The 143,816-nt window shown below is 41.5% G+C and overlaps 9 protein-coding genes and 1 long non-coding RNA gene across 15 annotated transcripts; 7 read left to right on the forward strand and 3 right to left on the reverse strand.

Moving 5' to 3' along the window:
• Positions 1-7,127: 7,127 nt before the first annotated feature.
• On the forward strand, positions 7,128-11,691 carry endou (endonuclease, polyU-specific; the record flags this gene model as incomplete). Its single annotated transcript, XM_080890918.1, has 8 exons — positions 7,128-7,383; positions 8,625-8,747; positions 10,282-10,441; positions 10,528-10,733; positions 10,843-10,956; positions 11,048-11,154; positions 11,237-11,379; positions 11,459-11,691. 8 exons carry the CDS (start codon positions 7,128-7,130, stop codon positions 11,571-11,573), a joined length of 1,224 nt encoding a protein of 407 aa, XP_080747044.1. The 3' UTR covers positions 11,574-11,691.
• Positions 11,692-17,249: 5,558 nt separating this feature from the next.
• On the forward strand, positions 17,250-21,333 carry LOC308402815 (neurogenic differentiation factor 4-like). Of its 2 annotated transcripts, none has more exons than XM_080891911.1 (2): positions 17,250-17,390; positions 19,581-21,333. In XM_080891911.1, exon 2 carries the CDS (start codon positions 19,587-19,589, stop codon positions 20,574-20,576), a length of 990 nt encoding a protein of 329 aa, XP_080748037.1. In that variant the 5' UTR covers positions 17,250-17,390; positions 19,581-19,586; the 3' UTR covers positions 20,577-21,333. The 2 variants fall into 2 exon arrangements, with proteins under 2 accessions (XP_080748037.1, XP_080748038.1); XM_080891912.1 differs by having other exon boundaries at positions 17,258-17,435.
• A 5,370-nt stretch (positions 21,334-26,703) lies between these two features.
• On the forward strand, positions 26,704-54,619 carry LOC308402631 (zinc finger protein 385A-like). The gene is made up of 8 exons (XM_080891620.1): positions 26,704-27,183; positions 42,017-42,162; positions 46,155-46,265; positions 51,243-51,423; positions 51,602-51,931; positions 52,407-52,594; positions 52,686-52,772; positions 52,887-54,619. The coding sequence occupies exons 1-8, from the start codon at positions 27,171-27,173 to the stop codon at positions 53,112-53,114; spliced, it is 1,284 nt and encodes a 427-aa protein (XP_080747746.1). The 5' UTR covers positions 26,704-27,170; the 3' UTR covers positions 53,115-54,619.
• Positions 54,620-55,336: 717 nt separating this feature from the next.
• LOC308402231 (G-protein coupled receptor 84-like) lies at positions 55,337-56,533 on the forward strand (the record flags this gene model as incomplete). The annotated part of the gene is made up of 1 exon (XM_080890919.1): positions 55,337-56,533. The coding sequence occupies one exon, from the start codon at positions 55,337-55,339 to the stop codon at positions 56,531-56,533; it is 1,197 nt and encodes a 398-aa protein (XP_080747045.1).
• Positions 56,534-75,966: 19,433 nt separating this feature from the next.
• On the forward strand, positions 75,967-78,167 carry LOC308402938 (G-protein coupled receptor 84-like). Its single transcript, XM_080892108.1, has 2 exons — positions 75,967-76,076; positions 76,829-78,167. Exon 2 carries the CDS (start codon positions 76,840-76,842, stop codon positions 78,061-78,063), a length of 1,224 nt encoding a protein of 407 aa, XP_080748234.1. The 5' UTR covers positions 75,967-76,076; positions 76,829-76,839; the 3' UTR covers positions 78,064-78,167.
• A 5,667-nt stretch (positions 78,168-83,834) lies between these two features.
• On the reverse strand, positions 83,835-93,646 carry stat2 (signal transducer and activator of transcription 2). 3 transcript variants are annotated; one of them, XM_080892079.1, is made up of 24 exons: positions 93,458-93,646; positions 92,973-93,104; positions 92,741-92,885; positions 92,269-92,364; positions 91,585-91,677; positions 91,420-91,498; positions 91,181-91,260; positions 90,935-91,086; positions 90,673-90,831; positions 90,483-90,572; positions 89,694-89,753; positions 89,537-89,557; positions 89,347-89,440; positions 89,046-89,093; positions 88,866-88,949; positions 88,613-88,711; positions 88,354-88,489; positions 88,109-88,161; positions 87,829-87,914; positions 87,077-87,213; positions 86,777-86,965; positions 86,640-86,694; positions 86,355-86,446; positions 83,835-84,637 (listed from the first exon to the last, which is right to left on the reverse strand). In XM_080892079.1, exons 2-24 carry the CDS (start codon positions 93,101-93,103, stop codon positions 84,408-84,410), a joined length of 2,409 nt encoding a protein of 802 aa, XP_080748205.1. In that variant the 5' UTR covers position 93,104; positions 93,458-93,646; the 3' UTR covers positions 83,835-84,407. The 3 variants fall into 3 exon arrangements, with proteins under 3 accessions (XP_080748205.1, XP_080748204.1, XP_080748206.1); XM_080892078.1 differs by having other exon boundaries at positions 91,181-91,263; XM_080892080.1 differs by lacking the exon at positions 86,355-86,446 and having other exon boundaries at positions 84,440-84,637; positions 91,181-91,263.
• A 2,504-nt stretch (positions 93,647-96,150) lies between these two features.
• On the reverse strand, positions 96,151-98,980 carry apof (apolipoprotein F). The gene is made up of 2 exons (XM_080890624.1): positions 98,697-98,980; positions 96,151-98,121 (listed from the first exon to the last, which is right to left on the reverse strand). The coding sequence occupies exon 2, from the start codon at positions 98,083-98,085 to the stop codon at positions 96,805-96,807; it is 1,281 nt and encodes a 426-aa protein (XP_080746750.1). The 5' UTR covers positions 98,086-98,121; positions 98,697-98,980; the 3' UTR covers positions 96,151-96,804.
• Positions 98,981-100,629: 1,649 nt separating this feature from the next.
• Positions 100,630-117,683, forward strand: LOC308402056. Of its 2 annotated transcripts, XR_013972682.1 has the most exons (7): positions 106,658-107,141; positions 108,307-108,418; positions 108,499-113,900; positions 115,650-115,743; positions 115,888-115,932; positions 116,394-116,464; positions 116,575-117,683. It is a non-coding gene; the product is annotated as an uncharacterized lncRNA (long non-coding RNA). The 2 variants fall into 2 exon arrangements; XR_013972681.1 differs by lacking the exons at positions 106,658-107,141; positions 108,307-108,418 and adding an exon at positions 100,630-101,171 and having other exon boundaries at positions 113,780-113,900.
• An 869-nt stretch (positions 117,684-118,552) lies between these two features.
• c1galt1lb (core 1 synthase, glycoprotein-N-acetylgalactosamine 3-beta-galactosyltransferase 1, like b) lies at positions 118,553-123,837 on the reverse strand. Of its 2 annotated transcripts, XM_080890626.1 has the most exons (4): positions 123,326-123,837; positions 122,932-123,202; positions 120,011-120,675; positions 118,553-119,148 (listed from the first exon to the last, which is right to left on the reverse strand). In XM_080890626.1, the coding sequence occupies exons 2-4, from the start codon at positions 123,155-123,157 to the stop codon at positions 118,849-118,851; spliced, it is 1,191 nt and encodes a 396-aa protein (XP_080746752.1). In that variant the 5' UTR covers positions 123,158-123,202; positions 123,326-123,837; the 3' UTR covers positions 118,553-118,848. The 2 variants fall into 2 exon arrangements, with proteins under 2 accessions (XP_080746752.1, XP_080746751.1); XM_080890625.1 differs by having other exon boundaries at positions 122,932-123,837.
• A 15,409-nt stretch (positions 123,838-139,246) lies between these two features.
• LOC308402015 (ferritin, heavy subunit) lies at positions 139,247-140,304 on the forward strand. The gene has a single exon (XM_080890537.1). It carries the CDS (start codon positions 139,492-139,494, stop codon positions 140,023-140,025), a length of 534 nt encoding a protein of 177 aa, XP_080746663.1. The 5' UTR covers positions 139,247-139,491; the 3' UTR covers positions 140,026-140,304.
• Positions 140,305-143,816: the final 3,512 nt, after the last annotated feature.

Genomic DNA, 143,816 nt, shown 5'->3' on the forward strand with positions numbered 1-143,816 from the left:
TGATGTTTGTAGGGTCACTGAAGTTGGGCTAGCTGGTATATAATGATGTGCTACGTGACCGCTAGCGACACAGCTATGTTAGCATAATATGAACAAGCTAACTTTTTTTCCACTCAATAAAAGTTAATGTGAGTGTTCTCGGTGGTCAGGAACAAATGTAATCGCATGGCAGGGTGCTGTAAAAGGACCAAACTTCAGCCAGGAGAACAACAGAGATAATCCATCCACAATACGAGGTTAGTCATTCATATACTGCTGCATGGGCTGGGCTGTAGTTACATCCTAAGGTTTTAAAAACTCTTCTTAAATAAATGATTAGCGGTAATAAAAGCAGAGGGAGGTCAGCAGTGATCACTGACTGTTTTAGGAGCTTTTTGAGATCAAATATAAGAAAATACATAACATTAAACATGTTAACAACACAAAAGCCATATTAAACGCAGACTACTTTAGACCCGGAAGTAGGATTCATCGCGTCATCACTGAACAACCGGATACTTGCCAACCTTGAGACCTCAGAATTAGGGAGACATTCAAAGGGGCTGTTGGGGGGTGATAAATACATTTTGCAGTGTTTATTTATCGGATAAAATACGTTAAATGTCACCGTTATTATTGGCGGGCCCGGAAACAGCGGGGGTGTCCAAATTCAGAGGCTGTTTCCACCTGAGGACCCAGCCTTCGCGGTCTAAAGAAAGCCGGGTAGTACGTCACGAGCTCCCTTGGTGGAGTGAAACTCTCCCGTCTGCTCCTTGCTATCTAAAATATAACCGGGCGCTGGCGTAAACTCTGGACCGTCTCACACTTTGTTTAATTAGTCTTCTGTTTGATGTTTATTCAGCTGTGTGAAAACCCCGGAGGAACCCTCCTGAGGGATTAATAAAGTTAAATTTAATTTACTTTAATCTAATCTAATCTAATAACTTTAATCTCAGCCAAACCAATTTACTCACCAACAAATAAAACACTGAAAAAGCCAAACAATAACATTTTTAAGTTATCAAAGTGACTTATATATCATGTTTAACCTGAGTAGTGAAAGACCGCGGGTGTTTGAAAACGATGTGTCGGTTGGCTCAGATATTTGAAGTTTACACAGCTACATTCTCACCTGAAAATATCTTAAAAGTTTTTTTGCAACCCAGAAAGAGAAGTAAGAGTAATATTAAAACGAAGTCGCTGCCGCCATTGTTGGAAACTGGAATTGGCTGGGCCGCGCTTTGAATTCTGCGATATGGTTTTTCAATTTTGTTGTCGAGGTGGAAAATCGGGAGAAATTCGGGAGAATGGTGGCTCCAGGAGATTTTCGGGGGGGGCACTGAAATTTGGGATTCTCCCGGAAAAATCAGGAGGGTTGGCATGTATGGTTGTGGCAACATCACTAACCTTGTCAAACACCTCAGAGTAAATCATATCACAGAATATGACGAGCGTATGTTGAGGCGAACTGAAGAGGAGGACCGGGACAGGTGCTGCTAGGGCGAGACAGACGTCTCTCACGGAATCCTTTAGTGATGCAGGCAGGCAAGGTGTTCAAATAGGCACTTCAGTTTTTTTCATTTCTATATGATGAACTCTGCACTATTAAGTGATAAGAACAAGTAATCTGATGTCCTGTAATCATTATGACGCTATAATTTGAGATACAATAAATAAAATAAGTTTTTGTACAGAGTATCGGTATCGGATCAGTATCGTCGATACCACCCTGAATATTACTTGGTATCGGATCGGAAAGAAAATCAGTGGTATCGCACATCACTAACCGGGGAATGAACGTTTTGCGATGCCGCAAATGCTTGCATTTGATACGGTACTTGAATTGTTTTGCCACGAGTTCCCGGCATGCAATGCGCGAAAATCACGTGATTGCTAAACAAGGGGGCGGGTGCATTTGGCCTCCTCGGCTGTAATTGGTCCAGCCCAGAGTCGATCATGACCAATTGGCCAATCCAACACCTTTCATTATATATACACCCTAAAAAAAAAAAAAAAAAATCCATCGGCCCATAAAAACAAAAAATCGCCAGCGGCCCACCGGGCAAATGCCCGGTATGCCCGATGGCCAGTCCAGCTATGCATATGTATCGAATAATACAACATTTTTAAATTTATTTTATCAACTTTCTTTCTGACGATGCTGTCTGTGTTGTCCTGGATGGCCGCTAACTTTCTGCTTCTTAATTCAGATAAAACTGAGGTTATTGTACTTGGCCCTGAAAATCTTAGAAATATGGTATCTAACCATCTCTAAAATTAGAAATATCCTGTCTCAGAGTGACGCTGAAAAACTAGCTTTGCATTGATTACTTCCAGGCTGGACTACTGTAGATGATTATTATCGGGAAGTCCTAAAACTCCCTGAAAAGCCTTTAATTAATCCAAAATGCTACAGCAAGCGTACTGACAGGGACTAGAAAGAGAGAGCATATTTCTCCTGTGTTGGCTTCCCTTCATTGGCTCTCTGTTAAATCCAGAATTGGATTCAAAATCCTGCTCCTCACATACAAGGTGAAGTGCACTCATGTTGTGTGACGGCTGTGTGCGGACAGGAATAGGACCCAAGGTGCAGACTCCAGAGACAAACTTAAACCAAAACAGCTTTAATGCTGAATTCAAACATAACATAACTGGAAAAAAATCAAATAAACTAACACCGGTGGACTGACAAAACACACAGCAAAATAAACGGTAGATCGCAACACTGACAAACTGAAACACAGGGCTTAAATACATAGAGGGAGCAATCAGGGAATGGACAACAGGAGGGAAACACAGCTGGGGCAAATCAGGCCTAACGAGACAAAGGAGAAGCAAAACCAAACACATTAACATGAGACATGGACTTTCAAAGTAAAACAGGAAACCCAAAACACAGACTGAACAAAAGACACAGACTCACATGCAAGCACTACAACAGAGGGAACAGAGACGTGGGACCAGGACAGACACAGACACTGACTGGATGTGGGGATACAGCAGACAGGGGAGACAGCAACTAAGGAACACAGACAGAAAACCAGAACACTAAAACTCTAACCAACCCCACCCAGAGAACCTAAACTAAGAATGATCCTAAAACCCATAAAGCAAAGCTAGAATATAATGAAATAACAAAATCAAAGAACCAAAAACACAAAACACTGGGTCAACGACCCAGGGACCCTAACAACTCATGCACACAGGTACACACACTATCTTGGGCTGCCTCTAAAAATATCTTGTATTATCAGTACTGTGAGCTGTTCAGTAACATTGCCACTGTTATTTATGCATATGTTGGTTTTTGCTGTGGTTTCTCTGCTGTTTTCTTTTTCTTTTTTTCTCAATAGGTGCAGAAGCATTTCTCCTCTTTCAGCCTTTCAGTCATATTCTCTAATGAAATATGACTATCAAGTGGACCATAATAGTACCTTATATACACTTGTTACAACCAAGGTATACAAGGTATAACCAAGACCACAGAGGGTGCCACTCGTGTCTGCTAAAAACAGACAGCTGAGTCTACAATTCCCAAGGGATCAGCAAAATTAGACAGTAGAAGACTGGAAAGTGTTGCGTTGTCTGACATGTCTTCCTGCTGTAAAATTTGGGTAGTAGGGTCAGAATTTGTCTTCCTGCCAAGTATAATGCTGGTGTTCACATTAGACACTAGACAGCAGACAGGTCAGTAGTCACTGTAAAATCTAATTAGTTTGCAGAACTAAAAAAAAACTATGCAAACTCGTTGCCTTGAAAAAATTGAGTAAAGCTTACTTAAGACGGCTAATTTAGGGCAACTTATTGATTTTGAGTATGCATTGTGTACTCGGTGACCTTTAGCTTGCCAAATCAAAATATGCTAGCTTCAAAAGGAATTTAAATCCAATTGTCCACTATAAAATATTATTGTATTAAAGCAATTCAAAACTGCCTAATTTTTTGTTCCTTGTTTCATCATTTTGAACATTTTCAATATAAATGTTCAAAATCGTGTTGAAAATTTGTCGATCAAATATAACACTGCAGGGCAGGCTATAACACAGGCTACAACAATAACACTACAATATTTTATGTGTTTCTCAAAGGTTAAAAGCCCAAAGGCTAAACAGCAATTTTGTAGTTCTTTCCAGATTTTAAATTAAAATAAATCTGGTTGAGAAAATATGCACATAATATGGGCACAAAATATGCACTTATGCAATATAAGTTCTATTTTTTTGGGGGGGGGGCATGAACCCTCATGTGTACTTTTGGGGTAGGAAAATCAAACATTTATATGTCATCAGGCATCCCAAGAAAAATCCAAACCAGTGTTTGTTGCAGAAGTAGTTTTATTTGTAAGTGAACTTCATTTCAAGGCATCAATTTTTCCAGGCTTTAAATCAAGGTTGCACTCTCAGTTAGTGTTGCATTTGAGCATGTGATCTCCACATGATGAGAGATACCGAAATGTGTGAGCTATTCTGGGTTATCTCACATAAACCCTGTGAAATACAGCATCTGGTCATTCAGGTGGAAAAATCAGAGAGGGTCCCATAATAATGCATAAATGTACTTCAGATTACTTTGATGGAAATGACATTATTTTTCAAGGCAAATTCCATATACAAAAACAGCTTATGACATATATGTTATGAGCTTTGATGTTTTTTATGTGTTAAAGCTCTGTGTGATAACCAAATGTAGTTTCCATTGAAGAGAAAAAAAACTGGAGATGTTTATCCTTAAAAAGATTGATACATATTTTTTTTTTAAATGTGATTCAAATATAACTTCAATCATATAAATACATAATTAATTAAGATAACACCTCAAAAAGCACACTGGTGTGTTTTGCATAAAAGGTGCAATTGTGATGAAGTGACATGACTTATGGGTCTGGGTAATGTGAGTGCTGCTTTCGGATTGTTCGAGTGAATTTGTAATTTATTATTTTCTTTTAACTGCACACACACTTGAACAACATAAAGGCTGTGTGCTCCTTTGTGGTATGCCTGGCATTCCTGATAGCACACAACTCACAACAATAACACAAAAGACTGCTTTCAAACAAGGTCTCACAGCTGGTGTGTCGGTGTATGCCAGCATGGACTGGTCCCAGCACCACACTCCATAAGGGAAGAAAACTTTAATAATCAATGCACAGCAGCTGTACTAACCAGCTCCACCTGGCACTGCTCTCTGAACTCCCTCAGCCACCTCTCTTTATGCAGCTGGGGAAAACTACAGCTCACTACCACACAGGCTCACTGGCTGACTTAGGTTGGGGAACCAGCCTGTTTTGTTGTTGCAGTTGCAAGCTTCAAATAACAGCAAAACTCACAAGGTGTGTAATGTGTAATGCACCAGTCGTAGTGACAGTGTGACTTGAGATAGTGAGCTCCAACTCATCACATGCTGACGCTTCTTTACACATCATTTTTCAACATGCGGGACAAATGTTTCAAAGAAATGTTGGCAAGCCAAGGCAATTTTTAAAAAAAATTAACCAAGCAGTTTTCTTGCTTTCTTCAGATACAAAAGTAATCACTGAGTGACAATAAAGTGGAAAGCATCAGCTCTTAATTTGTCATTTAAAACACCATCTCTCACTCTTATTTTTATTGAGCGTCATTTGCTAACAGGGTAATTTGTTCCAATGTTGCAACAGTTGGTGTTTCAATCCAAAGGACACTTTTTTTTGGACTGACATGAATCTACAGAGCCGTGAAGCTAGATCCAGCATGAAGCCAGTGGCTGGACTCCTTCATGCAGTGAAGTCACTGCAGTTTGACATGGTCTCAACAGAGGGTGGTACTAGTTTTCATCCTGCATACTAGTACTGCAGAACATTGGTCATCAACCAGATTGGCAGGCATACATTTATGTTATCCATCCATCCATCCATCCATCCATCCATCCATCCATCCATCAGGAACAATAGGTCAGGAGGAGACTGCGAGTGGTTAACCCCAGGAGAGCCTGAAGGCCTCCACTATCATTCCCGTCCCCCCAAAAACTGGTATAGACAGCCTCGATGACTACAGACCTATAAACCTCACGTCTACAGTCATGTAATGCTTTGAGCGGATAGTGTCAGTGTCAGCACATCAGAGACGATCTACCCTACCCCCTCGACCCCTACCAGTTTGCTTACAGAACAAATCAGTCCACGGAGGATGCCATCACCATCACCCTTCACACAGTGCTGAGCCTTCTCGAGAACAGGGAGAGCTATGTGGAGACAGTCTTTGTGGACTATAGCTCAGTGTTCAACACCATAATCCCAGACATCCTCACCAAAAAACTGGACCATCTTCATATTCCCCCTGTCACCTGCTCCTGGATCAAAGACTTCTTCACCAACCAGCCTCAATCAGGCCTACTCAGTCCCCACCTTTCCCCTCCCCTGATACTCAGTACCAGATCTACTGCACACTTATGAGTGCACACCAACCCACCCAACAAATGCTCTTTACATCACCGTGGTTTGGCTCATCTCTGATGGAGATGGGGCAGTGACAGAGCGGAGGTAGAACATGTCCCACTGGTGCTCAGAAAATAACCTGAAACTGAACATCCTTAAAACAAAAGAGCTCAGGAGGCACAGGAAGATCCACTCCCCAATTATTATAAATTGAAAACGGGTGGAATCTGTCTCCAACTTCAGATTTCTGGGCACCCACATGTCCACCGATCTCACCTAAACCCACAACACCAAGCCACAGCAGTGGCTGCACTTCCTTCGTGCCCTGAGAAAGAACAATCTGGACCAGAAGCTGCTGCTGGCCTTCTACACCTCCTCAGTGGAGAGTGTGCTCTCCTACTGCCTGGGTGTTTGGTACACAGGGCTCACAACTGAGAGCAGGTTGCACAGAGAGTAATTAACATGGGGGCACACCAAGTTGTTCACAAGCCAGCCAAGATAGAATTGCTCCAGCGACTTATGGGTGTGCCACAGAAAGCCATCCTAATCAGGTGCCCAAACCACCTCAACCACCACCATGCTGCAGCCCATCAGAATCAACACGAAGTGTGTGGAAAACGTGTCCAGCTTCAAGTTCCTGGGTGTGCATATAGACACAGACCTCCAATGAAGCTCAAACACCTCTGCAGTAGTGAAGAAGCTCCGACAGCGTCTCCATTTTCTGAAAATCTTCAGAAAAATGGACCTGAAGAGGGAGCTGCTGATCGTCTCGATTGAAAGTGTGCTGGTATACGGCATCTGTGTGTGGTTCTCCAGCTGCACCACGGTACACAAAAAGGCACTTCAGCGGGTCATTAATGTGGGCCAAAAAATCATTGGCCATCCTCTTACCTCCCTGAAGCAGCTGTACAGCACTCGCTGTCTCAGGAAGGCACACAGCATCCTACGGGACTGTACACAGCCAGGACACTGGGTGTTTAAGCTGCTGCCATCTGGTAGGAGACTCAAGGACAGCTTTTACAACAGGGCAATAGCCCTAATCAGTTTTTTTTTTTTTTTTTTAATATAATAATATTAATGTGCAATAAACATTCACTCATTCTTTTATTTATTAAGCCATTCCTATTTTTTGCTCATACTTTTCTTGCACTTTTAAAAAAAATGTAAAGTTACTGTGTTTTTTTGTGTTTTCTTGCTTTTAGTTGCGCTTGGTGCTGACGTTGGACAGTTTCCAATTTTGTTGTACTATTGTACTAGGTATGAATGGGCAATGGCAATAAAGAGTTATCTTAACTGCCTAATTTCAATGTGGAGAAGCAATGGCTCTACTCTGCACCATTGTGAACGTGAAGCATTTAATCTCCTAGTTTAAATTTCTATAAGTCCCACTTTTTTAATGGCGTAGTTAGCATTCATGTGAATTGAATGCAGTTTTCCTCTCAAGTTCAGGACATGATGCTGAAGTTTCCTTCAAGCACCTTGAGAACTTCTCTATAAGAACAAAAATCCAGTGGAGGCCTGGAGCTCCAGCTGTGGGGAGGTGAGGGCACTTTAGTTTAGGGGGTGCCACAGTCCCCCCTGCCATATCCCCTTGGAGCTCAACCACCTCTAAAGGTGCTGTCAGTTCATTACCGACTGTGTCATCAGCTGCTGACATACATATGTGTGCTGCTACTAGTGGGTTCCCATCATCAGGTTAACAATGCTATTGTTTTCTCATTTTAAAAGCTGTGCCCTTCACTGTGGTTGGGTGTATTTAGCACTTGGGATTACCCAAACAACAATAACCACAGACTCTTCTTTAAAAACGTGATGCAATTGCTGCCATGTTGATGCCTGCTGGTGTGGTCAAAATGTATGTGTGGCCATCATGTTCCAACAAGTGACTACTTGAGAGAATTAAAGCTGAGTAACCTGTGCATAGGTGCTCTGTCACTTAACTCCACCTCCAATGGTCCCTGAACCAGTATGCCCTACCTCTCTGATGGTAGTTGGGCAAAAACCACACCCCACTTTGACATAAAGGAAAGGCCATAACAGTTAGTACACCCAGATATCAGGCTGCTGCTAAGCAAAGATGAAGCTCCTTGCTGTCCTTGTACTCTGTTTGACCCTGGGTTTCAGCAGTAAGTCATTTATTTTTTAACCCATCTTTGCATTTTTATTATGATCATATTACAGGCAGAACAAGGATGTCAGTGTGTTTATAACACCAGTCTGTCCGGTTTGTTTCCAGATACGCTGGACTCATGTCAAGGACGATGTGGTTATGGAACAGATAGCAATTACTCGTGCCAGTGCAACCCAGCGTGTGAGCGCTACAATGACTGCTGCTCAGACTACGCTGCATTATGTAAAGGTACGTGACAGAAGTACAATCTTGATGATATTTGATACCAAAAACATGTGCATTTGCCATTATTAGAGTTTGTGGTAAGCTATTAGTATCAGTATTTATTTTCTTGTAAGGGCAGGTGTGGTGAGAGTTACAACTCTCAGAACGAGTGTCACTGTAACTCCCTGTGCCCCCAGTACAACAACTGCTGCAATGACTACACCAAACTCTGTTACAGTAAGACCAAAATATGTGTCGTGAGTAGCTGACCCCACCTCACGTGCCAGATGGTGTCTCTACACTACTAGCTGTTTAGTTTGTGTTCTACAAAATCTTCCACTACCACCCCCCCTGGTTGCTTTCACACGGCTAACGAGTTCCAACAAGCAGCAAGACAGCGGGCTGTGGGGTCCTGTGTCCCAAAATCTGAATTTCTCAATCTGTCCTCTATGTCAGTAACATCATAGCTGAATCACTAATTCCAGCTTTAGGCAATTAACCTTATTTTGTATATTGCATTTAAGGGGATAATTTTGTTCATTAATTTGGGAGTTTTAGTTTCTAGTTAGATTTTAGTTTAAAATGACTATATATATATATATATATATATATATACACACACACACACACACACACACAACAAATTAATGCGACGAACTGAGATCAAAGCTGTGTTTCAAAATGATTTTAATTTGTGGGGCTCTTTGAATTGATGAGTTCAACCAAAAGTGGGTACTCTGCTACTTTTATTAATTAATTTAATTCATTATCTGTCATAGATAAATAAATAAATAGCTAATTTTATATCTGAACCTCTCTCATAATTCATCTCAGCGCCCTTTTATTTATCTTGGAGTGTCCAGCCTTTAGGTTGGGGACCTCTGGACTAAGCAACAAACTTCATGTAAATTACTTAAATGTAACTGTGCTTTGACCACTTATATTTTAGAGTAAATTTTCTTTTATAAATTAATACATTCAGAGTCATGAAGATTTTTATCATCTAGATGCATAATGAGAACTAATTTTCTTAATTTCTTTCTTTTGACGTATTATAGTTGTAATGTAGTATTTTTATATTGTGCCACAGATCCATATTGTGCTTTTGCTACTTTTTCTTACCTACAATAATCTAAACACTTTTTATTGGCTTGTGTGTCAGCAACTCATGGGCAAAGCTTTTTTTTTTTTAGTATATGTCCAGCAGGTGTCATTGTTGGGCTAGTCCATATAATGAACGGAGATTAAAAGGGTTCAGTTTGTTCATTCCCTAACTGCATCTGTTGCCTCTATGTTGAGTATAACCCAGTGGTGGAAGATGTATTTTGATACATGAAAGCAGCAATACTAGAGTATAAAGATACTCCAGCTTTCATTGTGGAAAGTTGATGTTTTATGGTTTGTGTGGTGATCTAAACAGCGGTTTAAATGTGATCTCTGACTCAAGCAGAGTTAAGTTGGACTATTTCACATACTGTTTTTAACGTGACTTATTTACATTCCTGTTATCTGTACTCTGACATCTCCAGTAACACACATATGTGCATGTATTTTGTAGATGCGGGTGGTACCGTAACTGATGCAGAGATCAAGTCTATCTCTGAGAGACTTTATTCTCTGGACTCAAACAAGGCTTCAGCCTCAGACTTGGTCATTGACCCTCAGGCTCTGGTGGCCGACTCTCAGACCAGCTCTGAGACAGATCGCTCCTCAAAGCTGTGAGAAAAGCCGTTTTATCAGCACAGCAATCTCTCGCTACATAGCAGTTTTTCTATGTCCTAAATCTTTTTTTTTCTGCTTTCAGCTTGTTCAGCTACCTGAATGAGAATGCTCTCTTCTCCAAGCCCACCTACGCTGCTCTGCTGTCTGTGCTGGACAACTACAACAGGATGACTGGACAGGCAGAGAACTTCAGCTCTCAGCAGCTGGCTGAGCAGGACAAGTTTGTCAGGGAAACTATGTCCAACACTCAGCTGGGACGGGAGCTGTTTGCTTTTCTCTACAACAAGGGTAAAACATTTCTATGCATGATATTTCACCTTCACGCATCCTCAGCAATACTTGAAGGTCGGGTACGGTTATCCTCGTGTGTTTTCAATGTCTGTGTTTATATCTTAAGGCATTTACAAATCAGAGGAAGACTTCATTCAGGACCTGAAGATGATGTGGTTTGGTCTGTACTCTCGCAACAACAACCAGCTGGACTCCAGCGGCTTTGAGCACATCTTTGCAGGTTTGGACAGAGCAGATTTCTTTTGAACATCTTATTTATTTGAAAACATATTCTCTTTTTTGTACTATTTTAAAACCACATTCTCTAACAGGAGAGATCAAGGGAGGAAAGGTTTCCGGTTTCCACAACTGGATCCGGTTTTATCTTCTTGAAAAAAGTGGAAAGCTAAACTACTACAGCCACAGCTTCAATGGGCCTGTAAGCACTGATGATAAAAATCCTAAAATACTCTTTTAATTTACAAAGGGCGCTGCATTAATTTTTTTCTTTCTTGCTTCAGTGGACTACATTTCCTGATGTCTTGGGGATGCAGTTCATGTGGGACGGCTACTACAAGCAGGTTGGCTCTGCGGTCATTGGCTGCAGCCCGGAATTTGACCTTGCCATTTACAGCCTCTGCTACATCACTCGTCCTGGAAAACAGTGAGTAAATGTTCACATCCTGTGACGCCTTATTGAACGTGGATCTGTTCTCATTTCTGCTGTCTATCATCATCCTTAGGTGTCATCTAAGTGTGGGAGGGAAAACGCTCATTATTCAGACTTACACCTGGGATAATTCCTCCTATGGAGATGGGAAGAAGTTCATTGGCTCGGCCTATCCCGCATCCCCTTAAGGACTGACATTTCCCCCTAAACAATAAACAAATTGCAGAGCTGCCTGCAAGTGTTTCATTGCACTCATTATATAATTGTTTTGAAATCATTTTCCCAATAGTAGCATTTAAGTTCAAGTTCCCGAATTGAAAGATGTAATGTGATGTAAATTTGTCACAACCTTCCCTCCTGTATTAAAACAATACAGAGCAATAAATTAAAAAATACTTTATCTCCTAATGATGGTTTCTTTCTGATTATCTAGTTGCATAAACAAAACTGTAAACCAGCAATTAATCTGCAGTGAAACCTTTCAGAGAAGTCTCTCGGAGCATGAGAATGTGGCGATCTCCCAGGGGCACGATCAAGCTGTGCCTAATGGGGCAAAAAATGGGCGTTTACACACCGTGAGCGGGCACAACGCTGACCGTTCAGTCATAAGAGCGTGTGCACACTTGACACAATTGCTTATTGTCTTATGTAAGAGCAAAACAAAAAAACAGAAAACAAAATGCAGTCTTTTGCAGTATGAACTATAGAAACAAAGAGACATTAACAGATCTTGTTCTGCTTGACCTGCTCTGAACAGTAACCACCAGCTAAACCTGTTCTTATCAGCTGTCCATAAAGCTGCCAGTGTGTATAACTCCCCAGTGTGTGTGTGTGTGTGTGTGTGTGTGTGTGTGTGTGTGTGTGTGTGTGTGTGTGTGTGTGTGTGTGTGTGTGTGTGTGTGTGTGTGTGCTTGTGCGTTTCTGCCTTTATAAATGGATGTGTATGTGTGTGTCCAGCTGGTATGGGGGTTGATTTTACTCTTTCACTCATCTAGGGTGACTAACAGGATAAATTCTGGTCTGCCGACAGAACAGGGGGGACACACTTGCTGCCCTGTTTAAAGAAAGTATTACAGGAGGTGGATCTGCCACTGATCCCATTGTCCACCAGTCTGTGTGCATTCATGCAAAACAAGAGCACAAGACCAGTCACTCCGCAGGAAAACTCAGCCTTCAGCAATTCATCTGATTTAGGCCTCACATGTAGTCAAAGTGCTGCAGCAACATGACAATAAAGTTCGCCCAGGGAAGAATTTCTCTTGCTATTTTGTCAGACCATATTACATTTTCTTTGCTGGTGGCTCTGGAAATTAGAAGAGTAAATCTCCTCTCTTTTCACTCTGCCCTCTTTTTTAAGCCCCAGTGGAATCAAATTAAATCACAGTGGGGCAAATAAAAGGGGGAGAAAAAAAAAGATTCAATTGTTTCTTTTGTCACTCACACAACTTCATAATCAAATTATAGCTGGCCACCCGCCAGCGTGTCCTCGCATCTCCCTCAAATGGGCTTCTCCTGGCACATCTCGTGAGCCACCTGACTTTTGTTTTGTAATTATATTATCCCGCTCTCTCTTTCGCGTGTTGCGGCTAATGGCTGAGCGGGCTAGCCCAGCTGCACACGCAGAAACAAAGCTGCTTATGGGGGCCAGACAATGGGCCTGTGGAAAACGGACGCCTGAAGGCGGTCAGCCAATGAGCACGCTCAACAGGGGGCCAGCAGGGGGTTTAGGAAAGGGTTAAGGGGGTTTAGGGTTCAGCCACAGGGAGAGGAGGAGGAGGGGAGGGGCGTGTATTTTACCCAGTGGTGGGGTCCATCAGTGAGATGGTTAGTAGAAAGACACATGGTCACCATCACCCCAGTCTCCCCAGGGTCGATCCTGGGCTGGAGGGAGGTTCAAGTTTGGCTTAGAAGACTGGCCATTTCTAAAGTTGATGGGGGACCATGAAATACAGAACAACATTCATTCTCTGGTGTTGTTTTGTACGTTTTCCAAACAATTTGAAGACCGTATTGTTATTGCTGTTACCGCTGGTATAGATGTTGAAATGGATACTGACATGTGCAAAGTGAGAGATACAATCTCAGTGCACCGATACAACCTACGGCCATATCAAATTACATGTTCACATTACATTTCTCATATGGAGAAAAAAAAAAACTTTTTAAAGGCTACACATGGGCTCTATCCTCATCCCCAAACATGAGAACGCGCACAAACACAAACAGACACACTGTCTTCATGCTGCGGCGCTGGCATCTCTCTATGGAATTCCAGTATGACAGATGGACAAAACCCACTTTCCCCACTGTCACACACAGAAACACTGGGGATTCAGAGGAAGGTCATGTCTGTGTGTGTACTGAAGTGAAGTTTTATCTGTCCTTCTTTTTTTTATTAAAACAAATTCCCGTCTCATACCTAGAGAAGGTGAGGAGTCCTCTGAGCATGCGAACATGCTGAGTGGGCTGAGCAGCCAGTGGAGAATAGATGAGCATCTGAGCCACAGACTGTTAAAATATGATATATGTTCAAGCAAAGACCATCTGCAGCAGGACTTCATCATGTGTGGCCAGCACACAGGGATCAGGGGACATCATGGCATACATACGAGCACCACTTGTCGAACATAAAGATCGGATAAAAACTGCAAGTAGGTTGCATTTAAATAGAATTATTAACAGGCTAGAAGAGAGAGAAGTTTTTCAAGTTTGGATCAAAGCTCTTAGAAGAATAATGAATAAAATTTATTCTGCTAGGTTGTTACAAAATGTTTTACAAGCATATGCAACGGGGACACGAGGCCTCAGCTATCATATTCCCCTGCCGGTTCCACTCTGGGGATGTAAGAGACCCAGCTCTGCTATTCCCATCTCAGGCTGCAGGTGTGGAATAGGACAGGAAAAGATGCGGGGGGAGGAGCATGGGGCAAGGTGGTCGACTTGGGAATGAATATAAAGTGAAAGCACATAGTTTGGAATTGCAGATTACCCTGTAAACTATGTTAAGCCCCTCTGTTAGAGCATGTGGTGCTATTTTCCTAAATTGCATATACAGGGAGTGCAGAATTATTAGGCAAGTTGTATTTTTGAGGAATAATTTTATTATTGAACAACAACCATGTTCTCAATGAACCCAAAAAACTCATTAATATCAAAGCTGAATGTTTTTGGAAGTAGTTTTTAGTTTGTTTTTAGTTTTAGCTATTTTAGGGGGATATCTGTGTGTGCAGGTGACTATTACTGTGCATAATTATTAGGCAACTTAACAAAAAACAAATATATACCCATTTCAATCATTTATTTTTACCAGTGACACCAATATAACATCTCCACATTCACAAATATACATTTCTGACATTCAAACACAAAACAAAAACAAATCAGCGACCAATATAGCCACCTTTCTTTGCAAGGACACTCAAAAGCCTGCCATCCATGGATTCTGTCAGTGTTTTGATCTGTTCACCATCAACATTGCGTGCAGCAGCAACCACAGCCTCCCAGACACTGTTCAGAGAGGTGTACTGTTGTCCCTCCTTGTAAATCTCACATTTGATGATGGACCACAGGTTCTCAATGGGGTTCAGATCAGGTGAACAAGGAGGCCATGTCATTAGTTTTTCTTCTTTTATACCCTTTCTTGCCAGCCACGCTGTGGAGTACTTGGACACGTGTGATGGAGCATTGTCCTGCATGAAAATCATGTTTTTCTTGAAGGATGCAGACTTCTTCCTGTACCACTGCTTGAAGAAGGTGTCTTCCAGAAACTGGCAGTAGGACTGGGAGTTGAGCTTGACTCCATCCTCAACCCGAAAAGGCCCCACAAGCTCATCTTTGATGATACCAGCCCAAACCAGTACTCCACCTCCACCTTGCTGGCGTCTGAGTTGGACTGGAGCTCTCTGCCCTTTACCAATCCAGCCACGGGCCCATCCATCTGGCCCATCAAGACTCACTCTCATTTCATCAGTCCATAAAACCTTAGAAAAATCAGTCTTGAGATATTTCTTGGCCCAGTCTTGACGTTTCAGCTTGTGTGTCTTGTTCAGTGGTGGTCGTCTTTCAGCCTTTCTTACCTTGGCCATGTCTCTGAGTATTGCACACCTTGTGCTTTTGGGCACTCCAGTGATGTTGCAGCTCTGAAATATGGCCAAACTGGTGGCAAGTGCCATCTTGGCAGCTGCACGCTTGACTTTTCTCAGTTCATGGGCAGTTATTTTGCGCCTTGGTTTTTCCACACGCTTCTTGAGACCCTGTTGACTATTTTGAATGAAACGCCTGATTGTTCGATGATCACGCTTCAAAAGCTTTGCAATTTTGAGACTGCTGCATCCCTCTGCAAGATATCAGAATCAGAATCAGAATCAGAATACTTTATCTCACTATTTTTGACTTTTCTGTGCCTGTCAAGTCCTTCTTTTGACCCATTTTGCCAAAGGAAAGGACGTTGCCTAATAGTTATGCACACCCGATATAGGGTGTTGATGTCATTAGACCACACCCCTTCTCATTACAGAGATGCACATCACCTAATATGCTTAATTGGTAGTAGGCTTTCCAGCCTATACAGCTTGGAGTAAGACAACATGCATGAAGAGGATGATGTGGACAAAATACTCATTAGCCTAATAATTCTGCACTCCCTGTACAGCATTCCCAATCTCACGCTCTCTCTTTTCTCCAGTTTAGAAAAATGACAACAATCAGCAAGACAATTTGTCATCCTCACTTTTTGGAGAACTTTGGATGGTTATGAGCATGCGTCTATTTACATCTGGATTGCTAACATTTTCTTTCCTTGAAATAATATGACTTTAAATCATTGTGTGAAATTTGCCACCTACTTGACGTTACCTGTATATTAGTCGAATAAAATGTCAAATATACAGTCACAAGTGTTTTAGTTGTAATTCTTAGTCAGCTGAAAAGTTAATGTAATCTGTATAATCATTATTAATTATTAATCATTATTAATCTAATCATTAGTATACCTCATCATATTCCCTTGTCTTTAAGACTTTCAGCCACGTTTCATGGTCCCCATCACTGAATAGAGTGACGTGGCTGAAGCGATACAGCAGGTTCTGCGGTCAACACTGAATAGAGCTAGCATCCATATAATTTTTTGTTTTTTGAGCAAATCAGAGTGAAAACTGTGTTGCAATTTGCTCAAACTACTGACATAAAAGTTCAATGCAATAAAAGAAATTACTGGACTTTTCAAATTCAAGGTTAACTTACAGCTATTGAATAATTCTGATAAGCGAAGACATTCATTCATTGTCAGTGAATGTGGGTTATGGTGCTAAGCCTCAATATTCAGACACCCATGTCCCGCAGAGAGGACGAGGGGGGCTGGAGCGAGTCTCGAAGTCACATTGCTCATTTAAGCGCACACCTCAGGAGACCAAACTTACCCCTTCTGGTCAGAGCGGCCTCTCAGTTGAGGTGAACTTGTTTAACAGCCTCATCTCCACAGCGCAAAGGGCCTATGCTGGACGAGGGGAATGGCTCAAACACCTGCTCACACGCAACTCCGAGCTGTCACATACAGTTAGGCTCACGCGACCGAGCGCGTCTCCCCTCCGTTCACTGACACCGTGCTGCGGATTTGGCGGCCGCCCTCGCGCCTCAACAAAGGCCCGGGCCTCCCCTGTTTGTCTCGACAATTTCAGTGAGCTTATGCACATCTCTCACACACGCGCTCGCGTGCGCGCAAGTCTTTGAGCTCCAGGGGCTACAGCCACGGGCCGGCCACGCGCGAGCCGAAGCGCGTGAACAGGAATTGGATGGGAGTGGGAAGAGGAGGAGCTTTAACGTGAAGGTTAAAACCCGGAGCCCCCTCAGAGTGACCCGCACTGAGAGGCTGAGCAGCTCCGCACAAGGAGACGCCACTGAACTTCAGCACTGCTTGATGGACGGTGTGACCGAGCTGTGATCCGTGGAGAAAGGACAAATATCATCTGACAGACTTCCTGAGGCGGTCCCGGGACACATCAGCACCGGTATGTTTCATAGCGCAGCCGAGAGAGGCTCTGCGGGTCTCACATGTGAGTGAGTCAGTGTGGACACACTGTTTACACGTAATTTACATTTTAATGTATCTTACAGGCAACTTGCTTTCAGTTTAGAGTACCAGATTTTTTTGGCATAGGGATTTTATTTTGAACTAAAGCAAGTGCACGTAAAGTCAACAAGAAATTAATATATCTAATGAAAAAAGTACAAAAGGCTTATCTTAATATACTTCAGCAATAACTGCTTAGGCACGCAATTTGTGGGGAGACATTAATATTTCTGCCTTTGAAAATGTCTATTTGAATTCAGACTGAGCCCTCTGTCAGGCTACTGATCTGCGGGATGTCGATCTTTCATTTAATCCCATGGTCGTTGCTTCATCCACGGAGTAAATCCTGTGATGGCCCAGATTAAAGTCCTGTCGGTGACTTGCTGGGGCATTACCAGTTCACAAGTTGACCGGGATTACCCAAAGAACAAGGGAAGGGGAGAAGACGGGTAAAGCAGATAATACATATAGGGGAAAATTCATGTAGCTATAAAAGCATTAAAAGCCATCACCTCTCTCTGCAGCTGTAATGTTTGGCCAATCAGAAGTACATGAGGCTGAGAAGCGCGCATCAGGAACTGTCCGGTGCTGAAACCGTCGGCCCGTTTGAGGACTTATTTGTGCAAAAATAATGGTTTTAAAGGTTATTGATGTTTATTCCTTGTGACTTAAGACTTGTATTCACTAACCCCAGGTTACCACGGCCATCAGACCCCTTAATTCACCCCTTAACCTTCCCCAACCTTAACATCGTATAATCTTTCTGGGAGTCAAAGGAGCTTGCTAAGAAAAGCGTCTGGACTTCTTTAAGTTACTTGAAGACGTTTCACCTCTCATCCGAGAAGCTTCTTCAGTTCTAAGGTCAAATGGTGGAGAGTCCCAGATATCGCCACCATTTGACCTTAGAACTGAAGAAGCTTCTCGGATGAGAGGTGAAACGTCTTCAAGTAACTTAAAGAAGTCCAGACGCTTTTCTTTGCAAGCTCCTTTGACTACGATGACCTGGATGACTGAGAACCTTCACAGACAATCTTTCTGGGAAGTAAGTTAAGTTATGTTTCTAGATGAAAAGAACAGGAAAAGTATTTTTTCGCTAATCGAAAGATCTTACAGCAAAGAGAAGCAAACAGTGACAGAAATACACTAGATTTTTATACTTGGTCTTATACTTAATTTCTTTCATTTAATTTGCAAACTTTTGATTTTTTATTTCCACTTCCGTTGGTGAGGTTTAGGAACCAAATAGTGTTGGTTAGGTTTAGGAGATTATGCTAAAATATCCTTGAACAATATTAACCACCTGCTACATTTTGTAGTCATACATGATTAAAACAACAGTCAGAAATTAGTAACATTAGTGGCAATGTCATTACAAAATTATTTTATGATGCATTAAAAACATGATCCAGAAGAGATTACATGTTCCTTGAAAAACAAACGATAATACTGATGAGCATTTGTAGGAGGTGGGGCTGTTAATTATGGCTAACACACCTTTATTATGAAGCCAGGAAAGATAAACTGCTGATCACCTGCTGATTTATGAAGAGCTGTTTAATCCACTGGAACACTTATAATCTGAGACAGGTCCAGAATCACCAAGTTCAGTCCAAACAAAAGCTGCTAAGTATTCCTCTTTAGTGGTGCTAAAAAAAAAATTAAATAAATAAAATAAAAGTTAAAAGGAGCAAATTCACATGTGAAAAGGCTCTGATCAAAATATTACAGAAATAAATATATTTCAGTGCATTATAAATTATTCAGAATTTAGGTAATACTTATGTAGGATGACCTCAGTGACCAATAACCTAAAATATACATTCCAGTTTAATGCAATACTTTCAACAGCACATGACTTTAGGAAAAAACCCCAATATTTTGTATTATCATATGTTTAGGAAAAACAGATAACATTCATAGAATTTCAAAACAAATCCTAGTGTAAGTACAGTCACTGTATGTATTACAGTACTCATGTTGAATGCATTGCTTTATATAAAAGAAGAAGCTGGAAACCAACAACAACGAACTTGACAATGATGAATCTGAGGTCTAATAAACAATACTGTCTGCTATTATTACAGCATGTGTGTCACAAAGATGTTCTTTATTCTCTATTTTTTGGCAGATTGCTATGATGATAAAGCCATATGTTAGACAAGGGGAGGGTGAGGAGGTCGTCAGCCCTCTGCAGTGGATGGACGGAGACATGAGCTCACTTGATGGGGATCCATCGGCCCCATCGCACAGCTACAGAACAGGTGACATGATCCAACAGGCCAGAGAGATGGGGAGTGAGGACGCAGAGGAAGATGAGGAGGACAGAGAGGAAGGACCAGAGGATGAATCAAAACGACGAGGGCCTAAGAGAAAGAGGATGACCAAGGCCCGGCAGGAGCGTTTCCGTGCGAGGCGAATAAAAGCGAATGCCAGGGAGCGCTCGCGTATGCACGGCCTAAATGATGCACTTGAAAACCTGCGCAGCATCATGCCCTGTCACTCCAAAACACAGAAGCTGTCCAAGATCGAGACGTTACGGCTGGCCCGCAACTACATCTGTGCTCTGTCTGAGGCTCTGGAGGGGGGCCTGTCCACAGAAAGCAGGGCTTTCATGGAAACGCTGTGTAAGGGACTGTCACAGCCCACGACCAACCTGGTTGCCGGCTGCTTACAGATGGGACCAGCTCCGGGTCCTGGGATGAGGCCTGAAGACAGACATGGAGGTCGGCCACCACCTACACTTGGTGGCATGGTGAGCTACTCCTCTCCAGGACTGCCAAGTCCCCCATATGGCACATTTGACTCAGCTCACCTGCTTCACTTGAGGGCGATGAAGGGAAGACCCTATGAGAATCACTCACCAAACGAGTACAATGCTGGTGGCGTGGGAACCCCTCCATATGACGGCCCGCCTACACCACCTCTCAGCATCAGTAGCAACCTGGTGCCCAAACAGGAGCCTTCACCTCACTACCCACCTTCCCACCGCTACTCTCCCACCCCTGTGGAGCAGGTGCTGTATCATACACATACCGGATATGATGTACACTTAGAGGGGCCATATGACTCCTATCATCCACCGCACATGCCTCCCCGACAGATTACATCTGTCTACAGAGACTGAGGAGGATCGGTTCCACATCAGCCTTCAGTACGACTTGAAGGATGGAGTCCCGTCCTTCACAAACACTCAGGCTGATTTAAAGAAGCTGGCTCTCTCTCAGTAGACAGACTGGTAGTCAAGCACTGTAGAATAGTTTGTTTTTTAACACTTGTGGAACATTTGCACAGTAGAGTAGCACTACTCAGCATTGCTAGTATTAGAAAATATTTGACTTAAACCAATAAATTGTTTTCCAAAACTCATTTACCAAATGATATAAGGACATAGCAGGCTGCTGCTGTCCAGCTGCCCGGGTACTGTAAAATAAGCACTTCTAATTAAGCTTTGGTAACACCAGATATTATTCCACATAAAGTATTTTTAATTTATTCGTTAATTTAAGATGGTGTAAATTAATTTTTTTCTGATGTGTGTGTTTTTGTTTTTTTTGTTTTTATTTGTACATATTTGTAGTCCAAGCTTTTCTTTGTCACTTAGACTCATCCATCTAATATCTTATCCTTGTTTTGTGTCCAGTTTTTTGTTCCATTATATTCAAGTTTCACACTTGAAACCATTCATTTGTGGGGATCAAGCTGATCTTCTGTGAGTAATGACCGAAGAGAGAGATATTTGTTTGTTTGTCTTTATTTTAAATTTTCTGTAATGTGGAGGTTTGCAAAGGGGATCGCGGAGAAGCAAAAATTGTAATTCTCAGGTTAAAATTGTAAAGAAACTGCAACATATGACTGTTTTTCTTTTCAGTCTTGTTTCCTTTGGGACAATTGATGTTATTAAAATACTGAAAGTTCAATTAAGTCTGTTTTTTCTTTTGTTTACTACTTGATGAAATGTTTTATTTTTAAGCATATATATTCATCAGAATCCATCGTTTAAACACTACCAACATTAACACGCCTTGTTTACTTGCTACTTTGTTTCTCATTTTTCTCTCCAGATCTCTGTGGTTTAGCGGCACTAATCCCCGGTGCCGTCTTTTAATGAAGGACGAATGTGCGAGGCAGGATTGCAAGATAAAGATTTATGATTAACATGGCTGCCCGCCTTCTTAGGCTTTCTACTTCTCTGACATTGCGTTGGCATAATCCTGCCCTGACATCCACCCAGGCTGCAACTTAACACTTGTATTATACACATTTAATAAATACATTTCAAAAAACATTTGAAATGCTGGAATCAAATTTTAAAAGCCTGGAAATAAACAGCCAGAGTGAGAAAATGATGAAGATAAAAGCAAAAACAAGAGAGACCTGATTTGACAGCAGCCAGTCTTGCTTTATAGTCCTTGCTGGTCACTTTAAGGGCCACCCACTGAGAGGTCAGGGAGAGGGGTCAAGAGGTCATGGGTCAGTGGTGGGAATGGTCACTGAAGGAACACTGGTGACCAGTTTCTTCATCACGTTGCCGGTCATCTTTCTGCGTGTTTCTGCCCTGCCTTCATCTTTTCATTCAGAGCAGCGAGCGTTAAGTATGACGTTAGAGGTTATATTTTGGCTGAAATGCTCCTAATCCCGATAAACACGCTGATGAACATCCCACGCATGACCTGCACTGGGAAAAAATATATCGCTTTGTTTTCACAAGGATTAGTATAAGCCTGTGCGTGTATTTGTAATGCATTTGCACTACTAACCAGGAAAACCAGGGACTAACTTTGAGGGGGCAGGATGAATAACAAATAGCAGGACATCTCTCTGCTTGTTGGAGACACAGACGATCCCCAGACAATTAACATGCGGAGTGTTCCTACATGATAAATGATGGACGGCTGATCGACCAGCGTCTTGAAAAAGAAAAAGAAAAAAAAAAGTTTTGTGATTTAAAAAGGACACTTCTGCACACAGGAGAAAGAAAGGACTGCATTCACCCTTAACCTTTTGACCGTTGACCCCTCTGACATTTAATATCAACGATGCCTTTTATTGAATAAATGCAGAAACTGTTCACAGTGCCTCATTTACATGTGATGTTTTGAATAATTTCCCAATTATGTCAATTTTCCCAAAGGAAACTTGCAGCTTGGCAACATTTATATGAAAAAATTAGACAAATGCAACAATTCAAGCACAGTTTAAATCAAGCGCCATCAAGTCTTAGTAGTTAGAAAAGGGTTTCAGTCATATTTATGAAACCAATAAAGTTTTAAGAACAATAAGTGTATATATTTGTGTCACTCTAACATCATATGGAACAGTAGCTTCCTGCTGCCTGAATATAAGTACCAAATTATCTAAAGAATACGTGCTCACTTATGTGAATCCACAATTTGTGCGTCTGTGAGAGAGACGCACAAACTGTGTTATTTGGGATGAAACAGTATTAAGCAGCTGATCAGAGCTCAGTGTCTGAATGGTGTCATTTACTCGTTAATCCAGAGGAGAGAGGGGCAGTCAGTGCAGCAGCTCCTCTTCTCCATTTGATGCGCAACAGTATGCAGCTGCAGCGCTTACTCAGCTCAGCATCTAATGCACGGTTAAACAGATCCTGTTTTGGAAGAATTTGAAGAAAAATGAGTCTTCTGTTGTGAATATGCTCATTGTTATTTGTGTTTTATTAATTATTATTATGTTAGATGACAAGAGGTCAGGACAAAATCTATAATGAAGGAGGGAGGAATCTCACTGCCACCTAGTGGTAGAAGTTCATTCCTGCAATATATGTATCAGCTGCATGAGATATAAGCATTTGGCCACTAGGTGTCAACATTACACAACTTCTACAGTCTTGGTCTTGACTGAAGTCTGTAAAGCATACTGTATTAATAAAAATACAACAACTGTTTGACAAAGACACATTTGGCATCGAGTGACTGGCATTCGTTTACAATGAAAACCCCTCAGACTAAATACGATGGAGATGAGATAATTTCTCAAATACTTCCTTTGCGATGACTGTGAAGGTAGACACATAACAAAAGAGACATTTGGTGAGAACTCCTCTGCTAAACACAGTGAGCCAGCAGAGTGAGCAGGGAGTGGGAATAGAATTAACCTATTTACAAGTAAACTGGTTGATGGAGTGTGTTTGGATGAGAATAATCAGGCTAATGAAGATACCTGGGGACTCTGCTCTATCAGAGAACTGCATGCTGTCCTCTCCATCCAGCAAGTGATCATATCAGAGTCTAATTATTTACCGTGAAAGGACATGAAAAAGGATTAATCAAGGAAATCTGACTGATTAAATCTTCAAAGCCAGCACTGAAGTGCATCGGCTATTAGGGAAGAAGGTTGTGGTTGGGGCTTTTATCCTTGAGGGGGGAAAATGAATGATCAAAAAAAGAAAAAAAGAGAAAGACAGTGCTCTCCAGGACTGTTGGCACACTGAGTAAAGGAGAGGAAAGAAACACAAAAAAATGGCTAGAAAAACAACACAGCTGGCACGATTTGAAGAAAAAGTGTTTTTTGATGCTTTTTAAAATGCTTTTTGGTAAACTTACCTTTGATTTTATGTGATAAGATTTTCAGAGTTAATGAGGCAAACAATGTGTTTTGTTTCTGATGAAAGTGGAAGCTAAATATAGAAACAAACACACTATTTGATTAGTTAGATAATTAAAGCACTCCCAGATGGCACTAGTCTCTCCTAGCAGGACAATGCACACGTCAAAGAAAAATCTCAGGAACACCAGAAGGAACATCACTGGGAGCCTTATAGCACTGAGCTGGTCTCCAAATTCCTGAGAATGTGATATGATTAAGCATATTTAGGACTCAGTGGAATAAGACTGGAGCCCTACAACCCACAGCCCACTGGACCTGTATAACGTACTACCAGCATCCTGGTGTCAGACCTGATAGGACGACGCCATGAGGGCTCACAGGTCAGAGCAGGTTTAAGAAGATAATGTTAGCTTGTACAGCTGACTGGTGGACACATTATAAAGTGTTTTCAACCAGTTTTTAAAGATTTACCTTTGCATGTCATATATAAAAATTTCAAGAAATACTTCATATTTGTTTAACAATAAATATGTACAGATACAAATACAGTACAAATTTGTCAGACCATCTGCCATAAAAACAAGAAAACAAACATTTTTTAAATCTGAAACTCATTTAAAACTAAACATTGTGTTGTTAGTTTTATGGTTATGTTGTTATGTTATTCAAAAATATAATTTTAATTAAAACACTTAATTGCATTACTGCAATTATCATTACAGAAACATAAAAGCTGATTTTGGTATTTACCAAATCTGTTCATTTAGGGCATCTGTGGCATTAATTTGTGTTTACATATAAAACTATAATTGAGGTATAAGTATAGTTTACTAATTATAATTTTGCACTTTTACCTAAGAAAGAATCTTTTTTTAATTAATCTTAAATGGATAAGTTCTACTTGTAATTGAGTATTTTTACTGTCTCCTGTATTTATTTAAGTTTATAAATATTTTTTAAGCCGAATTAAAATGAATTTGTGTCAGTATAGTTCCAGTGGTCAGTGGTGTGGGAGAGAGGTTAGCCAAACCACATCTTTCTGCTCAAGTAAAAGTTTGTGGATTGAAGAAGAAGTTGCGTCAAACTAACCTGCTGCACACATGAAAGGAGAACAGAGACGTGAGCAAACACTGAAAATCCATATATAGATCACTGAGGGAGGAATGCAATGCACTGCATTACTCTGCAGGATGTTACGGTGAGCCATCTTATAAAGGTTTTATGACAGAGAGAGATTAGTTAAAGAGCAAAGGACAGGGCAGTCAGAAAATGTGTGTGTGTGTTGTGTGTGTGTGTGTAACTGTATCCGCTGATGAAATGTGCTTACTGCTCCAGTTTGTCGTCCTTCCTCACTGTCCCTCAACCTAACCCCTTATCTGGCATGGTGCCAGAAGCTGTTGGTGTGTTGCTTTGTCCGTAATAAACATGCAAATGAAATAAAAGTGAATATGTCTGCCTTAAATTAAACTGGGATATAAGTTTACATGAGCACATCCTTAGAAGAGTTATAAAGTGACCCTGCCAAGACTGACTGGACGCTACCATTAAGGCTTTTACAGCTTGCATTAAACACTTGGTGTTTTTAAATGGCCTGTCTCATTTACACAAGAGCACTTCACACACTCAGTGTCTTTAAACTGTTCACATCATTTTAATAGACTGTAGTTAGCCACGCATTTATTCCCCATATTCCTCAGGTGACTACTTGGAGCGCACAAGGCAGACTAGAGCTCAGACCGTTTAGTGTATCAGAATTAGACTGACATTTACTCGATATTGGGCCATGCGTCAATCTCACCTCAGCCCTTGCCTCCTTCTGCTCCACCCAATACTCCCCTACCTCTCCAAAATGACACTCGCAAGCACATTTAGGACATCTGATCTGAATCTACACCTTAACTGGCAGAAAGCAGGAAGCAACATGGTAGCGCACAGGAGTCCCACAGTATCATGTTTGTAAATTTTGTGTGACTATCTTCATCTCGCAGCCATCCACATTTAATTTCACCATCTCAGCTATACCAGTGCTTCGCTTTAGATGTTTCAGTAGGTGAGAAATGGAACTGGGTGGCAGAGAGGCTGAGAGTGTTTTGGATTTGCAGTGGATCAGCATTTTAAAGAAGGCCACCTAGTGTAAAATTTACCTCCTGATGTTCGGTGCGTGATGTGAGTGAAAAAACAGAGTGTAACAAACTGAAATTCTTCAGCTTGTGGATAACAGGGACTGAACCGATAAGCAGAATCATCAAGCACATGTGGACAGAGCAGGATTTGAGCAAAGGGTTTTGACGATTGTGTAAATAACTCAGGCTTTGCTCATAACTCATTATAACAACCCGGTCATTCAACAAATGAGCGAACGAACCCTGTGGGGCAGAGCCATTTGTGTGGGAACCTGTTTCAAGATCAAACAAGCAAAAAGAATACACAGTTTATCTGTCCATAAGCCATCTGTTTCATCCACCAATTACACTTCCCTTTGCTTCACCATGTCAACAACTTCTTTCAAGTTTCAGTGACTTTCCACCATCTTCAAAACACACACACACAGTCCTTATTCCCTCTGATCTGCCATCCGTTGCTGGGTCTCCCCTCCTCTCTCCTGCCCCTCCTTTTCCGTACACACACTCCCTCTCTGCCTGTATCTCCCTCCTTCCACAGTTGTCCTCACATATTAGGTTCCCCAGTCCTAAGAAGCAGAATTAGCCACTGGAATCTTGTGCACTTGTTTCCTTCACTCCCGGCAAAGAGGTGACAGCATAAAAGGAAAACACAGAGAAAATACAGACAGACACAGAGTATTAGAAGCTTTTTGAAACGAAGAGGATAAAGAGAGCGAGAGAACCGAAGATGAAGAAGCTGAACATCAAGATGCTTGTAGTTTGATGCAGCCACACTGTGGGCATGTGGCTGTCTGCACCGAGCATTTCCCTCTTCACTCCCCAGCTGACTGTTGCCAGTTCTGCGCTCACGACGCTGAGTGTTTATTTATTTATATTTCTACAATAATGTGAGCATACTTTTTTTTATTCCACTCAAAGAGGACGGCATCTCTGTGGTACTTTACGCTGGCTGACACACTGACCTCCGGACTCTCTACTGGTCAAAGGAGCTGGATCGCATTGAGCATCGCGAAGTGCAGAAGCAACCAATGTGGGGCTCAGGTAAGATCATAACAGACTACTGAGCAATGCAAAAACACCCACCAGCCTGAGTTTGCTTCCTTTGATCAGCTTAAGAAGAACTGAGAGGCTGGGTAAGCCGGGATCCCCTCATTACTGCAATATTCTGAGCAGAAATAAAGAGCGAGTGACTCTGGCTACACGAGGCTTTGAAGGTTTCTCTCTTTGATGAAAGTTAGGCCAGTCTCCTGCAAACATCAGCACGTAGGGTCAGATAAGACTTTGCACTCACACTTGGTGTGACCCTTTACACACTTCACTGATATGATGCAGGAAATGGATGATGGAAGAAGGAAGGTGCATAGAAGGAGGAGAAAGAAAGAGAGCAACCTTTGGCGTGAATAGATAGAACAGAACTTTTGTTTTCCCTGACATCCTTAAACAAATTGATAAGCAGAACGGAAAAGCTTGTGGACACACAAAAGATATCAGTAATGTTTGTTATTAAAGTGAAGGCTAGTCACAGCTAGAGCTGTGTGGGGGTAATTCTTGTGTGCCCAATGTCAGCATATTCTGATTCCTCATATATACAGCAATAGTAATAAACAGAATCTAAAGCACTCTGGCGTCTCGGTTAATAGCATGTGAAGTATAAGACACCAGTTTTTGGGTGCTTACATAGAGGGAACTGATTGCACATCTGGCCTCTGCTCACATTATCCTTAGTTGAATCCCCATTACCTTCCATCATAGTTATTCCAAGTATTTGTCTTAATCTGGTTAAAAATGTAGTAAGTGCAAATGAAATTATTTGTTTATGATCACATAAAAAATGCTTTAATAACACTAAAATATTAACATATATAATTTGCCCCTTCCCCATCAGAGGGCACTGTAATGTACAACACACGTGCTGATGAAGTGCCCTGTACCCCTTTACTCTACACAGACCTGTGTTTAGTCCAGTGTGTGTCCTTGTGTGTGCCTGTTTGTGTGTATTTATATACAGTGCATGTTAGTCATTTAGTTAATTCAAGCCCATTTTAACCTCCACGGTGCAGTAAATTCAGTAGATCTTCTCTCATCACGTCAGTGCAGAAATACACTTTACATTATACAGCTTTATAACTAAGCGTAGCTCAAGTTAGTATGTAGTTCATATGTAGAACAAAAAAAACAAACAAACAAAAAGACACTTATGCTGAGTGTGACATAATTTGCATTTACTTCATCTGCATCGTCTGTTTGGCACAATAGCCTGTATTGGGTTACGTATACGTTAAGTATATGCTTATGGCTATTCTAATGTTATCTGAGGTGGACTAGCACAACACTTCAGGCCTCACCGCTAAAGATTAAACCTAAATTGGACTTTTTGACAAATCAGTCGATACAGTCATGGCCACCCGGGACAGTATGCAGTACACAGGACTACTGAATGAACAGTATGCAACTAAACACTGATCAAAACTTTAATACTTTATTCTAAACATAATGGGAGCCATACAAGTCGTGTAAAAGACTAAGTACACCCTTCCTGCTACTATAGAAATTCACAGGGTAAGTAGAAGCTGATCAAACTTCATTAACTGATCATCAGCAAGTGTGAGCACCTCCATACAAGTTGGTACTAAGGCAGTTTGCTGGTTTGCCACAATGCTACAATCCCACAATCTTCCCAGGATTGGACATCCCAGGAAACTCACCCCATGGTCAGACTGTGCTATGCTCAGAGAAACAGCACAAAACCCAAGAGCCACACCTCAGACTCTACAGGTTAAAGCTAAACCTTCACTGAAACTGGTTCATGCAACAGAAGAATGATGCCAAGCACAGCAACAAATGTTACAACACAAAGGCTGAAAAAGAGAAAAATCAAGGAGCTGCAACAGTCCAGTCATATGCCAGACTTAGAGTCCAACAGGTGCATAAATGAATGCCTGGAAACTTCATTGAAATGACGCAGCACTGTAAAAAAAAGTGGGCCAGAATTCCTCCACAACGACGTGACAGACTGATAAAATTATACAGAAAACAAAGTTATTGCTGCTAAAAGTGGTTCTACAAGCTACTGAATCATGGAGTGACTCCTGTGAAAACTTTCTTCATAAATGTTCAAGAAATATTTGAATAATGATTAAAAATTACTTTAAATAATCCATTTGAGTTGTCATTAAATCCACTGTATAATTGATCAATTCAGCAAAGATATTCTTTCACACTGACAGAACTTTTTGTTCTCCGAAAACCAGAAAGGCTCTTCATTAAGTAGACAAGGCAAAGACTTAGCATAAATCCCCAAGGACACACACACGCACAGACACACACATACACAGATGGGATGGTTCGTCACATGAGCTCTGAGGTCCGATTTCATTTTCCCATGGTGACATCCATTAAAGTCATGCTGTGTCTGACCCTCCACCCTCAGACAGCCATATTAGCACCTGGCCCATTGGCCACAACATTACACCTGCCTGCATTATTCAGGCTGACTCTACTAATGAGGAAACCTTATCACACACACACACACACACACACACACACACACACACACACACACACACACACACACACACACACACACACACACACACACACACACACACACACACACAAACTCTACCCTGGGTTCAAGCAAACTTAAACACAAACAGACTGACACGCAGCATTATTTGACTTACTTTAGGATGACTGTTTAATTATGTAAAAATGGACCAGATCGTGTTGCCTAAAGCCCGAACAAAAGAGTTCATGTGACAGCCCGATCTTGTGAGAAAGTGTTTGACGAAGGCTCGCACATCCATTAGCACAGCATACACCTTAAACTCATTGTTCTGGTAAATGTTGGTATAGGAGTGCGTGCAGTGAGCTTAGTATTTAAGCTCATTCAGCACTCTCTGCCACTGCCTGTCAAACAGCTGTCAGCTCCCTCCTTCATCCTGCTGTTTCACCATATCTTCCACATTTCCTCACCTTACACTTTCATCCCCGAGTCAGTCTGCATTAACCTCAATTTCTCCTCCCCTCCCCACAATGCTTCATCGAGTCTCTCAAGCTGTCAGTCTCTACTGCGCCTCTGCGCCTGCTCTTCTTTTTGTCTCTTCGCACACTTGTCTGCAACAACACCGTGAACTCGGTCAGCATTTTCCAAAATGTACTGCTGATTTTTGTGTATACAGCTAACAGACAACAGACAGGTAGAGGGAGAGAGCAGAGGAAAATCTCAGGAGGAAATTGTCAGAGCACAAAGACATATTACAGATCTCAGATGTTGTCGATGAGAGTGAAAGTGAGACGAGGAGAGGTGTGTGTGTGTGTGTGTGTGTGTGTGTGTGTGTGTGTGTGTGTGTGTGTGTGTGTGTGTGTGTGTGTGTGTGCTGGGCTGGGGGGGGGTCGTCAATAGTAAACAGGAGACAAAGGGAGACGGAGAGAAGGAGAGAGCAGAATCGACAGCAGCATTATCAGTCTGCGTCCTGATTCAAACACCCCAAGAAAATGTTCAGTTCCAGCTGCTCTCATTGGCTAAACCTCCAACCAATCACAGCTTAGAAATGCAAGGTGCCTTTAGGTTATACCCAACCCCAAAAATATGGTCGAGAGAGAGAGAGAGAGAGAGAGCGAGAGAGAGAGAGGCATGCTGTAGTGCAGAGGTTCCTCCTGTGAGGCAAGCCTCCATCTCTCTGGTGTTCCTCCTGCTGGAGTGAATATATAACAGTGAATAAATTACAGGCTTCATTGCAGTAGATTGAGTGCATGCTGTGTTGCAGTCAAGGCTGCTGTGTTTCTCCTCTGGCAACAGCTGCCTGAGACGTGTACCGAGACTTGAAGGAGAAGAAGAAGGAGAACTATCTAATGTGGATGAGGGACACTGAGCGGGAGGGAAGACACAGTGTAGAGAACCAAAGTGAAGGTTGTGATGTTGGATGTCTTTTCCACATTGAGTTTTGAGAACCAGAGAGGGGGGCGCTTAAGATTTGAGTCGTCCTTGTAGCTGATCAAAGAGGAGAGGAGTCAAGCAGGAAGATAACGTGGGAAAGAGAAGTGGGAGAATACAGCATGATCTTGGGTAAGACAGCATTGGAGGGCTTTTTCCTCCTCCGTGCTCTCATTGATCTGATTGATTTTGTTTTTCTTCCACACAGTTAGATTTCTGTTCTGATGAGATGATCTCTTGTGTATGGTGCAAACTTTTGATATGCATTTATGCGATGTTTTCTTTGACATGCGTGATCAATGTGTCACCCTGTGTGAAAGAAATCTGTAGGGTCTTGTGAGCAGGCTTGCTTTGCTCCAGTTCATTTGACTTTGTGTGAGAACTTGACTCTCACGCTCACCAAGCTCGTGTACATTAGATGATTTTAGTCAGTTCCAGAGGAAATAAGGACATGCTGTCTTAAAAAAATATATGTATCCCACAAAAAACATGAATATTGCAAAATGAATGAGAGAAGAGACCTTTAACCACATTAAGGCGATTAAGGAAATATTCCAAATTCCTATGAAAATGTGTTCATTTTAAGTAGTCTAACATGACCCTAAGCTGAGGTAGTCCTTCATTAAAAAAGAACTTAGTGCATTATGTGATCAATTATCTCAGTTTCTCTTGGCCTAAGGCATAAAAGCACTCACCACTGACAGGGTGCAAGACTGCATGTCATTAATCAGTCTAATCCTCCGCCTCGCCAGCAAGCTTCATTACGGAACAGATTCTGGAAACTGGAGATCTGGCTTTTAGATTCCGTTTTTAAAGGAGAATTTTTAAGATCAACAACAATGCTGGCTCACTTCCCTGTGGTCGGTACATACATTACTCCAACATAATGCTCAAAGGTGTCAGGGGACAAATCAGCATTAAGAAGAAGTATAAAAAGGTCAAGAAAGCAGTGCCATAAAGCCACAGAGTGGGTTTTTTTGTGCAACAGAATAATGAACTCCAACTTCAGTCTATTTAAAGGCTGTTTTGTATGCTTGTACACAAATTGAGTTTGGATTACGTTTGTGAAACGCATTTACTGCAGTCAGTTGAGTTATGCTGATGTTTTGCAATCTGCAGAATATTACAGTAGCTCTTCAATGCCCCGTCCAATAATGTCATGCACCGCACTTTTATTTAAAGGCTAAAACAACCATCCTTTAGACACAATCATGTGAGGCAGAGGCGTATAATTTAGAAACATATAATTTAGATGATGTTTTCCAGTTCCAGCCTTTTATCTTGTTCCGTTTATCAACACTAATCCATCTTTCCTCACAGTAGATTTGATTAACCACTGTGACCTTGTCCCATGTACGTGTGCGCTGACTAAATATTTGACTACTTTATTTTTGTTTGCTTGCTCTTACCCCTGCTCGAGTCTTCCTGTGATCTGAGTGTGAGCTTGAGCTTGTGGTAATCCTTTTCCCAGTGCAGAAGCTTTAACTCTGCATGCATTAGACACTAAACGCGCTGACACATGATCACAACAACATGGGCTGATAGGATTTTATAAACTGTATTAGTTTCCTTTTCGAGAGACAGAAGTAGCTCCAGATACTGAAATAGCAACCATGAAAGGCAAAGGCAGGAACAGCAAAGATGGAGGGGATGAACAGGGAAAGCCTCCACCGATCTACAGTCCTGTGTCTCCCTTCGCTCTGTCCCTACATTTACACCTAGTTTTAATGTCTTTTGATGAAAGGAGGAAAATCAAACATGTTGACACAGTGAGCCTCGCAGACTAGAAGAACTGTGCCGAACCTGGCTCATCTCCCTCGATGCAGAGCAGTGGAGAACACAGTTTAGTAACTCTTGTGTAATTTTTGTGATGAATATTTCAGACCCAGAGGTTTTTATTTATTTAAAAGTGAGCCAAGGCTTCCTCTAGTCTGATGCAAAGACCTCAGTCAGCACTATATAAAAGTTCACGTCTTGCATCACATCTAGACACACATAGACGAATTTTCCCCGCTCATCCGTGGCCTCCAAAGGAATCAGAGGTGCACGTTGACCCCGATAAACAACATGACCTTTAAATCCAGGCAATGCAATGAAGGGTGAAAAGTATTGGCATTTTAAATGGAGACAGAGGGCTGCCACTCTGTGTTCAACAACCTGACACACATTTCATATGCTTAAGAAGCCTGAAACTTTTGCAGAGAGCGGATTGAGAACTGCAGGACTATACGGGGCTATATGCTGACAGTAAATGCAGCAGAGCTCAGACAGGACATCAACAACTACCTTTTATCACACAAGGAGCTCATGCAGTCCAGAAATTACATTTTGTTTATCTAAATTACAGTGAGATAACAGTAAAACCGCTGCAGTAAGTGGCATATTGTTTCTGAATGTATCGTTGTTATTTGTTTATATAAACTGCTCGAGGAGGATTGCGCACAAATGACCCATAACTCTTCCTAACCTTACGCTAGTCCAAACTGGCATAAATGGGTCACTGGACAGTGAAATCAGAGTGTGTCATTTCGGGGGACACCAGCATCTGCGGTATCGTATGATGTCACAGCAAAAATGCTCATCACCACTGCTTTTTGCACGCTGAGTCTGACATAGTGTCATGTGATGCTGGGCCACAATAGCCTTGTTTACCCACCTGTAAGTACTGCAAAATGAAAGAGGAGTGATGGTGGAACTGTGAGAGGGGACCAGAAGTGTGGACCCAGGAAACGAGGTAGAAACCGTGATCACAGTTTGGTATATAAACTGTAATTAATGTTACTGAAAATCCCCAAATTGACCAATTTTCATTTTTGCAAAGACGCTTCTCATGCCTAAAGTCTGTAAACCTGCAGCAAAAGTAATGATAGGTGATGTTGCTGTTAGATCAGGAAATCTCATATGTCATTTTGGAAGGCAATAACACATTTGTCATTAAGTTTGGAGCCCTTGTTGACCATAATTATACAGTTAAATGCTCTGAAATCTACAGCACAAAACAGTAATGTCTATCATTTACTGATTTAAGGACTCCAAAAGTAGCATGAGAACATAGGCTGATCATACAGTTGTTTATTGTTTATTGTTCTGATGTTATTCACACTATGTGCGCCACCCGCCTCAATCTTACCCTTGCGTGTTGCTTTATGGCCATGCTATAGCATAAAACCACACTCTCCCTTTTAGACTGCAATCAAATCCCAAAATACAACTGGTCATTTCTGCTTCTGTGGAATAAAACCTGTGCTGTATGTATTTCAGCTGTATACCACACAATCCTTCTTTGTTCTCTGTGACTTTTCTATGCATTGAAGATCAAGTATTCCTTTCTTTTGTCTGTTTTCTTTTTTATAAAACGATGATGCATCTGGCTGCTGTTTGTCTGATGCCATTGTTTTGTATGTGCATTTTTACTGAACGTGTTTGCTTTGGATGCTCTTGTGTGTTCTGTGTACTTTTGGTTCTCGGGTTTCTGTATGTCTGTATCTACAGTAGTATATTATTCCACCACCCAGCAGGTGTTTAAATGATTTGAGGGAAAAAAGGGATAATAATGTGGGGCAGGGCTGCTGTTCATGTTGTCCTGGTGGTTCTCTTAATGGCCTTCACTTTGCTCTGTGTAGCTTTGTGCTAAAGAGCTCTGGTAGAGCCTCAATGGTGCCTGCGACACAATGAAAGACAAAGTTGGCAGTTGGATTCGGGCTGTTTCCAGCAACTCCCCAAAGAGCTGAAGCCTGACACGAGCTGAAGAACAGGCAGATGTTCAACAGTCTTTTTAGGAAACAAATCTCTTCAGGATGCAGCATGTTGACATCCACACAACCATGCAAAAGACTGAATAGACAGATGCAGTTTTAACATTAAAAGCTTATAGTTTAAAAGGAAATATCTGTATCAGTCAACTTTGTAGGTGGTAAAAGGGAAACTTGTGAAAAGGTCAAGGTGCTGTTAATTGGAGAAGTGGACCTTCTAACTGACATACGGATGGTTTTTTATGTCAACACAGAAATAGTAATGCATCTTCTGTTTCCAGTTTGTTAAGTAGACTTTGGTTTTACTTTATTAATATTATAACTCTTTGTGTGTCTTTAATGGAAGTATAGTAGATAAAACTACTAATGCTGTTGTTTTTCTTAAAGACAGAACCTTGAAATGCTGCAATTCTGGCCACAATAGGCTTAATGGGAGAATTTCCTAAACACATGGACACAAATGTGTTGGACACTCCTTGGCTAGGAGTTCATCAAGGAGTTTCTTGGCTGACATCTAGCAAACTCGAACACTTCTGGTGAAAAGACTGCAAAAGAAAAGCCTGTCATAATCAGTAGCAAGTGAGACAATGAACATATATTACTAATATTCTTAAGGTTCATTTATTAGTATTTGGTGAGTTGGTTTCTGTGGAAGTTTGTTTCCACCACCACAAAAATTGTATTGATCCTGTCGCACTAGTTTCTATCAGATGCCCATGCCAGCATTCGTTTCTATCAATGATCAATATTTGGACTGATCCACCCTCCTCTAATGGTAAATGGCCTGTATTTGTATAGCGTTTTACTAGTCCCAAAGGACCCCAAAGCACTTCACACAACCAGTCATCCATTCACACACTGGTGATGGAAAGCTACATTGTAGCCACAGCCACCCTGGGGCGCACTGAAAGAGGCGAGGCTGCCGTACACTGGCGCCACCGGGCCCTCTGACCACCACCAGTAGGCAACAGGTGAAGTGTCTTGCCCAAGGACACAACAACAACCTGAGACTGTCCAAGCTGGGGACAGCTCGAACCAGCAACCTTTCGATTACAAGGTGAACGCCTAACTCTTGAGCCACGATCGCCCCTAATTTTAATAGTCACATGGCAAATAATTGGCTCGCTGTGTGGTTAATTTCACCATCAAAGAGTTCTGAGCTCCAGTTTAAGTGAATGAAATTATAGTATTAAGCAGATATCTTTGCTATTAGCTGATCTTGCAGCATTAGCTGATAAATTAGCATCTCACCTTTTTCTCCATATAGTGTCACTTCTGGCTCTTAGATAAAATTCCGAAAAACAATATGGATGCAATATGGATGCAGTCCTTGTTGAGGCTTCAAAAACTGTTGTCAACAAAGAATTGAGTGATGTCACAGACCTACATCATATTTACTGTATACTCTTTGGGGTAAGCTTTAAGCAGATTGCGCAGACACCTCACAGGAGACACTTTGTACTCTGATACACAGTTAAACTGACTTCTACCAAAAGCAAGTCATGGCATGTAGCTGACCCACTAGAAGAGGCATAGCATGAAATTGCTCATCCATGTACGCTTTGCATGTGACTTGCAGAGGTTAACCCTTTGCAACAGCTGTAGCCTACTTGACTTGACTCCTTTCAGTATTTTTAAAGCAATGTTTTTAACCAGCATGTTCCACGCTGTGGTTCAGCTGCATGGAGTACGACTGCTTCCTTTAGGTAGCAGATGGCCTTTGTTCTGTACATTAACCTGCAGGTCGACATGGCTCTTTACCTCCTCTGGTCACCTTGGACTCACCTCAAAACATGCGGCTCTTTCCCGCCACAACCCCCACCCCCTCCTCTGATGCCTTCCTTTCGCCTCCTTGTCCAGACCTCCTTTTCTCGCTCACTCGACTTGAACCACTCAGTTCAGGCCATTAGTTCTCAGCTTATCATCTCCAGTTCCTTGATAGTCACTTTTTTTTCTTAACCTCTTCATGGGGAAAGACTGTGAAAAGACTTGAGAAATTATTTACAGGAAAATATCCAGACAAAGCAATGTCCTGCATCATCACATAATAATTTTTAATTTTAATGAGAGCAGTGAAAAATCTGCAGAGGAAGAAAAAAAAGTCTTCGGTAATTACAAACACTGCATCAAATCAGAGACTGGAGCTGCAGAAGGACTAAGGAATCTCAAGAGCACTGCATAACAGGCACACACACACACATGTTTCCACTGAAAGAGGACTTCAGAGAGTTCTCTAGGAGGCGGCATTTAAGCTTGGCCACTGGGGCGCAAAGCATCTATCATTAAAACAAAGTGCAGAGTGAAATCAAATGTGTTCTCCTTCTCAACCACTTGACTCTCCTCTTCGCTGTGTCCTTTCCAGATCTCACACAGACCAACACAACATTAATCAGAACCCAGCCCATAAATTACCCTTTTTTTTAGAGCATCATCTATTCAGACTACAAAGGTTTGTGTGCGAATGTGAATGTGTGCACCGTCGTCTGTCCCCCCGCTTAGGTTGAAATAGCTGCCTTTGACTTGAGGGTAAGCTGAGCCGCAGTAAATTGGATTTCATGCTCAGTCCTTCACAGCAGCAGTATGCGACACTAAGACAGACCCATCTTCCCTCTGCATTCACGACAAAGTTAGCACTGTGGTTCTTTAAAGGTTGGAGCTCTAAACACAGTTGCATGACTTTCTTTTTTTTCTAGGATTGGTTTTAATGTCAGCTCTGCCAAAGTGTGGCAATTACCAACTCAGCATTTCAGCTACAAAACTGAAAATGTTAGTCGTGAATCACAGACACACCAGTGGTGTCATCTGCGACCAAATGTTGGATCAGCTCTGTCTCGCATTCCTTTGTACTTCAACCTGAGGGTGAAAGCCAAACCCAAATGCAGTGAGCCCAGTGGTTTTCTGGTTATTAGACACCCTTCCACCACACGGTTGCCTCTGTCTCTGCTGCAGTGACAGCAAGGGGGTTTTTGTCAGGAGGCAGGCTGGTTAATCCACCACAGACGCTCATTTCAGAATTATCTGTGCACAGCAGGCCATTTAGATGCAGATGTGACGCGGCTGGCATCGTGTGCCGGTCCTCTTGAGCGTGGAGCTAACGGGCCTGGATAAAGGTTTCTTTCTTTGGTGGGAGCCTGCAGTGTCTTTGCCTCTCATCAGACTTCATTCTGGCAGACAGCATGTCACACAATCTCCCATCCCCTTCCCTCCCGGTCCCATCATGGAGCACGAAGATGGAAGCAAGCAGGGAATACAGAGAGACTCCTGCGACGCCACTGACATTGACATTACCTCTATGATCATTAAACCTAAATTGGCTAAATGAATTGCCAATTTGAGAAGCCTTAGTCACAGCATACTGGTGTGTGCACCGCACGCCTGTGTGTGCACCTAACGGGGGAGATAAGATTCCATCTCTGGTTGTCTGTTTTCCTTTTTCTTTTCTTTTTTTGTCCCTCCTCTGCTTCTCTTCATTTCTGTCCAACTACCTCTCTCGCACAATCTACACAAAAATTCAATAAGCTATTACACAGACATTGATCTCTTTCTCACACATTTGCATGGGGGGGGGGGGGCGAAGTAAAGCAGTGAGATGACGGTGCTGTCTGTTCATTTCAGTGGAGAAAAGGAGCTGTAGATGGTGAGAACTGGATTTATGGAGTTTGGCAGCATCTTAACACTTTAATGCTCCTCAGAATGTGTCCAATCAATGCTCTCTCTCCCTGCATGGTCGTGGCATTCTCTTATCTGATGTCACTGTATATCACTCAGGAGCTGGGTAGGTCAGGGGACGATGCTGCTACGCTCACGCCGAATTGGTTGGTGCAGAATGTGGCACTAAAAGCAATGAGCAGCATTGTTTTAATGTAGCACTCTACTGTGTCTGCACTGTAAATACAGATTTACTATAGAAGACGTTCTTTGACCTTTAAATTGTAATATAGCGTAAAATGAGCTGTGGATTTACCAGAAACGTGCCGGGAATACATTTCACCAGCCCAAGAGGAAACACAGTGATGATGTCTCTCCATCGCTCCACTCAGCTGAGACACTATTGTCCTATTATTTGCTTGGCAGGGAATTAAACTGTGCTTAATTGCATTCAATTTAGTTTCTACTTTTTTAAATTTAACCTGTTGATCGAATAAAGAACAAACAGAATTTTAAGTGTAATAGGCAGAAGGAGAGTGGTGAACTGAAGCTTGAAATAAGTATTATTTACAGTATGCTGCATGTAACCCTAACCCTAGCACCCGCCCACTAAAATAGCTTGGTGGTATGTTCATGAACATTTTTCTCATTTACACAAACACAGTCCTGTGGCTGTGAATACATCCTGCTGCCTCATGTTAATCCATGTCTGAAAATAGTTCTCAAAACGCTACTAATGCTACTGCTTCGGGTGCAGCCGCTTGGACACCTCCCACTGGTTTATGAGCTCTTGCTTCAACTCGATGATTTTTTTGTTCATCATTTTGTTTTTTTTCTCTTTTTATTAAACCAGATACTACAAGTGGAAGGGGATTCTCACTGAGAAACCAAAGACACCACATGGTCATACAGCAGCAGCTGGTCAATCACCAAGTAGCCTTGGCTCAAGGCATTCCCTGATTAATTTTCCATGTGACTAATAAATTGGAATATTTCACAAACGGAAAATCATGCTGCAAACTAGTGAATGAGAACCGAGAGAACTCATGGCCACAGACAGTCTCTTTACTGTGCAGCCACACAACCAGTAATGACCTCGTAATACAGTGACAGGTCTGTCCCATCTACACTCACCAGCCACTTCATTAGGTACACGTAACCTTCATGAAAGCATATCTAATCAGCTATTCGCAGGGTCGAGACATGGTCGAGACGACCTGCTGAAGTGTGAATCGAATGACAATGTGGAAGAAAGGTGATATAAGTAATTCTAAACATGGCGTGGTTGTTGGTGTCAGATCCAGTGAGCAGCCTAGGAAGGAAACAGTAACGGATATAACCGCTCTTTGCACATATGCTATGCAGAAGAGCACCACATGTTAAATCTTGAAGAAGATGGGATATAGCAGCAGAAGACCACACCGAGTCCTGCTTCCTGTCACCTATCAGGAAACTGAGGCTCACCAAAATTGTAAAATTGAAGACTGGAGAATCATTGTTTGGTCTGAAAGCTCTGCTGCAATATTCAAATGGCAGCGTCACAATTTAACATAATCGGCTTCAAACCATGGATCCATCGCTGCCCTGGTTAACGTCTAATTGTGCAACTTTTTGCATATTTGGGCCTCACAGTACCAGTTGAGCATCATTTAAACAGCCTACTGAGAATTGTTGTTAAGAAAGAAGGAGGAAAGGAAGGAATATAGCTAGCAAGCTAGATATATAGAGAGATAGATGTTTATATTCCTTCTCTCAGTATCTGTTGTTGGGCAGTCACTCATGCCTTCCTGATGGTATGTCGTCTGAAATTAGATGTGTCACTCCAGTTTTTTTTTTTATCCTTCACAAATCTTGCTGCGTTTGTTTTAAAGAGGTGATAATGGCCACCATTTGAACTGTGGGCTTTATGTCTGAAGGACATTTAAACTGCAACCTGTAGCCTTACACCTATTTTTTTCCCATAATATCAAACACTCTCCTTCTCATGCAGCACATGTAAAAGTATTCACACATGATTAACAACAGCTACAGCTCAGCTTTACCTGTCACAGCCTCCCAAGGACGCTGAAACACCCTGAAGAGGAATGCCAAAAGTACAGACTTTCCCCTCCATCTATTTCTGATCCTGACAGTAAATTATTTATGTCTCCCCTGTTGTAAGAGACGGGAGCCTCCTCTGATACCAAAATAGTCTTTTCTTCCCCTCGTTTTGACAAGTGACCAATTTTCTTTTCAAAACTAACAAAACTGTTAAGGAGCCTATAGTCATCACAAAGAGGCAGCAATAAAGGGAGATGACTGCATATAATCTCAAGAGAAAAGATTATACAAATTCTCTCTGGGTAGCTAGATTGGGCCTGAAGTGTCCTGCTGGTTTTACACTGGAGAAGAATAAGTAGTGGAAGCATAGGTGGAAAACAGAAAGAGGATGATGATGAGAAGAAGGAATGGAAGAACTGGTGCTGGAGTGAGAAGAAGTACAGATGAGGGATAGAGAGCCAGGCAAACAGAATAAGAGACCATGAAATAAGGATAGAAAACTGTGCTCGGTGCGAGAGACAGAGACACTGGGAGAAATGGAGAAAAGACAGATATCTGCAGCACCCGAGCTGCGAGGCTTAAGGAGCTTAGCTCTCCTGCCCATCACAGAAAAGTCTTCAAGTGCAGGCATTCAGTGCTGCTGAGCAACTACTGAGAGAAAAGTGAGCAGCAAAAGCAAAGAGAGGAGAGGTTTGGGTGATGAGTGGGGTTCAAATGTGAAAAAAGGCACAGAGGATGAGGGAAGCAGCAGATTTTGTTTTGATACAGTGAAAGAAAAGATGTGTTAGAACTTGTTGTAAGATTGTTGGATATGTTTTGACACTTCTGGAAAAAAACAGCTCAGTGTTCAGAGTTATATACAGAGTTCATTCCTTGCTTTGATTTTAATGGCGGCACCCGTCCAACATGATATCATTTCAAAAACTCATTAATGAAGTGTCATAATATTCATTCTTGGCCCAGATCTGGTATTGATGATGACGTCAGACCACTGAAGAGTCCCTGTTTTGTTTTGTTTTTTCATGCCTTGACGTTTGAGCAAGCATCAAGAAATTTCAAAGAGCTTTTTCTGTGAATTAACAAAAACTTTCTTTTATAATAAAAGGACAGTGTGGGTAATCAGCTGCACATTTATTTCTTACACTTTAAGAGTACTACTTACAGTTTTATTTTACACAAGAGCATTTATTAAAAAATGAGACATACTATTGAGACTTTACTTCTTTTTCTTATCTTAAGACATTACAGGGATTAACTGTGTAGTTAAACTTCCTTACAGTGACAGAAAGGGGGGATTTCACAAGTCCAGCCCACTTAGGATCAAAGTGGGCTGTATTTGGCCCATCATGTGAAATTAGTTTGACATCCCTGGTGTAAGCTCGTTTTCCAAAAGGTCAAACTGCTCCTTTAAGAAGAACGCTTTATGGTTGCCGTCTTTTACTAGAATATGTAATTATTTATAGGTTTTTTAATATCATTGTTTGCATATCTACCGCAGGAGGTGTAAACCGCCCAGGGCCTGTCCCTGCCTTCCTCAGGAGCCCACCTGTCATCCCACCTCCACTGGATATGAAGCCGTTCCTCCAGTTCCCCCTGGAATCGCCTCACCCAGCCAGCATCGGCCTCTTCCACAACTTTAACACAGTGAGTGCTCACAGACATTCCTGTGCATATGCGCACAGGCAGCGCCTGGGATTTGTTATCAGTTTGTTTCACTTAACAGGAGACAGAGTTGGTATTCAGTTGTGGCTCCGGAGCCTCTCGAGTGAAGACAAGTGATAAACTGATAAGGGATTTATGGTGTCTAATACAAAATAATAAGGTGACAGCTGTTTGCTTTTTATTCAGCACAGTGAGTTTCAGTATAATTGAGAAAATGCCCAAGCAAGTGGTTTACAGCAATAAAATGAGTTACAGCTAATCAATCGTATAAGAGGCACGGGCTGTTCTCCACAGTCAGCATTTTCTCCACCTCCCTCACATTTCTAGATTGGGTTTCATGTGAAGGTCATCGTGGTGACAAAAGGGGACGGGCGAGCGCCACCCACAGACACACACACACACACAATCAGTCAACTCGGGCAGAATGACCCTTGTGCAGGTTTATGATTCATCCTTCATCATCAAGGGCATTGAGTGTGGCCACTAATCCCACAGCACTTTCATGCAAATCATTCTCTGTCTGCACAGTAAAAATTTATACAAGTCCACAATACTAAAACACTCTGTGTGAGTCACTTCAACATCTACTGTCATCATATAAGATAAGAGGCTGCGGGAGCTTAAAGGACACAGTGAAAGGCAAACTGACAAAAACAGTTGATTACAGTGATTATTGCTTCAAACTGAGTTATGGTCCTGTTTGGAGTCAGGTCAACCTCACCAGGTTTACAGGCAATTTCCAAATACTTAACATTCTGCAGAGCCTACAGTAGATCCAGCCTTCTTGCACTGAGACTGCACAGTACTGCGCTGTGTGGTAAGAGCTCTTTAAACTGCTCTTTAGAGCCACGCAGTCCTAGGTCATTAGTCCAAAACAATTCAGGCTGTTTTACAAAAATGAAGACTGCCTTATTTTATACACTTCAGCGGGGAAAAAATAGACATTTCCATGGTAACAATCTGCCGTTCCCATTCAATTCACATAATTATGGTAATAATAGGGTCCAAACAATGACAAAAAAAGAGTTAATTTAGGCATAAAAATGCTACTGTTCATCTGGGTGCCTGCCTTTGAATTTCTCAAACTAGCTGCTGGGACATTTTCAAAAGGAGTGAATAGAGCAGAGTTGCTGAGGCTCTGAAGAGGTGGCACAGCTGGCTTTTTTTTAGTTTTTTGGGGAAAATGAATTCTCAGTAAATTTGTACTACAGTACATAAGAGAGTCAAGAGCTACACTGCTCTGCACAAGAAATAAAAACAGATGCTGACATACACTAGCTATCAAGCTGTTTTTACACATGCGCTGCACCCTCACACTTTCTCTAGACATTAGCCTGCACAGGTGCATGTGAGAACACAAATGTCTAACAGAGTCTTTGTAATGTTCACGTGTGAAAGTGGCTTTAGTTAGATCCAACTCCTTAGTCCTCCTGTTGTTATAGGAGGAAGAGTGCTGCATTCAGAAACATTTTATAACTTGTTAACAGAAAAGCCAGTTTTGTGTTATGCAACGTAGAGGACAAGAGCCACATCCAGGCAATGTATTTATATTTTATAAAAGCTTGTTTAATACTGTAGAAAACAACCTTCAGCCAGGAGTTCAGTATTCCCATGTCAGACAGCCTTGTTGACTGCCGGGAGCTCGATAATTAGACTTCAAGTGCAAATTTGGTTTCACTTCATAATTCAGTCTGACATCGTGTTCTTGTTTAACTGCGTTCGGTTTGGAAAGGGACGTTCGTTTGCACTAAGAAGTCAACAGCAGGTGACATATCTGTTCCTCAATTTCCATCAACATTAAGCTGTGGCAGCTGATGATTTCAGTGTTATCTTCTCTCAATGATGACTTGCAAAAGCCCCTGTAGCAGAAATTACATTTTTTGCTGCACTGATGAGCAAAGCAGAAATGCAGGACACAATCTGGAGGACAAGAATGTACCTACCTGTCTTCTTTAGATTTCTTGATTAAAGCAACAAAACACCAGGGATCCACAGACAAAATCTAAAAACCTTTGCACGGCTACTTAACCAGTTTTGGTGAAGTTGCTTCCTAAAGTGTTTTTGATGCTCCCATTAGATGCTGAAGATAAATTTTTGAATAGAACTCTGTGTCCTATAATGTAAAACATCACCTCTTTCAACAAAGATGCTTTGCAATCCTATCATGAAACGCTTCCAGCCTTTTATTATGAAATATTATCTAAATCAACTTTAATGGGCATGCTTCTACCAATCGATTTGCTGTTGATTGCAATTAAAGATTCTTTAAGCTCTCTGTCAGCTAAGCTATATGGTTATGTGGTGTATCCAAAGAAAAGGTTTATATGCAGCCAGATATGTGGGAAGCATCTATAAAGTGTGAATTACTGGTGCAGAAAAAGCTCGACTACATGAGGAGAGTTAGAGTGAAAGAGAAGATGAAAAGTGGAGTAATAGGTTAATGAGGTCATAAGAGTTGGGACAGAGAAAGAGATCCTGATGAGAACAGGTGGTCAAAGAAAGGCAGCGAATGACACGCAGTGATGGGAGACTACAGAGAAAGACACAACACACACGCACACATTAAAAGGCCCCAGATACATACCCATATGCACAACAGACAGGTTGAGCGCTGAGCTCACCCAGACGCAGCGCTGGCACACGGACAACTGAGCAGATGAAAACAAAACAAATTTGGAGGTGCTGCAGGTCTCCACATGAAAAGCACAAAACAGTCGAAAGATAAACCGAAGAGCTGACGTCACAGGCAAGAGGGGGAAAGACGTTTAAGTCTGTAAATATTTCTAACAATAGATTTACACCCAGTTTAAGTCCTCAGACCAATTACACCATTTCCCCTGGTGCCTGCAGCTTCACAGTGTAAACAGTCTCTCATTTGGCAGCATGCATCCAGTCTGAGAAGGAGATGAGAGGTGGAGTAAAACCACAGTGGAGTTTTGGCTGCTTAATGAGGGCAACACCCAGCACTGCGGTTTCCAAACCCTGCCAAAGGGTCAGAGAGCTCACACGACTCCAATGCAGTTGTCTAAAAATGAGGCAGTAAAGAGTATGACATGGCATATTTTTCCTTGTTCTGGAAATGACAAACATGGGTATTATATATATATATGCACGTCTTGATGCATGCTCAATCATCCAGGTAAGTGAAGAAGTCACTTGGACGAGTAACAAAACGTTTCTCCCACTGAAAACGCTACGTCCAGATGAACAGAATAAACTTTTGTGTGTGTGTATATATATATATATATATATATATATATATATATATATATATATATATATATATATATATATATATATATATATATATATATATATATTCATATTTTTTTAAGTTAAGAGTCATATTTTTATTATTTTGGAACTCATCACATGTCTGCCTGTAGCTATGATATTAATGTCTCATCTTGTGGTAACCTCTTAACCCTTTTACTCCGCTGTTATTTGTTTAAAAAACAATCATCTAAAATGCAGCAAAATCCAAAGAAAAGCTTCTATCTTTTCAGAGTACTGCATGGAGAAATTACTGCTTCTTGTAATACACTGGTATGTAGGTTTAAAAAAAGGAGCTTTTTTTCTGCACACATAGCAGTGTAAAATTCTTGGAGATTGCGAGTCTGTAATTAGGCCCCTCTAACCCTAACATGAATTAAAGCGTTTGAACGGCACCCAAGAACTCAGGCACAGACAGCAGCACCAGCTGCTGCAGAGAAAACACACACCTTCCTGTCCGCATCAATCACTGCTCCCTCTTCACTTCCCTCTTCCCCAACTCTATTTTATCTCCCAGCCTTTCTTCCCCTTCAGAGGCTGTCATTCACCTGCACTTTTTCTTCAGCGCCTCTCTCTCTCTCTCTCATCCACATTCACTTAGCTGAACCTTTGAGTGCACTGCAGTTAGGAGAAGCACTGGCCTCTGAATTTCTCCTGTGGTGCTGAATTTTTGATGTGACCTCTGGGCTGTCTCTCCTCAGATGGACCCTGTCCAAAAGGCTGTGATGACGCACACCTTTGGGCCACCTATGATGAAGACAAAGCGGCCAATCATCTCCTGCAACGTCTGTCAAATACGCTTCAACTCAGAGGTATGGCAGCTTAAGCAGTTCCAGAACAGGGTTGCTTTCATGGCCATAAAAATCCTACTAACTGACCACTTGCAAAATTCACAACACAAACAGCAGCTTTTTTTTTCTATCGGCTTAGCTTAGGTGAGTAGGATGCTGGGGAAAAAGTGACACTCAAACGCAAAAGCATCCTAGTTTTACCTGGATTATTAATCAAGTTCCTCAACCTGCTACATCAGCACCTGTGTGTCCTTTTATGCAGAGACCTTCAGATTAAATAGCTAAAAGCTTAAGTCTGCGGTGGCACATCCACTGTAGAGTGCTTTACCACACTGTGGAAACCAGTGCTGAATGCTTCTATAATAAAATTTAGTCTTATGTTAACACCTCTGCTTCTAGTTTTTATTGGATTTGGGAAAGTTTTGAGTGCCAGGCTTGTTAGCCCAGTATTTCAGAAGGTTTGCTTTAAGAATTTTGAGTAGTGTTGCTGCAGGATTTTAAAGTTTGGCGGGTGTAGCAGTTAATAAAAGGATGGGGTTAATAGAAACTTAGTTGGTTAAAGACATCATGTTAAAATAATGAATATCTGAATTACTTCAATCCAGAATTGAACTTGTATTCACTGCACATGACCTAAAAAGTCTGCAGTCTGGACTTGAAGTTGGTTGGTGATTGACTGCACAGCTGGAGAAGGTGAAAACTTAGTTCACACTTTAGCAGCTCCATTTTTAGCTTGTCCACCAAAAAGTGTGGGGGGGAGGAAGGGAGAGATATACCTGCTTGCTTCACTTCTGCTGGAATTCTCACACACATGGTAGTATTAAAGTTTCAAAGGAATGTTGTCTCAGATAAGTTCCTGATTATCCAAAAACTTGTCTTTTTAACTTGTGCAAACAGAAGTCTGAAAAACATTTCTTAGCTGTTGACGGCCACCTTGTGACTATAACTGTTCTTTATCCCACTCTGACGAGGCTGTAACTGACATTTGTACGACGTGTTTGCTGGTTACAGTAAAGCAGGAGGATGGAGTCCTAGAAGTTTCTGTATTGCTGATGGGGCACATTTGTGGCACATTATGACTAACAGTTGGCGCCTATGCCAACGCAAGGAAAGGGGGGCTGAAATAAAAGAGGCCTGAAGTGATGAAACTTTAGAGGAAATATTGGAGTGTCCCCCATTAAGGAGGCAGTCGTGTTAACTGAAGTTGAAAAGCAAATCATTCATAATGTGGGCAGCTACTGGATGACATGCCCGACGAGTCTGCGCCTGTCTACTGCTGGGTCTGTTACAGTGAGTGAGCACAGGGAATACATTTTAATGATATAGGACTTTCTTTGCATGAAAAAATATGTATTTGGACAGCCCATTTCTTGGTGAGCACACTTCTTCTCAAGCTGTATCTCTACATTTCTGTATTTATTTAACACCAATATATGTGCAAAAAGTGAAATAATCCCAGAAATAAAAAACACGTCAGTTGAAGACGCAAATATCTTGTCTTGTCAACAAAACGCTGGGGCTGCATTTGAATGATCGATGCATTCGACGCTGACAGAGCTTTCAAGGATGGAAAAATCCTGGTGTTTATGACTTACTGCTGTAACCTCTAACCTAAAACATGAGCAGAAATCAAACAAAAGCCTGATATACAAGCCTGGCTAAAAATATGATTGGATTGCAGGGACCAAGTGCTAAATACTTTCACTCTAAATGCAGTGGTGTGTAAAGGACACAGGCAAGGAGGGAGTCATGTGAAACTTGTGTAACACTGCACCGTTCTCTCTGCGAGGGGCCGCTTAATTATATCTCCCCTGCTCAAACCTTGCGTGTTCTCACATGGTCAACATTATCATTAGTATTATGGGGGTGGGGTACGTGTAATAGGGAAGTGTTTTGATTCTCTTCACCATGTTCTCATTTGCATACCTGTGCGTCCACTGAAATGTGCATGTATGAAAATGCTTGTGCAGGTGTGTGTGCGTGGCTTATCGTGTGCCCGGGACTTCCAATTCTGAGCCACCTGTTTGTCCAGCCTGCTGCTTTACTCATGAGCTGGCAGCGTGCATCTGCTCTGCTGCAGCTCTACAACACTTTCCAGAGTAACCTGAGAGTCTGGGAGCTTAAAGCATAGTGGACATTCTTTAATAATGAAGGAATACTCTACTTACAGTGCCGTACTTGGCTTACTCATGCTGTCTGGTCTGTGCCATGGCTCTTAAGGGAATACGAAGCGAAAGCAAATTGTTGATGGTGGTCACTGGGAGTCAGGTGCCTATCACTGCTGCTCCACTGTAGTCCCACATGCTGTAATTATAACGCCGCAATTCATTTAAGGCCACAGAGGACAAATTAGCCTGCCAGTGTGTTCAGCTCTGCTCTGCTGCAAGGTTGACGTCACACCATGCTGCATTAGCCATCGTCACCACTGCTGTAACATGCTGGACACCTCTCTCCCTTTCCCCATCTCTCCTTGTCCTCCTCGGGCAAATGCAAAATCATGTTTCATTACCGTCCCCCATCCGTCTGGCAACTTTTGTCTTTTCTTTTTCCTCATCGGTTTTCATGTTTCCACTTCTCCCTCTGTGGGGGTATACTCTATACCGTGTCTTTCTCTCCACCTCTCAAGCCTCTTTCCACCCCCTCTTCCTGTCACTGCTGTCTGTCCTCAGTAGATTTGGCTGCTAGACCAGCTCTATCTGCTTTCAGTGCCTTTTGTCGGTTTATAGATAAAACATCAAAGCACATCCTGCTTAGAGAGAAAAAGGATTTTAGGGACATTCACTTGCTCTCATTTTCTCCTTAAATCCCATTCCCACTTCTTCATTCATCTAAATTCTCCTTTCCGTTGGCTCTCACTCAGCTTCTCTCCATCCATTTCACCTGCTAAAACATAGTTTCTGTTTTATCATATGCTGTATTATTTACCTTTCTTCTTACATAAAAACCCCTCATTGACATCAATTGCTTTGGATCCTGTAATGTACTGTGCCCCCACTTCTGATGCTGTCAGGATTTTTTTATGCATGAATGGATGGCAGCCCTTCATTGATTTCTTGAAATTGAAGGTCATTAGGACAGTGAAAGTATCCAAGCACAAGCAGCAAGAAAACTATTGGGTTGCATAAAAAGATAAAAAACAAAACAAAACAAAACATGAAGGCCGGCAGCACAGAGCCTGGGTTACAACAAGAGAGGCCACTGGCTATTTCAGCTCTCTACTGTCCTTTGTTTGTCGAGTTGTAGGCCCCTCATCTCCTGCCTAATTGCAGGGAAGCACCAGCTGGGGGAGTAGAGTTACACAAGCAGAGCTATATCTGCCTTTCTGTCATCACCAATCAGGATGAGGGCTATATGGGTAACTATCATTGGCAGTTAATACCACAGGCTTACAGAGGCACACTGGACACGTCCCAGTCGACCCTTTGCCTCAGAGCCCCAACATGTACCTGGCACACGCCTCATGTGGGTTTCTCAGCCTTTCTATTGACATAATGAAACAGATCTAATTCCAGAACGTGTTTGCATGAGCATACACATGCACATAGAGTCACACACACAGTGTCATATATTAATAAGGAGCTTACAGGAACTATATTTGTACCCTAACACCTCACCCTTTCCTTTGATTTCACTTGATGGTGACATGGACAGTAATATCTGAACTTGGAGGCTTACACTGATTTCCGTATCAGCGGGGAATATTTTCGGATGTAAATCATGCACCACATGATTTACATCAAATGCCAAAGTTAAATACCAGCACAACAAACCTTTTGTGTAATGAGGCAGAAAGTAAGGGCATTGAGGTTAGTGCCCAGCGGACATATTTGTAATAATTGTAACCGCAAACCTTAACCTCTACCACAAAAAAAAGATAATGTTTATGAATATGCAAAATCTGTAGAGAGGTTTCTAGTACAGGAACTTGTACAGTTGGAAGACAGAACAGGAAGCTATGGTCTGAATAGCTGCCGGTTACACTGAAAGCTCAAAAGAATAAGCTGTGACTTCAATGCTCTAAAAAATAAACAGTTACAACTAAAATAAGTACGGCTAATGTAGAAAGTGGAAAGCTCATGAAATATTGTCTTTTCTGGGACCTTCTAGCAATAAAAGCCTCAGTGATGAAGCCATATAACTGACATATAAAATGTCTGCAAAAGGAACCTTAATGCAGCTCTGATATGGCTGTGAAAGTGCACACATTACACGTTAAATCCGTGTGTTTTCCAGGGAATCCTTCACTTCGTAGGTGGGAGGAAGTGAGGAAATGGCAGACTTATAATAGATAACTTGTTTCCTGTTGCATCTTGAAAACTGAAATGTAAAATCCGACATCCCCACAGTAGATCTTTAAATGGCTCCCTTGGAGGATCAGCTTGGAACTGATCCTCTTAAGTGCACACTCGTGGATGCAAACTTTTTGCCCAGCAACTGACTGTCAACTGTCACACCTCACCCACATCCCCCCAGCCCATTTCAGATTATCCCACCGCTCAATAATCATCATCAGCTCAGCAGGCCAGTGCTGTGATTACAGCAGTGCTGAAGGAAGACAAGAATATTCTGGAGACTAATCTTTGCTGACTGCCTCATCAGTGGTGCACCATCACCCGTCACAAAAAACAGCTCAACAGACGCTGCATTACTCCTTCAGCCTCAAACTATGCATGTTTCTGCACTTATACAGAAACTTGAAAGAAGATTGAGATGTTTCTAGCCTCCATACCAAAGATTTAAATTGGGTACAGGATTGCAAGATGGTAAATAACATTTAATAAGCCTATATGAAGATGTCAAATGCATGTAACATGTTCTTTTTTTGTTTGATTAGGGTTTATTATGTGTGTGTTACTATTTGTAGACACTTCACTTGATGATCTATTAGAGTCTGCTTGGTTCAATATGGAGAAAAGACAACCAAGGTGGTGGGCATTTGGAAATAAGGACATGAACATGCCATGTTAAAGTGCCATGTGCTTTATTCTTGTTTTTCAGAGCCAGGCAGAAGCCCACTATAAAGGGAACCGTCATGCTCGAAGGGTGAAGGGTATCGAGACTTCCAAAACAACCCGTCTCCAAGATGGTGACAAGCAACACCATCCCCCTCCTGCTTCACCCTCACCTCCAGGCCCTTTACCATCCAGCCCTGAGCCTGATCCTAACAACAATAAACAGGGTGAGCATCGCCTCTCAAATACAGGAACCTGTCATGAAATGTAAAGTGAAAGTATTGGCAAACTGGTTTATCTAAAATAATATATTTTCGCATCAGGAGAGTCAGAAGGTTCATTTTATTGCTGATTTTGTTTTTTCCTAAATTATTCACTAACAAGAGATCTTTGTGCTGTTTTCAGATGACAATCAGTCCTGTCCCAACTCTAAAGAGTCACCGTCAACCCCCAGCTGCCTTCCTACTTCCACACCAAGCTCAGCAGATACAGAGTGCCCCCTCTTGCCTTCTGTCAACACGCCTTTGCCACTGTCTCCTTCCCCTTCTGCAGCCCTCAGTACACCCTCTGCAGATTCAGCAGCACCAGCAGCAGCTGGTCTTCTTGACACCCCGTCCCCAGCACCCAGCCCATCTTCAGGAGAGTCGGAGGAAGAGAAAGCCAAAAAGCTTCTCTACTGCTCCCTTTGCAAAGTGGCTGTTAATTCCCTCTCACAACTGGAGGCACACAACAAAGGTTAGTCCCAGGGGAAGTGGACAAATTGTGCAGCTTTCAAAGCGTCTTCAGAAACACTGAAGCGTGCCTCTTTAGAAGTTATTCTTCACTTGTTCTGAGTGTTATGTTTGAAGACGTGAAGCAGCTGCGTTACTGCCACTTAGTGGTGAGAATGTCATATTAAAACATGGTAAATGGCAATTGATAAAAACCTTAACACACAGCACCTACACTTAATATTTTCTCACTCAATTCTCTATCATAAAGTCCATTTACTGGCTGTTCTGGAGCTTTTAGTCTTGTTACATAATCCTCTGGAAGTTTAAAAAGCTTATTATTTATTTCAACCACTTGAACAACTTCTTATCCATATGGGAGACTCTTGCTCGTGGAAACATCAGACAAACAACAACAACAAAGAGGCAACAGAGAAAAACATTGAAGGGGAAAAAATCCTGGAAGATGCTCACTCTAGTATTCTTTTTGTTGTTCCCAGGTACCAAACACAAAACTATTCTGGAGGCTCGAAGTGGACTGGGACCGATTAAAGCTTACCCACGCTTGGGTCCTAAACCCAGCCCTGAGCAGGGAGGGGAGCTCTCCTCAGACCCTAACACTCAGGAACGCACCTTCCACTGTGAGATCTGCAACGTCAGAGTCAACTCTGAGCTGCAGCTTAAACAGGTGAGGAAGAAAAGCTCAAAATAGATCCTGAGTGGATTATATGACGAGAAATCCCATATCTGATTTTTTTTTTTTTTATTTAATGTTCCAGCATATATCTAGCCGGAGGCACCGCGATGGAGTCGCAGGGAAACCTAATCCTCTTCTCAGTCGGCACAAGAAGCGCACAGACTTTATGGTACATGCTCATTTTTATTTACATGCAGCACTTCTCCCTCATAAATTCATCCTCATTTAGGTTTAATCTTAAAAGGATCAACAAGTCGTTTTTCTATTTGTTTGTTTTTTAAAGGAACTTCCAAAAACCCTAGGGGCTGGACTTTTACCAAATCCTCTGGCTGTTGCTGCAGCAATGGCAGCAGCAGCGTCCTCAAATCAGCTGGCACTACGTCCTCCCGGCCCAGCCTCCCATCCTCACCCTCATCACCACCTCCTACAGGGAACACCCCTCAGCCTGCTGAGGCCAGCCCCAGGACCCATCCGCACCACACACGGGCCAATCCTCTTCACTCCTTATTAATGCTGAAAGAGCGAGGACAAATCAGGAAGAAGCACACTGTGAATCGGAGGCCGGCAACCGCGTGCCATCAAGAGCCAAACCAGCTGGTGTTTCTCCAGCTGGTTTTTCAGGATGATAAAAACATGAACATGGCTCTTAATGGCGCATCGTGTAGCAAAATATATGTTTCCATCCTCTCCAGTTTCCATCAAGCATGGACTTCTTTCAGCATCCTCCAGTCTGCAGCTGACTAAATACCTGCATCTGTCATAAGATCCACTACATTGGATTGAAAACCCTACCTCTCTTAAGTTTATGGTTCATCTGCAAGGATTCATTACATATCCAAACGTTAACAAACATGCCTGCTGCAGTTAGGTGTAGTAGTTGCCTCTGATGTTAGTTGGTATCCATACTGTAGCTGTAAAGGTATAGTGGATTGTACCACTGTAATTTTTTCTATTTTTATTTTTTGCTTTTGTAGCCTATGAAAAGAAAAAGGTGCCCACAGTGTTGATACAATGTCTGCAGTTTCTGGCAAACATTTTCACAGCTGGCTTTTGTCTGTATTGTGTCAGGTTTACAGAAATAAGGAGTGTTAAGAAGAACAGGAAATACATAGTTCTTACAGGAAGTCTTAAAGCAGAAGTGATTATGAAGTAATGGTAATCATAGATCATTGGCTACAGATGCACTATGCAGCTCTTGGTGTTTATTCTTAGCGTTTTAAGAGGAAACACAAGCTTAGACTTTATAAGAAACAGAGAACAAGAGGAAATACCCGTGCTAAGTCTCTTAAATCCCCTAAACTGTTTTTCTGATGATCCTCTGATTATCCCCAAGTCATCACAGATTGTGTATATAAAAGTCTCACAAAGCACACAAGCGGTGAGAAATATAAGTGAAAATGTCTTCATTATTTTATCATCTACACAACACTGTGCAAAACAGAAACTTTTCAGTGTCTTAATGGACTGACTTTCACATGCCGAGCACAGCAGGACAGTCGTTGACTCATGGCTTCTATTGCAGTTTGTGCACATTAAAAAGACTGCATTTCACCACTATCTGAATGAAGTGGAAACAGTGTGATGAAAGACACCAGCATTGAAGCAAAAAGGACCACATGCACAGATGAGAAGTTGTATGCAAAAAAAACCTTTTTGACAGTGTTGCAGGTTTGTGTTGGGATAAAAATGTTTTGTTTGTCTGCTCTGCCTCGTGTGCTCCAATCTGCATCACCCAAAGTATCCCAGTGAAAACTGTTGGCTTGCGAAACTTTAGAGGGAAGCTTTAGGAAATGGAAACTGTAGCAATACTTTAAGCACTCCTGCTAACTTTTCTTGTCAACTGCAATAAAAAATGTCTTCAAATGTGATAAATGTTATTTAGGATTAGGATACTGAAACGTTGCTGTAAACGTAGATTAATAAAAAAAAATAATAATAATAAATGGTTCAAGTCTGGGATTCCTAAATGTTGAGTCTAAGTAAAATTATATATATTAAAAAAAATCATTAAACTGAATTCATGGTTGTAACGAGTGGTGACTGGTGTTTTGTTTTCCAGTTATTTTAAGTGTCCTGCAGCACATAAACAGGAAATCTCACTATGAGAAGGCAAGAAAACTAAAGAGAATAACACCCCCCACCCCCAACCCCAATCATCATATGAAAAGAAAGGTGGACATCATCAACTTCACGGTGAGAAAATTTAAACGCTTTTCATTAGAAATGTTTGAAAGTCTGAATTTTGAAAATATCACCTAGGTTAGAGTTCTTATGAAACTAAACCTCAATTAGTTTATCAACTTTCTGTTAAGTTAAAATAAAAGTAAACGCTGATTGTTGGTTTTGTCTATTTTGTTACCGCATTTTGTTGAGGGAGATATTCTTTTAATAGCCTATTATTAATAATAATAATAAATAAAGTATTATTACAATATTTAACCATCTGTTCCTGAATAAGCTGGTAACTAGTCATTTCCTCTGGCAAAAACAGAAGTTTTGTTTTAGTTGAGAACAGTTTCACTGCAGATAGTTGAACTGTTTTGTTTACAATTGTTCATAATTATTTTTCTTTACTAACCATCAAAAACCAAATGATTACATTTGTTCACTTCACTGCACTGCCTGAAACCTCAAGGATTAGCTGACATTGAAAATCTTTGAGGTGAGGGCAGGCAACAGGATTTTGTTTACTTATATTCTGATTCCTATCTTCTGTTTATATTAGTTGACAAAATGCTGAGGAATCAAACAAACCACACCGAGGACTTTCTCTCCTGCCACAGTCCTTCTGTTGAAATCTACCGGTACTTTGCTGTGCTGTTGGGATGTGCTGTAACCATCACGGGTACGGTCGGGAACCTGATGACCGTTCTGGCTTTTGCCTTTGACCCACGTCTGAGGACTCGCTTCAACGTGCTCATTGTCAACTTGGCTGCATCTGATCTCTTGTACTGCACCATCCTGCAGCCCATCTCCGTCGACTCCTATCTACACCTCAGGTGGCGCAGCAGTGAGCTGTGGTGCAGAGTCTTTGGCCTGCTCCTCTTCCTCTCCAACTCTGTCTCCATCATTACCCTCTGCCTGGTAGCAGTGGGCAGATATCTCCTGGTCGCAAAGAGAGCTGTGTTTGACCGTGTTTTTTCTAACCACGGTCTTACTTTACTCATCATCTTTGCGTGGGCACTCGGCCTGGTCAGCTTTGGTCCACTCTGGTCTGTCTATGTGTTTGTGCCACAGGTGTGCACATGCAGCTTCCATCGTACCCAGGGTCGTCCTTACACCACCATCTTGCTAGTTTTCAGCTTTCTTGTTGGCCTGAGCTGTGTTGGTGCATTCTACCTGCTCATTTACAAACATGTTCTGGTTGCATCACAAGCGCTGCTCCGTTACAGGTTCAGCCAACAGTCATCCAGGAGGAAACCAACACCAGCTCAAGAGACTGACGATAGTAGTGTAAATTCTGTCATAACAAACACGTACGGCCAGGCAGAACTTGCTCAGGGTATAGAGGCAGCTGGTGAAAAGTCCTGCCAGTCTGCTCAAAGTTCACTTAAGACCTTAAAAACTGAGCCCACATCTGAAGCTGACCTTGCACCACCTACTCCCACAAATGCAATGCTGGCATCACACTCGACAATTGCAGTGGATGAAAAGGAAATTAAGCACATAACACGGATGTGCTTAACTGTTTTTCTGTGCTTTGTGTTCTGCTATGTCCCCTTTGTGCTGCTGAACACAGCCGACAAACAGAACCATGCCCCTCAGGTACTATACATGTTCTTTTCCAACCTCACCTGGCTCAACAGCTGCATCAACCCCGTGCTCTATGCTGTCATGAATCGCAGGTTTCGACAGGCCTATCACATGCTGCTCACCAAGGCTGCTGAACCTTTCACCCACCTGTGTATCCGTCACACAGATCAGCGTTGATAAAACTTAAAGCAGACATTATAAGATGGGAGACGTGCTAATAATGTTGAGCTGAAATCAATGGAAGAATTTCAAAACAGCAAAAATATCAACATCAATTTCTCTTCAGGGTGGGAAAAACTTTTTAAAACTTTATTTTAGGGAGGTGACAGCATTTTTTTGAAATCTTGTTTCTATTCCGGACATAAGGTTTTTGACGGGGCATTTTCACTGTCTTGCAGGACAAAAATATGTGTAGTTCAAATTTTCCTCATTGTAAATGCCATAAAATGTTGAAAATTTAAATGAACAATTTGCTCTAAATGGACTTGACTTCATTTTGAATTGTTAAAAACTTTGTACCAAATCTCACAATCGCCCCGTTGTGTGATTGTCTCAGCCATAGTTCAATAGCTCTGTCTGTTATAATAACAGGCAGAGAATTATTCCAGTAAAAGATAATAGTTTCTTTCTATACATATAATTCTAAAAATTTGGAAATGTAATATTATTTGTAAAAATAAAATAACAAATTAAGAAATGTCTGTCAATGGTGTGACAATTTTAAGTTGGGTAATTCCAATTGGACAGCTATATTTAGCTAAAGGGCCCCATTCAAGGTCATGTAGCTGAGGGGCCACGTGAATCCCATGACACTCACACAGATTAAGTTTTGTTGACCTTATGTTTAAAATGTATATTTCTCAACATAATTACAAAGCGTTGTGTAAATGACACTTAAGTTATTAGTGCCACGGTTATAAACAGTGCACTAGTGTGATGAGTGCGTAACTTATTTGGAGAAGAAAGAACTGAAGGAGAAATGAGTAGAAGAGACTATAAAGAAGTGATAGAGAGCAAATTAGGATCCACTTTGGTAATTTATTACATTGACATTAACCTATTGTCTACTATTTTCCAAAGAAATATCATGAAAAGAAGGCTGAAGGAAACTGGAAAGTGTGTTAACTGTTTAATTAATAACAGCTCTAAAAGTGCATTTTTAACTAAAGTTATATTCATTAATGTTTTGCATATTTCTTAAAGTAAAATTAAAATGCATTTTTCAAAGACGTGAATGTAATCAAGAGACTGAGTGCATGAGCTACGAAGAGTCAACGTTCTTTCCGAAAATTAGGCCTCATTTAATAAGTAAAAGTTTATTTGTTGCAATCAGTACATTTGATTGATGTATTGTTGATGCAAAGAATGACTTTCTCTATCAACGTTTAAATAAATAAATATGTCACATATTTGGGCCATCAGCACCATTTCTGTCCCTTAGTGTGACATAATGTCCTCTGGTGTGACTTTCTGGTGTGACACCCCCCCCCCCCCCCCCCCCCCAAAAAAAAAACCCAAACACTTTTTTTTCTATCATTATCTCACCTGTTAAGGAGAAGCTACATTATAGATGTACATACGCTCCGCTCCATCAATGCCTGGAGTTAAATCTGAAATATTGGTTTTTAGCTGTAAAGTTTCCTCACTTTGATGCCAAGCTTTATAAACGCACATATATCAGTATTTTGCCAACTTGGCAGCTGAGGCAGAGGGCAGAGGACAGAGGCTGGAAGATCAAGGTGCGGAAAGTGGGGTGCAGGGGCTTTGTTGCCAGTACAACAGCAAAACTGCTTAGAGAGATTGGGATCAGAGAACAGGCACAACGGCAAGCTATAAGAGAATTGGCTAACACTGCTGAGAGGACCAGTCACTGGCTATGGCTAAAAAGGGCTGACATCACTTGGGCAGCTAAGGCAGTCAGCTGACCGCGAGACACACGCCCAGGATTGATCGACCCGTGGTGGGCCTGCCTCAACAGGGGGCGTCAAAAGGGTAAAACATAACATTAGAAATTTTACCGATTGACTGAAACAGCTGTCTCGGGGCCTCCTGGGGACTGTGCAACTAACCTCATGAAACCTCAATGAAAGAATAAGAAAGAAAAATGTTCCGCTCTTCTCCCCTCTGCTCTTCTTCCCTTTTCTGGGAGGCAGTGGGGAGGTAGAGCGTACAGCCCGATCCAGCGAGGAGGTGTGGGAAGCCAGATCAGGCGCCCCCCTTCCAGATCTCCTCTCTGCTTTCTCCTATCTTATCTTACTTACTTGTCTTACTCCTCTCTATCACCTTTTCTGTCCCTTTGAAGAAATGAGGCTCCATAAATGTTAAAGAGGCAAGTATTTCTCAGGTGCAGTGAATAGATAGGATAAACTATAGAAAACTAAACAGCAAAAAGAAGAAGAAAAATAACAATTTTAACATAAACCATTGACACACTCTGGGGCCTGATCAACCCTGGCAGGGCCTCCTTGGATGAGGGTGTCTAGTGATAATGGCCGAAACACCCTATGAATCCAAGGTTCACTACTGACGATGTGTCCCAAATTTTAACATGATAATTTAGATCAGATCTCTAATCTCTAAACCTAACCAAGGAAAAAGGGCAGATTAGCTTGGGTAAAAGAACAAAAGTTGAGGCACACAACGATGTGTGCCGCTAGTAAAGTTTCTGGGCTGCTTTTCCTCATAACAGCCATCCCCCAAGATTTTCTCCATTTAAAGCTATGCATTGTCAGGGAATGAAACATCTAGTCCTTTTACTGAATTCTAACTTTCGTTTTAATGATTTGGGACAGAATTTCAAAATCATCTTGTAGGTTACAAAATTAGATAAATGTTATTAAACGTTCATCAATCAGAATATCATCTCTGTCTCATCCTTTATTTCATTTCACTAGCTGGGCCCACGTCCTCATTTAGTAGGAAAAAGTGAATGCTCTGACATGAATTGAGCTGCAGTTTGGGGAAGGCCTCGAAGGGGACTGGCGATGGCTCCCGGGCCTGGCAGATCCCCATGTACTGAATAGAAGTGAAGAAGCTGAAGAATGGAGAAGAAGGAGGGAGGCAGGGTGGGGCGTGTAAACGAGAATGATCAGCTTGCAGAACTAGGGGAACCTATATAGATCAAATTCAAATTCAAATTCAAATTCAAATTTTATTTGTCACACACACACAACCATACACAGTATGACATGGGGGTGAAATGCTTGTAGCTGTACAATGCCCGACCATTAAATGACAGAAGAAAAGTTTTACAATATTTACAATTTACTACAAAAATTTACAAATTAACTTAGGAATTTACAGTAAAGAATGTGCAAATAGCAGAAGAGATTATAAAGATAAGGATTATAAATTATAGGAATTATAGGATTATAGGAAATGTGTGGTGGTGCGTGTGGTGACGTGTGTGAGAGTCCAGTCTTATAGTGACGTGTTTGGGAGAGTCCAGTCCTACACCTGGTTCAGGCCCCGAATAGCCTGGGGGAAGAAGCTCCTCCTCATTCTCTCTGTTTTGGCCTTAAGGGAGCGGAAGCGCTTCCCAGACCTCAACAGTGAGAAGAGTCCATTGTTGGGATGGGAGAGGTCCATCATAATCTTCCTAGCTTTGGACTTGCACCGCTTGGTGTAGATGGACAGCAGGTCAGGGAGCTCTGATTGAATGATGCGTTCTGCCGAGCGCACCACCCTTTGCAGATCTCGTCTGTCCTGCTTGGTGCTGTTCCCAAACCAGGTGCAGATGTTTGACGTCAGGACGCTCTCGATGGTGCAGGAGTAGAAGTTCTTGAGCACCTTCAGTGGCAGATGGAAGTCTCTAAGTCTTCTGAGGAAGAAGAGACGCTGACGGGCTTTCTTAACCAGGGTGTTGATGTGTCAGGACCATGACAGGTCCTGAGTGATGTGGACACCCAGGTATCGGAAACTGTCCACTCTCTCCACTGGCGTGCCACTGATGATGAGGGGTTTGTAATTCCTCGCCTGCTTTGTAGTGAAGTCCACGATCAGCTCCTTAGTCTTGCTGACGTTTAGGAGGAGGTTATTCTCCTGGCACCAGGTCTCCAGGTTCCTAATCTCCTCCAGGTAGGCCGTCTCGATGTTGTCGGAGATCAGGCCCACAACAGCAGTGTCGTCAGCAAACTTGACAATGGAGGTGGTGTCTGATGTGGCTACACAGTCATAAGTGTACAGTGAGTACAGCAGGGGGCTTAAAACACAGCCCTGAGGCACTCCAGTGCTGAGTGAGATGGAGGGGGAGACTTGTTTTCCTACCCTCACTGATTGGGGTCTGTCTGTGAGGAAGTTGAGGATCCACTGACACAGTGATGAGCTGAGTCCTAGATCCGTCAACTTGGTGAAAAGCTTAGAGGGAATTATTGTGTTGAATGCTGAACTGTAGTCCACGAACAGCATCCTAACATAATTCCCTCTGCCAGTGTCCAGGTGACTCAGGGATGTGTGGAGCAGGTGAGATATGGCATCGTCTGTGGAACGATTAGTCCGGTAAGCAAACTGAAGTGAGTCGATGGTGGGAGGAAGTGAAGAAGTGATGTGATCTCTCATCAGTCTTTCAAAACACTTCATCACAATTGAAGTCAGTGCTACTGGACGGTAGTCATTGTGGCAAGCGGGCTGTTGTTTCTTTGGAACAGGGACAATAATGGACCGTTTGAAGCACGTGGGAACCACAGCTTGGGCCAGGGAGAGGTTGAAGATCTCCGTGAACACCGGTGCTAGTTGATCAGCGCAGGCTCTAAGGACCCGGCCAGGGATTGCATCTGGTCCTGCTGCCTTCCTGGTGTTCACCCTCCTGAAGGTGTTGTGATGACGAATGCATTTTCTTCACTGGTGCACTCCGAGCGCGCGCAGCCGTTTGTTGTTTTAATTGCTGCGGCGTCGAAGCGAGCATAAAACGTGTTCAGCTCATCAGCCAGTGAAGCATCGGCATTCATCATTGAAGAAGCTGGTCGTTTATAGTCCGTTATAGTCCGCAGTCCTTTCCACAGGCTCCTAGAGTCGCACTGTCGTAGCTGTGACTCTAGATGGCAGCCGGAAGGAGCGTGTTTGGAGGCGTGGTCCTGCTCCTGAAATTCCGATACATAATCTCCAATAAATAAAAGATGGGAATATTTCCAAGGTGGAAAAAACAGTTATATTTTGTTTTAGTGTCCCCTAATTCATTTTAACAACTTTGGTATTAGCTTACTTTTATTCACACTGAAGTAATGAGAGACGTAACATTTCTTGCAGTTGTAAAATTTGAACATTCAAAGCCAGTAAACAATGTCTCCCATTTCATGGGTTGGCATTTGGATTAGCTTGTCTTCTTGTCACAGGTTTAGGACATGCTCAGAGAGCAGTTCTGCTGTTCCCACCTGTTAGTGAAGCCTCCACCTCCCCCTGGTGTTCATCTTCAAGAAGAGTTAACCTGTCAACTCTGCTGATGAGCTTTGCGACAAGTCGTGTTACTTAGCAGACTGTTTGTAAAAGCTTTTCACATCTACGCAGAAAATGCAGAGTAGTGGACTTTTGTGACACCGAAAGAGTCCACTCCCCACCCACTAATGCTCATGTACATGTATTTGCCCTAAGAAAAAAATCATAAAGTCTTTATACAACTTAGTTTCACTTCATATATTTCCCTTTGTTGTCCACACCCCACATGTAGTACTTTCCTACCCACCAGTGGGGCCTGCCCCTAAGTCTGAGAACGACCGTTGTAGTGGTTTCTGTTCCTAATTTTACCCACTTTCACCTTGCTTAGTCTTCTGGGAGAGGTGGTGGGCACACTGGGTTTCATTTGATTCTAGTTTTAAACTTAGGGAGGTTTTTTTCTGCACTTCTCCAAAACTGAAATGAACAACATTTGGTTGCTTCCGTCTCTTCCATCTTGTTCAAATGTATGACTCAAAGTAGGTTTAGGTCAACAGAACCTGCAACCCTTAAAAATATTTTCACAGAGCAGAAAATGTCAGAAAACAGCGACAGAACTAAGTGCTCACTGTCAAAATGCACATCCGTTACTCTGATCAAATAATGAATAGAATTTCATTTGAAACTAAAGGTTTTATTAATCAGTCATGCTTTTTCGGTCAGGTTTCAAACAATCAACACAACACACCAAACATGTGATTTCACGTGTGCTTTACACATTGTTTTCACTCAAGAATTCTTTTTTATTAGTTCTTTTTTTGGATGCTGCTGCAGTAGCAGCAGACACGGGGCATGAGACAGACACAAGAAATGATCACAAATGTGTAAATCGTGCAGCTGCTCAGAGTGACATCAGGCTGCTTTTCTCCTCTCAAATTGTGTGACAGGAGCACGTGTGACAGTGAGTAACCATGGTTACAGGGGACGGTCTGAAACTCATGATCCCCAGTAAAAGATCTCAGGTTATTATATCCCTCTAAAATCAAGGCTGTGCTCAAATACTGAAACTTAGTTAAAAAAAATTACTGCTGTAAACTTAATAACACTGACATCATTCCATAGGAAATAATATGTGCACTGTGTCACTGATGTTATTTCAGAAGTGAAAAATGAACCCTTCTCCTGACTGCATTTGGTGTAACTTCCCTGTTCATGTTTTGTTGTGCTTTTCAAAGATATGCATGTCTGGCATTGGGTGCATGCCATGAAGAAGACAATAGAAGTTAATGTATTCTGTTATGCTCCATTTGATACTACTATTCTAAAACCACTCTGTGAAGTGTAAAATAAATACAATGTAGAATCTACATAGAATCTACATTGTATTTACAATGTATTTATCTACATTGTAGATAAATACAATGCAATGACAAAAACACTGTAAAGGGAGAGTGATCATTAAAAAATAAAATACTGCGAGGAGAGGTGGAGAATGAACTTAACCTGGGTGTCTATTGTCTTGTGTAGTCTGGGAGATGATTGGATGATGGGATGGTTGCAGTTTTCTCTGAGGTGGGGTCGAGTGGGCCACCCCGGGATCTGTGGGGCTGGGCGGTGCTGCTGCACCGATCCAGATGGGTCTGGGCCTCCCTGCTGCTGCAGCGCCGGGTGCGGTCTGCTTGTCTGCACCCCAGGGAAAAGGGTAACATCTCCTGGGTCTAGGTGCAGTTTTCCCCACTGGGGGCAAGGGTACCTGAACCTGGGTATAGAGCATGTTTGGGGAGTGTGATTGTGTGTACATGTCATAATGCTTGACATTTTATATTCATTTAAAAAGTGTTGTTATTAAAAGACAAAAGTCAAAATACAAAAGATTTCAGGGCTGCACAAAGCCCCCAGTCAAAGGAGCTTGCAAAGAAAAGCGTCTGGACTTCTTTAAGTTGCTTGAAGACGTTTCACCTCTCATCCGAGAAGCTTCTTCGGTTCTAAGGTCAAATGGTGGAGAGTCCCAGATATAAACCTAGTGGGAGTAACCCCCCACAGAGGGACAAAAGGACCCCCTGATGATCCTCTAATCGCCTGAGCCAAGGTGTGAAACTGGGTGTGGGTCCCAATCAGCCAGGGTTTCGGGTGAGCTCATTGTGAAACCTGGCCCCACCTTATCATGCGAATTCCCGAGGTCAGATAGCCCAGGATGTGAGTGGGCGTTAAGGCGTCTGGGGAGGGAACTCAAAACTGGATTATAGATGGCAGACAGTTGGTGTCGTAAACCCCCGCCTCTGTTCAAAGTAGGGCTGCCACGATTAGTCGACTAGTCACGATTACGTCGACTATCAAAATCGTCGACGACTGATTTAATAGTCGACGCGTCATTTGAAGCTTTGTAAGATCCCAAAAGCAGGAATAAGTAGCAGGATTTAAGAGTGTAATAACGGACTGAAACAGAAGATGGCAGCACTGCATGTACAAGGATGCCAGCTGCCGTTAAACCCCGAAGAAGAAGAAACTGTGTCCCAGAATTCATAGCGCGGCCCAGCGCAGTTGTCAACAATGGCGGCAGCTAGTTAGTTTTAATATTACTCTTATTATTCTTTCTGGGTCACAAAATAAACGTTTAACATATTTTCAGGCGAGAATGTAGCTGTGTAAACCTCAAATATCTGCTCAGTTTATCAAGACACCACATATTTTCAAAAGCGCTCCGACGTTTTCGGAGGCGTCTGTTACCCACTAGCTCGATAGCTAGCCGGGGGCCATGAGAGCACCGGACTCCCGGCAGATCGTTTTCAAACCCACCGCCCTACTCAGGTTAAACATATACAAGTCACTTAGATAACTTAAAAATGTTATTGTTTGGCTTTTTTCAGTATTTTATTTGTTCCTGAGTAAATCGGCTGAGTTTATTAAACTCCACCAAAACAATCTGCACATTTAATTAGAATTCAATTAACTATCATCTTGTCTTTATTTTTAGTTAGCACAGACCTTAAACACTTAAAGCTGTAAGCTAATGATAGTTATATAAGAGCAGATGCTGCTGGTGCAATAAGCTGTACTTTTACGTTCAATGGATGATGATCTGATTAGTCGACTAATCGCAAAAATAATCGGTGACTAGTCGACTATCAAAATAATCGTTTGTGGCAGCCCTAGTTCAAAGATGGTCGCTCACAGTGGACATAGATGGCTTCTTTCACTCCTCTTTCAAACCACCTGTCCTCTCTGTCCAAAATGTGAACATTGGCATCCTCGAAAGAGTGTCCTTCATCCTTAAGATGCAGATGGACTGCTGAGTCTTGTCCTGTGGAGGTGGCTCTTCTATGTTGTGCCATGCGCTTGTGAAGTGGCTGTTTGGTCTCTCCAATGTAGAGGTCTGAGCATTCCTCGCTGCACTGTACAGCATACACCACATTGTTAAGTCTGTGTTTTGGAGTTTTGTCTTTCGGGTGAACCAGTTTCTGTCTGAGCGTGTTGCTGGGTCTGAAATACACTGGGATGTCATGCTTGGAGAAAACTCTCCTGAGTTTTTCTGATACACCGGCTACATAGGGGATGACAATGTTGTTGCGTCTGTCCTTCTTATCTTCCCTCTCTGGTGTCTGGTCTTCTTTTCTGTGCCTCTTTGCTGACTTTAAGAACGCCCATTTAGGATAGCCACACGTTTTGAGTGCTTCCTTTACATGTGTGTGTTCCTTCTTTTTTCCTTCAGGCTTAGAGGGAACATGTTCTGCCCGGTGGTGTAGGGTCCTAATTACTCCAAGTTTGTGTTCCAAAGGGTGATGGGAGTCAAAGAGGAGGTACTGGTCCGTGTGTGTGGGCTTCCGGTAAACTTCGTTGTTGAGGTTGCCGTTCTCTTCAATGTGCACAGCGCAATCCAGGAAAGGCAAACAGTTGTCCTTTGTGTCTTCCCTGGTGAACTTGATGTTTTTATCCACAGCGTTAATGTGCGCAGTGAAGGATTCCACTTCTTGTGTCTTGATTTTGACCCAGGTGTCGTCTACATATCTGTACCAGTGGCTGGGTACTCTTCCTTTGAAAGAGCCAAGAGCCTTCCTTTCCACTTCCTCCATGTAAAGGTTGGCTACAATAGGTGACACGGGGGAGCCCATGGCACAGCCATGTTTTTGTCTGTAAAAGCCTTCGTTGTACTTGAAATATGTAGTGGTGAGGCAGAGGTCTAACAGTGTGCAAATCTGATCGGGTGTGAAGTTGGTCCTGTCCTCCAAGGAGCTGTCTTCTTGTAGTCGTTTTCTGACAGTCTCCACAGTCTCCGTGGTGGGTATGCAAGTGAAGAGAGACTACATAGAAGGACATCATGGTTTCATCTGGATCCAGGGTAAGTTTCTGGACCTTGTCAGTGAAGTCGGTGGAGTTCTTGATGTGGTGTGGGGTGTTCCCCATGAGAGGAGCAAGGATGGTAGCAAGGTGTTTAGCAATGTTATAAGTGGCTGAGTTTATGCTACTGACTATGGGTCTGAGTGGGACAGCTTCTTTGTGGATTTTAGGAAGTCCGTAAATGCAGGGTATGGCATCCCCTGGGTAAAGGCGGTGATATGTAAGGCAGTCAATGATTTTGTCCTTTTCAAAGTCTTGAAATTAGCTCACCCTGGCTGATTGGGACCCACACCCAGTTTCACACCTTGGCTCAGGCGATTAGAGGATCATCAGGGGGTCCTTTTGTCCCTCTGCGGGTGGATACTCCCACTAAGTTTAAATCTGGGACTCCCCACCATTTGACCTTAGAACTGAAGAAGCTTCTCAGATGAGAGGTGAAACGTCTTCAAGCAACTTAAAGAAGTCCAGACGCTTTTCTTTGCAAGCTCCTTTGACTTGGGTCTTTGTGCAGCCCTGAAATCTTTTGTATTTTGACTTTTGTCTTTTAATACCAACACTTTTTAAATGAATATAAAATGTCAAGCATTATGACCTGTACACACAATCACACTCCCCAAACATGCTCTATACCCAGGTTCAGGTACCCTTGCCCCCAGTGGGGAAAACTGCACCTAGACCCAGGAGATGTTCCCCCCCCCCCCCCCCCCCCCCCCCACCGCAGGGAAAAGGGTAACACTACCTGGCTCTGGGTGCAGTTCCCCCCTCCAGGGGCAAGGGTACCTAGACCCGGTTTGTAGAGTACGCTTGGGGAGTGTGATCGTGTGTACAGCGTCTCTTTATGTCTGTCTCCACGTTGGTTGAGTGTGGAGTAAGTGTATATGAGAGCATGAGGGTGGGAATGGATGTTTGTATCTGTGTGTATCTGTATGTCTGTGTCTATATGTCAGGTTGGGTGTCAGGTGCCACCTCTCTGGGGACATCTCAGGCCCTCCAAGGTTTGGAGGCCTATCTTCCTACCACCACTTCCCCTGCCAGTGGCGGACTCCCTCAGACATCGGTGCGTTGGTGGTTCTTTGTGTCCGGGGATGGGCGTCCAGGTACACACCGGCTCACTCCTTGGCGGCCGCTTATCGGGGCCTGGAGCCTGGGGCTCGCTCGGGCCACTTCGGAGGTGGGGTGTCCCCGGCCTCTCGGCCTGGGGCTCGGTCACTTAGGCACGGCTGGCTGCCGGCGGAGCTCACGGGCGCGTCACTGCAACTCCCCCTGGTTTCTGCTCTGCGGCTGCTGAGTGAGCCCTCATCTGGGACTCTCCTCAGCTCTTTCTGGGACAGTGGCGCGGCTGCCCCTCTGTTGGTCTTCCTTGGTCTCTTGTGTTCTGGGGGCCTCTGGATGTCTGGAGTTTTGATCTCCTCCATACCTGCTTCACACCCTGGAGGACGGGGCTGTGGCCCCCCCACACCCTCTAGCAGATCATTACATGAAGGAACCTTTAAAAAAACAAAAAACAAGCGCGTCCATGCTCACAGGTGTACACACGGGTGACCACACCCACAAACTACACCCTTTTTGGCTCCTACCTCAAAGCACACTGTGTTCTGTTGATCTTATGTGCTGCACAATAATGTTTAATATTTAGTATTTACTGTCATATTCCCATATATCATTGTCCATCCATCCATCCATCCATCCATCCATCTTCATCCGCTTTATCCGGGGCTGGGTCGCGGGGGCAGCAGCCTAAGCAAAGAGGCCCAGACCTCCCTCTCCCCAGCCACCTCCTCCAGCTTATCCGGGGGAATACCAAGGCGTTCCCAGGCCAGCCGAGAGATATAATCTCTCCAGCGTGTCCTGGGTCTGCCCCGGGGCCTCCTCCCGGTGGGACATGCCTGGAACACCTCACCCAGGAGGCGCCCAGGGGGCATCCTTGTCAGATGCCCGAACCACCTCAGCTGGCTCCTTTCGATGTGGAGCAGCAGCTGCTCTACTCTGAGCCCCTCCCGGATGGCCGAACTTCTCACCCTATCTCTAAGGGAGAGGCCAGCCACCCTTCGGAGGAAGCTCATTTCTGCCGCTTGTATCCGCGATCTCGTTCTTTCGGTCACTACCCACAGCTCGTGGCCATAGGTGAGGGTAGGGACGTAGATCGACCGGTAAATTGAGAGCTTCGCTTTTACACTCAGCTCCCTCTTCACCACGACGGACCGGTGCAGCGTCCGCATTACTGCAGCTGCAGCCCCAATCCGTCTGTCGATCTCCGGCTCCCTTCTCCCATCACTCGCGAACAAGACCCCGAGATACTTGAACTCCTCCACTTGGGGCAGGAACTCATCCCCGACCCGGAGTGGGCACTCCACCCTTTTCCGGGTGAGAACCATGGCCTCAGATTTGGAGGTGCTGATCCTCATTCCCGCTGCTTCACACTCGGCTGCGAACCGTTCCAGTGCGAGCTGAAAGCCTTCACCCGATGAAGCCAACAGAACCACATCATCTGCAAAAATCAGAGATGAGATTCTGAGGCCACCAAAGCGAAAGCCCTCCGCCACTTGGCTGCGCCTAGAAATTCTGTCCATAAAAATTATGAACAGAACCGGAGACAAAGGGCAGCCCTGGCGGAGCCTATCACCCACCGGGAACGAGTCCGACTTATTGCCGGCAATGCGAACCAAGCTCCTGCAACGGTTGTATAGGGATCGAATGGCCCGTAGCAATGGGCCAGACACCCCATATTCCCGCAATACCTCCCACAGGACACCCCGAGGGACACGGTCGAATGCCTTCTCCAAGTCCACAAAACACATGTAGACTGGTTGGGCAAACTCCCATGCATCCTCAAGTATCCTGGAGAGGATAAAGAGCTGGTCCAGTGTTCCGCGACCAGGACGAAAACCGCATTCATATACTGAAGTGCTGGCGGAGCGCTGCTGACGTCGACTGAGAAAATTGTCAGGCGGTGGAAGGAATACTTCGAGGACCTCCTTAATCCCACTGACACGTCTTCCGAGGAGGAAGCAGAGTCTGGGGATGAGGGGAATGACCCGCCAATTTCCGGGGGCGAGGTCACTGAGGTCACTCTTTGGTGGCAGAGCCCCTGGTGTTGATGAGGTCCGCCCCGAGTTCCTGAAGGCTCTGGACGTTGTAGGGCTGTCCTGGTTGACACGCCTCTGCAATGTTGCGTGGAGATCAGGGGCAGTACCTGTGGACTGGCAGACCGGGGTGGTGGTCCCCATCTTTAAGAAGGGGGACCGGAGGGTGTGTTCCAACTACAGGGGAATCACACTCCTCAGCCTCCCTGGGAAAGTCTATGCCAGGGTGCTGGAAAGGAGAGTTCGTCCGTTAGTCGAACCTCGGATACATATATCATTGTAATGTTGTTTATTCTATTACTCTTGTTCTCTTCTGCTTGTTTTCTTTTTTCTTTCTCAGCAGGTGATCCAGGTGATTGATATATGCATTTTTTTTTCTTTTTCTTTTTTTTTTTCCTGCTCATTCTGTTGGTTTTTGTTTTTTGCCCTTCTCCCCCGTCCCTCTTCTCAGCTGTTTCTCTTTCCCTCTTTCTCTCTCCCCTTCTTTCCCCCAGTCAAGTCTGTCCCGTATTCAGTAAGTGAAAATAAAATGAACAATAAAAGGTGAATCAAATGGACCATTACGGCAAGGCTGGGATGGTCAATTTGGTAAAGTAAATCCGTTGGGCATCTTTCTTTGCCTTTAGACAACAATTCTGATGGCAAAAGAGCCAAACGGGACAGGCAAAAAAAAAAAAAAAAGAAGAAGTCCAGATGCTTTTCTTTGCAAGCTCCTTGACTACGATGACCTGGATGACTGAGAACCTTCACAGACAAAGCCCCCAGTGTTTCATTATGCACTTTGTAACATTGCTGTTAAGGACTTTAGACAATTAATGTTTGTTAGTATTATAATAAGTAAGTAAAGTTAATTTATTAAGCATTTTCCACAGACAAACAGTCACAAAGTGCTGCACACAAAAAGCATAAAATAAACAAGAGCATTACCTGGCATAACAGCCAGTTAAAAAGATACAATTAGAGACAATAAATAATCTGAAAAAATCTTTCAATAGAAATCCCGTTTTTAAAAAAAGTCAGAGAAACAGCATAGTTACAGCTGTTCCACCGCTTCTGTCAGAGATCGGAGGTGAATAGAAAAACTGTCTCCAGGACATCGTATTGAAAGGTGTCAGACTTAATTTTCATACTGCCAAGTCAAAACCATGTTTCATGTGAAATAAACACAAGCTTTCGGGAACCCTCTGTGGTGCACAGTGGAAACAATATTCAGAAACTCTCCTTTTTGTCCTTTTGTCCTTTTACTGCCACACAGTGGAAAAGTCTTACTTAAGAACAGGATTTGCTTAATAATACATGTCATATATGTTAAAAACATCCTCTTTATTAACTGCCACAACTTCCCCCCCCCCCCCACAACTTTGTTGCAGTTCTGTACTCAAAGAGACAAGAAAAGACGTCACAGACAATTTCAGTAGTTGTTCTGCATTTTCTCGTGACTCACTGCTTACTGCTCTGTGTGTATGTTGCATTTGAGACCTCATAAAATGGTCTCTATTTACAGAAACAGGAAACTATAAAGGGACAAATTTGTGGTTTGGCGGTAACACTTTTATCTGTCTGTTACTAACCTGCAGATGCAAAAGAGATGCATTTGTCAGTATGCAGCTTTGGACAGTGTTTCCTGTCCAAAGCTCTGTGGTAGAGTATCACTTCCTGTTCCTGCTCAAACACAGTGGTGTTTCTGAGTAGCTTATTTGCTTAGCGATTTAATTAACAACTTTTAAATACATTCTTCTTTCATAGTATAATCTTCACGTGCTTCCTCCGAAGCACACTTTCTGTGTACTCACTACCTAATTTATAGCCAAAGTATTCACTCACTGTCTCTGTACTGTCTCGCTAGCCTAGCTTAGCTCGTAGCCGACTCATTAGCACCATGGCTACTTCACCTGTCCCTCCTGCACTTTCTTGCTCATTGTGTCAGATGTTTAGTTACTCCTCGGCCTCCTTTAGCAGTAATGATATCTGTAACAAATGTAGCATATTTGCAGCTCTGGAGGCCAGGATTACTGAATTGGAGACTCGGCTTCGCACCCTTCATTCACCCGCAGCTAGCCAGGCCCCTGTAGCTGGTGCAGCCGAAAATAGCGTAGGCCCCGCTAGCTGTTCCCCGGCAGGTCCCAAGCAGCTGGGGAATCAGGGCGGCTGGGTCACGGTGAGGAGGAAGCATAGTCCTAAACAGAAGCCCCAGGTACACCACCAACCCGTTCATGTGTCTAACCGTTTTTCCCCACTCGGCGACACACCCGCCGGGGGTCAAACTCTGGTAATTGGCGATTCTGTTCTCAGACATGTGAAGCTAGAGACACCGGCAACCATAGTCAATTGTCTTCCAGGGGCCAGAGCAGGCGACATTGAAGGAAATTTAAAACTGCTGGCTAAGGGTAAACGTAAATTCAGTAAAATCATAATTCACGTCGGCAGTAATGACACCCGGTTACGCCAATCGGAGGTCACTAAAATCAATATTGAATCGGTGTGCAACTTTGCCAAAACAATGTCGGACTCTGTAGTTTTCTCTGGTCCCCTCCCCAATCAGACCAGGAGTGACATGTTTAGCCGCATGTTCTCCTTAAATTGCTGGCTGTCTGAGTGGTGTCCCAGAAACGATGTGGGCTTCATAGATAATTGGCAAACCTTCTGGAGGAAACCTGGTCTTGTTAGGAGAGACGGCATCCATCCCACTTTGGATGGAGCAGCTCTCATTTCTAGAAATATGGACAAATTTATTAAACCCCCCAAAATATGACTATCCAGAGTTGGGACCAGGAAGCAGAGTTGCAGTCTTACACGCTTCTCTGCAGCTTCTCTCCTCCTGCTACCCCCCCAAAAACCCATCTCCATAGAGACTGTGTCAGCTTCCAAAAAGACAAAAAACAAACTAAAAACCAGCAACAAACAACTTAAACATAAACAATCACAAAGAAAGAACAATACAGTATCCACATCTGAACCAAAGAGTAAAACAGTGAAATGTGGATTATTAAATATTAGGTCTCTCTCCTCCAAGTCTCTGTTAGTACATGACTTAATAATTGATCAACAAATTGATTTACTCTGCCTTACAGAAACCTGGTTGCAGCAGGATGATTATGTTAGTTTAAATGAATCAACACCCCCGAGCCATTCTAACTACCAGAAATCTCGAAGCACAGGCCGAGGGGGCGGTGTGGCAGCAATTTTTCACACCAGCCTATTAATTAATGAAAGACCAAGACAGACTTTTAATTCATTTGAAAGCCTGATGCTTAACATTGTCCACCCCAGCTGTGAAACTCAGAAACCAGTCTTACTTGTTATCATCTATCGTCCACCTGGGCCTTACACAGAGTTTCTGTCTGATTTCTCAGACTTTATATCTAATTTAGTTCTGAGCTCAGATAAAATAATTATTGTGGGTGATTTTAACATCCATGTAGATGCTAAAAATGACAGCCTCAACATGGCATTTAATCTGTTATTAGACTCAATTGGTTTCTCTCAAAATGTAAAAGAACCCACCCACCACTTTAATCACACTCTAGATCTTGTTTTAACATATGGCATCGAACCTGAACATTTAACAGTGTTTCCTGAAAACCCTCTCCTGTCTGATCATTTCCTGATAACATTTACATTTACAATAATTGATTACACAGCGGTGGAGAGTAGACTTTATCAAAGTAGATGTCTTTCTGAAAGCACTGTAACTAAGTTTAAGAATATAATCCACCCACTGTTATCATCTCCAATGCCCTGTACCAACACAGAGCAAAGCAGCTATCTGAACGCTACCCCAACAGAGGTCGATTATCTTGTTAATAATTTCACCTCCTCACTACGTACGACTCTGGATACTGTAGCTCCTGTGAAAACTAAGGCCTCAAATCAGAAGTACCTGACTCCGTGGTATAATTCTGAAACACGTACCCTAAAGCAGATGACTCGTAATCTGGAGAGGAAATGGCGTGTCACAAATCTAGAGGATCATCATTTAGCCTGGAGAAATAGTTTGCTGCTTTATAAGAAAGCCCTCCGCAAAGCCAGAACATCTTACTATTCATCACTGATTGAAGAAAATAAGAACAACCCTAGGTTTCTCTTCAGCACTGTAGCCAGGCTGACAAAAAGTCAGAGCTCTTTTGAGCCAACCATCCCTTTAACGTTAACTAGTAATGACTTCATGAACTTCTTCACAAATAAAATTTTTATCATTAGAGAAAAAATTACCAATAATCATCCCACAGATGTAATATTATCTACAGCTACTCTTAGTACCATTGATATTAAGTTAGACTCTTTTTCTCCAATTGATCTTTCTGAGTTAACTTCAATAATTACTTCCTCCAAACCATCAACGTGTCTTTTAGACCCCATTCCTACAAAACTGCTCAAAGAAGTCCTGCCATTAATTAATTCTTCGATCTTAAATATGATCAACCTATCTCTAATAATCGGCTATGTACCACAGGCCTTCAAGCTGGCTGTAGTTAAACCTTTACTCAAAAAGCCATCTCTAGACCCAGCAGTCTTAGCTAATTATAGGCCAATCTCCAACCTTCCTTTCATATCAAAAATCCTTGAAAGAGTAGTTGTCAAACAGCTAACAGATCATCTGCAGAGGAATGGTTTATTTGAAGAGTTTCAGTCAGGTTTCAGAGCTCATCACAGCACAGAAACAGCTTTAGTGAAGGTTACAAATGATCTTCTTATGGCCTCTGACAGTGGACTCATCTCTGTGCTTGTCCTGCTAGACCTCAGTGCAGCGTTCGATACTGTTGATCATAATATCCTATTAGAGCGATTAGAACATGCTGTAGGTATTACAAGTACTGCGCTGCAGTGGTTTGTATCATATCTATCTAATAGACTCCAATTTGTGCATGTAAATGGAGAGTCCTCTTCACACACTGAGGTTAATTATGGAGTTCCACAGGGTTCAGTGCTAGGACCAATTCTGTTTACATTATACATGCTTCCCTTAGGCAGTATCATTAGAAAACATAGCATACATTTTCACTGCTATGCAGATGACACCCAGCTCTATCTGTCCATGAAGCCAGATAACACACACCAATTAGTTAAACTGCAGGAATGTCTTAAAGACATAAAGACCTGGATGGCCGCTAACTTTCTGCTTCTTAATTCAGATAAAACTGAGGTTATTGTACTCGGCCCTGAAAATCTTAGAAATATGGTATCTAATCAGATTCTTACTCTGGATGGCATTACCTTGGCCTCCAGTAACGCGGTGAGGAACCTTGGAGTCATTTTTGACCAGGACATGTCCTTCAACGCACATATTAAACAAATATGTAAGACTGCTTTCTTCCATTTGCGCAACATCTCTAAAATTAGAAATATCCTGTCTCAGAGTGACGCTGAAAAACTAGTTCATGCATTTATTACTTCCAGGCTGGACTACTGTAATTCATTATTATCAGGATGTCCAAAAAACTCACTGAAAAGCCTTCAGCTAATCCAAAATGCTGCAGCAAGAGTCCTGACAGGGACTAGAAAGAGAGAGCATATTTCTCCTGTTTTGGCTTCCCTTCATTGGCTTCCTGTTAAATCCAGAATTGAATTCAAAATCCTGCTCCTCACATACAAGGTCTTAAATAATCAGGCCCCATCTTATCTTAATGACCTTGTAGTACCATATCACCCTATTAGAGCGCTCCGCTCTCGCTCTGCAGGCCTACTTGTTGTTCCTAGAGTATTTAAAAGTAGAATGGGAGGGAGAGCCTTCAGTTTTCAGGCCCCTCTTCTGTGGAACCAGCTTCCAGTTTGGATTCGGGAGACAGACACTATCTCTACTTTTAAGATTAGGCTTAAAACTTTCCTTTTTTCTAAAGCATATAGTTAGGGCTGGACCAGGTGACCCTGAATCCTCCCTTTGTTATGCTGCAATAGATGTAGGCTGCCGGGGGATTCCCATGATGCATTGAGTTTTTCCTTTCCAGTCACCTTTCTCACTCACTATGTATTAATAGACCTCTCTGCATTGAATCATATCTGTTATTAACCTCTGTCTCTCTTCCACAGCATGTCTTTATCCTGTCTTCCTTCTCTCACCCCAACCGGTCGCAGCAGATGGCCGCCCCTCCCTGAGCCTGGTTCTGCCGGAGGTTTCTTCCTGTTAAAAGGGAGTTTTTCCTTCCCACTGTCGCCAAAGTGCTTGCTCATAGGGGGTCATATGATTGTTGGGTTTTTCTCTGTATCTATGAAGCGCCTTGAGGCGACTTTTGTTGTGATTTGGCGCTATATAAATAAAATTGAATTGAATTGAATTGAATCAAAGCAAAGTAGAAAATTAATTTAAATACTTCAGATTGGACTGGACTATTTAGGACTTAGATTGTTATACATTTTTCAAGGGATTCCATTTTCATTACTTGTATCAAATGCTGTTTCGTCCCTTGAGTTGCTCTGTCATGCCTTTACTGAAGTCACCATCATTTGCTGCCTGTTTTTGGTTCTTAGCATCTTTTGTCTGTTTCAGTTGTCATGAAATGACAAGGGAGCGACTCACCTGATCATTAAACTCCACGTCGGTCTTCTAAAAGCAGACAGCTGTGCATAAAAATGTAATCCATAAAATAATGCAGTACCTTTTGATTGAAGTACTGTGCAAACACTGTGATAATGATCAAAATATTTCATGCCATGCACACATAACTCATAGATAGATGAGAAATTTTTTTGGACATCTAATTATTACATCAGAAATTAGGAAAATGGAAAAATATACTCAATCTTGCTTCCCAAATTTAGACAGTGGAAATTCCCTGCTTCAAATCACTTCACAGTGTAACAGGTACTTAAGCAACACAGAGGAGACACATGCTCACAGTGGCATCAGCAGAAAGAGAAACATTCAGTGTGGCGGTGCACTGCAAAGAATTACTCGGCTACATGTTAACAGTCAGAACGGGGACCACAAGTATTTAAAGGTGAGAACTTTTTTCTTCTCTCATGATTTTCCTTGATTATTGGTAATGACTGTTTATGATCATCTTTAACTACTGAAGTGTTTTTTTATGTTAAGTCTTATTTTTGGATCAGTTACATTTTAGCTTAATTAAATGCAGTTTTTCCGCCATAACATCTAAGTAGAAGTTTTAAATTTGAGTTCAGCTGAAAGGCAATTTAAGGGTTGCATTAAGTGAGCTGAACTTGACTAACAGAAAACAAAACCAGTTTCTACTTCATTTTGGTTAACACTGTTGACATTTTCAGGTGACAGCGTTTGATTAAATCAGCCAAAGCAGTAAATTATGTTTACTAAATTAATTGATCATTAAATGCAAGATTTTCCTAAAACTACAAAGATCAAAGCACAAGAAATATAATCACACAGTGACACAAATGAATAACTAAGACAGAAACTCAAAGTTTTCATGTTGTAAACGACTTGCTCTTTTGCCCTGTAACAGGGTGGACCCTGGGCTATACATAACCACATAAAATATCTTTGATCAAGTGTTCCTGCATTTCAGCAACTGCATTTCATTGCCTTGTACTTGTGACATGTGCAATGACAATAAAGTTGAATTCTATTCTATTCCTGCTCTTCACAACAAAGTAAATGAGCGGTGTTTCTAAAAAAGGAAGTGGTTAACTGTGTAATCCACCTGTAGCTTCCCTTTTAACTTTCAGTAAGCACAGTGCAAAGACATTAACCAGTGTTTTGATTCCTGTTTAGTTGACAGAATAATGATGAATCAAACAAACCACACCGAGGATGTCTTCTCCTGCTACAGTCCTTCTGTTGAAATCTACCGGTACTTCGCTGTGCTGTGGGGATGTGCTGTAACCATCACGGGTACGGTCGGGAATCTGATGACCGTTCTGGCTTTCGTTTTAGACCCACGTCTGAGGACTCGCTTCAATGTGCTCATTGTCAACCTGGCTGTCGCTGATCTCTTGTACTGCACCATCCTGCAGCCCATCTCCGTCGACTCCTATCTACACCTCAGGTGGCGCAGTGGTCATCTGTGGTGCAGAATCTTCGGCCTGCTCCTCTTCCTCTCCAACTCTGTCTCCATCATTACCCTCTGCCTGGTAGCAGTGGGCAGATATCTCCTGGTCGCAAAGAGAGCTGTGTTTGACCGTGTTTTTTCTAACCACGGTCTTACTTTACTCATCATCTTTGCGTGGGCGCTCGGCCTGGTCAGCTTTGGTCCACTCTGGTCTGTCTATGTGTTTGTGCCACAGGTGTGCACATGCAGCTTCCATCGTACCGAGGGTCGTCCTTACACCACCATCCTGCTATTTTTTTATTTTTTTATTGGTCTGGGCTTTGTTGGTGCATTCTACCTGCTCATTTACAAAAAAGTTCAGGCTGCATCACAGGCTCTGCTCCGCTACAGACTCAGCCGCCGGTCATCCAAGACAAAACCAGCAAATTCAGTTCAAGGGACCGACGACAGCGGTGTGGAGAGCGGCATAAAGACATGCACCTCTGATCTGAGCAGCCATGAAATATCCCAAAACATGGATGTGAAAAATCAAAATGTGACCTGTGAAAAGTCTTCCTTTTCCACCACAAGCAATGACACAGCATTAAATTCATCAGCAGCACAGAAGCCTTCCACTGATATCATCGAAAAACCACCTACAACCACACCTGCTAAAACAGCTCACTCATCGCATTCTGCAACCTCAGGGGACGACAGTGAATTCAAGCGTGTGACACGGATGTGCTTCACTGTTTTCCTCTGTTTTGTGTTCTGCTTTGTCCCATTTCTGTTGCTGAACATAGCCGACAAACAGAACCGCGCTCCACAGGTATTGCACATGTTCTGTGCCAATCTCACCTGGCTCAACAGCTGCATTAACCCTGTGCTGTATGCCATCATGAACCGCCAGTTTCGACAGGCCTATCATGTGGTGCTGAGTAAGATGGCGGCTCCCTTTACCCGCCTCTACAGCAGGTAAAACATGCCGCTACTGGATCCTGATTCCTTGGAACTGAAACTTGTCCGACATACAACACTGCTTTTATCACTCTTGTTATTCATGTTACATTACAGCTCTTTAATACGCACAAAAATCTTAACAATTATATTTTTATATGTTGTCATCTTTAGAGGGATGTTTCACAGTGTTCTGTACTTTGTATATACCCAAACCAGAACATGTGTTTTTGTTATGTAATAAATTATATATTGTAATACATATTACATTGTTGTATTTGTTACACGTCATTATTTTGTGTCACTTACATCATATTTAAAAAACCCTCCAGGATTACAAAATCAGTGCTGGATATTGCTTTTCAATGCAACACGCCTTATTTCAGCAACTCAGGAACTTAGGACTCTACACTGTGTCTCAATTCTGTACTTCCTTTGCTGATAGTGACTAATGGTAAGAATAGGTCAGGTCATGCAGCCTTTAGGGTAATATGTGGGTGAAACGTGCATGTACAAACATGTTCGGGTTATCAGTATTTTACTCACTTCGGCACAAAGGAAGCTGATGGAAAAAGTGCCAGAAGCAGCAATGGTTAATTCAAATGTGAAAGTTGTGACACAGCACAAGTCAAAGCGTAAAAGCAGTGTATGTGGTGCTTTCCTTGGAAATTATAAGTATAGTATAAAGTATGAACTGCTTAACATGTTTAAGCTTAACAGTAACTACAGTAACTTAACCTTGTAAATCTTATCTTGAGTCAGCCTTGTCATCCAGCTGCTGAAAGTAAGTAAAGCCTGGTTGTAATCTGTGGTGAAAAAGTTTGCTGTTTCCACCTTTAGTGGGAGCAGTTTTCTTGCATATTGTGCTACTTTTGATATTGAAGTGTTTTTTCTGTGACAAGGAAACCATTAACTCTTGCTCTTGGACATGCTTAACCTTGTCTCCTTGTTAGAGGTTTTTTTTTGTGGTAATGATTTTCCTTGATTACTTGTTTACGATCATCTTTAACTCCTTTAAGTGTTTTTTTTTTAAAGTAAGTCTTTCTTTGGCTCACTTACATTACAGCTTCATCAAATGCAGTGTTTCACTAACAGACAGCCAGTGGAAGTTTTAAATTTCAGTTCAGTTGAAAGGCAGTTTAAGGGTTGCATTAAAAAACACACTGATTCAGAATTTTTAGTAAATTGAACAGTAAAACAAAACCAGTTTCTACTTCAACGCATTTGCAGGTGACAGGGTTGCATTAAATCAGCCACGGGAGTAAATCATTTTTAATAAATTGATTGATGATTAAGTGAAAGATTATTCTACAATTACAAAAATCTAAGCACAAAAAATATAGTGTCACACTATATTCATTAACCACAACAAATGACGGATTCTGCTCTTGCTCTTGACGAAGGCAGTCGCACTTTTCTCCTCCTCCTCCTCTCCCTTAGCTTCCCTTCTTAGCCTCTTATGTCCTTGTCTAGTCTCGTGGTTTTTTTGTATTTTCCCTGGAACGTTCTCTCACAGTCTGTTCTTGTCATGGTCCTGGGTCTCCTGACCCAGCGTTTTTAGTTCCTTGTGATGTTTGTATTATTGTACTTGTGTGTGATTTATTCTATGGTTTCTAGTTTTGATCCGTTGCCCTTCATGTCTCTCTGTGTCCCCTCTGTTCTGTGTAAGTCTGTGTCTGCATGTTTGAGTTTCCCTCTGTCGTTTGGTTCATCGAGTCCTCTGCCTCATGGTTTATGTCTCTGTGTTTCTTAGTTGCTGTCTCCACTGTGTCAAGTTCGCGTCTCTGTGTGATCCTTCCTGTTTTACTTTGAAGGTCCGTGTCTTATGTGAATGTGTCCTGCTTTGCTTGTCTCGTCTGTTGATAGGAGTTATGTGGGTAGTTCAGCTTCACCACTAGGGGGCTGTCTAACCAAATTCAGAATCAGAATCAGAATCAGAAAGGGTTTTATTGCCAAATGTTGAGCAGGTTTACAACATTAGGAAATTGCTGCGGTGCTTCAGTGCAAACATACTGTCATAAATTGCGCTTAAATAGACATGAAAAAATAAAAGTAAGAATAAGAATTAAAAGTGCTACGTAGAAAGATATATACATGAGTGCAGGTGGTGATCAGTGCCAAAACATGGAATGATGCAGTGAACACAGCGTAGGGTCATGTGTTAGTGGTGGGAACAGTCGTACGTTTATTGTTCATGTGTCCAACAGCAGAGGGGAAGAAACTGTTCTTATGGCGAGAGGTTCTGGTGCGAATGGACCGGAGCCTCCTGCCTGAGGGGAGCAGGTCAAACAGACTGTGTCCAGGGTGAGAAGGGTCAGCTGAGATCCGAGCTGCACGCCGCAGTGTCCTGGAGGTGTACAGGTCCTGCAGAGATGGGAGTCTACAGCCAATCACCTTCTCAGCAGAGCGCACAACACGCTGCAGTCTCTGTTTGTCCCTGATAGTGGCTCCAGCGTACCACACGGTGATGGAGGAGGTGAGGATGGACTCGATGATTGCAGTGTAGAACTGCATCATCGTCCGTGTTGGCAGGTTGAATCTCTTCAGCTGCCTCAGGAAGTACATCCTCTGCTGGGCTTTCTTGATGACGGAGGTGATGGTGGGCTCCCACTTCAGGTCCTGGGTGATGGTGGTACCCAGGAAGCGGAATGAGTCCACAGAGGTGATGGGGGTGTCAGTCAGGATGATGGGGGGGAGTGGGGCTGTGTGCTTCCTGAAGTCCACAATAATCTCCACTGTCTTCTGGGCATTCAGCACCAGGTTGTTGTGGCTGCACCAAGACACCAGACGTTCAACCTCCCTCCTGTAGGCAGACTCATCCCCGTCCGAGATGAGCCCAATAACGGTGGTGTCATCTGCAAACTTGATTAGCTTGACAGACTGGTGGGTGGAGGTGCAGCAGTTGGTGTACAGGGAGAAGAGCAGAGGAGAAAGAACACAGCCCTGAGGGGAGCCGGTGCTGATGGTCCGAGAGTCCGAGACATTCTTTCCCAGCCTCACATGCTGCTTCCTGTCCGTCAGGAAGTCAGTGATCCACCGGCAGATGGGATCAGGCACATTCATCTGGGAAAGCTTGCCTCGGAGATGGTCTGGAAGGATGGTGTTGAAGGCAGAGCTGAAGTCCACAAACAGGATCCTGGCGTAGGTTCCTGGGGAGTCCAGATGCTGCAGGATGAAGTGTAGGGCCATGTTGATGGCGTCATCTACAGACCTGTTGGCTCTGTATGCAAACTGCAGGGGGTCCAGGAGGGGGGCCGTGAGGGTCTTGAGATGGGAGAGAACTAGGCGCTCAAATGACTTCATGACCACAGATGTCAGAGCCACGGGTCTGTAGTCATTTAGTCCAGTGATCCTAGGTTTGTGATATATAAATTGTGATATATACTGTGTCGTAGAAGCAGCGGCAGGTTATGTTTGCGTGCATGGATGTGAGCCACGTTAAAATAAAGAAGCTTGCTCACTACTACTGATGTTTTATTGAAAACACGACATCGTCAGTCCTGATTTCTCCCAGCTGTGCCCTCCTTCTGTGTCTCATTCCCCTCGTTACTCCCCAGTGTATTTAAACCCTGTGTTTCTCTGAGTCAGTGTTGTGTTGTCCCTCATGCTGTGTGGATCTCCCTGTGTCTCCTTGTCTCCCTCCTTGTGAGTTTTAGTTTGTTGGTCCCAGTTTAGATTAGTTTAGTTTGTATGTTTTTCCCCTGCCAGCAAATAAAGCTGTGTTTTGAGTTCACCCCCCCGAGTCTGTGAGTCCTGCATTTGGGTCCAACTCCTGCCTGCCGCACAGCGATTCATGACAGTTCTCTAAAACCTAAAAGAGGAATTATGGATTGGATCAACTGGTGCTTAAATGCAATTAGCACCCCTTTCTCAACGAGAAGTTTGGGCTTGGGTGAGCCTGAGTGCTGAAGATATCTACCTATTCGGAACCATGGTAACAGGGTTCTGGCGGATCGGAGCTGGCTTGGCCCTGACTTATCGAAGAATTAAGGAAGCGGAACCTGTTGTTCAAACCCCCACAAGGCTGCCCGCTGGGATTGAAACAATGGGAGAGGCGTGAGTTTCTCAAAATGGGTTTGAGTGCAGCACGGATAAGATCTTGGAAAGGCTACGGCTGCTATAAATACTCATAAGATCTCTGACTGCAGACTGGATTACACCTCGGAAGGGTTAGCTCGGAATCTCTGTGCGCAAATTGGATGACATCTCGGGGAGACGCACTGCCGTGAGTTCTCAGAATCTGCTCCTTGAGCACAAGAAATGACAACATCACAGAACGACTGTGTTTAGTCTGTTCCTTCCCATTCCATGCAAGGCCACCTGGGTTGGCTGGAAGACTGTTTACTTAGCCTAGCAGGGCGAAGGACACTGTCTCAGCTGAACTCTGGACACGCACACACATACATATACACTGATATGCACACACCCATCATTTTTTTTCTGTTCTCAAACTGATCTCCCTGTTGGAGCTCAGTCTGTGGGGGAGTTCTCCAAAAAAAACTAGTTTCAATTTTCTGACCAGTTATGGATTTATTAAGAAAATTACTCACATATAATTAAATTATCAGCTCCATCACTGATTTTTTCTTTCAGCTTTATTAGTGAAATTTTCTCTCTCTCTCTCCCTTACTCTATGTGCAGTCGATGGATCACAGCTGTGATCTGTGAAATAACCCAAATACAACCAAAAACAACTTGAAATTATCACAAGGGGAACAGAAACATGGTAAACAGTTTCACTTATTGGTTGCAGGCACGTGCTGCTAGTGGTGACCTATACTGAGCCTCTTCGCTGAGATTTGCATCAGTTTTGCCCTTAAACAAGTTATGCACTGTTATGCAACAGTCTGTGGCACCTCGGACTAACCAAGCAACCTGGGGGAGGGTTTCAGCCACTGAGTATGAGTCTCAAGATGACAATCAGAAAGGTAAATTTGGTGTTAGCATCCTTAAAATCTCTCCAGCAAAATAATGAAAAATTACATCTCAACAAGGACATGTTTCTTTAGGCATTAAGCGATCAACTCAGTCACATTTGAGGTTTACTAATGGGAAAGTAGAAAAGAAAATAATATTTCAATGTGACACTTGCAATTCTCAAGAAGTAAATATTCATTCTCTTTTTTGGGATAATTCATGGTTGATTGGCCATGTAACTAATTTTGAACTTTGCAACCTGAAATTAGAAAAAACAAGTATTCACTGACCTTTCTCCTTTGTTTCGGGGCTTTCTGTCATTGAAATATCTGTTTCTTAAGTCAACTAGCTTCCTACTTACTACAAAAGGCAGCGTCATAGGTGAAAGATGAAGCCAACCCTGTGACACGTACTGCAGCTCCTCTAGCTGCCTCTAGATTGTAAGCTATTCCAGAGAAAGTGACTTTTTCAGATTCCTCCTCCTCATATTCATGAGTCTCTCTTAATTGTGTCTATATACAGAGCATTGTTAAATTGCATAAACAGACAGCCAAACAATTTTGTGCTCTAGTGATTAAAATGTAAGTACCAATTAGCAGGCATGTGTGATGCAACTAAAAGCCAGCTAATGACTGAGGGCTTCACCCGTTGTTCAAATATGGCTGCAACAAACTAACATGACAGCATGACTTTCATGTCCAGCCTGTTTCTGTGCAAAAAAAAAAGTTCTATCAGCAGAAAATCATCATAATAGTCAAAATATTAGTTCTAGTCCACAATTTTTACAGGTAATGAGGTGCAGGCTAAAAATATAAAACCAGTTTCCTACATTTGTCAATGTACAATTTGTGTTAATAATCAAACCACACATTTCTTCTTTACTGGTGCTTTTATTGTGACTTAAATGACAGTGTTACTATAAAAGGACAAACTAAAACAGGAAGTGTGATGTTCACGTGAATTTTATCACGTTGTATGTGCCAATATTAAAACAATAACAAAGGGTTCAAAATAAACAAAGATATAATAAATTATGTGCAGTCTATGCAGTAATAGCTCATACAAACCTTTCCCGCCTCCTTACCTGGTCAGTTTTTAAGCATGATTTAGACTTTATGCCTAATCTTAAAATAATAAAGTATGGACTGATATGAGTGCGGCTCATTCAATGTTCTTACGTGTATCTCTTCATATAGCAGTAAAAATAGTTTAGGATTCACAGGGATGCTCTATAAATTTATACAGTGAACAAAAACATCAGTTATGTGTGATTTTCAGGGTCATCAGATGGGCTGTTGAGCATCTCACATGAAAACGGAATTAAAAGCAAACTATTTCATTTATGCTGGATTTGCCACGTGCGCCACATTTTTCTGATAGAAATGCTGTACTGTGTGTAAAGCTAACAAGTGCATTATGTACAGTGATATGGTTGAATACAAACAGAAGCTAAGGGAAGCTGCCACAGGACTGTGGGAGCAGACAGTTAAATCCTTGAAGGCTGAAATCAGGCAGAGATTGGTCATCTTGCAGGAGGTCGTTGTCAAAAAGGTTTGGATTGTTGAGATACATCAGCAGATCCTGCGGTGGTTCTGGGTCTTCAACAGAGCCATTCATCATGGGATCAGGGTCATAAGATTCCAGTGGTGGCGTCAGAGGATAAAGATCCCCGTCTTGTTCTAAGAGTGAAGAAGGAAAAAAAAAAGTTGAATCTGTTGTCATCGCTGTGTAGTTTATTTATGCTCTCGCTAGGGAAATGAAACTGAAAAAACATGCGATTTGCTGTTGAAGCCCAAAGCAGAAAATAGAAAATCACAGGAACTGATTTTGTACAGAACATTTAAACGATGTCTAACTTAGATAGTTGTTTTTTTTTTACCTCAGAATAGCTCAGTTGAATCGATACTAAATACAAATATCACATACCCTTTGTAAAGGAATAGTTTATTTTATGGCATATTAGAAAAAACAAAAATGAGCATTTTAACCATCCATAAAATATTTAAATCTGACTGAAAGTGTCTTTTAAGCTCAATAATTTACATGTTACTGAATAAATAATTAACCCTGTACATAAAAATCCTACACATGACTAAATCTGACTACTACTACACCCTCACCCCCATATTTTTCTGTCATAAAACTCAGACGCGCATAGAAAATACTGTTAATATTATTTTCCCTGTGAACCCAGAATCACGGAAATATTAAAATCCGAGAACATCAAGTCACTTAACGAGTGCAAAACCTCAGAAACTGTGAGAGTTTGACTGCAGCCATGAACAAAGCACTGACGCTATATGAATAAAACTAAATTGAACTGAATTGTTCTATATTACAGCACACACACATTTTCATATCTTAGTCCAGACATCTCATTTACATTACACTTTCCCTAGCCGCTTAGCCTAAACCTAACTATAACAAAACACATTTTGAACCTCAAAAATGCCTTCAAACGCGTGGGGACGGGCATTTTATTAAAGTTAAGCTATCTATGTACATGGTCTAGGACTTTTTTTTTTTCATTTTCCAATTCAAATTATGATTCAACCTCATAGCTGTTTGCCTTCGCTCAAGGCTTAAGTCTTTCTCTAAGGATTTTCTGACGTGTCAATAGAGAAAACAAATGGAAAATTTGCTTCTGAAAGCGGAGCCATTAAAAAAGCGGGCAGTCCCTGTTGCACTCTACAGTTCTCTATGACTTTAACCTTTAAAGCTTGAAGAGATCCAGCATGCATTGCAGATGAACAATTGCAAGTGATGAGAACAGGACTTGTAGGGATCAATGCAAACAGGGCAAAAGCACTTTGAGCAGTGAGGACAGCAGAGAAGGTGACCTCAAAGGGGAGATCGCAAAGATTTAAATCAGGTAAGATTTTTGCTTGTTATGAATGGGATCAAGCAAGGTTTTGATTTGACCAAAAAGTCAAACATAACGTACTGTAAACATTTTTGTAGTAATTAAATGAAGTAAATATAATTTAATTGTGAGTTTTAGAGATGCAAGTATGTATATTACTTCAGTAGTCATTTTAATAGCGACTCCAAGAATGTAATTTAATGTAAAAGGACCAAAAAGCAGCAGGATAATAAAACGTGTTAGTGATTCTATTGCTTGGCCAGAACAAGGCTTTATGTTCACTACACCATGTGCATGCAGTAAAAGCAGCCAACATTCCCACAAAAGTTCAATTCAAGGATAAAAAATAAATAAATAAATCTTTTAAAAAGCTGTCACCTGACATCTACTATATTCAGACAGCATGCTACGCATTGATTTCATGCACTGCAAGACCATCACAGGGATGGTGACAGAGATTTTTGATGGAAGGTGAGTAATTTGTTTGACAAGGTCTTAAGCTGGATTGGACAGCAAGGAGAGGCATGACTCACCAGCTGCCTCTCCACACAGGCCATTCATTGGCTCCAGGCCTTCACCCTGTGCCATGTCAGAGGGCATGGGTGACCTGGCCTCCAGTGTGTTCCTACATGACCAATGATAAACAGTCATTACAACCATTAGCTCATGACATAAAAAAAAAGGTGTGGGCACACCACTTTTTAAGTGAAGTGTATTTAAGTTTGTTGTATTAATGGGATGGGTTTTTTTTTTTTTCTTTAATTCCAACAAGCAAGACACTATAAATTAGCCTGAATGTATATGGACCGCATACTTACTCCTTGGAAACAAACACCAGCTTGGTTTTGATGTACTTTATGTATGGACTGTCCTCTGAAACAAAAAGAAAGAGAAATTTGATTTAATGGGTCATCTGCAGGACTAACTTCAATAATATTTTAAATGGTGGCCTTACCTCCACTCTTCTCAGTGTAATACTTTCCAAAAGCCTTATCTTTCGGGGTGTCCGGATACAGGTAGAGTAGAGGATTTTCTGGGACATTTTCAGCTTCTAAGATCTGGTAATTTCGAATGATTTCATGGAAGGGAATCTGGGAAAGGTCAACTTTGGTGAAGGGCTGGACTGTCTTTACATCAGGCTCACCTAAACAGACAGTGGATGATGTATTAAACAGGTTACCCCGGCCACTGTGAAATGCAGCTTAGTTGTATTTCTTTCAGACATACAAGCAAAAAAAACCCAAAACACTCTCACCAGTCACAGTGATCTCCACCCAGGAGAAGGTAATTCCCCCAATGACGCTTTCACTGAAACGCAACAAGAACGTGCCTCTCTTTTTCTTCTTCAAGAGAGACTTCTCTTTGCCTTTGGTCACAAAACCCATGATGAGCCTGAAGCACAAAAGGAATTTTATTTTAAAAAGCAAACATTTCAGGTTTCACGGAGACTGACGTTATGAGCTAAACTGGACCATGCATATTAGAAACAGAGTTATCCAGATTACAATACTGACAGTGTGGCAAGTGGCTGGATTCTTTTAATCTGCTTAAACATTAACCTGACACTGCTGTCAAGTTTTCAAATACAGACGCTTACTTTTCTTTACATAAAACAGACATTTGTTGATAACATTTGGAGGACAACCTGCAGATTTTTCCAAAAAAGGATTATCCAATATAGTTGTCACGAGTTAAGAGGTACCTATTTGTTCTGTGTGACGTACAAATAATATGGAAGGTACAGTACTGTGCAGAAGTCTTGAGCCACATCTCATTCATTTAGAAAGTCATTTTGTAATTGTGTAAGCTGTCTTGAGCAATAGTTCTCCAGGCTTTCTGAAGGTCTTTCAAAATTTTTATTTGGACACTGGTTTGTTTTTCAGTCATTCTCAGTCCAGTCCTTAAAGTTAACCATGATCAGAGGAATGTTTGTTTTGTTTAACCCATTAAAACTGACCTATGAATCATTCAAGCAAAAAAGCTTCTAAGAATGTATAACAATCATACCCATCCCTCCACAGATCCTCAAGGTATGTTTTCACCATCATCAAAATGCCATCAAACCACACCCAGAAAGTGTCAGGAGTATTCTCCTGTAACACAAACAGCAGAAAATGTCATTTGGACACACTTACAGGCCTATGTTCTCTGCTACGAAATGCTCAGATATATTTAGATGAGATGTAATAATTGTTTTTAGTGGTGAGGCTTAAGGTTAAATTACTCAAGACTTGCAAAGTATGGCTTGAGGGATTACAAAAAAACCAGTAGCTTTTAGGGCTCTTACCTTGGTAAATTTTGACCACGGTACTGTGCAGCTGTCATAGTTTGGCTTTTTGCCTGGAGATTAAAAAAACACGATGGACAATCACAAGCATGCTTACAAGCCACAAAGGACAACGAATTATGTCAGTCTTGTGCTACTATCTATAAATGTAAAGTTTGCAAAATCAAGATACATTTTAACAGTACATGAAAGTAGGTGTTGTCAACAATGAGCAGAATGAAGCAGAAGACGGTGGAAGAATTTACCAAAGAGCTTGTTTGCAATCATTTCCAGCTGAGTGTCATCCAGGCCACGTTTTGTGGCCGAGAGAAACTGCCAGCTCAACATCTCTCCAAACTGAGGCCAAGTAGCTGCAGGAGTGTTGGCGAAGAACATAACATCCTGGGAAAAGCAGACATATGCACATCATATGTACACGATTAATTTAGTCTGGCCCGTAATTGTATTACAAGGGAACTTGAATGCAAAAGCACAGCATGTCTGCCAGTAACAGTGACTTATCACCTTGGGATCCTGACTGAGCATGTTGAACCAGAGGACAGATGCCCAGGCACTTTGCTGCTGGCTGGAGTTTGAGATGATGACCACAGGGAGGGTGGAGGCCTACAAGTGTGTGTGCCATAAAAACATATAGCTTCTACTTAGGTCATAGTTCTGTCACCAAAGCTGCAAATTAATGATTAATTTTTAAACGGAACTAATGTTCTTTATCTGTGATGGCAGCCATATAACATGAAAAACGCAGAAGAAACTCCACCTGCAGCTCAACAGAGAAGCCTTTCAGCTCAAATACAGTGTTGAAGTAGATGATATGCAGCTCCTCTGTAACACTCAGAGAAATCTATAAACAAGAAAGTAACACACAGATCATTATTCCTTTATTATGATGTAACATTAAGAAGAGATGGTATCAGCAGGGTTACCGATATTAACTCACATCACTGACTCCTTTGCCACCACCTCCTGATTTCTGCTCCTTCAGAGTCTACAGACAAATAGTATTTATGAATTAACTAGTAAGAACGCACACACAGTCACTCCCAAATAACAAATAAAAATTCTCACCTGCCAGTAAAGGCTGTATATTGATATAAATGTTATTTTTTGAATTACTTGAGTGTAGCTGATGTATTACATGTTAAATACATTGTTAAATATTTGGTTTTAAACCATTTTTGTGTCACAGTTGTATAAAAGTCTTTGTATCTAATTGCTTATGAATTCATTATTGAATATACCAGATGTCTGAAGTCTGCCACCATGCCTCCATTCGTGCTCTCAGCCATGTTCAAGGCCTTAATTTTAGTCCCCAGGACATTGAAACGTCGATACCTACAAAAGACAGGAGGTTTACTAAAAACAAGTTCACAGCAAATGTCAAAGCTCAACGTGGCTTCTGAAACTTAGATGTAAATGAAAAAAACTTGCCCTTTGATCTGAGGAGCCTCCCTATATTCAAGGGTGAGAAAAAAACACAGCAGACGTGATCACAGGGAGGAATTAGACATCTTTCTCTAATGTTAAATCCTGGAAGTTTGTTTTAAGGGTAATGAAAACAACTAAAGGTCTGAAAGAGAAAACTTACTTGTCCATGGATACATCCACTTTCATGGAGTGGTTCAGTTCCGGAAACTTCACAAGAAGTCTGAAATGGTTAAGTCAGGTGCAAAATGTTAGAGCTTGAGAAATATGAAGATGATGAAGACAAAAATGTAAAAAAAAAACAGGAAACCAGGAATGCTCCCAAGGTCACAGCATGGAAGAAGATGAGATGGCTCTGCAGGAATGCAACAAACTTTCAGACTTACTCGCATTATTTCACAATTGATTCTTTGTTTACATGGTGGAAATAAAGGCCAACAAAACCACTCTCTATACCAGTCTGTTTCTATAAAGATACAGCAGCTTGATATGCACATTATCCTAATAAGTACAGCATAGTACAGTAAGATAAGGGGGGCGCAATGTCAAACATATATTCTTACTTTGTGTAATATGCTGAGATATTTGTAATTTATAATTAATTAATTTTTTGTAACTTTGTAATATACTGTATTATTTAATTTGGTTTAGTTAGTAAATGTTCTTACTGTCTTGGAGCACAATAAAGTATTCTGATTCTGACATTATTTACTGTAAGCTCATTAGTGGCTCTACAGGTTTAAACATTTTCCTAAAAAGCAAAAGATCAAAGTTCAATCCCAGGAGGAGACACAAATCCCTCTGGGGTTGTGCCAGCCAGGACACCCAGTGTAAACAAAATCTGCCAAATCAAACATGTGGATTAGGGAGCAGCTGAAAGTAGCTCTCTTATTAATGCAGATAAGTCCATTGAAACACTGCGTGCACGCTGATTTCTGTGCTGGGCACTGACCTGGCTTTGACAGAGAACTGGACATTTGTGCGGAGAACCAAAGATCCTTTCCCCTGAGGCATGGATGGCTGAGTTTCAACCACAAAGGAGCTAAATGTAAACGTAAAAGAAAAAAAGGGAATGTCATTTAATTAACTAAAAAAAACATAAAAGTGAAAGAGAACATCATAGAGTGTCCTAAAAGAAATACCTCTTGAGTAAGTCTCTTAGTAGAGTGTCCAGTCTCTTCTGCAGTGTGGGGTTTTGGGCCTTCACAGGGTCATTTTCATAGGACACTTTTCCTACTAGCTCCTCCAACTTAGTAAGAAACTCCCACACCTGGAACAGACACACTGCCACACAGCTGAACCTAGAGATTCAGAAAGAGAATTTATTTTAATTTCATGCAGATTTTAGAGAATGGGGGGATGGACTTTGGAAATACAAATTCAGCTCAAAGAGAATAAACATACCACTTTTCCAGCTGATCCAGGCAAACATTGTCCGGAGCACCAATGCATGCTTTCTGCTGCCTCCTCTGCCACTCCACCAGCTCCTTCTTCACAAGCACATCAATGATGTCCTGAATCCTGTCCAGAATATCATTTAGGCCTGACAACGTGCTCTAAAAAGTGATAAAATGAGATAAGAATGTAAATAATTAAACAACTACAATAAAACATTTAAGAATATATTTAGGAATATTACTGACTCCATACCTTCCTGCAGTTATTCAACTTGTTGACAAGCAACTGAAGCGCTTTAATCTGTTCTTTTTTCCTGGCCTCGTCTACCACAGCTGCTTAAAAGTTTCCATGGTGGGATGAAAATTTCCACATGACAAAGACCAAAACAAAAGAGTACATGTAGCTCTGATTTAAATCTTTTTTAGATTTATTACTAACTCTCACAGACATTAAAGCATGCAAATATAACCAGATTGTTTTCATTTGTTTACCTTCCAACTTCTGGGTTTGGAATTTAAAATCAAACTCATCTTGCTGCTCCTCCAGACATATGATTGTATGTTCCATACACTATAGCACAAAAAAGGAAATGAAAAAACTGCGACATGCTTTATCCATATAATACAAATAATAACACAAAGGAACATAATCTCCACCTGCACTTCATTCCTCAAGCCAGCCAGTTTACGTTCAAGGTCCTGCTGACTGCTTGTCTCCATTGCCTCTGGCTCAACTTGCAAAAGCTGGACCTAAGAATAAACAAAGGTGGAGCTAATACCAAGATCTTATTGTCTTTCAGATGTAATACTGGGTGAAGCTGTCACAAGGGAAATAGTAAGTGAGAGTGTAGTGTAAAAACTGCTGGGGGGAAAATCTTCACGTTTTAGCCCACACAGTGAGTTTCATGGTTCTATTTCGCACACACAGCTCTTTTTAAAAAACTGAATGGAAAAAACTAAAACAGGATAAAAATTTACACTAGGCTCCTTGAAAGTTTGCATTTAATTTTACACTTAAAAGCTGAATTGCAATACTACAAACACAACAGCTAACAATGGAGTCATAACATAAAAAAAGCCAAAACATGGCAATACACCAATAGATCATATGATATAATGTTTTCCTGTAAAAAAAAAAATACCACATACAGGTATATCCAAGTGTGCAAGTGTAGTGTTGGGGCACTATTTTTAGCAGAGCATTACCATTTTACAGTACATGCTAAATACCTATGCTTTTCTGGGTTTATTTCTTTTCTTAAGGCACTTAGCTACATTGTTATCAAAAGTGGCTATACATAAAGTTTATTTTTAATTACCACAATGAGACGTTACACCAACCTTTTCAGCCAGTTCAGCGCTCTCCAGGATTTCCTTCTCTTTTTCCAAAAACCAAAGGATGGTGGTTGCCAAAGCACACGGATCATCCACATACCTCTGTAAGAGAGAAATAGCAGAGGCTGGGAGTCACATGTGTTAAAGTATATTATATTACACTGATACAGTATATAGGCCAATCAACTGTGCAGACTTACTGGAGGTCATTAAAAGGCTTTTTTTTTACTTTTGTCACTTTCTATAAACCTTTACTGTCATATTATCATTTCTCATCAGCCAATAAAGGATTAATAACAGGTTAATGTTTTCCTATGTCTAAATATCTCTCACTTGGCCAAACAGGAAATTCTGAGCATGTAAACACATAAGCAAATCATGGTAAACGGAGTGGTTGGAATTATGATACTATTATTCAAAATTTGCTTTTCCATTTTAAACCAGAGACGTCACTGGGTTGCTCCTTTACTGGACACACCTGAAAGTTCTGCTTATAGCGCCTAATGTTGTGCTGCAGTAAAAATGACTCCTCCTGGACAAAGCGGCTGTGTTGGATGTCCAGATTCTCAAGCAGGACCTGGAACAGCACCATAGCAAAGGCATGGTCCCGTGCTGCCCGCTGCCTGTAGAAAATGACATAATAAGAGCTTTTCACAGCCATACTCACTTACAGTAATCATTGAAACTCGTTGAATCACAGGGTTCCTTACCACTCCTGCTTCTCTATCCAAGGGGCCAGGTAGTGCCGAACATCCATGGGTAAAGCATCTCTGTCATAGAGCTCGTGTAACTGCTGTCGGTACGCAATAGGAAGCTGTCTCAATCTGTCCCACTGTGCCATCCTAAGGCACACAAACAGCCAGCAATCACATTAAAGGCTGGATTCAAGTCAACGGGAACGAATGTGTATCTATGCCGGGTGTTAACTTGTCATCCTAGAGTGCGACTACTTTATAAACAGTGCCATAAAGAGTATAGTGGGCGAGTTTGTACCAGTATGAAATCAACAGCTGAGCGAACAACAGATGACCGTAGACCAAGTCCTTACTGCATGACGTGAAATCCGTGCACACTGTTTAAGAGCGATACTGAAAATTTAAACTTTATATCTGCAGGTTAGCTAGCTGGCGGAAAAAGTGCCAAGACCACAAATACCCGTCGATAATGACCCGTCGATAATAACACATTTACTCACCTCAGTGCAAGATATCAGTGCGAATCCACTTAGTATACCTTATTAGCTTTCCGCTAGATTAAGACAATGTGCATATCTAGCTCTTCCGTCGAGCTACTTTGGAACGCTGGTAAAACAAAACAACTGTCAAGAGCAAGCAAGCGTGTAAAGTGTTTCCCCGTCAAGTCTTTATTTTACTGCTTTTTCATTGGATATCTATTTGTCCCGCCCAAGAAGACCATGACGTCTAAACTCCCGACGCCATTTTGGCTCTGAAAGAATTTCCACCAAAGGCAGTTAAAGAGCCGAAATGTCGCGACAAGACTCGCAGATTCCTCGTGACTTCAGACTTAACGCCTGATTGGTTAGTCCGTGGACAGGACCACGCGTTCTGCTGGTTAACGCATCTGTCAATCTCTCGCGTTGCATAGCAGTGAGCAAAATAGAAACTTACGGCCGTGTAACCAAGAGATTTCCCGAGAAATGACGTTTCGAAAGTGACAAAGCCAAAGAGGAGCATGTGACTCACAACAAACCTCAAAACAGGTTGTGTGTCTTCGTAGAATCATCTGAGAAGAAAGCGTTTTTTATTGTATTCCCACGTCGTTTTTATTGTATTCCTTTATGCAAACACAATGAAAATAAAAAAAAGTACCTTTACGTTTATTGGAGTAAAATTCGAAAAGCATGACGTTTTATCCTTCATACCTAGTATTAACAACAACGTTAATACTACTAATAATAATATTAATACTAAGAAGAAGAGTAGTTGGTGTTTTTGTCTACCAGTGAACTAAAACGTTGACACACATGGAAAGTCTCCAGTTCTTTGTGCATATTTTCAGTACAGTAGCTGCTCCCCAGAGCTGGCGTGCAACGAAGTACTTAGAAGTACAAGTACTTCGTTACTGTACTTAACGAGAATTTAGAAAAATCAGCATACACAGACTGTCATTTTGTGCGCAGTTTGTACAGCTTGTTGCTAACTAAAGGTCCAGTGGAGATGAAGAAGAAAGGGTAATATATTAAAGGCAAGAACTGCTCAGAGGTATTTACGCAAGTCCTCATGTGTGTAAATCAGATATTGGGTTTGTGCATGTGACATTATGTTTTTCATACTGTGAAAAGTGCTGAAAAACAAAATCTTTGTGTTTTTAAAGGTTGAAAGAAAATACTCAGCAATTTACTGCTCCTTAACCCACAGGGGCTATTCACAGTGGGTGGCTCCGCATGTTTTGATTTACAAGCCAGGCATATTTTGCTTATTAGACGACAGCACACTGTATTTAATGTGTTCATTCTCTCGATTTCTACTGTCACCAGTAGATGTCACACTTCACTCAAAGAAATTAGGATGCCAGTTTGGATTTTTTTTTTTTTAAACTTTGACTCAAATGCGCCATGCAGGTGTGAAGAAATTCCTAAGTTCTAAATATAATTTCTCTTTTGCAAATCTAATATAGTTATTATTATTAACTTAACCATACATTCTATAGGTCTGTTGGGCCTATCAGATTAAATATTTTGATTCTTATCCTTTTTTCAGTATATTTAGAGTGTGGCAGGTTATTTTAAATAAATAATATGTTGTGTAAGAATATCTTGATCAAGTCAGAAGGAATTAGGCAACAGACAGGCAACACTCTGCACTGGTCACTGGTCAGTCACAGGGCCAGCACCAAACACACACAAAAAAAGAAACACAGTGGGTTTCTTTCTTTTGGTTCATAAATAATCTGCATCAACAGAGAGAACAGACAAATTCACAAACGTCTCAGACAGCTGGAATTAAATAGAAATTTGAGTGTATCCTGTAAGCCAATACCAAGGAGCGTCTCTTAAATCTAAGTCTAATTTGCAACAGTGTGGCCAACTGCAAAATGTCAAGGCCCTGAAAGTGAAGCAGTTAAACAGAATTTTTCACCCCCCTGAAGGGAGGCAGTATGTAATCAGTTCGGTTTGTTTGTCTGTCTGTCTGTTTCTTAGCAGCATAACATCCACTGTTTTGAAGATATCAAAATTTTGTGTGATGGTAGATATCAATAACAGCTCGAGCTGATTTAATTGTGCTGAAAATCGGGCCAAGGTTAAGGTCAGGGTCACCCCAAATGATAAAATCAGTGAAAACTTTAAATCTACCGACAATTCTTTATGGCTTATCTTCAAATTCCACAACTGGCTAAGCATTTGACCTTGAACTTCATTGTTAGCGTTTACTTTGAAAAAAATTTAAATAAAACATAAAGAGTTTTATTGATTTCATTTAAGTCTGTTCTAGTTATATGGGTAAAGATAATAAAATACATCACAATCACACACTAACACATCTGCACTTATGGCCAGTTTGTGTTATCTGTTGGAGTGTGAATGTTAGGTAAAAGTCCTTAGGTATTGCAAAAAGCCTTGTACAAATATGTGTGTGTGTGTGTGTGTGCGCGCGCATGTGTGTGTGATCAGCTGACTCAAATTTACAGTATGAAGCATTTTGATTGCTTAAATTGAGTTTGAAGGCGCCTTATAAGTGCCAAACCCCATGCCACTTATTTTCTTCTTTTTAAAGTATTATGTAAATATTCTTTAAAGCATCACTTAGCGTCAGCTGAAGTACATACACAGTTTAAATTCCCATGATTAAGACTGTGTTAGGTATGTACTGCAGTTCAACACGAGCGTGCACATTAAATATTTTCAGCACAAAAAACAATCTGATAACATTATACACTGCCACCAATTTAATGTAAAATTTAATAACATTTACAGGAAAACATATACAGCAACAATATTTTATCATGAGGCTAGTGTCCCTGCAATTAAATCCGAGCTGAGAATATGACGACAACCTGACTGTAGGTTTCAGCTGAAGGAAGAGACAAATTAAAAATAAAAAAGATGATAAACAGAGACGGGCAAAATCAAAGTGTTGAGGGACTGAAGGTTTTGTTTCCTGAGACCAGTCATCAGTGTTGCTGCCTAATACGATTAACTAGTAAACTACTTTATAAAGTATATACTTAAAATATTATTTCTAAGCAATGGCTTAAAGCTTACTTTCTGAGGATATAAATTATTGGATCTGTTTTCAGCTCATGTGGACATTTTTCACTCTGTGGAATGACTTTTATTTCATCGTTAGCTTACATTGTCTCTCTTTTATTATTTTATATATGCAGACAATTTGGAATCTGTCTTAATAATATTCTTTCGTTGTGTACACACTTACAAAAAAAGAAAAGAAAAATTGCACTGCAAATTATCACTAATAGTTACTATGCAAACAGGTAAGCTATCAATTATTGATCCTCTATCTTTACACATGTAGCTATGTCAGTATTTATTGCCAGAGTTTAAGAGGGTGATTCATTGATTCTTCAGTCTATGGTGATGACACCCTCCTCCACGCTGAACTGGTTCACCAGCATGTCATCTTCCTCCTTCATGGAGTTGAGCAGATACTTGACCCCAGCTTTCACTCCGGTCTTCACCCCTGCACCCAGAGCATAGCCTGCTACCCCAGCAGTCCCACCCGTGGCGACCATGAGGGCATCTGTTCCGAGGTCAACGGCGCTCAGGATGGCTCTCTCCTTGGCTGTTTCAGAACAGTTGACTGAGGCGTAATACACAGCTGTGCCAAGGTTATAGAGTGTGCTGACTCCAGGGATCCACTCCATTACACTGTACACGCGCTGCTCGCTTTTGTTGATGCAGTTCCTCTGGGTGCTGCGCTTCCACCGGTGACCAGTTGCTGCTGTGGCGCTGCACTGATGGATCCAGGTCTCAGATTCTGTGGATTCAGATGGCAATATGCGACTACCTTTTTTCCACACTGCCTGGTACATCCCGGGTGTGTGACGCCCACTGCTGGTCACACCAGCACACAGGAATCCCAGGCTTTCACAGCTGCTCACAGCATCCTCCAGTCCACCTGTGCCTCCCTCCACAGCGTTTCCTATCAGCACGGTCCCATTTACTCGACTCCAACCCTCGCAGTGCCCCTCCTGAATAGTGTTGCCTTCTCCCACGAATGCCAGCTGCTCAATGTTAAACATCACAGCTTTTATGTGTCGCTGAGTTTGATCTCTCCCTGAAGGCAATGATGCTGATGTGGGTGTTGGTGCAGCTGCTGATTTACTCATCCTTCGCTCTATTAGGCCTTCTACCTCCATCAGGAGCTCCTCTGTATCAGCCACTCCCAGCAGATCATACAGCTTCAGCAACAGGGTCTGTGCTTCCTTTGGGCACCCTGCCACCACCAACACAGGCACCAAAGAGAGACCCAACAGCTCCTGTGGAAACATGGAGGACAGCGAGTCATCCACAGCGCTGGCTGACAGCAGCTCCTCACAGCTGATGTTCCCCTGAATATGTAAATGAGCTTGAATCTGCTCCTGAAGCTTCGCCCCAAGGACCGATGTCATTCGTTGGGCAGATCGGATTCTTTTAGATTTTTCCTCAGGTAAGAGACCAGACTGAACTTGAGATCCCAGGAGAGAGTCCAGATTCTGTTTGGACACCTCCTCTACAGCTTCATGGGTGTCACTTCCTGGAAGCAGAGTGCTCTTTTGCACCAAAGGAGGTGGGACCCTGCACAAGGCCTGTTCATTCAGCAGGAGCTGGATCACAATCAGCCACTTCAGCTTGGAGGACATCATCCTGCTTTAAAAGAACACTTTTCCAAAGCCACTACACTAAATCGGAATAGTAAAAACAAGGGAAAAAAAACATTAGGGTTATTATTGTATGTGCTGAGTAAATAGTGCAATCAAAGACCTGGATTATTTGGTTAGTTTGTCATCACAGTAAATGTAAACCACTTTGTCTTATAGATGAGTTCATAATTTTTTAGCTGCCGTGCAGTGTTATTCTTGTGGTGTTAAATCCTTTGCTGCAGGCACTAAGCAAATATTGACTTAATGGTGTTTATGCATTTGCAAAGGTACGCTGTGCAGGAAAATAACCTTAGTAGAACATTTAACCTTTAAATCCAGAACAAAAATGCTGTTTGTAAAAAAAAAAGAGTTAATCGCACTGTAACTTTAACAAAAAAAAAATGCTATTAACAAATCTATTCTACATCTAAAGTGAAATTAAACCCAAAAAAAAAGCAAAAGCAGTAAAAAAAATGATTTTGTTTAGCAAAGCAAGAAAGAGCAACACGTCCTGAAACTGGCCTCTCACTCGGAGCTGAAGCAATTGCTCATGTCCTGTTTTGTTCTCAAAAACAACAAAAACATCCTGTTCCATATGTTTATCGTACACCTACCTTATTAATAATTAGTGTTGCTCATGAAGTCCTGAGCGTCTGACCAAGATGGCTTCACCATGTAGGATGCTTTTTGTATTCCCCTTTTTCCCTTTTCTCCAAACGTACATAGTGATCTTCTCTCCCTTTGCCTCCAATGAGAATCTCTTTCTTTACACATGACATCCCACAGCCCTCCCTCTGTATCATCCGTCTTTCAACTCCCTCTTCTCTTTGGCCTCATTGCTCAACAGGGAGATCAGGGCTTGAATATTGATTCACGTGGGGGAAAGTCCATGTGTTCTAAAGCAGTTTTGTTTGTCTGCCCCGCCATCCTCTCATTCTCCCCGCCCCCCACCTAGTCCCTCTGCTCCCCCTGTTCCCTCTCACACAGTCGCCAGGTTTTGTTTTTGACCCAAATACCGTAATTGTCGGGCTATAAGCCGCTACTTTTTGCACAAGCTTTGAACCCTGCGGCTTTTAGTCAGGTGCGGCTTTTCTATGGATTTTCCATGATTTTTGTGATATCGTAAGACGATTTGTTTTGTTTGTTCCGCTGTTGTACGGCACTACGTTGCCTGGCGGAAGGATCGGGGTTCAAGAGTGGTATGTTAGTCACATGTCCGTCCGCCAGGCAACGTAGTGCCGTACGAAGTAGCGCGAAAAACAAACTTCAAAGTAGCGCTACGCATTCAGCAGGAGGCGTGGATGACGAGCGGCGATAAACTTGCAAAAAGCAAGTTATGCCCAACTCCACCGGTGGATTCTGACAGCGTGGAAAAGTGCGAAAACATCCACGATCACCAACGGATTTTGAAGGGCTGGACTGCTGCATGATGGAGAGGAGGACACCGCCACGGCCCTTCTGAGGGTGTTCGACTCTGACACTGACAATGAGGATTTCTTTGGTTTTGAAAGTGACAACGAAGGAGAGAAGCGGAGAGTGGATGACGAAGCCATCCTGAGCCTGTTCGTTTCCGACATTGGAGAAGAGGACTTTGGTGGTTTTAGTGCGCAGGAAGAAGAGAAAGATGGTGAATGACTGACTTTTCTTCTTGTTAAAGCCGTGTCACTGCACCTGAGCCTAAAAGGTAGTCCGAATCTATTTTTCTGGTGTGCTGTAGGTTACTGTTATGTACTACATGTGCAAATATGTACCCATAACTTGTTTTTCAAAATATTAATAAAAGGGGTGTGTCTCCAAACAGCCATCTCTTTCCTGACAATTCCCTTTGTGCATATTCTCTTACATATGATAAGTCAACATTGAAACACCTGCGGCTTTTAGTCAGGTGCGGCTAATGTATGTACAAAACAGGATTTTCCCCTGATTTTAGCTTGTGCGGCTAATATTCAGGTGCGCTTTGTAGTCCGGGAAATACGGTACTTGAAAGAAATCTCCCCTCGTGCCGTTAGCGAATTTATCTCTTACAGAACCAAGTGAAGGGGGGGTATTTAAGGTAAAGACCCATCACAAAAGCCCACATAAAACTCTGTGTGCTGTGTGTGCGTTTCTTTTCCTTGTGCCATTATTTTACATCCTAATGCATTACACACTGCTCCATTTACAAACATACTTTTTCTTTTTCTTCTTTTTTTTTTTGCCCTGAAGCTCTGTTGACACACAATATAACGCTGGTAAAAGTCCATCTTGCACCCAGAATAGTGCAGTTTTGACCTGGAGCATCAGTGTCTTTTAGAAATGTGACTTTATCAGAGTCATTGTGATGACGCATTTAAGTCGTTACCTTTATTACATTTTTAAAATTACAATCTAATGAATTGCAATGCCTGCTTGTTTTTTGTTTGTTTGTTTTTTTGACTGATTTGAGGCGTGAAACATTTTCAAAAATAAGCACATATCCTGTTTGTTGTTGCTCTTGGACCGGCATTAAGCACAAAATGAATGAATGAATGAATGAATGAATGAATGCTTTATTGGCCATATGCAGGTTGCCCCACAGAGGAATAGGACCCCCCCCGACTTACACACACACAACAACAAGACATCACATGGGAATACAGTCGGAGACCGGCAGCGTTGGGAGAATAACACTGAAAAAATTACACAACATTGGGAAAAGTACAAGAGGAAAAAAAGAGACCTCTTCACACGCTGGGCAACCTATGGGAGGACAGCATGAGAACAGGAAACAAAAAAAAACTCCTCTGCACAGAGAGCACATTAATGTCCACATCACAACATCAGAGCACATGACAAGCCACAGGGGATGGATAGGGGGTGGGGGGTGATTCGAAGGAACACAGCAGTCGTCCTGCACCATGCTATCATTTCAGCGCGGCACGCAGACCCGCTGCCTTCCCCCGCAGGATCAAGCATCGAAGGCGTTTGGAAGGGAGGGGGATGAGTGCGTGCTTGACTGTTCAAGGGAAAAGTAGTGCACGCGAGACAAGACAGGACACAAGAGGCTAAGCAGGGGAAGATAAGGGGAAGGAGGAGAGGAGAAAAGTGCGACCGCCTTCACCGAGAGCCAAGTAAGAACTTCTTATCCAAAGAACTTAACTTCTTCTCCTGATCCTATACCACTCACTCATTATGGCTACTCTCTTTCTTTTGTTCTTTACACACCGATTTTACCCTTACACAAAAATAGCTTTACCCTGTTAGAATCCTGCAGAACTCTCAAATAACAGGAATAACCCATATTTGGTGAGGAACCGTATTCGGTAACTTAAATAGACATCAAAACTGGCCTCCCCGGGACTCACTCTGAGGTTCCACATGGATTTCTCCCACTTATTCAGCAAATTCAGGTTATGTGACAGAGAGTGATATTATTGCATTTAACCAGTCAGTAGTGGACTGAAGCATGTCAGACTTGTTCAGTGCTCTTCCAGAATTTGGAAAACTAGGTTTTTCATCCCTATGTTCTCCCACACTTATAGTTTCCAGTAGTAATAGGTTCCTTGTAGGTTCCGATAACACTCTAGAGTTAAAGTTTTAAATTTCCATGTATGTCAATGAGTGTCCTACAAATAAATAAGATCATTCAGAACCAAATTGTCCAACTACCATAAAAAAATGTAAAAAAAACATAAATAAATAAAAGTTAATCAGTCATTTCATGTGTTCACAAGTCCTGTTGTCATTCTTGCATGTCTGGTAATTCAGTAATATAACGCTCTGCACAGACACATAAAATTCAGAGCTGCTTCCAATTAGACGATAATCAATCATATCACATGAGCAGATTGTTTTGGCCCATTTATGTTAACCAGCAATAGTTTCTTAAATATATGCACTCACTGGCCACTTTATTAGGTCAAGAAGACCTGCTGAAGCTCTGCTAAGCATCAGCATAAGGATGAAACATGACTTTGAATGTAGTGGGTTGATGGTGCCACACTAGCTGGTCTGAGTATTTCAGAAACTGTGCATTTGCTGAGATTTTACTACACATCCATCTCTAGGGTTTAGAAAATGAGCAGAGGTCAGAGAAAAATGGGCAGGCCACTTCAAGCTGATTGGAAGGCAGCAGTAACTCAAACAATTACTCATCATAACCAAGATATGTAGAAAAGCATCTCTGTGCACACAGGACATCACATCTTTAAAGAAGATGCGCTACAACTGCAGAAGACACCATATATGTCAGCTAATGGTGTGAAAATATTTCATAGCATACCACTTTGGATCCCTTTATGATCACTGTATTGACTACCCATCTTACAATGGCTGCTTTCAGCAGGATAACACACAAAGCTCAGATCCTCTCACACTGGTTTCTTGAAGATGTTAATGAGTTCCCCCTATTCAAACAGCCTCCACAGCCACCATAACTCAATCTGACAGAAAACCTTTGAAATGTGGGTGAACGGGAGATTCACATCATGGATGTGCAGCCAACAAATTTGAAGCATGTGTGATGCTGTCATGCAACTATGTAAAAATGGACAAAAATCTCTGAGGAATGTATCCAGCACCATGTTGACTCAATGGCATGAGAATTAAGGCAGTTCTGGGGGTAAAAGTGGGTTCAACTCAATAGTAGCAAAGTGTACCTAATGAAATGCCTGGCATAATGTGTGATAGGAGGATTTCTTGGCACTAGGGGGCGATGTTGGAAATATTTTCTTTTTCATGGGAGCAGATGTCAATATAAATAAAACTTCTGCTTCTTCAAGTTGCTTGAAGATGTTTTCACCTCTCCCACTGGGTTTAAATCTGGTTTGACCGGATGAGAGGTGAAACGTCTTCAAGCAACTTAAAGAAGTCCAGACGCTTTTCTTTGCAAGCTCCTTTGACTACGATGACCTGGATGACTGAGAACCTTCACAGACTTAATGATTCGAGCAAAATGTTCTGAAAAGAACGCTGTCTGTTTTTTGTTTTTTTTTACATCTGACGCAAGAAATATGAACCACCTGAATGTTTCACCTATTTTTTAAATATTAGTATTAGTTGCTGACTATTTACATCCCAACAGAACAGATTAGGGATGTGGTAGAAGGGGAGAGTGTCATCGTGGATGTGCAGATGATGAATATGGAGCAACTGTGTGATGCTGTCGTGTCAGTATGAATCAAAGTTTTAAAAACTTTGTTGAATCTGTGCCATGAAGAATTAGTGCAGTTCTAAAAGAAAAAGGAGCTCAATCAAGATAGCAGCAAGATTTCTTAATGAAGTGACCGATGAGTGTACAACACAAATATATGACGCTCTTGCCCGGACACAGGAAAGCGGTCCTATTTAATGTGGTTGATAAATTATATAAAATGTCTAATTAGAGGACTGATTGCTTACACAGTAATTTCTGCAAGGAATTCAGTGGAAATGACACATATGGATATGATTAAGACCCTAGGGTCCAATAAAAAATCCTCAGAAGCTTTTTCATATAAGTGGAGCACTTTATTTACATCAACAGGTTTTGAACCACAGGTTTTTTAAGTGCCTGCTTCACTTTGTTTGTGCAATGTATGACTGAGCACGACTGCAGCCATGATACCGTGATACTAATGAGCATTTGTTTTTGTGTAGTTAGAAAGACTTTAAACATTTAGATTTATTGTTGCAATAGAATATTTTTGCCTATGGCAAAACTGAATTCAAAGTAACTGAGGTTAAAAAAAGAAGAAGAAAGAAATAGAAAAGCTCAGAACTTTTATTTGTGTCTGAATGACAAAGTCCTTCAGCGAAAGATGAATTGTTCTCCATGCATTTCATGTTCTGTACAAAATGAAAGCGTTAACATTCTAGATCAAGTTTAAGAGATGCTAATACCAGGTTTCAGCAACTATGGACAGAGTTAGCTGGGTGATGCCTACTGCTAACTGCTAGAGTCATTTGAAAATAAATAAAGCTATCAATAAAGCATTATCAATTTATCAAATTAACCACCGACAAATTGAATAAAAGTGTTAAAAATATTTTCCATTTAAAATTAAAACAAAAAGAAAACGAAACCAATTGTTCTGCATGTGATGAGTCTGTAGGGGTGTTTCTTCTGTCTCATCAAGCCACTGATGAGCTGTTGGCACTGTAATTTAATTCAGTTCAGTTTAATTTATAATCTGACCTAATCACGACAACAATCGCCTCAATGTACTTACAATAATGCAGAGAAAACCCCAGCAATCAGACAACGCCTTATGAGTAAGCGCTCAGCAACAGTGGGAAGAAAAAACTTCCTTTTAACAGGAAGAAGCCTCCAGCAGAACCAGGCTCAGGGAGGCCATCTGCTGCGACCAGTTGGGGGTGAGGGGTGGGAGACAGGTGAAAGACAGAGATTAATAATAAGTAATAATTAAAATCTAGAGAGTGAATCTAGAGAGAACACATAGTGAGTAAAAAAAAGGTGACTGAAGAAGAACCATTGCATCATGGGAAGTCACCAGCAGCATAGGCCTGTTGCAGTGTAACTAAGAGTGGATTGAGGGTCAACTTATCCAGTCCTAACTATAAGATTTATCAAAAAAAAAAAAAAGTTGTAAGACCAATCTTAAAAGCAGAGGGTGTCTGTCTCCCAATTACAAACTCACAGAGAGAACTGGTTTCACAGAAGGAACTAAATGCTGATGGCTCTGCTTCCCATTCAACTTTTAAATACCTTACGAACCACAAATAAGCCAGCAGTCTGAGAGCGAAGTGCTCTATTGGATTACTATGAGGTCTTTAGGATGAGACGGGGTTTGATTATTTACTCTAATTTTAGAGATTCTGCACAAATGCAAGAATATATATATGTATATTTGTCTAATGTGCACACTGAAGAAGATATCCTGGTCAAAAACAAGTCCACCTGGTTAGACACCATGTTTCTAGGATTTTTACAATAACCTCAGTTTTGTCTGAATTTAGTGGTCATCCCAGTCATTATGTCTAATAAGTAATAGCTTAAATTTTGCATGTGTCATCTGGCTGCACGGATAGCTAAAGCTGGGTTTCATTTTCATAGCAATGACAACATACGTTGTGTTTTGTGGCATATGGTAAACAAAACTGCCCAAGGGAAAATGTCTAATGCAAATAGTTTTTCCTAGCAACGAGCAACCAATTCTGTGGAACTCTGTGGAGCAAATAAACTGTAGTGTTTGACAAACAGGAAGGCTGACTGACATGTTTGACAGGAGATAATAGTTAAAACTTTATGGCACTTACTTTGGAATGAACAAGTTTCATAATGTCTTGTGGCAAACACTACATGCTCATATATGTTCACATTTAATGTGGTGATGTCACTCATTACATTAAAGGGAGCAGCGATGCTAAATAATTAAAAACACACGCATCTTTAAATTTGCTCTTGTGAATGTCTGTCACTGTAACACAAGTCATCCTAAGAGTAACAGGCAACAAATATCTGCAAGCTACAACGCCCTAAAACGTTAGTTCACACCCTGACCACAAACGTAAACTAAAGCTTCAAACATGTTACTGTAAGCCATCTGACACTGTGTTTCGTTTTCTTAAAGAGCATGCATTTCAGTGACAAAGAGATTTCATTTGAGAGATACAGAAGAGTAATTCTAACAAGATAATCGAGCAAAACCTGGGCCCTGTTTCAGGAAGCCGGTTTAGTGGAAAAACTGAGTAAGTATACCCTGAGTTAACGAAAACTCTGGGTTTTCGGTTTCACAAAGCGAGTTCAGATGAAGCCTCAGTGAGTCACTATGACGACACACTCCGTGAAGCTAACCTGCCCCCTAGCAGGTTTACTACAACTAACCCTGACTGTCTCCGCCCCTTTGTCGGAAACCTGACAGTAGGAAGTGTCGGACATGGCGTGCCTCTTCCTTGAAGAGCCAGTAGATCGTGAAGCCCAAATTCTCCGCAGAGCTCTCCGCCGGGAGAGAGTGATCAGAGCGCGTTTGGACATTTTATCATTTCCTGATGATTTTCTGTGTGAACGTTACCGTTTCTCAGCACAATCTATAAGTTATTTGAATAACATCCTCAGGCCATATATTACGCATGTGACACATCGTGGACATCCTCTCAGTTCTGTACATATTATTTGTATTGCACTTCGGTTTTTTGCAAACGGGAGCTTTCTGTATAATATTGGTGACGCTGAGCACGTTTCCAAGGCTACCGTCTGTCGGGCAGTCACGAATGTTACAGTTGCACTGAAACGTCTCCTGTACTCGTTTGTGTTCCCCAGTCATAGACCCACAAGATTTATCAAAGAGGGATGCCACAAAATTGCAGGTATCAGGATGACCAAAACTTAATTTATGATGTGGTGCTACTTGGACTACTACTTAAATTTTACATTTATTTTCACGGTTCCCAGGCGTGATTGGCTGTACAGATGGCACTCACATTCCAATCATTGCTCCTTCAGTAAATGAAGGAGACTATGTGAACAGGAAGTCTTTCCACAGCATTAATGTGCAGGTACATAGTTCCCTGTAGCATTTCAAACTAACAAATTATTTCATTATAGTAATGGACAGAGGTGTGGACTCGAGTCACATGACTTGGACTCGAGTCAGACTCGAGTCATTAATTTTATGACTTTAGACTTGACTTGAAAAAATGTTCTAAGACTTGTGACTTGACTTGGACTTTTACACCAATGACTTGGGACTTGAATTGGACTTGAACCGGTTTACTTGAAAAGACTTGATATTTTACCCCAAATATAAAATTTAACATGCATATTATATAGAGATTGAAAATGTGATGTCATTCAGGGGTAAAACCGCAAAGGATTCTGGGAACTCGTGGCAAGCGGTACTAGCGCACGCAGGCTTTCAATTGAAATCAGTTACACAGCGATAAAAAGAAACACAAAAATGTCAAGAAGCTGTTGTATTATTAACTGCAATAGCCGGTCGCATGACAGCCACGGGAAGCCGACGGGTAAAGAGATCGGTTGTTATCGGATTACGTCGTTGAAGAGAAATTGTTCGAGCCATGTTTCCGAAGTAACAAAGAGGCGACTGGATTGCAGCCATTCAAAGACCAAATATAACGTCCCAGAACACTCCAGCTCACAGGTTAGTCTGCTCCAAGCATTTACACGAAGGTCAGTCTGCTGTTGTAGTTAATGCGTCATTTTCATAACATAATTGGTGATATAGGTTACAAGCAAGTCTGGCGCTGAACAGAAATTGTCGCGCTATGCTCCTTTATTTATTGTGCATAAATAGTGAATTGTCCTGACACAATATTGCGTTTCGCTTCTGTTATTATGGTACATTGACAAAAACATATACTTTTATTCACAGGATAAAACAGGTTTTTTGTATCACTAATTGCCCAGTATGATTACAGCATACAATATTATTGTCACTGCTACATTTCTGTGATGCTACCAGAAATTATTTCCACTACTAATTAATTACCGTTGAGCTCAAAGGTCCTATTAATAAACGGTTAAGGAATGTGTATTTATGACGACGATTTGTGAGAGTGGTAAACTTATGATACGTACGATGGTCTTTCGTTCTACACGGTGCATTTCAAGGTCCTGCACCCATCCGTCGGTAAACTGTACCTGGACTTGTTGCAGTGACCTGAAGTTACTAAACTTCATGAGTGTATGCACTCACTCCAAGAGCCGTATGATTATAAATATGCATATAAATATGCTAAGATGAGATAGCTGACTTCATCTAACTAGCAAATGTTGTCCAGGCTACGTTGGTGATGCAGTTTTTTTTAATATGTATGATATTTTTGTCATGCGATTTTAAAGCTGGTCCTACAACCGCATCCAAGAATAACATGCAGCTTATCTCAGAACTGTCGGTGAAAATTATTCTAGGAGCTAGGTTTAATTGAGCTGCATTTTAAAGAGGTGCAATTTCACAATTTGTGTATATTTTCTAAGTTCACTATTTTGTCATGTGTTGAGAAAAACACAGATTTAAAAATTACATGGTCTAATATTTACATTTAGCATAACTGCAACATTATTTTTTCGTTTTTTTTTTTTTTTTAAAGACTCGAAAGGACTTGAAATTCAAAGTTTCAGACTTGTGACTTGACTCGGACTTTTACACCAGTGACTTGAGACTCGACTCTGACTTGCCTGACATTACTTGAGACTTGACTTGAGACTTGAGGATAAAGACTTGAGACTTACTTGAGACTTGCAAAACAATGACTTGGTCCCACCTCTGGTAATGGATGCTAATTTGTGTTCTCTGCACTGTGAAGATCATATGTGATGCTGCCAACATTATCACAAATGTGGAAGCCAAGTGGCCAGGCTCTGTCCATGACTCACAAATATTCCGTGAATGTACACTGAGCACAAAATTTGGACATGGTGAGTTGAGAATACTTTAAAATATATAAAGACCAATTGCTTCAGGGACATTTGAACTGAAGTGTATCCTTCTGTCTTAGGAGAGTTCACTGGCTACTTGCTTGGTGATAGGGGGTATCCATGTTTACCCTATTTGCTTACCCCTTACCCTGAACCGGGCCCACAGCAGCGATATAATCTGGCTAATTGCAGGACAAGAGCCAGAATTGAAATGACTATCGGAATGCTTAAGGCCCGGTTCCAGTGCCTGCAAAGACTCAGGGTCACCCCAGAAAGGGCATGTGACATTATTGTGGCATGTGTGATTCTTCACAACATTGCCACAATTAGAGGAGAACACTGTCCTTCTGAACCAAACATCAGCAGTGATCCAAACCATGAACATCCTGACCCTCCCACGGACATACAAGATGGAAGAGCAGTCAGAGACACCATATGTCACAATCATTTCCTTTGACCCATCACCTCAACATGTTGAAAGAAGAATAAACAGATTTTTTGTTCAACTGGCTTTATTGGTCGCCTGTGTTTCCTGTACACAAAGTATTAAAAGATGTAAACCTCATAAAGTGTCTCTGTTGCTTCCTCCTCTGTAACAGCTGTCAATGTTTCTTCATTATTTTCCTGTAGTAAAGAAGTTAACAACATTGCTGTTCTACTGTAAACTCATATAATCTGTGGAGTATTACTCACAACTGCATGTTGGTCTGGCTCAACAGGAGGCTGCACCAGATGCAGTACACCACCACCATCAACTGATAGAATATGAGGTTTATACAGGTCACTTATAACTTACAAGGGACCAAATGGCAATTAACAAACATACCAAGCACCTTACACTTCATTGTCATTATGCTCTCAAAGACAACCAAGGCTGAGGGAAGGCAAAATCAGTAGGAAAATAACTTCACTACAAAATAATCCATTATGGTAAAGAGTTTATCAAATGAATGAGTAGCACTGCAAAGGTGACTGTGAAGAAAGGATGTATGCACATCATGTATTATTTTGAATTTACCCCCTATGTAGGCACTTGTGTCTTGCGGGGTTATTGACTCAGAGGATGTCCCCGCAGAGATGCCTTCAGCCACAGGGCGCCCACTGTTTTGGCTGAGGGCCAACTGCTCAGCCTCTGTGAGTGGTGGTGGTGGAGGACCCCCACCTGTTTTTCGGGCCTCCGCTTTTTTTCTGTTGGCTATAACGGGCCACATTTGAGCATACAGAGTAAGCAAATATGTACTTGTAATGTGCTCAGATAATTTCAATAAGTGCTTACAGAAAGAAAATTAATGTAGCCTCTAACTGCAATTGATTTACATGGGACAAACAGACCAAGCACTGTGGCTCATAATACAATTACACCTCACCTGTTTGGACTATATTTTTATATTTCATTTTTACTTGCTGCCAGGCACGTTTGGGGCCTGTTGGGTTGCACCTGCGCTCACATCACATCACAAAATAAAATGTATAAAATAACAAATAAAATAACATATGATAAAATAACGTGTTAAATGGGTGGAAATCCCTCGATCAATGTTTATATTAACACTCACGCATTGACTCTGTCGGCTATGTTTTGCCATGCATGCTCCCTTTGTTTTGCAGCTGAGGCTGTGTTACTTTTTTTCTGAGAAATTTGCATGTTATCGGCATATGCTGCCATCAGAATTTCGGCCTCAAGCGCTGTGAAATACATTGACCGCGCCTTCTTTCCCTCCGTCTCCATGGTGACTCGCTTAATCTGTGCTCCGCTTATCAGGGCTTTATGTATCCTCGTCCGCGCGCTTCACTTGGGGTTAAAGCAACTCCGCGTTGATTGAACTAATTGTTATCAGCCTTTCTGAAACCGAATATTCCGAGTTGGACAGTTCGGGGTTACTCAACCCTGCGTATCATTTTTAACTCTGAGTTTTCTAAACCGGCTTCCTGAAACAGGGCCCTGTTCCACATAATGAATAGATTAAAAAGTATGATTCATTTTCCGATGGCTGCTTCCAGCTGGATGATGCACCATGTCACAAAGCTATTATATACCACATTAAACATTTTCTTTTAATGTCTCTTGCATTAAATAAGGAATGGACAAAGGTCTGTACACAATTCAGCATACAAATAAGCTCCAGATTACTTTCTTTTTTTTCTTTTAATGTTTAAGCCAAAGTTTTATCCACATGAGGATGAAACATTTAGCTTTATTGTTAGATTTGTGTAGATTTTTTGCCTGTTTCTTTTATGTCTTAATGGGAAAAAAATATCATTTTTTCAATGAGGAACATCTAATGAGGCAGTTACAACAAATTATGTGTATACATGTGCTAGGGTGGGACAGAGTTTTGGGTGGTGGGTGGAGTGCTAATCAGATTAAAAATTAACTCAAGCTATATAAAATTTGAGAAAGAGAAATCCTGCTGTCTTAAAAGACAGGCTTCAACGTGACATGGCGCTGCTCTGATGCGAAGGGAAAAGCTGGAGTGATTGTTGGTTTATACATAAAGATCAGCTCAGGGTAAGATTTTTTACACTTTTGGTTCGTTACATGAGTCTTTACATGGCTGACTGCATGAATTAAATTATAATGTGGGATTATGTGATAACACAATACTCCATGGCTATTTTATTCCATTTTGACTTAAATCATAAGCAATTAGGTCAAAATGTATCACTTGATGCACTATAGTTATCTGATTATTTAAAACTTGCTATATTATTCCTTAATTATTCATATTTCTAGCAGCCAGTTGAGATGGGATGAGGTGAGAATAGATAAATATAAGTATAGGTAAAAAGCAATGGAGTGATAGCAAATAAAAATAATTGTCATACTATATGCACAAAATATGGCATACCTACACATCACAGCTGCAGGAGCTGCTCAGACATTGAAATCCATGCCATGAAGCTCCTAGCACAGTTTTTGTGTTGATGCCAGAAGAAGTTTGTAGCCTTTCAGCTCACCTTTTTCCACCTCAGGACTCAGCGACTCGTCATCGCAACTTGGTTGCAGCTGGGATAGGCTGCAGACTATCACAAAGAGCTAACACAAAGAGCCAGACAACTATTTGCACCTACAGGCATATAGAATTACCAGTAATTCCATGTCGCTGGACTGCGGGAGTGAGTGCTAACAGTGGCACTCACCCATTCCTTCATAAATATTTGTAAAGGTGGACTGCGTGGCTACGTATTTGACTTTTGTCTTTGAATACAACTGAATTCAAAGATTAAGATGTGTGGCACAATACTTCATCTACATGGTGTTTGCTCAGTCAATAAGCACCTTTCAAGTTTTTATGAACAGCATAATGTTTCAAAGGTTAAGCTCCTCCTTAGACTTCTGAAAAGAGAGAAAAAAATGTAAACAATAAAATAGGAACTGCTCATGTTGGCTAATAGACAAGTATTTGACGTTTATTTGACAGAGATTGACAATAGACAATGCCATCCTCCTATCACTTATCTGGGTTTGTGTTGCGTGGGCAGCAGTTCGAGCAGAGAGTCTTAAGCCATCTGAGAAATATGATCTCTCCAGCCAGTCATTGGTCTGCCCTGAGCCTAGGCAGACAATAGACAATGTTGTGTATTGTCCATATCCAGCTGACGTGGTTATTAGTTCAAAAGGTGTTAGAGGAAGCACTGAAACAGTAGTGTTTACTCTGTATTCTGTTATGAACACACTAGAGAAAGTTCACTGTAAGCTTGGGTTTCAGCTGTAACATACAAAATTCAAGAGGAATGCTCATGAAATTCTGGAAGAATGTCTTGCTGTTAACAGCACGAGATCTACAAAGTCATTTGAAGCACAATAAAAGGGAACAAGTGAATTATTTTATGAAGAAATGGCTGTGGTCATGGACAGCAGAATAGATTAATAGATTACATAATTCACACGAAAGTTAATGGACTTTATATAATGATGGTGATGCCACAGAGGCAAATTGAAGCTTTACCAAACCAGTATTAGGCCTTTAGAGACTCTGACATAATATTTAAGGCTAATCAGTGGGCAGATATTTGCTATGCATCTAAAACCACGTTTTATCTATCCATGAACCAAGATGACACACACCAGTTAGTTAAACTGCATGAGTGTCTTTAAAGACATAAAGACCTGGATGATATCTGATTTCCTGCTTCTATATTCAAATCAAACTGAGGTTATTGCACTCAGCCATAAAAATCTGACATCCAGCCAGATGCTTATTCTGGATGGCAACATCCTGTCCCAAAGTGATACTGAAAAAAACTAGTTCCTGCATTTGTTACTTCGAGACTGGACTACTGTAATTCATCATTATCAGGATGTCTAAAAACTCCCTGAAAAGCCTTCAGTGGATCCAAAATGCTGCAGCAAGAGTACTGATAGGGACTAGAAAGGAAGAGCATATTTCTCCTATACTAGCTTCTCAAATCAAATCAAATCAAATCACTTTTATTGTCACATCACATGTGCAGGTACATTGGTACAGTACATGTGAGTGAAATTCTTGTGTGCGAGCTTCACAAGCAACAGAGTTGTGCAAAATACAATAATGTAAACAAGCAAAATACAAGAATGGCTACATCTGAAACTAATAAATATATGCTTGATTCCCAGTGAAATCCTGAATTGAATGTTTAATCCTTCTCCTTATATGTAACGTCTTGAATAATCAGGCCTCATTATTAAGACCTCACAGTACCATGTCACTTTGAATCAAGCTCTTCACTCTCAGACTGCTGGCTTACTTGTGGTTCCTAGAGTGTTCTGAAGTAGAATTGGAGGCAGAGCCTTCCATTTTTAGGCCTCTCTTCAGTGGAACCAGCTTCCAATTTGTATTCAGGATACAGACACCCTCTCTGCTTTTAAGATTAGGCTTAAAACTTTCCTTTTGGATAAATCTTATAGTTAGGGCTGTATCAGGTGACCCTAAATCCATCCTAAGTTATGTAGCAATAGGCTTAGGCTGCTACATATTAAATGTTTATATTTGAGCCAAATGCAAAAATAGATGTGCTTTAAACCAAATACTCAAAAACTCATATTTTAAGACACTCTGGGGTCAACAATAATTTGATATGCATCATTCATACAACTATATGAAAATGAATGCCACAGTTCTGCACAAGGCAGATGAGTACCACTAAGATAAACTGGTGCCTTAAAGAAGCAGTATTTAACTATACTCAAACAGCTTTGCTGCATCGTTGTAAACTGAAGTTACACAACAGATCGCTAAGTGTTGTGGAGGACAGTTCAACAGAGAACAAAGAACACCTTAACCACAGATACATGGAGACGCCTCCCATCTGATTCCCTAATGTGTAAATTCACTTGTAGCTTACTTATGTCTTTTGTTTTTCTTTTTACCTTTAATCCAGTGATTCACAGTTCAGTGAAGTGATGGAGGAAACACATTTTTCACTGGTTGCATTGAGTATCTTCATTTTACTGACTGTGAGGTGCTGTTGTGAAGAAAAGGCCTACAATCCACTGACAGAGGTATGACTAAGTCAAATGAGATGCACTCACATTTCCACGCAGAACTTCGCAGCCACTTCAGCAAACGTATTAAATAAGAAGTTGAAAAAATAACAACACTGAGCAAAAGGCTACAGTGGGGCAAAAAAGTATTTAGTCAGCCACCGATTGTGCAAGTTCCCCACCTAAAATGATGACAGAGGTCAGTAATTTGCACCAGAGGTACACTTCAACTGTGAGAGACAGAATGTGAAAAAAAAATCCATGAATTCACATGGTAGGATTTGTAAAGAATTTATTCATAAATTAGGGTGGAAAATAAGTATTTGGTCACCTCAAACAAGGAAAATCTCTGGCTCTCACAGACCTGTAACGTCTTCTGTAAGAAGCTTTTCTGTCCCCCACTCGTTACCTGTATGAATGGCACCTGTTTGAACTCATCATCTGTATAAAAGACACCTGTCCACAGCCTCAAACAGTCAGACTCCAAACTCCGCCATGGCCAAGACCAAAGAGCTTTCGAAGGACACCAGGAAAAGTATTGTAGACCTGCACCAGACTGGGAAGAGTGAATCTACAATAGGCAAGCAGCTTGGTGTGAAAAACCAACTGTGGGAGCAATCATCAGAAAATGGAAGACATACAAGACCACTGATAATCTCCCTCGATCTGGGGCTCCACGCAAGATCTCATCCCGTGGGGTCAAAATGATCATGAGAACGGTGAGCAAAGATCCCAGAACCACACGGGGGGACCTGGTGAATGACCTGCAGAGAGCTGGGACCAAAGTAACAAAGGTCACCATCAGTAACACACTACAACGCCAGGGAATCAAATCCCGCAGTGCCAGACGTGTTCCGCTGCTGAAGCCAGTGCATGTCCAGGCCCGTCTGAAGTTTGCCAGAGAGCACATGGATGATACAGCAGAGGATTGGGAGAATGTCATGTGGTCAGATGAAACCAAAGTAGAACTTTTTGGTATAAACTCAACTCGTCGTGTTTGGAGGAAGAAGAATACTGAGTTGCATCCCAAGAACACCATACCTACTGTGAAGCATGGGGGTGGAAACATCATGCTATGGGGCTGTTTTTCTGCCAAGGGGACAGGACGACTGATCCGTGTTAAGGACAGAATGAATGGGGCCATGTATCGTGAGATTTTGAGCCAAAACCTCCTTCCATCAGTGAGAACTTTGAAGATGAAACGAGGCTGGGTCTTCCAACATGACAATGATCCAAAACACACCGCCCGGGCAACAAAGGAGTGGCTCCGTAAGAAGCATTTGAAAGTTCTGGAGTGGCCTAGCCAGTCTCCAGACCTCAACCCCATAGAAAATCTGTGGCGGGAGTTGAAAGTCCGTGTTGCTCGGCGACAGCCCCAAAACATCACTGCTCTCGAGAAGATCTGCATGGAGGAATGGGCCAAAATACCAGCTACTGTGTGTGCAAACCTGGTAAAGACCTATAGTAAACGTTTGACCTCTGTTATTGCCAACAAAGGTTATGTTACAAAGTATTGAGTTGTATTTTTGTTATTGACCAAATACTTATTTTCCACCCTGATTTATGAATAAATTCTTTACAAATCCTACCATGTGGATTCATGGATTTTTTTTTTTTTTTTTTCACATTCTGTCTCTCACAGTTGAAGTGTACCTCTGGTGCAAATTACTGACCTCTGTCGTCATTTTAGGTGGGGGAACTTGCACAATCGGTGGCTGACTAAATACTTTTTTGCCCCACTGTAACTCTTTTTCCCTGTCCCCCAAGGCTGGATCGGACCATGATTTGAAGAGATTTGATGACATCGGTTATGACAGCTTTCTGGGTCTGATGGGACGGAGAAATGCTGCTCTGACAAACAGTATGCCAAGAATTTTTGCTCCACTTTTCCTAAGAATGAAACTCATTTAACCTGTAGTTGTTTTAACATAAAAAGCAGCTGAATTTGGTGTTAAACAAGTTTTCATCATTGTGCTTTACTGAATGCAATATTTTTCTTTTGCAGGGGACACTGATCACAGCCTTGCTGATCTGTTGGGGTGGAGAACAAGTGAGTGCCTTTGGAATCAGTAGAACAGTTCTCACTAGAAGGAAGATGCGCTGATAAATGAATTAGATGCATTTTCTTAAATCTCAGGTCACTTTTAAGCAACTTCGGAAGCACTTGTTAGTTAGGTTTAGACTCCAAAAACAACATGGTTAGGCATAGGTGTTAAAACAGTAACAGTAAACCACACTTGTTGATGGATGAGCTGGGAGCAACTGCTCGCTCTCAATCAAGAGGCAGCATTACACTCTCTACAGCCTCTCCTGATTTTTTTTTTTTTTTTTTTTTTTTTTTTTTTTTTTTTCACGCCTATCACAAGAGCTCAGGCTGAGATTGTGAAAAGGTGTGGATCTGTCAAGTCTGGTATTCCATGGCAAGTGACAAATCTAGTTCCAGGAAGCAGTGAGCAGTGTTTCTTGGTCAGTGTAGATAGCTTGAAGGCACTTTACTTTTCTTTGCAACAGGTATGACTAGTCTGCGTGAAAACAGGTATGCAGAAAAGAGGAGGCGGTTTCACTGATGATGGAAGGCATAGGTAAGAAACCCGCTCACTTGAGAAAAAAGAAATACAAGAAAGAAAGTTATGTATCGCTTTTGTGGAAATGTTTTGACTCCATTTTGGATTTTTCTTTTTTTCCCCCTCAGGATGGAACGCTTTGTTTAATGGACACATGACACATACTTGTATCATGATATAAAATAAAATATGCTTTTATTTATAGTGATTAAATTACCATTTCACTAAAAACAATCCTGCACACTGATTATATCATGTGTGCTCACACATTAAAATGAACTCATATCCACACTGAAGTGTATCGACTCAATTAAGATTTCAATTCCAATATAAATACGTTCCAAATATAAATATAGCACTGTACACCATTCCCTTTAAGAAAACTCTGAAATGAGAAGATTGTCAAGGACCATTAGAAATGATGCGGCTGATATCAAATGTGAACGTGAGCAGCCAAAAGAAAGATGAGAAGAAAAAAACATGCTCTGGTGAACATGCATGTGTTCGTGCACATACTACAGAAACCAAGTGTAAACACAAAGTTATATTTGAAAATATCAACCTCATACATTTTTAACCTTGAAGAAAATGTGGTCAGAAAAAGGAAAAAAAAATGGCCAGCGTTCCATGAAAACCTTTAGTCACTCTGCAGATATGTGCCAAATTCCTTCTTCTTCTTTCAGCATTTAAGCTCACCTTTGGTGATTACTGCATCTACCACAGGTTTAATGTCTGGTTAGAAACTAGCAAAAGAGCTGTTATTAATTTTATTTTTTACATGTGCAAAGTGTGCCAACTTCAAATGAGGCCTGACTGGCAAAGACTTTCAAAATAACACCACCTTTGTCAAACTTAAAAAAACCAAAAAAGACATTCACTGACTTGAATGAAGCTCAAACACATTACAACAGATGGATTCAGTAAAATAAAACAGCCATCTGAATCAACACTCTCTTCACGCTCATGTCACAGTGCTAAGTCAAGTGTGCAGCTAATGGCTGGCTCATACAATCTCAATTTACAAGGCACAAGCTAATGACTCCACTGTAGGAAGATGCAGGAAACTGTGTGCAGCACATTACACAGAAAGGTAACAATGTGCTGTGGGTTGGTTGATTAAGATCATTTTTCATTCCAGAGAAGACAAAAGAAGTTTGACTAACTTGTTCTTCATCCAACTGACTTCCCAGAAAGTCTTTGCTGACTAAACAAAGTCCTCTTTAACAAAAGAAAGAAAAAGACCCACAAGCGCCACACAATTAGCCCGATCACATATAACAGCTGAAAAGGCTCATCAGCCTTCACTGTGGTCTTGTGTGAAATCTTTGGCTGCATTGTAGAAATTTAGATTCCTTTTAAAGCATAACAGTCACCTCACTATTGAGGAGTATGCAATCAAAATATTTTCCTAAAATACATTTAGTAACGTATGATATCGGTTATATCAAATATTAATACAATACAATATATATACACACATATATGTGTATGTGTGTGTATGTGTATATATATATATATATATATATATATATATATATAACAATCCATGGGACAAAATATTTCATTTGATAGAGAATAAAAGATTGACCTATTCATCACTTTTTTAAAACCTTTTTTTTTTCACTGTTACTTTGAAAAATAGGAGATCCACTTTGATTAGCCTATTTACTTTTTAGGAAAACAGCAGTTTTTCACCAATTCTGATGTCTGGTTTACCAAGAGATGCAGACTAATGGGTACATAAATATTATTAGTTAACTGTAACTACTTCACTTAAGTAAACCTTTTAGACTTATGCAACGTCTTGGTTTAAAACATGTCTTCAAAGAAGGAACTTGTCAAAACACAAAACAACCAAAAATAAAAAGTAAAGAGATGCTACCCTTGTATTTTATGTGAAAAGGCTTTTAAGCACAATCCTAAACGCTAGTGTTTGGGAGGCATCAAACTCTCGTAAACAACAATATGATCTGACATAAACCAGGTTTCAGGCACATGTAGCTATAAGTGTGAACTGAAGCCTAACAACTCCAGCAAGCCTTAAAGAGTGTTAGAACAAGTTTTACTGGGACTTTGTGGTAAGAAATGAAAGAACAGAAAAGTCACTTTTTTAAAAATGCACTGGAAATACTGGTTTACTTTGTTTTCAGAACAACAGAAAGGTGAGTCCTGTTATGGAACAATCTGTGAAAACACCTGACAAAACTGACATACAGAGCCACAGGTCACCTTTTAGCATGGGGAACACCCAGTCTTGCTGTCAAAGTTCACTAGCAGTCTAAGTGGACAAAGTTTTTATACTTCACTTTGATTATCAGAATGGATACCCAAACACTCAACACCCCAAATCCACCGCATATCCTAATGATCAGTACCCTCAACACTGCTACAAAGTCCTACTGTTATTTACCCTCTGCAGCAGCAGGACCATCTTTACCATCTACAGGAGGGGGATCTTCATTCTGTCTCTTGTCAGTTCTGGATAGGTCTGGATGGACTAGTTTTTGTTCCAGCTTTTTGTCTTTTTTCCCAGCATCCCACGATTCAAACTTATTTATACTGTAGCCAGGTGGGGTGGGAGGCTGATAGCGATATCTGTAGCCAAAGGCACGCAGGTGATAAGTGTAATATTCCATTAAATACATCCCTACAGCATCCACGTAATGGAAAGATATTGACATGTCCGAGCAGCAGTTAGGACCCTGAAAAAAAAAAACAAGATATGGTTATTAATACACATGGAGGAATGTTTGTTTTGTAAACAAAAGAAAATGTCAATGTGAATGGGTGGAGTACAAAAGAAGACTAATGGTCTTGCGTCAGACTATTTATTCATGCTTGATAAATCCAGAAATGAATGCAAGACTCCATCAGTTTGGTTAAACAGTAGGGCTGTAACAAAACTGCAGTACCCAGCCCACAGTCTTGTTGCGATATCACCATTTTGTGGGTCTAAACACCATGTGTATAAATGCTAATTGACAGTGACAATGTTGGTAACACGCATCATGTTCAAGATGCTCATGCAGATTATGATTTAACCAGGTGTAGCTGTGCTAGTTAATGACTGATTAAAGAATGCTAGTCTGGTTAAACATATAATGTTAAAACTGGATCTATTGCGGATTTTATTCTTGGACTCTACTAGAGTAGCTTTGCAAGATACAAAATTTTGAATTAGTTCAACCACTCTCTTATATTAGCTGCTCTTCCAGTAAGCTCACTTTATTGAGACTGGCTGCACCTCACAAGCAAGAGAGTGCAGTCCAAAGCTTCAGCGTTTGGCTAATAGAGATTAAGCATATAATGCTAACCTCAATATTAAAGAATCCATATTAGCTTCCACCACTTTGCACGCATGCCAGAAAGAAAAAACAACAAGCATAACAGGTCCACTTTAAACATTGTTCTAGTATGGAGTGAAGTGGAAATGCATCCAAATATTGGATTTTATTTTGCAGGTGAGAATTCAGTTAAAATATTAATAGTGTTCAGCTTTCTTTAAACCTCTTTAATAGTGATGTCAAGAGTAAACACAATGTCAACGGTGTTTGCCACACTTGCCTCTGAGATGGGGTAGTAGCAGTAGCTCCAATACCAGAAGCTCTTTGGAAATTTGGCAGTGAGGTGCTGCTCAAGGACAAAGGGGTGAAATGTCTCCCTATGAAAAGAGTCTCTGGAGTCTCCAGCCAGTACCCCAACTTTCTCCATGCACTGCCCCATTGCCAGGTCCTCTACGGAGGTAGTATGAGTACACTGTTTGCTTTTAAAACCTTCAACAAATCTTCGCAAAGCCTCTTTGCTCAGTACGTAGCCTGCACCACCACTCATGTAGCCCTGCTTAGTGTAGGGCTTGAATCGTCTGCCGAAGTAAATAGGTTCCTCAGGAGTGTGGTTTGCAAGAATCCAGCGCAGGTTGTCCACTATGACGTAGGTGTCGTCATCTGCCTTGAGGAACCAATCTGCCTCATCTGCATAATGCTCATAAGCATAATGGTAGGCCCGAATTGTTTTCCAGTACAGCTGATCCCGACCCTCCTTTGTACCTAATCCCACTGTGGGAAAGTCGGGGTCATCCACAGAGCTCATGAAGACAACAATATTGCAATGGCGACTCCAAGTGTACTTCGCATGTCGAGTCTTCGTCTCCAGGTTTTTGGGTCCAGTCATCACCCAGCAAAGAATACGCACCTTTTTGTACAATTCATCAGCCATGCGGCTATCCTCACCTGGTAAGGACACAGAGGCGTTATTATCATTTCACTGACTGAAACAAAGATAAGTCCAACTGTTTCAGGAACCTCCTACAACTACTGATGGTCCTGGAGGGTAAACTAATGGAAAGATGTTTTGCTCACATGTTATTGTTGTTGACTGTGCTTCCAGGTTCGCAAATAATCAATGCAGAAAAAAAGACAAGATTTCACATTTAATTTGCTGATGGCAACTTGGAAATACTGAGACTAGTTATGGTTGGTAATAATTCTGTCACAAAAAAGCAGTGCAGATCAGTGCAGTGCAACAGCCATTTAGATAAACAGTTTGGGCAAGTTACCAGTAATGAATTACTTCACCTTAATTTCACATCAAATCTGAGTACTAAAGGTATATTTGCACATACATAAGATACCAGATTACTGGAAAAGTGGGGATCAATCAGGTAATAACATGCTTTCATGCACTACAACACCCCATGAAGTGTACGGACCCCTGCAACATTTTACTATAGCATACAAAATCTGTCTGCCTGTGAGATCCTCCAACATAATCAGGACTTGAGCAACCAAAATTGGCATAGTACACAGGTACTGCACATATTAACCCGATTAAATTCATGAATATTATGAAATGCTTGGCAACCACCTACCAACGGGTAAAAGAATCCATTTCAGCATTTATGCACCTATATTATTTTATAAAAGTGTTATACAATTGATTGGTCTGATAAGCAGTGTAAGGTGATCAAACCCTCTCGTCTGAAAGATTCAAAAAATTTATTTAACTTTCTTTCCAGTTTTATCTGTGATCTTCTTTAATAGGTGTCATGGATGCTTTGAATATTTCATTTCACTCTTATGAGTGATTCTGTGTGTATTCACTTTTGTCTTTGCAGGGAGAACAAAAAGCTCTAGTAACTAATACTCATGACTCAGTACGGTGATATGCACCTTTATTCACAGCTTAAGTGAAACTGTTACTAAAATGGTTCTACTTATCAGCGGTCTGCTAGAAATCTGCTGACTTAAACAAATTACAGAGACATGAGAGGTTTTTGTTCCCCTGTCCTGGATTACAGAAATCAGCTTCCAATTCTCACTAACACAGTTGGACTCTTCCCTTCAATGTATGCTAATACACTCGTTTCCCTGTGCTTTGTGTTCCTGAGCTTTCACATCTTTCTTCTTCCTTGTGGATTCCAGTCAAGACCTGGTGACTGCTGAGCTTCCTGAGGGTGTAGTCAATCATCTCCACTTTATCCTCATGATTATATGACTATTGATTTCTTGTTTGTTCTTGTCCACAGTTCTCACTTGGTAATGTTCAAATCTTGATTGGTTATAAGGGATTTATACTTCTTTGCTAAATCTACGCCATAAGCACACTGTAACCACAAACCTCTTTGAAATCCTAGATTGTGTCCTGACGTGCACGTCCCTGGAAATGTAAACACACAGCTGCCCGTAAAGCCCACTTTTGACTACATTATTGCATCATGGGTTTTACATAGATTCATATCATACAGAAAGTACTCAGGTATAACAGGAAAGGCTACTTAGCAGTTATAAACAAGGCTTGAGAGAGTTATGGCTGCAATAAACGAAAACAGCTGCAATCTAAAACAAATGTAACTTGGCTCTGTTAATCGTCAAACACAGAGCACATTTTTGTTAATCAAAATAAAAAATATTGAAAAATAAAAAATGGATTACTGCAGACATTTCAGTTAAATAAGGCAACAAGGTGACTCCGAACCTGTGCTCTAAGTGAATATGTACAATCTTCAAGGATATAACTATGTAGCTCGTGGTCACGTGCAAGAGATAAAGTTTTATAAACCGGACTCAACCCTTTTCTTTGTTGAGAACATATGTCCTAAAAGTCTGAAGATAAATAGAATCACGTCCTCACTTGGCCTGAAGATAAAATATTGTTCTGGTTTAAGACAAAACATTTCACCCCTTTAAAACATTGAAAGGTTTTTACCTATATTTGTAGCTACTGAAGCAGTCCATGGCTTTCTATGCTTCACTACCTATACATATAATGTACAAACTTGCCTAGCAGAAAGTGAGACTACTATGGTATAAAAGGGACTACAATGAAGAAGTGAAATTTAAAAAGGAAGTTTTCATTTATGCTGTAAGTGTAGCTGACCAAAGTCCAAAGCTGAATACCGTAAATTATTAATTTATCAGAAGATTCAAAGTCTGAAACACACAGATTGGTGTTTAATTAAGGCATTAAAGAGGCACATGCTGTGATACCTATGTGATGAGGGTGCTCGAGGTTGAAAAGTGCAGACCCCTCTTTCTTCCACATTTTCTTTTCCTCCTCGAGCTGTTGCTGGTAGTCCTGAATTCTAGCCAAGGTGGTGACTTGATGCATTGGCAGAGTCTTCTCAAACCAAAGCTGCCGCAGAAACACGTACAGCGTAAAAGTTCCCACCACAAAGCCCGCATAAAATGAGATTCTGGGTCCGAGGGTCTTCATGGTGGACCGGATATCCTCACGGGCAGAGACTTAACTTGGCAGCAGCTGCGTACGAGAGCAAAGGAAGCATGGACCTAAGTTTCACTACAGTCTCGAGCTGTAGACGTGTTGACTATGTGCGTGACTACAAGTGTTTGTCACTCCCTGTTAAAGGTGTGGTTTACTCACCAGCTTTAGCCTATCAACCATATCAGCTTTATGACAGCACACAGCTAGTCCATAGGTGTTCAAACACTTCCGCGCATAAAGCGGCGTTTTTCTTCAGGTAGCCCAGCTAGCCACACTTGCTAAGTTAACACGTATGATGGTGGGTGTGGGGGTGGGGTAAAAACCTGCTAAAAGAATATGTATGTTAACCGAGAAAACAAAATTTCCCCGGAAGAAAAATAGAACTAAGTACAGTCACAGTCATAACCAGTTAATCGGTTTCTCCAGTCATGTGTGTTAGGACAGCTGGTGATAGCTAACTAGCTAGTCCGTTATTTTTCCGAGTGCTAACGTTAACTTTCCATCACGTCGCGGTTACACGGAGCAAGAGGAAACTACTAAGCCCACCAACGGGCTGAAAAAAATCCTGACAGGAATAAAGTCAGAGAGTTTAGTGAAACTGTCACGCAGATTACAATAGTATTACTAATATTATACGAAACACGCCAAGAACTACATCTAACTTGTCTGCCGCTTCCTTCCGTCTAAAAAAAAGTAACTTCCGGTCAATTTATTCAGAAGAAAAGCGCTGACATGTTTTCACATAAATTAATATGGAGAGTGGTGTGTTTTCTTTATAAAATAATACGTAATAATATGACTTTTGTTTTCTCAGAAAAAGATGTGAGTTGTGGAATATGTTTGACTGTGAAAGTTGAGCATAAATACAGTTATATAAACAAAGGAAGCAAAGTCTGGTTGCAGTGACAAAGAGAAAATACAAAAAAAAGGACTGACATTTGTTCCGCCTGTGTCAACACACGACTGGATCATGTGTTGACCCCATCATCTCTTCTTTGTCTGTTCACTTCTATGTTTCTTCCTTTTCTAACTAAATTGATTTCGTTAACAGGGGTTTACATATGTGGTAGGATAAAACTTCCAGTGCATAATTACTGTTCTTTAAAGTGTGTTGATATTAAATAAATGAATTAAATAATTATAAGAGTCATGTATCAACAAAATTAAAGCCGAATGTTAATTTATACCTTATTTCAACTGTTATTTTTGTTACCCAATTTGGGTACAGGACAGGTTTTAAAACTGAATAAAATTTTAAAATTCAGAACAAGCACTGCAGTCAAAAATGTCCAATACACACATTGTTACAAGCAGCTTTATTGGTATACAGATACATATAAATCAATTAAACACTTCCACTGGTCCTATAGGGATTCACTTAAGAAACACGAGGCACAGACAGAGGTTGTGGCACAGTCTTAAGCACTAATAAAATGACCGCTCACCCTAATTCAGAGATCACACTCTAATACTACTGCACACAATCCCACAAGAAACCCAACTGATCCCAGTGAGCAGACAGGCTGCCACCACGAAGCTCTAAAGCACACAGCAGGTGTTGTGCCCTTAAACAGGGGAAATAGTGAGGAGAGGTGAAAGAACGGCACAGACACGCAGCACGCAGCTCTCACTCTCACTCGTCTGTATTGAGTGAAGGAGGAAGCGCGCGAACCCACCTACTGGAGCCCTGAGGCATTAACAATGGATCGACGCACAATCAACCCAGGCAAAACTTTCACTACTTATCTCCCTCTATATTCCCACTGCATATTCTATTCGAAAACAGTCAAAGCAACCAATAAAACATTAATAAGGGCATGACATGAAATGTAAGGAACAGAGATGTACAACTTCAAAACTAATCAAATTTATGATCCACCACATACTCCCCCTCAGAATAGATGTTGTCCTCAACATCCAAATGTTTAACATTTAGCACAAACGTGGAGTTATGACCATTAATATCACCAAAACCAATAAACCATTGCATACTATAACTGTTTCTTGTACCTTATATGTACTCTACAAAAATAGTTTCACAAGCTGGAACTCTTTTCATACATTCTTTAGTGTGGGTTATTACCCAAAGTCTTTCAGTGTTCTCATACAGTCTGTATGAATTACAGTGTCCATGCAGTTACATTAACACAGTCTGCTGCTGGCTTGAGAACAAAGTCATTTTAGTGCAGCTTGTCAAAGCAGTCACTCTCTCCTTTGACAAATGTCCATGAGAGTGATACAAGTGGCCGTGGCCATGTGGTGTGCTTTGGATGTGTGTGTTAAGCTGCAAGCACAATATGAATCAGTTCAACGTCCAAAAGTCACTTTGAATATGAATTCTGTGTTAAACAGTCCATTTCCTTGTGGTTGGTGTGGAGTGTAAGTACATTGTCTCTGTTCAGTAATGTGTTTCGTGTTTGATCACAATGTTTCTTTTCACTCAAGTCCATACAGTTATCAATGGCAGTATGCCTGAACAGTCCGTGGAACCATGAAGTGTGTATGATGTGATGGTGTTCTCAGGTTATAACAAGCTGGTGAACCAAGCCGATCATATGTGAAGATCTTTGGTGGCTTGCGCTCTCTACGCGGTCGCTGATGCTCTTGCTCACAGGTCCTGCTGTGTTTGTCTGGAACAGGTGCAGGAACAGGTTCCTCCACTGATGGTTCCTCGACATAATTTTCCTCTTGGTCAGGTAGTTGTTCACATTGGTTCAAATTCAAATCAAATTCAAATTTTATTTGTCACACACACACAACCATACACAGTATGACATGGGGGTGAAATGCTTGTAGCTGTACAATGCCCGACCATTAAATGACAGAAGAAAAGTTTTACAATATTTACAATTTACTACAAAAATTTACAAATTAACTTAGGAATTTACAGTAAAGAATGTGCAAATAGCAGAAGAGATTATAAAGATAAGGATTATAAATTATAGGAATTATAGGATTATAGGAAATGTGTGGTGGTGCGTGTGGTGACGTGTGTGAGAGTCCAGTCTTATAGTGACGTGTTGGGAGAGTCCAGTCCTACACCTGGTTCAGGCCCCGAATAGCCTGGGGGAAGAAGCTCCTCTTCATTCTCTCTGTTTTGGCCTTAAGGGAGCGAAAGCGCTTCCCAGACCTCAACAGTGAGAAGAGTCCATTGTTGGGATGGGAGAGGTCCATCATAATCTTCCTAGCTTTGGACTTGCACCGCTTGGTGTAGATGGACAGCAGGTCAGGGAGCTCTGATTGAATGATGCGTTCTGCCGAGCGCACCACCCTTTGCAGATCTCGTCTGTCCTGCTTGGTGCTGTTCACAAACCAGGTGCAGATGTTTGACGTCAGGACGTCAGGTTCAGTACTTCATGTTCATTCTCTGGCTCAGATGACATGTTTTCCACTGTTTGAAGGTGTTTGGCTGGTTCATCAGTGCTCATAGGATTCAGTGTCTGAGGGTAAAGTGGCTCAAATGGCTGCTGAGATGACACTGGATAGTACTCATCATCGTCATCCTCTTCCTCAGCTTGTTCCACTTCCTCACTTGTCTCCACGGCTCTTTTTCTTGTTCGTGGTCGCACTTCAGTGTCAACAGGCAGATGGTCACATGGCAGAAGAAGATTGCGATGCAATATCCTTGATCTCCCTTTTGCTTTCTCAGGTCTGAGTTCATAAACTGGGATATCTCTGCTGACCTGACGAACGACTGTGTGAACCACATCCTCCCAGTGGTTCCTCAGCTTGCCTGGACCTCCTCGAGGTGTCATGTTCCTTATTAAAACACGATCACCTGGCTGTAATACTGAGCTCTTCACCTTGCTGTCATAATGTCTTTTACTTCTTACAGCTGCTTTATGAGCATTTTCTCTCGTGATCTCATATGCTTCTTCCATGCCTTGCTTCCATTTTACCATGTAGTCATGATGATTGCCATCTCCTTGTTCTGAGGTCAAGCTGAACAGCATGTCGATTGGCAATCGTGGGGAGCGTCCATATAACAAGTAAAAAGGGGAGAATCCAGTTACCTCGCTGCGGGTACAATTATAGGCATAAATCAGTTTGTTAAGCGAGTCCTTCCAGTTAGTTTTCTGACTCTCTGAGAGTGTTTTCAGCATCTGGAGTAGTGTCCTATTAAATCGCTCCACTTGTCCATTCCCTTGGGGATGGTAGGGAGTAGTCCTGGACCCAGCAACTCCACAGTAGTTTTTTAGTTGTGCAAACAGATGATTTTCAAATTCAGCACCTTGATCATGATGTATTCGTGCTGGAAAGCCAAATCTTAAAGCATAGTCATTAAAGATTTTGTCTGCAGCCGTTTTACCTGATTTGGAAGTTGTGGCATACGCTTGGGCGAAGCGTGTGAAATGGTCAATGACTACAAGGATGTATTCATAACCCCCTTTGCACTTGTCAAGGTGCAGGAAATCAATTGAGACAAGTTCAAATGGGTGAGTAGTGACAATATTAGTCAGTGGTGCTCTGCTCTCATGACACGGCTTCTTCTGTTTTATGCAAACACACCTTCTGGTCACATAATCCTCTACTTCCCGTTGCATATAGGGCCAGTAAAACCGGTCCCGTATCAGTGACAATGTTCTCTCTACACCTTGATGGCCCATTTCATCATGTAGCTCCTTTAGTACAGTACTTTTGTGTATTTCTGGTAGGACCAACTGTTTTCTGTTTGCTGTTTTTCTGTGCAAGATCCCATTCTCATCCATCTCCAATTTGTCCCACTCCCTCAGGAGACATATGACCTGTGGGCTGAGTTTTCTTAGTTCTGAACGTGATGGTTTTTCCTGTGTTAGTTTACACTGAATTACAGGTCCAATAGTCGGATCACTTCTCTGGTCCTGTTTGATCTGGCCTTTTGTCAGTGGAATGATGGAAACATCTGTGGCCATGGCTGAACACCTGACTGAGACACCCATGGACCATGACACATTGGAGTCATCCTGCCTTTCCACTGCCTGTGTGGTTGCTCCAATTACATCGTATGCCATTTCCTCTGTGCATTCATTCATAAACGTTTCCATGTCTACCGGCATCCTGGAGAGGCTGTCTGCATCCACATTTTCTTTACCAGGGCGATATTTAATTGTGAAGTGAAAGTCTGCCAGTTCTGCTACCCATCGACACCCTGTTGCATTCAGTTTGGCAGTGGACAGTACATAGGTAAATGGATTATTGTCGGTGTACACAGTGAAGAATGGTGCATAATATAGGCAATCACGGAATTTTTCTGTGATAGCCCACTTGAGAGCAAGAAACTCTAACTTGCCTGAATGCAGATGGTAATTCTTCTCAGCTGCAGTTAAAGTGCGGGAACCATAAGCAATCACACGAAGCTTTCCATTCTGCTTTTGGTACAACACGGCACCTAATCCCTGGTTTGACGCATCAGTGTGAAGGGTGAATGGCTGTGAAAATTCTGGAAAGCCTAGAACAGGGGGCTGAGTTAGACAGTCTATCAGCTGCTCTAGTGCTAACTGGTGCATGTTGGTCCACTCAATAGGTGTACTCGAAGGGACACTACACCTGTTTCGCTTTGTTTGCCACTTTAATCTTGTGTTTCGCTGGGTTTCAGCATCTGCAGGTCCCTTGAGCAAGTCATACAGAGGATTTGCAATTCTGGCAAAATCCTTGATGTATTGTCTGTAATAACTTAGTAGGCCCAACATTGCTCTTAGTTCACCAACAGTACCTGGCCGTTTGTTTTTCAAAGCTGTTACAGCAGCAGTGTCTGCGGGGTCTATCGTGCTTCCCTCTGCTGACACAGTCCTGCCAAGGTACCTCACTTCTGTCCTAAACAGGTCACACTTCCTTGGTTTGAGTTTGATTCTGTACTCCCTGAGTCGGCGCAGCACTTTCCTGACATCCTCAACATGATCCTCAAACGTTCTGCTAAAGACAAGGACATCATCGAGGTAAGGCACACATATTTCATCCCTTAACCCTTCTAAGCACTCCTCCATGCAGCGTTGAAATGCTGCCGCAGCGTTGAAATGCTGCCGGAGCATTCATCAGTCCAAATGGGATTCTGACCCACTCATACAGGCCCCAGGGGGTCACAAAAGCTGTTAGGTGTTTACTGTCTTTGCCCATGAACCCCTGGTGGTATGCTTTACCCTGGTCCAGTAGAGAAAAGAGAGTGTTGCCACCTAAGTTGTCCATGATGTCTTGTACTCTGGGAATAGGGTGGCGGTCTGGGTGAGTCTTCCTATTCAGCTCTCGGTAGTCAATACACAAGCGCAATGTACCGTCTTTTTTTCTCACACAGACTACTGGAGAGGAGTAAGATGAGTTTGATTTTTCCACCCACCCCTGAGCTATTAGGTCCTGTAGGTAGTTTTTCATTTCCTGATACAAGGGTTTTGGTACAGAGAGATAAGTCCGTGTGACTGGCTCATTATCTTTCAACGAAATGTTCATTTGCAAGTTTTCAACACAGCCTATGTCGTCATCAGATTTAGAGAATGACTCTGACTCTTCTCTTAACATCTGACTAACAGCTTGTCTCTGGTGGTCATTCAGGTGAGTCAAGTCGACAGGTGGGTCCCATTGTTCACTTCTAGGTGTGTTCTCACCTGAGCTCTTAGCCTGGATGGGACGGACTGATGCAGTAGGGAGGCAGTCAGTTTTGAATACATTAGCAGGATATATTGATGCAACAGACTGCACAGTTCCAATAACAGTCCTACTTGGCAGTGTGATATCATGGCTGGTGGGATTTTGTACACTAATGACAATTTTTGGTGTCATACCAGTCTTTACTAAAACAAGGGTATCACAGAACTCGAGTCCTTCAGGCCAATGTGGGTTCTCATGAGGCTCGAAGATCAGGGTTCTATCTTCTTTGAAAGGTGGGGCTTGCACTCGACACTCTATTTGGACGGAGCTCTGTTTAGGCACTTCAACTCTCTCATTTGTTGTTCTTACACTGTGCTCACATGGCTGTCCCACTGTCACTGCATTAACAAAAGCTCTTGCCCTACTCTTTCTGAGGTGAGGAAAAGCTACTTTTACTGTTTTCATGAGTTTCTCTTTATTCTTATTGTTTGTCTTATCCTGTACTCTGTTTGCAACTAGGTGTGAAATCACATTGAAGCCAATTATGGGGCATGACTGTTGGTTGCCTTTTAACACTAACACAGGTATTAGCAGATCTTTATCATTAGCAGTAAGTCTGAAGCTTACCTCAAGCCAACCAATATATGGTATTTCCGTCCCATTGGCTGCTTCAAGTTGCAGTGGTTCAAGTGGGTCTACTAGTTCTGCTATATCTCTTAGTTGGACATCAGGCAAATGGGTCTGTTTCCAGGCCGCATCTACAGCACAAATTTGTGAACCTGTGTCCCAAAGTGCCTGGATTCTTTGGTTGTGCAGAAAGCACTGAATGAGACATTTCTCTCCTACAAGCTCTTTTACAGTAGGCATCTTCACTGGATTACTTCTTTTCCTACACTTTGGTTTGCAACTTGACTGTGTTTCCTGTTTCTTAATAGATGAACATGTATGTGGCTTACAGTACCTTCTGTGCACAGACCAGTGTGTCTCTTGACAGTCTTTTGAGCAGTACAATGTTATTTTACAAACAGAACAACATTTTAACTTCATACTCTCTTCCTTTCCCTCACAGTTAGCACAATATTGGGACTTTTCAATGCTGTCGGTTGCCCCATGTCCCGTGGGAGCAACCTCCCTTAGTTTAAAGGGCTCCCTTTATCTGATTTTGTCAGTCTAGGTGCTTTACAACCTGCACGGAAATGCTCACTACTCCCACACCTAAAACAATGCTGGCAATATGCCTCACCTGCCTGCACACATGCAAAACATCTGGGACGGTGACTTGGTGAGGGATAATATCGCTGTGGTGCGAATCTTTGTTGAAACTGTGCTGTCCCATGCACATGCCCAGGTCCATATGCTGAGTGGTATTCCTGTGCTGCTGCAGGAGGGTGCTGGTGGTAAAATGGCATGCAGTTTTGTTCAGCCTTAATGGGGAAAGGCTGCTGAGGTGCTGGGGTTGTCTTTTGAATGGTTTCTCTGATTTGGGAAACTTCAGCCCTCAAGTCTTTCAGCAGCACCATGTCAGCACGCATTTCCTTTATTTCTGTTAGAAGATCAGGGGGTGGAGGGGCTGGTTTCTCTTGAGCTGTGCTTCTCTTTCCCACTGGGGAATCATTAGACTGGACAGTATTTACAGCTGTTACTCGTGATGGAGCGGCATGTTTCTTTTTGTCCTGTCTTTCCTTTTCATTTGCGACTGCAATATTTACCTTCTCGAGCAACAACTCATCTGAAGTATTTGTTTGCAGGAGGTAAGGTTGCAGGTCACTTTTAATATTGTCATTCTGAAGACCAGTCAGGACAGTATGCATAAAAAGGCTCTGGACTAGTGCTGGATCATACTTCAGACTGGACTCAACTTCCTGAGAAGCAAACAGGATTTTCTGTCTCAAGTCCATTGTCCTGATCAAGAAATTTTGGGGTGTCTCTTTACTACTCTGAACCTCAGAGGTAAGTTGTTTGTATAACTCTGTGGCACCTTTTTCCTGGTAATGAGACCTGAGGATTCTCCTAAGAGCAGGTAATGTGAGGTTTTCTTTTCCTTCAAGATAACTCCTTAGCTGCAAGCCTGGCGTGATAGCACGAATTACAGCATCAGTGATTTCTGATTCTGGGTAGCCTCTATTGATCCCGCTTTCAATTTGTCTGGCCAGACTGGAGAATGTTAGCCTGTCTTTTTGCCCCGGCTCTCCTATTTGGCCTGATATCTTAAAATCTTTGCGCCACATGGAACTGTTTGGTGCTGTTGGAACAATGTTTCTCACTGGGGTGCGAGGACTTAAGGCAGGATTCATGCTATTCCTCATCAAGTCATGCATTTCACCCTCTTTTTGTTGTAAGAGCAGTCTTAATGTCTCTAACTCCTCCTGGCTACTTTCCTGGTCCTGAACAGCTGGATCCACTGTTTCATTCACACCTTGTTTTTTATCCATTTGTATGTCACTTATAATGTCCTGGACATTAAGAAGTTCTGACATACCTTCATCCTCTCGGGTAGCCAGCTCGGTGCGTTCAAGGTGCTTAACTAAATGCGAGACTAGCTGACTGCGCGTTCTATTAATCACAAACTCTTTTCCTGGTCCTGAGATTTGAAGTACATCACATAATTTAGTCAGCTGCTCTAAAGTCAGTTGATACAGTGTTCCTTTAATCTCCAGCTGAAGCTTTTCTAATTCAGACTCCATGTTGTCAGAGGAGTTAGCACAAGCAGTCAGTTGAGAAATGATCAGACTTAGTTGGCTTTTACTGCCCCCTAGTGGCCACTTTTTCACTTCAGGATACAGATACCAACGTAGGTCTAGCGATGTCTCTGCTGCTTTACTATGCTCCTTTCTGATACCTGGGTCGTCTGGGGGGGATGATCAACGAGAGGATTTCTCTTACAGGTCAGGGATGGTCCTCGAATCAATCATCCCAGCGGTGCCTCCAAATGTTGTGCCCTTAAACAGGGGAAATAGTGAGGAGAGGTGAAAGAACGGCACAGACACGCAGCACGCAGCTCTCACTCTCACTCGTCTGTATTGAGTGAAGGAGGAAGCGCGCGAACCCACCTACTGGAGCCCTGAGGCATTAACAATGGATCGACGCACAATCAACCCAGGCAAAACTTTCACTACTTATCTCCCTCTATATTCCCACTGCATATTCTATTCGAAAACAGTCAAAGCAACCAATAAAACATTAATAAGGGCATGACATGAAATGTAAGGAACAGAGATGTACAACTTCAAAACTAATCAAATTTATGATCCACCACACAGGACCCAGAGATAAAAATCACTAACGAAATAGGCTAAAAATACCAAGAAAAGAAAAAGTTGTATGTTAAAAATACAAACAATTAAAAACACTGGTGGATAATAATCAATACTTGACAAAAAGGAGATAATTTTGCTTAGCTTTTCTAAAGCATACCTAGTACAGGAAGTGCAACAGGGTTTTGAATTGACCAAACCTCAACATATCCCTTATGTAGAGGACTGTGTTGAATCAACTTCATTCATTAAGCAAGGAAAAGGCCTGACACTGTAATTCTCTGTCTATTGCACAGTGTCTGTCCTATATTTATCAGCTGTTTTATTACAGCGATATGGCAGCCTCGCTTCTGTCAGTCTGCCCCAGGGCAGCTGTGGCTACAACCGTAGCTTACCTCCACCAGTGTGTGAATGTGAGAGTGAATGAATAGTGGCATTGTAAAGCGCTTTGGGTGCCTTGAAAGCGCTATATAAATCCAATCTATTATTATTATTATTATTATTATTATTATTACAGGAATAATCAGGAAGATTACAAAAAAATCAAAGAAAAAGTATTGTAGAAGTTGCCAGATGATACATGTTTTTTTTTTTGTTTTTTTAAGATTGTATGTTTCACTGTCAGCCCCTTTTCATACTGCACACTATGTGTTCTCATTTCAGATTCCACTCTATAATCTTGGTTAACATAGAGAGGTTTCTTATTTCCAGCTAAAATTACAGTGCAAACATATTCTTTAGAGCAGGAGTCTCAAACTTGCACATATTGATGTGAAGAAATATAATACAATTCGGCCCTTGAAGTTGCTTTTATTAGAGAGGATTTGTTTGTTGTTGAGAGCAATGTTAAAATAGGTTCTTTAAAACACCCAAAATTATTTAATATGAAGGCAGAGAGTAAACATGTCTAGGCTGTGTTAGTTAAGTGAGAGTTATTTGTAAAGAAAACAATTTTCACTTGCAGTCAAAAACTAATGTGTACACTTATATATCTGCATTTTTATTTTGTTAAATACAAACAAAATTATAGCAGAAGTGCTGCCACGTGTCTGGCCAGAAAGACAGTATCAGTTAGTTTATTTGGTAGTTCAATGAAAGGCTTCAATTAGTTAAGAGTGAGGAAAGAAAATTGCGTTCACGTTTGCGATTTTGTCTTGTTATACAATATTTGAAATTTAGAAAAAAAAACCACTACATTTTCAGAAAGATTTGTGGGTGTTTTCTTGTTTGTTTCTTTTGCACTACTTGAACACTAAAGTGGCCCTCCAGTGAGATGACAGTGCCAGCAGTGGCCCACAGCTCATTTAAGCTTGAGACCCCTGCTTTAGAGCATATTTGTCTCCCATCTATAATGTACATTCTCTGCACTATCATTAAGTAATTGTTACACGTTTGTCAGACATTCAAACCACAAGAAGTTTTGATTTCTCACCCAAAAAGTGTTTTTTTTTTATTTATATCTGAACACACTATATATATACATCTAGAAATAGACTAGTGTATGTGAATCTCTTATGCCTGTTGCACACTTTTACTCGTGTCATCATTGTTATCTTTAATTTTGCATATTTGATTTTGGTGTTGTCTGTGAAGGTTCTCAATCATCCAGGTCATAGTAATCTAAGCAGCTTGGAAAGAAAAGCATCTGGACTTTAAGTTTCTTGAAGATGTTTCACCTCTCATTTGAGAAACTTCTTCAGTTCTAAGAGGAACTGGTCGAGTCCCAGATTTTTAAGCCTTTTTGGGAGTGTCCCTAAGAGGATCACTGACCAACTATTGATCGTCTGTCCAATCACATGAACCAAGGTGTGAAAACAGGTATAGGTCACTATCAGTCAAGGTTTCAGGTGTACACATTGTGAGACCTTGCCCTATCCTATCATGTGACTTACTGAGATAAAATGACCCAAAATGTGAGTGGGCGTTAAGACTTCTGAGAAGGGATCTCAAAACTGGATTATAGATAGCAGACCGTTGGTGTCATAGGCACAATGTGTTCACCCGTGAGAGTGTCACCTTGACTTCTGTGATTAGGCAGAGGATCAATACTGGGTCCTTGACCTTCCAAATAAGATTTTTAAACAGTCCAGATGCTTTTCTTTATAAGTTTAGACATAACACCTGATTTGTCAATCCAGGTTTCTATCAATTTTTCATGCTGTACCACAGCGAGCAAAATAGAACTTTATGGCACTAGGATTTTTTTAAAACTTAATTCAACAAAAGATAAGACAAGATAAGACAAACGTTTGCTCTTTTTCATGTGGTACTAATAAAGTGTGAGCTAAGAGCTGTAGCTACCTCAGTAGCACAAAGACATAAAGTATATACTGTACAAAATCTTTTCAGAACTTGAACATTAAAGGAATGCCGATGTGCCAGCGTGAGCAAAAAAGAAAAAAGCGACTACTGAGGAAGTTTTTTTCCCCCTTTCCTCCTCATTTTGTATCAAGTACCTTTTTGAATATTTAATTGAGAGCAGAACAACAACATCTTAACTGCTTTATGATTAGAGGGAAATTTGATAGTGTCAGTTTAGTTGAGGAATTCCATCATGAAAATGGGGAAAATGAGTTTTCTTGTGAATATGAAATTTGGTCCAAAAAAAAGAAAAAAAAATAGAATAGTAAAATGATGTATTTACTTTTTTTTGTTTATGACTGAGGTTTACCAGCAAGTGAGGATTGGTAACAGGAGGAGGAGACAAGTTCAACAAATAATATAAATAGATCACGTCAGACACTTGTGAACATGCATTCAAGTGTGAAGAGAACCCGGCACCAAACACGCACAGCACGGAGGAACAGTTCCTCAGAAGGCCATCCACCACCTTCAGCTCTCAGCCTGGACACACACACACACACACACACACACACACACACACACACACACACACACACACACACACACACACACACATTTATTTAAGCAATGCTTGATCAAACATTGCATAAATAATAATGGATTGGATTTATATAGCGCTTTTCAAGGCACCCAAAGCGCTTTACAATGCCACTATTCATTCACTCTCACATTCACACACTGGTGGAGGCAGCTACAGTTGTAGCCACAGCTGCCCTGGGGCAGACTGACAGAAGCGAGGCTGCCATATCGCGCCATCGGCCCCTCTGGCTAACACCAGTAGGCGGTAGGGTAAAGTGTCTTGCCCAAGGACACAACGACCAGGACAGAGAGCCCAGGGATCGAACCGGCGACCTTCCGGTTACAGATGCGCGCGCACACACACACAAAAGATCAAAACACCCAATTAGGGAATCAAACGTAGTTGCTGCGCAACCAGCGAGGCAATGTGCAAGGGCCGCAAACCCAAACAATACCAAAGAACAAATGAAGTAAAACTTAAAACAAGACAACAAGAAAAAAGAAACAAAAAAGAAAAGAAAGATACTGCGAAAAAAAACGGCAGCAGCTCCAACATCTGCAAAATGACAAGTTGCATTTAGTGGAATGCCGCTTTAAATTTGAAGCTGAATTCACGGGCAGCTTACATATACCTGGCCCGCTAAACTACTTCATTTGGACAAAAGAGGAGAGCTTCCCAACCAAATGCCCGGTGGGCCGATGGTGATTTTTCGTTTTTATGGGCCAATGGGTTTTTTGTTTTTTGTTTTTTTGTTTTTTTTTTTGGGGGGGGGGGTTCGTTTTTTTCCGTAACGGTATAAACACTGAAAGGTGGTGGATTTGACCGGATGCTGGGAGATGTGTAAAGTAACTCAGTTGTTTGGTGGTGGCAATGGCAGAGCTGCCACAGATTCAGTAACATTAGCAAGTGATGGAGGCCAGCAGATGCAACATGCTGGTAGGTGGATGACGGAAAGGCAGGAGGAGCAGAGACCCAAGGCGGTGAACTGAACTTCAGGTAAGAAGTTATGACCTGCAGTCTGTCTGGGTCAGATATAAACCAAGTTTAGGTGTAGTTTATTTTCGTTATGCTGACTTTTTACAGTCAGTTATAATAACTCCTACTTTGTACTAGCTAGCATGATGGAGTTTATATACAGCTGGGCGGGTGCTATGATGTTAAACTTGTTTTATCTTACTTTATTTGTGAGGTTAGTTATTAGAGTTTCCAACCGTCCCGTAAAAAACGGAATCGTCTGGTATTCAGAGAAAATATTGCACATTTTGTGTTGAGGTGAAAAGGAACACAGTTTGTCCCGGACTTCAGCTACAATGAAAAAGACACAAAGCTGGATTTATTCTGTGTCTTTGCTGCACAGCTGCCTCTTCTTCTCTCATTCTCTCCCCTCCCTCTCCTGTTTCTTATTTCAATCATGAAACTGATCAATGATCAGCTGATCAGTTTTACTCTCCTGTTTGTTTATCGCCCACTTTGCGCCACAAAGAGGAAAACAGCGGATGTCGCGCTAAACAACGGCAGCACGTTTAAGCTTGATCAGCTGTTGTTAGAATTTATTTAATATTAATTTCTAGTATCAGCTGATGTTTGCTGGAGCCACAGCTGTAAAAGCTGCTGGTCATGATATGGGTTTGGTTATCTGGTGAGAGGGAAACATGAAGATGAAACCAGGAGATGTCCTTACTGAATCATCAGAGCTGAACAGGTGATGGAGAAACAGGTTTACCTTTTAGGTGACATGGATGAGTTGAAGGGAAGTTATGAACTGTTTCTGAGCGACAAATAACCCCAGGATCCTTTCTGTGTAGCTGACAGCTGGTAACTGTGCAGGGGCGGATCTAGCAAAGTTTTGCCAGGGGCCAGGTAGGGCATTAACACAGAAAGAGGGGCACAAAGACATACTTTTCTTTCTTATTCTCATTTAAAATGTCTTGCTTTTAACAGATAATTATCTGAATCTTACAACAAATGTTTTCATCTGATGTAAAATTTATAGAAATCCATTATTGTACATAGTAATTTTTTTAGGGTCCCATCATAATTTCTTCAGAAGTAGCTAAGTACTGTATATGATGCCAGTATTTTCCCACATTTTCTAGATACTGTATCAGTACTGTGTGTAAAATGCCATCAAAAAGTCAATTAAGTTTTATTCTTTCTCACCTGTCTTTCTGTCTCCTTTCACTTTTTGAAGGTTGCCATGTTAGAAAAAATATTTTTGCCCTGCCATGCTGTTTGTTGATGTGGCAAATGAATGGTTTATGAAAATATATCTAAATCTGTCATCAGTAATCAGTAATGATCATGTCTCACCTCTAGTCTTCTCTGTCTTAATTTCAGGTTTTCGCCATGTGTTCTAGATAGTTTAGGAGGTTAACTCGACCAAGCAGTCTACTTTTGGGTACTGTTTAGAATACCAGAATAGGGAGGATGGTGTAGGTTTAAGTTTATTACATTGATACATATATACCAACAAGACCGTGTACATCACTGTGACAACAGCGTTTGTTTTCATTCAAAGGCTTTATGGTTTTTCCTTTAATACCTGGTGAGCCGGTCTCTAGTCAAAATGCCCGGGCAGATTTTTTTGTCCCAGTCCAGCCCTGTTCCCAACCCAGCAGCAACAGGTGACAACATGCCAGTTTAGGCGAACAACGCGATGCATACATCTTCTATTGTACTGTGTTTTCCTAGGGAGGAGTGGTAAATTTCCCACCACAACAGAAAAAAGAGATGCCACAACAAAAGGCCTCTAAGTGGATAGCCAAGTTTGATTAAGCTGATAAAACGTCTACAACTTCTGTGCAAACACACGCACTACGTAAATGAATGCACCTGTTCAAAGCAGCTGACCAAACAGAAAGCGACAACAGACGCTAGGAAATTCAGCGTCCTCATATACACAGCGCCCCTCCTGGCAATAGGTCAGCATGTTGAAAACAGGCATTGAGACCAGGCTTAAACCATCCTACTGCAGACAAGAAATAAATGTAAGTCTTGAATTTTAGAGAGGATATGAAAAGGAATGACATTACAAATACTTGTAGGGAACCTGAAAAATTGCAGAATCCAGTTGACCTATAAAGTGTTGTTTGTTTGTTTTATTGTTTTATTCTCCCAGACAAAACTGAAGAGTAAATGATTAATTTCCTTGTAAATTTTATTTCCGACCTCCAAAGCCAAGGCAGCATAAATTAACCTGGAGTTGCCCTCGGCCTTTCCACCTTAGTCATTAAGACTCTGCCTCTCAGAGGTAGATCCCTTAATAGCCACTGATTGAAACGTTTTGGGAGGCTTTTTCTTTTTCAATTACAAGATGAAAGTTCTAACAGCAGCAATAAAGTTACTAACAAATTCCAATTTATCTAGAGCTTGAAAAATAGTTGTGTCTCTCGTTATCGGACAGTGAAGGTTACCTGCTTCAACAGTGCTTGAACGGCAACCTTTCAACTGTCTTTATACAGTACAGCACGGGACCAGTCGCTCCGATACATCGAGTGAATTTAAACTTGAAACATTAGCTAGCTTAGTCAGCCTTGAAAACCACCTAGCTCGGAAGCTAACTCTTTGTTTTGCTAACAACGCACTGCTTCGACCTCCTCTCAACAAGACCTGCCACTGAAATTTGAACCATGAGTTCCCAGGTCAGACAGAACTTCCACCAGGACTGCGAGGCTGCAGTCAACAGGCAGATCAACCTGGAGCTGTATGCCTCCTACGTCTACTTGTCTATGTCCTACTACTTTGATCGTGATGACCAGGCATTGCACAACTTTGCCAAGTTTTTCCATCATCAGTCGCATGAGGAGCGTGAGCACGCTGAGAAGCTAATGAAACTGCAGAACCAGAGGGGTGGAAGGATCTTCCTCCAAGACGTCAAGAAGCCAGACAGGGATGAGTGGGGCAGCGGTGTCGAGGCTCTTGAATGTGCCCTGCAGCTCGAGAAGAGCGTGAACCAGTCACTGCTGGATTTGCACAAACTCTGCTCTGAACACAATGACCCACATATGTGCGACTTCATTGAGAATCACTACCTGGATGAGCAGGTGAAGTCCATCAAAGAGCTGGCTGACTGGGTGACTAATCTGCGCCGCATGGGCGCTCCCCAGAATGGCATGGCGGAGTACCTGTTTGACAAACACACTCTTGGCAAAGAGAGCAGCTAAATCTCTCACACCACATTTACTACAGCTTATGTGTATTTGTATCTTGCTTCAAAATGAAAAGCCATCTGCATGTTGCTGGTTAGACCTTTAAAGTTATTACTCATGTTATTATTAGAAGCCCCTGTGAGTTTGTTCAAACCCTCCCTATATCTTGCATGTCTCTCTACAATTAGAACTGCTCGTCATTGCTACATATTTGCTGTATTTTAAAGCCTGGAGGTGTTACTCAGACCAAATAAACCAACCCTCTGGATTCTGAAAAAAAAAAAAAAAGAAAAATAGTTGCACTCTATGGTATCAAATGGTTTGTAAAAATCTAAAAATAAAAGGAAGGGTAATCGAAGATATCCAAAATTAGCCTTATGTTATTTGTTATATGTTTGTTTTTCACAAAACCTGATTGTGTCTCATCAATAACTAAGTTTAAAATGGACCTTAATCTTTTTTCTTTCTTTCTTTCTAGCAAGAATTTATGCTAGAATTTTATAATCATTATTTATAAAACAAATAGGATGCCAATTGTCAATGATCAAAGATCCTTCTTTTTTGGTATTAGAGAAGTTAGACCCCGAGTTAAAGTTGTTATGAGAAGTCAGTTTTGTAAACTTTCTATATAAACTTGCATTAGAAAGGGAACTAACTCATCAGAGAAGGACTTATAAAATTCAACCAAGAGGCCATCTGTTCCAGGAGATCTATTGGTCTTTTGTGTGTTCTTATTTTATTTTTATTGTTCTAGTGTGTGCGTGTGTGTATGTCCATCCCTAGGTCAAGCTGCAGCTGAGGGAGGAGGAGGGGGCTAACTCTAAATCCCAGGCCCTTCTCAACAGTTTTTGACCAATCAGATAGACGCACATTATCCTTATAAATATGTGTACCGCTAAGGTAGGGCATTCCTCTCCTGGGAGTTGACTACAGCAAGCTGCTGCTAACTGTAGTTTTCTAACTGAAGGGAGATCCATGTACATTAATTATTCTTTGAACAGCTTGAGGCAATATATCTGTTTAACTTGAATAGGTCCAGAGCTATCTTTATCCTTGTATGGTCACCTGTAATCCTACACCAGGTCACATAATGTCCCGTAATTCTTGATCAGATGTGGAGATCTGATCTACCTTCAGAGAGTTTAATGGTCATCTGCAATGGTTTGACAAAAACTGAAGCTGATAGCTTTTGACGCTCACGTATGGTCTCCATTGTGTTTTGCTCCATTATGTTTCCTGTTCAAAGCCTATTCCATGTTTTCCAAACACAGATTTCCAGTAGTGCCCATCAGCTCGAGTGTGTCAACGAGCTTGCTCAATATGGCACTGCTAATCACTTTCCTCAGCTGGTTTTTCCTGGGACAGCTTTTCCATGTGCTCCTGTTCCTGCGGTTCAGCTTCCCCCTGCAACTGTTCCAGTTCCCCAGGTAAGGGTCGCTAGGGCTCGACCATTCTCCAGCCTTTCCCTGCACCCGTACCAGTGCCTCGGGTGAGGGTGGCCGGGGCTCAACTGGTCTTTGCTCATGTTCCTGGGCCAGCTGAGGCTCCGCTCATTCCTGTCTTTACGCAACATTACTCTGCCTCGCCTCTCTCCTTCACTGTACACAACTCCCCCATGCACGGGGGCTGCACGCCCTAAAATCCTTTCATTTTCTCAAAAATCGACAGTGCACCTTATGTATGAATTCTGATTGTGCTTACTGACCGCAAACCGATTTTGTGGTACACGGCACTCAGCAATCTTTAAAAAATTTTTTATTTAGTACGACTTTGGTAAGCTACGAAGCTGCACCGCTGTCACAGTCTGGCAGAGGCAGACTATAGGGAGTGAAGAAGTTGGACCCAAGTGCGTACACGCAAAATAACAAGGCTTACTATTAACTGAAAACGAGCCGTTTATTGAAGGCTGATTTTAGCACCTGTTAAGAGACACAGTCTCAAAGAGGATTTCAAACTCGAGGCTTTCAGTCACGCAGCGGCACTTGGAAACAGAGCAGCTGTGAAATCTGTCTTTGTTATTATGCTCAGCGTCTTTTAGTTTACATTTTGACTGCACAATTGTGAGCTTTTTGTAATGCAAAAAGACAAAAAAAATTTATTTTATTTATGGAGCAATAATTTTTTAATAAATGCTGATAATTTATTTCTGAGTAATTTTTTCATGTACATCTACGCTGTATGTTAGTAAAGTGCCTGTGTGAGATCTGGGACACAGCTTTGACTAAGAATTCTCTTTTTGTTCGTACTTTATGATTTAAAAAAAATATTGAGGTATATATCGTATATCGCCATCCAGCTAAAGAGTATGGAGATATGAATTTTGGGCCATATCGCCCAGCCCTGTGCTATGCCTTCTGATGGTACTGCCTAAGGAAAGCATGTATAATGTAAACAGAATTGGTCCCAGTACTGAACCCTTTGAAACTTCATAATTAACGATTCTCTTCTTCTCCCTTACCAACGGTGTGCCACAAGGTTCCATATTGGGGCCTTTATTGTTTTTAATATATCTATTTCCTCTCCAGCATATTTTGAGCCCGTTTAAGGACATTTGCTAACACTGCTATGCAGATGACATCCAGGTATACGTTTCTTTTAAGCCCCAAGAATGATCTACGCTGCAGATTCTGAATGAGCTTAGAATTATTAATGGTTGGATGGCTGCCAACTTCCTCTAACTTAATAGTAAATGGACTAATTCTTATATAACGCTTTTCTACTCTCCCGGAGTACTCTATACAACATGCCGCATTCACCCAATCACACCCATTCTAAGTTTCTTAGTGCTTCCTAACTAATATTCATACATGAATGAATGCATCGGAGAGCAATTTGGGGTCAGCCCAAGGATACTTGGGCATACTTGGCATGCAGACTGCAGGAGCCAGGGATCAAACCACTAACCTTCTGATCAGTACATGACCTGCTGAGCTGCAGCCAGCCCCCATGAAGGAAAGACTGAAGTCCTTGTATGTGCTCCTGACAGACTTGTACCTAAAATAATGAATGCTCTTGGTCCCCTTTCCACATTTGTTTGAACCCAGTTCTCACATTGTTCATGTCAAATGTCTGTTTCGGTCTTGCTTTTATCACTTAAGAAACATTGCCAAATAAAGGCCTATTGTATCTCGCACTGAACTTGAGATTATTATACATGCATTCATTTCATCATGTTTGTACTATTGTAATTCACTCATTACATGTCTAAGCAAAAACTCCCTGGAACGTCTGAAGGTTATTCAAAACGCTGCAGCAAGGCTTCTGACCAAATCATCCCTTTGCAATAGTAAGGGATTACTGTGTTTTACTTGCATCTATTTGAAAGACTGAGTGTTAACACAAAAAAAAAAAATATTTTATGTGCTGGAATGTGCAGAAAATTACAGAAGCGTAGAGCTGCCACCCAGGCAAAAGAAAAATACAAGTGTATCACGTTATAACGTGAAAGGTTTATTGTTCTAACAATATACTTTTCACGTTTGAACAACATAATATCACGTTATTACAATATACATAATTATCACGTTCGTACAATATAATATTTATATTGTACAAACATGATAGTATATTGTACAAACAGGAAAAGTATCTTGTTAGAACAATAAACCTTTCACGTTATAACGTGATACACTTGTATTTTTCTTTTGCCTGGGTGGCAGCTCTACGCTTCCGTAGAAAATAGGTTTAAATATCAAACAAATTTCTTCCAGTCAGAGAATGTTGCATATAATTACATTTTTGCTTGATGCATAAAGTTAAAAGATTAAAACTAATAAAACAAGTTTTAAAAAGGGACTTTTCCATTT

Source organism: Rhamphochromis sp. 'chilingali' (assembly GCF_963969265.1).
Source record: "Rhamphochromis sp. 'chilingali' genome assembly, chromosome: 9".
Classification (NCBI taxonomy): Eukaryota; Metazoa; Chordata; class Actinopteri; order Cichliformes; family Cichlidae; genus Rhamphochromis; species Rhamphochromis sp. 'chilingali'.

Bases quoted from the DNA above. Each gene is read 5' to 3' on its own strand.
- LOC308402815 (XM_080891911.1), top strand. From the start codon at position 19,587: ATGATGATAAAGCCATATGTTAGACAAGGGGAGGGTGAGGAGGTCGTC.
- LOC308402631 (XM_080891620.1), top strand. The intron at 42,163-46,154 runs GTGAGTGCTCAC...GTCTCTCCTCAG, and splicing joins TCTTCCACAACTTTAACACA to ATGGACCCTGTCCAAAAGGC. The intron at 52,773-52,886 runs GTACATGCTCAT...TGTTTTTTAAAG, and splicing joins AGAAGCGCACAGACTTTATG to GAACTTCCAAAAACCCTAGG.
- LOC308402938 (XM_080892108.1), top strand. From the start codon at position 76,840: ATGATGAATCAAACAAACCACACCGAGGATGTCTTCTCCTGCTACAGT.
- stat2 (XM_080892078.1), bottom strand. From the start codon at position 93,103: ATGGCACAGTGGGACAGATTGAGACAGCTTCCTATTGCGTACCGACAG. The intron at 91,264-91,419 runs GTAAACAAATGA...GAAACTTTTAAG, and splicing joins CCAAACCCAGAAGTTGGAAG to CAGCTGTGGTAGACGAGGCC. The intron at 88,712-88,865 runs GTGGAGTTTCTT...ACACACTTGTAG, and splicing joins GCTTCTCTGTTGAGCTGCAG to GCCTCCACCCTCCCTGTGGT.
- apof (XM_080890624.1), bottom strand. From the start codon at position 98,085: ATGATGTCCTCCAAGCTGAAGTGGCTGATTGTGATCCAGCTCCTGCTG.
- c1galt1lb (XM_080890626.1), bottom strand. From the start codon at position 123,157: ATGAAGACCCTCGGACCCAGAATCTCATTTTATGCGGGCTTTGTGGTG. The intron at 120,676-122,931 runs GTATCACAGCAT...TGTCCTTACCAG, and splicing joins CGAGCACCCTCATCACATAG to GTGAGGATAGCCGCATGGCT. The intron at 119,149-120,010 runs GCAAGTGTGGCA...TTTTTTTTTCAG, and splicing joins GCTACTACCCCATCTCAGAG to GGTCCTAACTGCTGCTCGGA.
- LOC308402015 (XM_080890537.1), top strand. From the start codon at position 139,492: ATGAGTTCCCAGGTCAGACAGAACTTCCACCAGGACTGCGAGGCTGCA.